A 113481-nucleotide genomic window follows, 5' to 3' on the forward strand; every position below is an offset into this window, starting at 1 on the left:
GTGCTCCTCTTCCAATGAGGCGCCCGGGGATGAGCTGCTGGGGAGATGGGATGAGTCAAGCTGTTACATTTTTGGAACACCATCATGTTGAAGTTCCTTTTGCTATTTTTTACCCAACTTCCCAGGAAAAAAAAAAAAAACCTAAAAGGAAGAAGCTGAGCTGTGCTTTGGGATGAGAAGGGAGAGGGGGAGCTCGGGCTCAGGCTGGGCAGGACCCTCGTGGGTTGGGCAGGACCCTCACCCCGGGCTGCTGTGGGTGCTTTGTGGGTGCCTCTGGGGCTTCTGGCCCAGTTTGGGGTGGCTGTTACGTGCTTGCTGTGGCACAGGGCTCAGGAGGTGTTTGGAAGGCAGTGAGCCCACAGCACCCACACCATGGCCCTGCACACCCGCGCTCAGTCCCAGCACAAGTCAGGGCCCTGGGGGCTGTCCTGGAGGCCAGTGGGATTAATTTGGAGGGGGAGCTTTATTTCCCCCTCCCTGGTGAGACAACACATTAAACAAATCTAAATATAAACCAGCTCTGGTTTGGCTGCTGCTCCCTGAGCTATGTCAATCCACTACAGCCTCAAAAGCAGATTTATCCACCCAGGGACCCACTGGGGCCCGTGTCCCTGCTCGAGGTTTGTGCTCCTGTGGCTGCTGACGGTGTGGGCCTCTGGGCTTGTGCCTGTGAGGCTGGTGGTGGGTGATGCAGCAGTGCCCTGAAGACACCAGAGCAGATCCTGGGCAGGTTTTCTGGCTTGGCTCTCGTTGTGGAGATGGCCAGGGCGAGGAAAAGCTTCCACTAGTTTGTCCTGGTGCAGGGGAGAGGGGATGTGATGGATGGTCAGCAGTAAGTGGTGGAGCCATTTGGCGTCAGGTTGCCCCAGGGGAGGCTGAGGCTGGAGCTGAGGCACAACTGTTTCCCTGAGAGGGGTGTGAGCCCCTGTGCCAGGCTGCCCAGGGAGCTGGGGGAGTGCCCAGCCCTGGAGGGACCCCAAAGGCGTGGAGCTGAGGTGCTGAGGGCTGTGGGTCAGTGCTGGGCTGGGCAGGGTGAGGGCAGGGCTGGGACTGCAGCAGCTCAAAGAGCTTTTCCAGCCCAAAGGATTCTGTGATTTGCTTCAGCAGCGCTGTGTCCCGCTCGCTGCCTGTGCCAGAGGGTGCTCTCAAAGGCAGGAGGCTGCAGAGGACAAGACCCTCTCCCAGGGTCCCCAGTGGGGATGTGGCAGCAGTGGGGAGCCCCAGACAGCCTCAGCCCTTGTCCTGCAAGGTGCCTGTGAACACACCAGGGCTGAGACACCATCTGTGTGTGTCCCCACGTCCCTCCCCTCCTGGCACAGCCACACCCCGAGCCCTCACACATCCCCCCGTGTCACAGGGGCTGCTGCACCCCCTGTGTGTCCTCTGCAGGGCCCCGGGGCTGGCAGCCTGTGTGTGCCTGGGCTCCGCTCAGCCCGGGCTGGGTGGGGATGAGGCGGGGTGCAGGGGCTTTGCAGCAGCCCCCCGCCAGCGCTGCCTCCCCCTGTCCCTTGCAGCGCAGCCATGAGCGTGGGCTCGCTTGAGCAGGAGCCGGCGCGCAAGCTGGCGTGCTGCGGGGTGCCGCTCATCACCGAGGACATGCAGGCGCTGGCCATCCGCACGCTCTCGGGCACCGACGTCACCAAGCACTACGAGCTCATCCGCGAGCTGGGCAAGGGCACCTACGGCAAGGTTGACCTGGTGTCCCACAAAAGCACAGGTGAGGGGGGCTGGGGGGAGGCCCCGGGAGACGCGGCCGCGCCGGGGGGAGGCTGCCGGGCACATCCTGTCCCCTCACGCCCCCCATCCCCTGCCCGCCGCAGGCACCAAGATGGCCCTGAAGTTCGTCAACAAGAGCAAGACGAAGCTGAAGAACTTCCTGCGGGAGTTCAGCATCACCAACACGCTCTCCTCCAGCCCCTTCATCATCAAGGTCTTCGACGTGGTGTTCGAGACCGAGGACTGCTACGTGTTCGCTCAGGAGTACGCGCCCGGCGGGGACCTGTTCGACATCATCCCGCCCCAGGTGGGACCCCCCGGGACCCCGGCGCGGCTGGGTGGGCCTGGGACACCCCTCAGCCATCCCCTGGAGGAACTGAGACCCAGCCCCTGTCCCCTGGGTGGACTGAGACCCATTGTTCATCCCTAAGGTGACCTAGGACCCGTCACCCTGGGTGGTCACCCTGTCCCAAGGGTGGTCTGAGACTCACCACAGACCCCTAGGGCAGCCTGAGACCTATCACTGTTCTCCTGGGGAACCTGAGACCCACCTCCCATCCCTGGGGTGCCCTGGGACCCATCACCCACCCCCTGGGAGCCCCCAGACCCACCTCCCACCCCTGCAATACCCTGGGACCCACCCCCCACCCCTTGGAAGCCCCCAGACCCACCTCCCATCCCTGGGATGCCCTGGGACCCATCACCCACCTCCTGGAAACCCCCAGACCCATCACTCACCCCCTGGGAGCCTCCAGACCCATCACCCACCCCTGGAATACCCTGGGACCCATCACCCACCCCCTGGAAACCCCCAGACCCACCTCCCATCCCTGGGATGCCCTGAGACCCATCTCCCACCCTCTGAGAGCCCCCAGACCCATCTCCCATCCCTGGGATGCCCTGGGACCCATCTCCCACCCTCTGAGAGCCCCCAGATCCACCTCCCATCCCTGGGGTACCCTGGTACCCACCACCCACCCCCAGGAGCCCCCAGACCCAGCTCCCATACCTGGGATGCCCTGAGACCCACCCCCCACCCCTTGGAAGCCCCCAGACCCATCTCTCATCCCTGGAATACCCTGGGACCCATCACCCACCCCCTGGGAGCCCCCAGACCCACCTCCCACCCCTGGGATGCCCTGAGACCCATCACCCACCTCCTGGAAACCCCCAGACCCATCTCCCACCCCCTGGGAGCCCCCAGACCCACCTCCCATCCCTAGGATGCCCTGAGACCTATCTCCCACCCTCTGAGAGCCCCCAGACCCATCTCCCATCCCTGGGATGCCCTGGGACCCACCCCCCACCCCTGGGAGCCCCCGGGCTGCTCCGTGGGGCCCCGCGGAGGGCCGGGCTGCGTGCGGGCAGCGCCTGAGGCCGTTCCCCCGCAGGTGGGTCTCCCCGAGGAGCTGGTGAAGCGCTGCGTGCAGCAGCTGGGCCTGGCCCTGGACTACATGCACAGCAAGAGCCTGGTGCACCGCGACATCAAGCCCGAGAACGTGCTGCTGTTCGACCGCGAGTGCCGCCGGGTGAAGCTGGCCGACTTCGGCATGACGCGCAAGGTGGGCTGCCGCGTGAAGCGCATCAGCGGCACCATCCCCTACACGGCGCCCGAGGTGTGCCAGGCCGGCCGCGCCGAGGGCTTCGCCGTGGACGCCAGCGTCGACGTCTGGGCTTTCGGGGTGCTCATCTTCTGCGTCCTCACCGGCAACTTCCCCTGGGAGGCGGCGGCGGCCTCGGACGCCTTCTTCGAGGAGTTCGTGCGGTGGCAGAAGGGGCGGCTGGCGGGGCTGCCCTCGCAGTGGCGGCGCTTCACCGACGGCGCCCTGCGCATGTTCCAGCGCCTCTTGGCGCTCGACCCCGAGAAGCGGTGCCCGGTCAAGGAGGTTTTTTACTTCCTCAAGTGCGACCTGATGAGCGAGGCGCGGCGCCGGCCGTCCTACCGCTCCCGCAAGCACGCCGGCGACAAGCTGCCGCCCGCGCCGCACCGCCACGACGCCGCCGCGCCCTGCACGCCCGCCCCGCTCAAGAGGACCGTGCTGACGGAAGGCAGCGGCGCCCCCCGAGCCGCCGAGCCCCCCGCGGGCCCCCCGGGCGCGGCCGCCAGGACAGACGCCCGCCAGGACAAGGGCAAAGGGCAGATGGTGTTGGCCACAGCCATAGAGATCTGCGTCTGACGGCGGCGCCTGGCGCCCCCTCCCCACTGCGCCCCCCCCGGCCCGGGGATGAGGATGAGGAGGATGATGAGGATGATGAGGATGGGGGGGGGGTGTTGCTCGTGGCTTGAGCCCATCCCCCGAAGCAAAAGAAAAGGAAGAAAGCCGAGGAGGGGAAGGACCAGGGTGACTGTGCCGCGGAGCGCTGGGGCGGGATCCCCGCCTGGCCCCGGCTCCTGCCGCCGCCACCACCCACAGACCCCCCGGGGCAGCGTGGGGAGGGGTCTCCTCAAGGCGCCGCCTGTGCCCCCACCGGCTCCCCCCCACCCCTGCTCGGCCCCGGGAAGGCCGATGACCCCGCGCGGTGGAGGAGGCCTTGGGGGGCAGGTCGGGAGGGTGAGGGTCTGCCCCCTTGCTCCCGTCCCTGCCCCGCCGGTGGGCACTGGGAGGGGATGGGGAGGTGGGAGCTGGGGGGTCGCCCCGGCCCCCCCGGCAGCCTCCCTGCTGCAGGAGACGCTGGCAGCCATCGATGTAGCAAGTGTCCCTGTCTGTGTGTTGTCGTGCGTCCCCGCAGCCCCCTGCCCTGCCCTGCCCCGCGGGGGTCGGGAGCCGGCGGGTGGGATGCCCGGGGCCGGGCCGGCTCTGCTCCGTGCCGTGTGCCCTTTGGCCCCTCTGCAGACTCTTTGTAGCCAGGGGCTGGAAAAGCTGCTGCTGGGGGATCTCCAGGCTGGTCTGCACAACCTGGGCAGCAGGGGAGGGGGCTCTGAGCAGCGTCCTCAAGGTCTGCAAGGTCTCCATCACCCCTCCGTGCTGTCACCCCTTCCCAAACCCCGATGACACCCCCCTCCCCCCCTCCCCGGGCCTGCCCGTGGCGAGGCAGGGGGGTGGCAGGAGCCGCTGGTGCCCCTTAGTGACGAGGTCATGGAGGGGGGGAGTGTGTAGGGGAGGGTGGGGGTGACAACTCCCCTCCTGGTTTCGGGCACCCAGGGCAGGGGGGAGGCTGGGGACACCCCAAGCTGGCAGCACCCGAGCCTTGGCACGGTTTGGGCTTGCGCCGCATCGGGTGGGTGCCGTGGGGACCCCCTCCCGTCCCCCCCAATCCCGCACAAAGGGCTATACCGCTCCTCAGCAGCAGCAGCAGCAGTTTACACAGCGGGCGGGCGCCCGGACGGCCCCGCCGCCGCCGCTGCCCCCTCCCCACCACCCCTCCCGTCCCCTCCCGTCCCCCCGCCCGCGGTGCCGGGGTCCAGGGCCCGGTGTAGAAGTAGCATTGCCCCGACGTAGAGACACTAGGCGCGGTTTTATCCTCCTTTTTGCCTTAGGTTCCCTCGATGTCCTCGATCTTTCGTGCAATAATGTAGATAAGGGGTCCCGGCCGCCCCGGGAGGGCTCGGCTGTCCCTGCCGCGGGGAGGGGGGGCTGTCCCGCGGGGTGGGGACGGGGCCCGCCTGTCCTTTCTGTTCCCGTCCCGGTTGCTGTGTTGGTAGGTTGTCGGGTGTTTCCTTGCGGTTCCCCGCGGCCGTGGGGCTCTGGCCGTGGGGCGGCTGTAGTGTCACAGACCTTACCTCAGTTCGTCACTGTTTGAAAAGGGTTCAAAAACAAACCACGACCGTAAGAGAAGACAAAAACAAAACCAAACCACGGTAAAATACAGAGTTATAAACGCCACACGAATCTCCTCCGTGCCCGGGAAGACTCTGCTTTAGAGAGAAATCAAACGTGCTGCTGTTCGTGCAGCCGCGGGGCTGGGCGGGGTGATGCTGCGGGCGGGGTGATGCTGCGGGCGGGGGGATGCTGCGGGCGGGGGGGGGATGCTGCGGGCGGGGGGGGGATGCTGCGGGCGGGGGGGGGATGCTGCGGCCGGGGGGGGATGCTGCGGCCGGGGGGGGATGCTGCGGCCGGGGGTCTCCCCCTGTGCCCAGCGGCTGTGGGAGGGAACGGGAGAGGCGAGGGGGGGGTCCGTGGCAGTACCCACGGGTGAGGGGCAGTTCCCTGCCCTCCCTGCAGCCCCCTCCCCAAGCAGCAGGGAGGGCTGGCTGCTGTATGCCAGCCACGTCCGCAGGCTAATTTCAATTTCCTGGTAATTATGCAAATGAATGTGGATTTAATTAAGGGCAGATTTCATTAAAACCTTCTTGGGGAAATGAGAAAGGGGGTGGGGGAGAGCGAGGAGGAGGCAGTGGAGATGAAGGCAGCGCTTGCCCCGGAAGGTAACGGGCTGCGGGGGATGCTGAGGGGGTGGTGAGGGGTCCCTCGGGAGCGGGGCAGGGGCTGTATGGGGCAGCGGCCGGGATAGGCACCGGGAAGATGCTCCCGCGGCCCCTGCGCTGCGTCCCCAAGCCCGCAGGAGCCGAGAGCCCGAGGCAGCGCAGCCTTTTCCCCACCCCCGTCCCCTCCCAGCAGGGCACGCGAAGCGTTTCTTTCATCGCACCTGACTGATGTGGCGCTTTTTTTTTCACTCTTCCCCAGTTAAAAATGTCGATTTTTGCGCCACCGAAGGCGCTGGGAAATCGGTGCCGTTGTCACCCGGCTGCGGCCGCAGGGCCCCGACCGTCCCCGCGCACGGACCGCGACGGAACCGCTGCGCTCGACGCCTCTGAGCCCCCGCTCGGGCTGCTCTCCCCCCAGCCGCCCTTAATTCAAAGCGAAACGGCTGATTTTATCCCGGCAAGGTCGGTGAGGGTCAGAGCCCGCCGGGGGCAGGGGGCTGCTGGGCTCCACGGGAAACCCTCTGACCCGCAGAACGTGGCAAAGCCCCCCCGACAAACCCCCAACCCACCCTCCCGCCTCCCCTCGGGGCTGCTCCCGGCTCTGCCGCCGGCCTTGGGCATCCCGGGGCGAGGGCAGGAGCTGCGGGGTCTGTGAGGGCCGGGGGCACCCCGGGAGGTCGGGGCGTGGGGGGATGGCGGTGCTGGACGGGGGGTGCGGCGGCCGCGGGGCAGGAGGGGCGGCTCGCCCGTGGTGCCCAGACAGCCCGTTCCGTCCAGCCCTCGGGGCTCTGGGGCTGAGTTTTGCCGCTGCAGCCTCAGCTTAAACACCCAGAGTAAAAATACCCGCCGAGGAGCCGCTTGTTTGGAGCACAAACGATCGATGCCAGGCGAGAAACGAGCCCCAAACGAGCTCTTTATAAGGTAACGTTCTGCCGCCAAGATGCTGCTTCAGCTCCCGATGACCCCGGAGGAGCTGCGGGACGAGGTGCGGGGCCCGGGGCTGTGTTTGCCCCCTCGCTTCCCCAGCCAGACCCCGGCAGGGCCAGAGCCGTGGTTCAGCGTGCTGCCCGGGGCTGAGCCGCTCTCCAGAGCTGCCAAAAATAGCGGCGGCACCGAGCTGAGCTGGGCGTTGCGAGGAAACGTGACTCGTGTGCCAGCCGGAGCCCCGGCACGGCCGCGGGAGCTCGGCTCGGGGGGGCTGCGGGACCCGGGGGGGCTGCGGGACCCGGGGGTGCGGGGGGACCCCGCTGCCCTTCCCGCGGCCACGGAGCCGCCTGCGGAGGGGATGCGGCTCCGGCTCCTCCCCTGCTCGTCCTCTCCTTGTCCGCGTGTCCCGCTGCCGGGGAGGTGACGGACGGATGTCAGCCGGAGCCCGGCCGCGACCGAAGGTCCCTGCGGGGACGAGCTGCCGGAGCCAGGCAGCAAACGCTGTGCTGAGGTGGGGAAACAATGCCCGGGGGATGGCTCAGCAAGGCCAGGGCAGAAGGTGACCTTGTGTGGCAGATGCACCCCGGGACTCAGGGAGAGCAGCGCTGGCCGCACCTCCAGCCGTCCCCATCCAGCCCCCGCAGCCCAGCTCCGGGCAGCTGGAAACAGCCCCGTGAGCAGCCCCCAGGGAACGGCTCTGGGTCAGATTCTGCGGGTGCTCAGCCGGCCGGGGGGGTCCTGGCCCGGGGCAGAGGAGGGCGGGAGGCTGCCGAGTCTCAGACCTGCCCGACAGCTCGGATGCGTTTGTTTTTACCCCAAGATCTCTGCCCAGGGAAGCCCCAGCGGGGTGTGTTAGGAGGAAAACGGGTGTTTGTCAGCTGCTGGAGGAGGGGTTTGGCGGCAGTTTTGGGGTGCGGGGGGAGGTGCTAGAGCCCCGGGGAGGTGGCGGTGGGGGGCACGCAGCCCTGCACACCCCCTGCCCGCGGAACGGCTGGGCTGGGCTCTGCAGGGCTCCCGCGTTGCCATGACAACCGCAGCATCCCAGCGAGCCGGGGCCGGCACATAGCTGCCATCGCGCTGCCTCTCCGGGGGCTGCCACAAGCCCCCAGCCCCGGCTGCCAGCCCTGGTGCCACGGGCAGCACCCCCAGCCCGTGCCTGAGCCTAAGAGGCTGTTTACACCAGCTCCTGGCCCTCGCTCCTCTCACCTCTCTGTTCCCCACGGGGCTGCTGGCAGCAGGAGCAGCACAGGCTTTGGCTTCTCAGGCGAGGATCCACCCGTTCAGAGCCCCCCTGCCCTCCCTGGGTGGGGGATGGGGTGGGCAGTGGGCTCCCAGAGCCCAGACCCCGCTGCTACACACCTCCCTCCTCTCCTCTCTGGGTGTCTCTGGGTCTGCCACAGCCCCACACCCGTTAGAGCATCGTCACGGGCAGCCCTCGCTCCCTGCAGCCTCAGCTCAGCCTGGCACAGCCTCAGCCAAACCCTCCCTGGCACGGCTGGCACCGGGCTGGGGAGGAGGGAAGCTGTTGGCCTCTGAGGCAGCCTCTCCTCCAGCGGGGCCTCCTCTGAAAGGCATTAACATGAGATTAACAGAGGCTTCAATAACCCTCTGTAACAGCTCAGGGGCTCCATGGCAGCCAGAACACGGTGGGAACGTGCTGCAGCTGGTGTTCATCACCTTCCAGCCTCAAAGACACCCCACAGGAAGAAACTCTGGGAGAAGAGGGTGCAGAGGAGGCAGGGTGAGGGGCCTCATCCCTGCCCTGCTTTAGTGGGGGGGGGTGTGTGTGATTTCTGTGTCTCCCCCTTCTCCCTGCACTGGCACAGAGGCAGGCAGAGGAATTTGGGTCACCCTCGTGCCCCAGGGGCTGGAGCTGGGTCAGGGCCCCATGGTGAAGCAAAGCCAGTTTCTAAGGGACAGCTGTGTGCCCCCTCTGTGCAAGGTCACCTGCCCCAGCCAGGGAGCAGGGGCTGGAGGGGCACAGGACAGCACCCACTGGGGGCCTCAGGTCCTTCTTCTAAGGCTACATCACCCTTCTCCTGAGCAGCTCGTCCCTGTGCCCATCAGCACTTCCCTGCTGAAGCTTCACCACTTCACCCCTCCCCTTGGCACCTCCCCAGAGCAAGTTGCTGCTCATCCCAGGCAGTGATTTGGATCCCCTCCCTCAGCCTCCTCCTCTCCAGATGAGGATGGTCCAGCTCCCTCAGCCTCTGCTGGGCTCACTCCCTGTGAGGAGCCAGGGGACTGTGGTGGGCAGCTCTGCAGAGCTCCTCAGTCCCTGTGTCCCCAGGGGCAGGGGACAGGACAGTGTGTACCCATGGGACTGACCCACAGGGCGCTGGGACACACACCTGGTGTCACATCCAAGTGGACTTTGACGGCTGGAGGCTGCCAAACGAGTTGCTGAGAGACTCTGGGACCAGGGCACCTGAGTTCAGCAGCAGACACACACAAGACTCTGGTAGTTCAGTGGTCAGGAGCTTCTGGGTGCTGCTTTTAGTGGCTCCCCAGCAGCGCTGCTCAGGTCCCTGCGTGGGGCATCTCCCTGGGGGGGCACAGCAGCAGCTCTGCAGGACACGGGGGCACCTTGGCATCGGCTCTGGCTGGTTGAAGCAGACCAGGACTCTGTGCTGGAAGGGCCAAGGAGCTGGGCATCGTCTTGGCTGGTTTGCAGCTTCCCGAGGGCGCTGTGTCTCATGGAGGGGCAGAGCCTGGGCTCGGGGACAGGAGCCAGCTCAGCTCTGTGTGTGTGTGTGTGTGTGTGTGAGCTCCCTGCAGCACCGAGCCCCGGCGCTCCACCAGGGAACAAAGAAGCACGAGCAGCCGCTCACTCCTGCCCCTCCCGGCAGCACCGGGAGAGAAAAGGCACCGGAGCAAAGGGCCTCTGGAAAATCCCCAAGGGCAGGGAGGGCTCTTCTGCCATTTCCAGTCCCGGGCCAAACAGCCAGGGCTGGGGGAAGAAGCCACAACTGATGTCACCCAGCACCAGCCAAACGCTGAACAGCAGAAAGCAAAAGAGGAGGATGATGATGAAGAGCACGATCAGCCCTTTCAGACCCCTTCCCCACACCCCTCCCCTCTTGCTGGGCTCAGGCACCCCTGGCTATCTCCATCTCTTCCCCTCAGCAGCACAGGGCAGGAATGAGGGGTGCAGTCAGTCCCTCTCTGATGGCTCCTGCTGCTGGTTTCTGCTCAGGGCAGGGGGTCTCCTCAGCTCCCCGCTCCAGCATCCACGGGTGGGTGGGTGGAGGGATGGAGAGACAGAGGGATGGGTGGCTGGCTGGAGACAGACCCTACAGCCCTGCTGCCAGGCTCCCCAGGAGCACCTGCAGTAGCAGCAGCCCCCAGCCTGACCCTGCCCTGTGCAACGGTCCAGGCAGAGCTGCTCAGCTCTAGCAGAGCAAACCCAGCACTGGGTGGGTCAGCAGCAGTGCTGCAGGGGGCTGTGCCCGAGGTGCTGCCAGTGCTGGGCTCCTGCTGCTCCACTTCCAGCCCTCGGGCAGCTGCTCAGGAACCCGAGGGGATTTCTGCCTGAGCTGTTCCCACCAGAGTCATTACCCAGGGCTGACTCATCCCAGGAGCCTGGCACACAGACCGCCCTTTGTGCTCCTCCAGCCCCTGCCCATGGGCAGTTGCCAAGTACCAATTAATCAGGAGCTCCTGCTGCGAGGAGCCTGGGAGATGGTGCCCCAGGAAGGTGGAAATCAAGGAATGGAGAAGGGCTACTGCCCACCCAAAGGACCAGAGCTGAGGCTGGAGCCCGGGTCTTGATCCCACGCCAGGGAGATGATGGGCTTCTGCTGGGGACCAGTCGCCTCCCCAGGCATCGAGAGTCACTGAATGGTCTGGGTTGGAAGGGACCTTAAAGCTTATCCAGCTCTTGCTCCCTGCCACAGGCTGGGACACCTTCCAGCAGCCCAGGCTGCTCCCAGCCCCATCCAACCTGCCCTTGGGCACTGCCAGGGATGAGGCAGCCACAGCCTCTCTGGGCAACTGGCCCAGGGCCTCCCCCCTCTCACAGACAAGTGCTTCTTGTTACCTGCTCTAAACCTCCCCCCTGTCAGTTTGGGGCCATCACCCCTCCTCCTGTCACTCCAGGCCCCTGGACAAAGTCCCTCCACATGTTTGTTGTCACTCCCTTTAGGGCCTGGAGGCTGCTCTGAGGTGTCCCTGGAGCCCTCCCTTCTCCAGGCTGAGCAGCTCCCCTCTCCCAGCCTCTCCTCTCAGCAGAGGGGCTCCAGCCCTGGCATCATCTCCGTGGCCTCCTCTGGACTCTCTGCACCAGCTCCCTGCGGGTCCCAGAGCTGAGGCAGCACTGCAGGGGGGTCCCAGAGTGGAGCAGGGGGGCCAGCACAGGGTTGGTGTTCTGGGCTGTCAGTGCTCAGTGCCAGCTCACAGCCAGCTTTTCACCCACCAGCACCCCCAGGCTGTCTCCTCAGGGCTGCTCTTACCCACCTTAACTCCTCGCTCACCCACTGCTTTATCCATCAAGGGGGTCTGGGGGACAGTGTCAAATGCTTGCACAAGCCCAGGCAGGTGGCATCAGCTGCTCCTTCCTCATCCACCAACACTGATGCTCTGAGGCAGCCAACACATTTGTCAGGCAGCATTTGCCCCTGTCTTCATCCTGGACTTCAGTAATGTCTGAAGCATTCCAGCCTCCCAGCACAGGCAGGTCTCTTGTGTGGTGGTTCAGCAAGTCCTCTAGATGCAGATGCACCTGGAAATAACAGCAGTGGCTGTGGGCCAAGAGAGAGCTGCTGATGGCTGTGCCAGCTGAGGGCCAGGGGCTGGGAGGATGGGAAGCCTGCCAAGGTCATCCAGGCAAGTGAGGATGATCAGTGCCCAGGAGATGCTCAGATCACCAGGAACAGCTCCAGGAGGTGAATGAGCTCCTCCTGCTCTCCCTGTGCAAGTGTGCCAGGCTGCCCAGGGAGCTGGGGCAGTGCCCAGCCCTGGAGGGATCCCAAAGGCTGAGGTGCTGAGGGCCAGGGGTGGGCTGGGCAGGGTGAGGGCAGGGCTGGGACTGCAGCAGCTCCAAGGGCTTTTCCAATCCCAACCATTCTGTGATTCTCTGTTTCCAAGCCAGCTGTGGGCCCCTGGAGAGCAAAACCAGTGCCCAGATCCCAGGCCATGGGCAGGACACTGAGCCCTGTGCTTTGCCAGGTCAGAGAGGTGCTGTGAGAGGTTCCTGTGCAGAGCCCTGGAGCAGAAACATTTGTGTGTGTGTCAATGGAAATGCTGAGAAAGGAACATCCAACCAAACCCTTGTGTCCCAAATCAAGTTCACATGTGGTGTCAGGGGCTGATCCAGCTCCAGGTGTCCCTCCTTGTCAAATGTGCCTGATGCAGCTGCAGGGAGCTTGGAGGGAACAACCCAGGGACATACCCACAAGTTTTGCTCTGGGGTCAGTAATTTGGGGGGTGTGGGGTGTCCATTGGCATTTTAAACTGGGGTGGGGAGTGTTGTGGGTGAAAGGGATTAACCAGACTGCAAAAGCTCTGGGCAGCTGATGAGTCTGCAGTGCTGACTGTAAGGGGTTACAGGAGGGATGTCACCCACAGCTGCTGGGGACACCAGCCCTGAGCCAGGCTGGGTGGAGAATCAACCATTTGGGTTAAAGCCCCTGAGGCTGCTGCAGTCCCAGCCCTGCCCTCACCCTGCCCAGCCCACCCCTGGCCCTCAGCACCTCAGCCTTTGGGATCCCTCCAGGGCTGGGCACTGCCCCAGCTCCCTGGGCAGCCTGGCACAGGGGCTGACACCCCTTTGGGAAAGGCATTTTTGCTAATATCCAATATAAACACTGAACACCCCATTCCCTCAGCCCCTCCCCAGCACCCTTGTGCTCCAGCCCCTGCCCCAGCTGCAGCCCCTCAGTGTCCCTGGGGCAGTGAGTGAGGGGCCCAGCACTGACACAGCCCTGGAGCTGCAGCCTCCCCAGGGCCCAGCACAGGGGACAATCCCTGCCCTGCTCCTGCTGCCACCCCAGTGCAGATCCCAGCCAGGCTGCCCTTGGGAGCTGGGCACGCTGCTGGGCACGGTGTGCCTGTGCCTGGGGGTGCTGGGGCTGCAGGAGCCCTGTGTGTGCAGCCTTGGGGAGCTCCCGTGTCTCTGGAAGGTGTCATTGTGTGGAAAACAGGAGCTGGGCCCCTGTGCTCTCCTGGCAGGTCCCTGAGGAGTTAACACAAGGTGCCACCTATTGTATTTTCTCCCTCCTCCACTGAGGCAGGTCTGACACTGGCAGCAGAACAATGGGCAATTCTGAGGAGCTCTGGGTTTGCAGCTCGAGGGGAGGCACCAGAGGGTGGGGAATTAACACTACTCTGCATAATTTTTAATCTAAATTCCATTCCTTTTCTTTTCTTTCTGGAGGAAGCAAACAATCTTGGGGGGTTTTGTGCTCAATTCCTTGCTTTCATAATCTAAATGAATTGTTTGCAAGTAGGAGCCAGCTGCAAAGCTGGCAATCTCTCATCTAATCTGCCTTTCTCCTCGTTCCAGCAGTCATTAATTTGCTCCTGGGCTCTGATTAGCTAATCCTGGCTGCCTAGTGGCAGCTTGCAGGGGAAAAGCAGGGTGTGAGCTGTGGCTCCCTGGCAGGGGGCTGGAGGCAGGGTGATGGGTTTGGGGTCTGCTGGGTGCCTGGCACTGCTGGCTGCCAGCTCTCCAGAGGGAAGTGGGGTGCTCTGGGGGGTTATGTGTGGATTCCTGCTCTGTGTGGATTCCTGCTCTGTGTGGGTTTGGTACACTGGGCCAGTTACCTGGGCTTGCAAGCAGAGGAGTGGAAGACTCCAAACTCTTTGGGTGGCAGAGCTGTTCCCTCTGGCTCCCAGGGGCTCAGGGTGCTGCTGGAGGGAGGCTGGGGAGGAACAGCCCTGAGCAGTGGGGCTGCCTCCTGTGCCAGGTGCCTTTGGCTGTGGTTTATCCCACGGTGGGTGAATGAGGAGTGATGGTCTCAGCTCCCAGAGCCTCTGGCAGGGGCCAGGCAGGGGCAGCCCTCTGGCTCACCTCCCCAGGCTGAGCACCACAGCATCACCTCCTGACCCCCAGCACTCTGAGTCTTTGGGATGTCTGAGGGTGCAGGGAGTTGGAGCCAGGGCCTGTGTGGTCCCACATGCAGCTCTGCAGGCCTGGCCTCCCAGCTGCTGCTTTATCTGCCTGCACTTTATCCCAAAATGCTCCTTTTCCTGATCCAAGTCCCTGAATGCTGGGAGAGGGAGGTGAATCCTCTTCCCTGCCATTTGTTTCAAAGCCAGACACGGCTTACAAGCATGACAGAAATGTGCCTGGACATGGGCTGCTGAGCTGCAGGGGCTGTTCCCTCACACTGACTCAAGGGGAACCTCCTGAGGGTCACCAAGGGCAAGGGCAGAGTCCTGCCCCTGGGAAGGAACAACCCCCTGCCCCAGCACAGGCTGGGGGTGACCTGCTGGAGAGCAGCTCTGCAGAGAGAGACCTGGGAGAGCTGGGTGAGAACAAACCAACCATGAGCAGCAACGTGGCACAGGAGGAGAAAGTCCTTTGGTGCTGAGCTGAGGGAGCCCTGGCCCAGGCTGCCCAGGGAGGTGTGGAGTGTCCCCCTCCATAAAGCCCCCCTCAGCCTGGCCAGGGGATGGGTGCTGAGGAGCAGAGGACTGGAAGGTGCTTCCAAGTTTTGACACGAGGCCAGGACAGGTCTGTCTGTGTCCCCCCTTCACCCATCTGACCAAAACCATCTCTTTTTGCTGTTTCAGGGTAGCTCAGGTAAGGGGAGAGACTGTGTTAGGACTGTTACCAGCTGAGGAAGCAGAGCTTGCAGGGCCAGACCTCCAACAGCTTTTGGGCTTACTGGACACTTGCAGCCCAGTCTGAAGTGGGGCAGAGACCTCGGGGGTGTTGCACTCCCAGCCCGTGTGAGCTGCTGGCTGGGAGGAGGGGGGCTGCCAGGGAGGGGAAGGCTGTGCACAGGAGGGGCTCACCCTGCCAGCAGCACCCAGAGGTGGGCTGCCCACCCAGCTGCACCCTGCTCTGCCTCAGTGCCACTCACAGGAGGCACAGGGACTGCTCTTGCTACACCTGTGATGTCCGGAGCTGGATGCTTGTCTAAGGCTTTGCCTTGGGGCAGACGAGGCCTGGGCTGAGAAGAATCTTCCCCAATGGAGCTGAATGTGCTCAGTGCGTCCCAGGAAGACTGAGCACCTCTGCATACACGTCAGCTTCTTGGCCAGACAGCTCAGGAAGGATTTGTCCAAGGAGGAATCGTGCTGGGATGAGTGGCTGCTGGAGGAGCAGGGACAAGGAGCAGAGCTGGGTGCCTGGGGAGGGCAGTGAGCTGGGGCTGGGCACAAGCAGGTGACCATGAGGCTGTGCAGCATCTCTCCCTGGTGCACAGCTCTCCAGGGATCCCACCTGCCCTCACAGTGTTGCCATTTTATTGACTGTGGGTCTGCTTTGCTTCAAAGAACACGGGAGCAGCACGAAAAGGAGTCTCTGCAGAACGTCTCTGAGGCCTGGGCAAGAAGGAGTCCCGAAAGAAAGCCAGCCCTGAGCACCTGCCCCTGGGTTTAACTTCACTTGCTGAGCTCTCCCGAGCCACAGCAACACTCCAGACCTTGCTCCAGGAACACAAGCAGATTGTCTCTGAAGGATCCCACTGGAAACCATGGCTACAGTTCAGAAAGGTTTGTTCTTGGGCACTGCTCCTTCCTCCCAGCACTCTCACTTCTGGTACTGATGCTAATGGCACACCTCAGACGTTGTGTTTTAATGACAAGTGTTAGTGCTCTCAGGGGCTGTGAGTCCCCTGAGCCTCCATCTGCATCCCCTCAGCGCCCCTGGCCGCCTTGGTCAGCACTCCTGGCACTCAATGCAGTGGATGCTCTCGGATGTCAGGGAGTCAAAAAGGCAACAGAGCAGCTCTTCAGCCTGGGGAGAAAAGAAGGAAAGGGGTTGGGGGGAGAGCTGTGATTTCTGTGCTTTGCAAAGAAGCTGCTCTTCAGAGGTGGGTTTCTGGTGTGTGCTGCAGGCCCAGGCTGCCCAGGGAGGGTGTGGAGGCTCCTGCTCAGGAGGTTTCCAACCCCAGCTGGACACGTTCCTGTGCCCCTGAGCCAGGGGAAGCTGCTGGAGCAGGGGCTGGGGCTGCAGCAGCTCTGCAGGGCCCTTCCAGCCCCACCATGCTGTGGTTCTAACATGCTCAGATGTGCTGATGGGAGCAGGTCAGTGACACGCTGCCCTGGCCTCGGCGCCTCACCCCGCTCACGGTGCAGAGCTGCAGGTGAGGGGAAACTGTTCAGCCACAGGACATCCCAGCCCTGAGGCCGAGCACAGCACTCCCTGACAGCTCCCTTCTGGCTGGGGAGGCTCCAGTTTGGGTATGGAGCAGGATCTGGGGCTGCCTCACAGAGATGAAGTGTGGGAAGTCCAACAGCTCACCGCCAGAACCCGGCTCTTCGCTTGCAGGGGTGAGCTGGTGTGATGCCCAAGGGAGGGCTGCAAGGGCAACAGGTGCCTGCAGGGTCACCTCCTGACAATAAGGAACTTCCAGAGCATGGATTCATCTGCTCCCAAGGCACAGGTTTCAAACAGGGCCAAGGAAAAGTGCTGTAGAAAGGCTTCTGTCAGTGGCTGCAGGAGGAGCAGGACAGCTGTCCCAGACGCAGATGCCAGCACTGCATCACTCCACGCTTGCAAAGCTCACTTCTCACCCTATTGCCTAGTCCCAGATGACACAGGGAGCAAGCATGACATTCCCTTTCCCTTCCACAGCTCGACTCCACCAGCAAATGCTGCAGCTCTGCTCGAAGCAGGAGGATTTGCAGTGCTTGTTCATTTAACCCCCCTGAACTTTGCCTGATACCATGTTGTTCCTCATTAGCTTGGACCTGGAAAGCCTGGCTGACATTTCATAAACTCATTAGCAAAAGATCAGAGGATCACATGTCCTTTCTAGGGACATCCTTGGAGGTGCAGCCATCCCCTGGTGAGCTTGCTCCTCAGATCTTCCCTCTGTGATTTCCAAACCCACCCTGAACCTTGGAGCAAAAGGCTGTTGGTGCTGCTCCTCGTAACCCACTGCTGCCCCAGCACTGTGCTCAAGGGCCAAACCCCACGCTGCTGGGACTGGCCCCTGCTCCCACCAGCACCAGGGACATCTGATTCAGTGGCCCAAGCTGCCAGAAGCAGGGAGAAGGGCTGAGCATGTTTGCTTTCCCTCTTATCACAGAAAGCACTATAAGCCTGATAGGCTGATTCCCCATAGCCATGAAGCAGAAAGGATTTGGTGTCAGCCAGAGATATGCAATGTCCTTTTCAAAGCAAATCAGAAGACAGCCTGGACCTGCTGCCCTGTCACATTACTTGGCAACAGGCTGGCAGCAGCAAGCAGTGTGCAGTGACAGCCCTGGGCAGAGCCCTGCAGCCAGATCTTCCCAGCCCCAGCTATGCACCCCTGGGGAATCTCACTGTGCCTTGGGGAAAGCTGCTGGAAGCAGCAGCCCTGTGACTGCTGGGAACTTGGGGGTGCTTCTGCCTGTGTTAAAAGCAGGAACACAGACTTCAAAGAGTGTCTTTTTAAAGCTCAGTCCTTAGAGCCCTGGTACTGGAGGCAGCAGCTCTGATATGGGGTTACAGACACATCTGACTCTCTTGCTGGGTTTTTGTTATGGGGGAAGCAAAAGAGATCCAGAGGAGAGGCTTGTCCAGCTGCTACCACTTCTCCCCAGTCCTTTTACCCCTCCTAGTCCTAACTCCTCAGTCACTGCCTCTTGCATCCAACCCCCTCATTTGCTTTGTGCTGCACTTGGATGATTTAGAGGTGGTTTTGCAGTTTATTGCCATGAGCTGCCCACAGGACTCAGCCCCTTCCCTGAGTGTTTCCTTTCTTGGGATGAACAACTCAGAAAGTCCTCAAGCCATCCCTGGAATGGCCAATGGCTTCATCTTCCCTCTTCTGTTTGGATCTGGGCTTCTGAAACAGAACTTCCCAAGCCTAGGCCACCTGCCAGCTTGGCAGCAGGGCTGGATGAACGTTGCCCATCACTAACTCCCCACGAGCATCACAGATCTGGCACCTGTGGCAAATCCTGAATCCTTATCAAAGCCTCCAAATATTTGCATTCAGAGCTGTGCCACTGCTGTGAGGTGGAAGAGAGTTTGACAAGGTTGTGGTCCCACCTCCCTGCATGTGCTGGGCTCTCAGTATAAGCCAAGGCTGGGGGCTGCCATGAGGCATGACCCCTGTCTCATGCCAGTTAACCTTTTCTTCCAAAACCCAAATGATCTCCACAAGTTTCACTCATCACAGGGGCACAAAGGACAGACACATCACTATCACAAGCTTGGTACTTGCCTGATTCTCAGTGTGGGGATAGAGGAGATGCTGTGTGGTGTCCAGGGCCGACTGCTGCTGCCAACAGACTCTGGGGGTAAAGGGAAACAGAAGCCAGAGTTATTTTGCCATCTCAGCTGGCAGAGGCTGCAGGTGACCTGGCTTCGAGGAGGACTATGCTCTGTGCCAGCAGCTCTGGCCATGTGCATCTGTTACTGAACTTCTTCCCACAGATAAACCCTGGGCTTTACAAAGCTTTCTATAAATGGATTTAGATTCTTACAACATAAGCCTTCAGACAAACAGTGATGACCTGTTGCATAATGGGGTCTCTGGGGCAGTGGGAAACATCTCACTGGAGTCAGCTCTATGCAAGGCTCTGCAGAGATAATCTGTGTGCTTTGCCCCAGACCCAAGGCTTGCCAAGCTGCCTTGTGCAGCAGGGGCTGTGTTCACCAGCCCTTGTTTCTCTCTGGCCCACCTCAAGCCACACATGAGCTGACCTCAAGATCTGTTCAAGAGACAAAGGCAAGGCACAAATGTTGAAGTTGCCTTTTAAACTGACTCCGTGCACAGAGTTTCAGGCTTGGAAACTCTCCAGAGGCTTTGGAAACCACTCCCAGCTCCCTTCCCCCCATATCCAGGTATTGTGCCTGGCAACAGTTTTCCCTTCAGTGGGTTTCAGCAGCTCCAGGATTTTCCATCTCCTGTGTTCACTGTTTTTCTTATTTCTATCCCTCTTTTCCCTCCAAAGCTCCCAGAGATGAGCTTCCTGCAGGGATAATATCCCTCCCTGCTAACAGCAATTAACACTTGCTAGGAATGTTGCATCAGAGGGAAGATGCAGCTAAGTTCCTCAACACTTGCCTTTTGTTCTGATTGCACTGGGCTGTCTGAGCCCAGGCAGGTCCCAGGCCTGTCCTCCCTCCCTCCCTCCCTCTGCTGCTCCAGCCAGGCTTTGGGTGTGCTGTACTCAAACACTGCCCACTTGAGTTCAGCACGATGTTAATTAACTAGGTGAGCTCCTTAAGACCAGTGCAGGATCCAGTGAGGTCCCAACAACCTCATGGGCACGGGAAGGGACTTTTTAACAGCTCCAGTAGCTACAAGGAGCCATCAGTGTTAAATCAGTATCAGCTATTAAAGCAGCTAAATGTAGTTTGTCATGCATAAAAAGCAGAGCATGCCCTTCTTCCAGGAGCTGCTTTGAATCTGCTGGTAAATTCTTCCCTCTGCCACCCTGCAGCTAGGAAATCTGGCTGTAAAAACAAGTTATGGCAAGGAAAAATTCAGATGCTTTATCCTGGAGTCCCAGGCAGCTGGATGCTGACAGAAGAAGAAAGGCTGAGTCTCACATCATTTTCCCTTGTCTGAGGATAAGATGATGTCACTTCTCAGGGTTCTCTCCCTGGTCCCCCATTGCTTTTAGGCTGTGCTTCAGCTTCCCCTCACCTCTTGAAAACACTTATTTCCCTCTGCCCTATGAGCTACTTGGCACCCTCCCAGATTCTCCCAGATTCCTACTCCTGGCAGTCAGTCAACTCTCAGCCTGCTTTTGTGCCCCCACCTGCAGAAACGTTGTGCCTTTCCCTGTTCTTCCTGCCCTTTGGTGCATCCAGAGAGCAGAGTGGGCACTGCTGCTGCTGCACAGTCCTCACCACACAGCTCTGAGGGTCTGTGTCTGCCTTCAAGGCAACTGCCCTGCACAGCACATCCTCCAGACACTGAATGTCTCTCCTCCTTGTGCCACTGCTCCAGCTGGCTTAGGAAAGCTTTAATAGGCTCTGAACTCCCAGCAGTTTTACTAGCAAAGCCTGCATTGTTCCTCTCAACACCTGATTCCTCCTTATCACAGCCCATCTCTGACATCACATCCCAGGCTTCCATACAGATGGCAACGTTTCTCGCCCCCCTCCCTGTGGCACAAAGCCCAAGTAAGGTGGCTCAGCTGTGATTCAGCTGGAAAATACTCTGTTACACCGTGGTGCTTCAGCAATGCAGTGGGGATGCAGGCCTGGACCTGTGCAGGTATCGCAGTCCTGGCAGTGGGGATGCAGGTCAGGACCTGTGCAGGTACTGCAGTCCTGGCAGTGGGGATGCAGGTCAGGACCTGTGCAGGTATTGCAGTCCTGGCAGTGGGGATGCAGGTCAGGACCTGTGCAGGTACTGCAGTCCTGGCAGTGGGGATGCAGGTCAGGACCTGTGCAGGTATTGCAGTCCTGGCAGTGGGGATGCAGGTCAGGACCTGTGCAGGTACTGCAGTCCTGGCAGTGGGGATGCAGGTCAGGACCTGTGCAGGTACTGCAGTCCTGGCAGTGGGGATGCAGGTCAGGACCTGTGCAGGTATTGCAGTCCTGGCAGTGGGGATGCAGGTCAGGACCTGTGCAGGTACTGCAGTCCTGGCAGTGGGGATGCAGGTCAGGACCTGTGCAGGTATTGCAGTCCTGGCAGTGGGGATGCAGGTCAGGACCTGTGCAGGTACTGCAGTCCTGGCAGTGGGGATGCAGAGGCCAGGACCTGTGCAGGTATTGCAGTCCTGGCAGTGGGGATGCAGGTCAGGACCTGTGCAGGTACTGCAGTCCTGGCAGTGGGGATGCAGAGGTCAGGACCTGTGCAGGTATTGCAGTCCTGGCAGTGGGGATGCAGGTCAGGACCTGTGCAGGTACTGCAGTCCTGGCAGTGGGGATGCAGGTCAGGACCTGTGCAGGTATTGCAGTCCTGGGCCCTGGCAGCAAGAGTGGAATAAACACACAGTGATTTAGTCAGTACAAGAGAGGTCAGGTGGCTCCTGCTGATGGAGTCACCAGTGTAATTAACCTCAGCTGTTATTTTGGAGTGTTTATAAACCAGACAATGTGGATGTCTTAGCATGAAGTGTCCTTATGAGACGACTTCAACTCAGCCTGGCCTTTCAGAGATATGCAAAGCTGATTTGAGGCAGGCTGATGGTTTATGGTACAATAAGGGTATGAGTTTACTGCTGGCTCCCTTCCTCCTCATCCTGGGCACACCTTGCTGCTCCTCCCCTTCCACAAGCTCCATCCAACTTGTGTGTTCATCCTTGTAAACTTGGATGATGCTTGTAAACTCCAGGATCCTTCAGTTCCTTATTCCTGACCCACTGGCAGCTGGGTGAGTCCCTGTGTGCCCTGCTCTAGGTGCTGCTGCTCTGGCAGGGGGGTTGCACTGCATGAGCTTTGCAGCTCCCTTCCAGCCCTTGAGACTCTGTCATGCTGTGAAGTCCTCCTGATGGTACAGCCAAAGTCACAGCAGTCTTACTGGTTATACCACATACCTGTGTGTGTGGTGTGTGTATATCTGTATCTCCACACAGACATATCCATACTACACTGAATGGTTCAGAAGAGACTCTCTTGGCTTCCTCCCTCAGAGGAACCCACGTGCACAAACGACACATCACGTTGCCAAACACCAGCCCCTGTGCAAGGAAACTTTCCCTCTGGGGAGCAGTGGGTTAATTGGCCTGATAATCATTCCATTTCACTAATCAGTCCCTGTAGAGGGCTTCTGTTTGTTCTCCCAGGCTTCCATCCATCCTCTACCCAGTATTTCTGGTGTTTTATTTTAAGGCTCATTTGGAATTGCTCTCTGCTGTTGACTTTAGGTGTTTTTCACAGCAAACACAGAAGCTGCTCAGATATTTCTCCCAGGAATTTCATTGATGCAGCAGGTCTATTCCCACTGTGGGCCCTTCTGTCAGAGAACTGCCTGTGTTTGTGGAACTGTGCACCAAGCCCTTCACAGGCAGCACAGCTCAGGATTTAAGGCCCTCGGTATAGAACTCGTGGCTTAGAAACTGGGGAGGAATGGGTGGCACCTGACCTCCTGGGAGCCTGAACTGGAAGGGAATCACAGGAAGAGTGTCAGCTGCCCCTCCTTCAGATCCCAAGCTCTCTGGCAGGGGGTTGAGATGGTGCTGGCAGAGCCACGTTGTCCCCACTCACCTGTCCAGCAGAGAGGCGAAGCCAAGGAGCGCGTTGTGTCGCTGCGCTGCCAGCACCAGGCACACACCACTCCCTATGGGAGGACACTGCAAGGGAGGCAAGAGCAGCACTTTGGTGTGGCACCCACTTAAATAGGTGTGTGAGGCTCTCTGGTGACATGCTGCCAGCACAGGTAAGCGTGTGCCGTGCCAGGGATGAGCGAGGAGTGTGTTTGAGCTGTTAGCTACCCAGCTCCTGTGGCATCTCACTCCTGTGCCCTTCTCTCAGGGTGAAAATCAGCACGTTCCTGAGGTGTGCTGCTCAGTCAGCAAGGCTGCTGCAAGCAGGAACGTGGAGATAACAGCAAATGCTGAGACAGTGTGGCAGAAACACTTGTTATTTGAAGGAGCTCCATCTCCTTTCTGGCCAAGAGAAAGCAAAGGCTGTAACGTTCACCTTGGGCTCAGCAGTACCAGATCCTCTGCAAACACACCAGCTCTGCCCAGAGCCATTCATCCCTGACAGGAGGAAGTGTTTCCATTGCCAGGACAGCAGTGCTGCTGCCATGGTCTCCCTCCCACACGTTCCTTGGCTTTGTCCTTTCTAGAGAGCAGTGCAGGTTCCTGGTGTCCTCAGGGGAGCCCCAGGAGCAGACAGCAGTGCTCACACGAAGGGGATGCTCTGGGTAACTGCCATTCTGTACAGACACACTTCAAAGGGGTGCTGTCAGCTTAAAAAAATCACAACTGGAAAAGATCTTACCTGTTCTTATTACAGATAACACCCAAGGCTCTTCTAACTGAAAGGCTGGAAGCACCAATGTTAGTCTGTATTTTTAGAGGGACTGTTGTGTGTCTCTGACAGCCCTTTGTTGGCTGCTACTTCCAGCATAAGGAGTTTCTCCTCCTGTTTACTCTCTGCTCTTCCTTGCACATTCCACCTTACTGCTCTGCCCTACTTAAGGTTCCTGAAATGGTGGGGCTTCTCCTGCACCAAGAGCAAGGAGAAAAACAGTCTGGGCCAGACACTCTGCTGACATAAAGCCAGGTATCTGCTCACCCCAGAAGCAGAGCTCGTGCTTAAGCCCTGTGAGCAGTTGCTCAGAGCCCTCACTGGACTGCAGCTGGAGCTGTCAGCACCAACCACCTGAGAAAACAGAAATCTCTGCCTAAGGGTCCAGGGCCCAGCCCCAAAAGTGGAAGGGTTATTTAGCACTGTAGAAGAGGATTAATGGGGTGTGATTAGAGGAAGGGAAATAGAAACTGCATTTATATGGAGATACAGGTGAGGACAGAGCAGCAGAACATAACATGAGAGCAGCAGAACACAACATGACAGCAGCAACTGTGCACTGAGAGGGGAAGGGAATAAGATGTGCCACAGGGATGTGCCATTCACATGAAGGATCCCTGGAGAGATGCATAGCTGAGGTGCTGAGGGCCATGGGCTACTGGTGGGCTGGGCAGGGTGAGGGGAGGGCTGGGACTGCAGCAGCTTCAAGGGCTTTAACAAGCCAGATGACTCTGGGATTCTCTGCCAAGGTGAGGTGACTGGGAGTTAGTGGAGGTGCAGGAACACAAGGCGGGGAGCAGCTAGCGAGGCACACGCTGCTCACCAGTGGCATTAGAGCTGAGATGCAGTGCTGTGCTAATACTGCTACCAAAGCACATTTGCTCAGAGCCAGCCTGGATTCCTTAGCACAGCATGGCATGGAAAGGCTCTTCTTTTGTGCAAGGCAAGCAAAGCACAACTCCAGGTGTTTCGTACCTTTGCTGCAGCGCCGAGCTCTGCCCTGCAGAGTGTCTCAGAGACACGGTGAGCTTGTGGGGCATCCAGGACAGTCAGGCGTGCTCCAGTCACCAGGAAATCCCTGCCAAGAAGCTGATCAAGCAGCTCGATGTAAGGTGGGTGCTCTGAACCCCGAAGGAGTATCTCAGGCAGCACGAGGCAAGTGGTTTGGCAGAGCTGATGGAGCAACGGCCGGTCTGGTGGGGAAAGAGCACAACATGACAGAGGCTTGCTTTATATCTACCCCCCAACAGCTGCTAGCCCTCTAAGGAACTGTCCCCTGCCACAGAGAAGGACCTGGAAGATGAGAGGCACTCAGGCACTGCTGTGGTGTGGGAAGTGTCAGAGCCGTGTGCCTGCGTGGCTGGAGACCAGCAGGCAGCAGCACTGACCCCACTGCAGGAGTCAGCCCAGGACGAGGGCTGGTTTGCTACAGAACACAGGGGCTGTTTCATTCCGTGTCTTCCGAGCAAAGGAATCCGTTAATCCAGCTGCTTTGATAATCCCCGATGTAACTCTCATCAGCATACACGACTCTCAATGTACTTCACATCTTCCCCACGCCAAATCCGAGCCGGTTGTTGGCGGCAGCTCTGGGGTGACTGAGCAAGGCAGAGGGGTCTGTGTGTGTGCAAGAGCTACCTCTAGTGTTGGAGCTCGGGCCAAGTGACTGATGCGGCTGCCTCGCTGGAGGCACGCACTAGATGGTGCTTGACAGCTCGGAGATCACGTGTACTTGCTTTTCCAGGACAGTAACTCTCTGAAATACATTTTGTGAGACACAAACACGTCAGGGCTGCACACTGCTTTCCTTCTGGCCTCCCCGTTGGCAGCTTCAAAGCAGAGAGATCCTCGTTTGCTCCCAACACTGGGCTCTGCACAGCCTGCAGGATACCTGGGCTCTCCCTTGTGAGTGCTCCAGCCACTGCAGACCTGTGCCACACCTGCTCCTTCCCAGCAGCAGCAAGGGATGGCAAATGCTGCTGCTGCTGTCAGCAACGCAGGATATTTTGGGCTGGGAGCACCTGCAAGTCTCCTCTCACAGCAGCTCTGTGCTCTGAACCTGGCTGGAGCTCACACACCCCCACCAGAAACACCAGGGTGTGATCACATCTCTGCAGCTACCCAGGCACGTGCAGAACAGCCTGGTCATCTCACATGCAATGGCTTGGGAATGTCAGTAATGTGGTGACACAGCTCTCACTGAAGGCAGCAGCTTCAGCCTCGACACAGTCACTCCCTGCTGTGTCAGTAATGTAAGAGAAGGAGCAAGTGTGCAGTGTAAGAGAAGGAGCTTGCAGGAGGGTTGGGGGTTTTTGTCAGGAAGCATGCACAGGGCTCAGCCCAAAGCCAGCACAAGACAGTAGAAAGAACTAATTAGCAATTACCTTGGGAAAAATCCTCCTTCAGAGACCCTCAGCACAACAGTGACTCTGTGCCTACCAAGCAGTGATGCCTTCACTAAGGCAAAGGCCTTGCTTTACCACCATGCCCCCTGCACCTCTCCTCGTGCTGCCTCGTGCAGCTCCCACCACAGGGTCAGTGCCCAAAGGTTCTGTCTCAGTCAGGGTTTAAGGTGGGAGATGTCAGTCTGTCATTCTCCAGCATTGTTATCCTATTCTGCTGCCAGTCCACAACAACCCCATGGCTTTACCACTGGGATCAACAACTGCAGCAACCAGGTGTAGCACAGGAACATTTTCTCAGTGTCAGTCCCACCAGAGCTCAAGCTACAGGAATGAGAATGACCCTGTTCCAGACACATCTGCTCTTCAGTGAACACCACAGGGATGCTCTACCTGGTCACTGCTGCTTGAGAAAGGCTTGGGATCAACCCACAGCGTCCCAGTGTGGAAGGATGAGTTACATCTCCTGCCAAATAGTGCCTGTGTTGAATACAAGCCTATCAACAGAAAAGGCCCAGACAAACTGTGGGCAGCTGAGGGAACTGAGGGACTTGCTAAAGCCTCAACTGCAAATCAGATTCAGACCAGTGATAACTGGAGGTTATCTACCACCCTGTGATTCTGTGAAGTCATTTTGCAGCTGGCAGCTGTTCAGCAGCCAGTGGGAACTGAATGAGATGTCTCAGTCCATGCCTGAGAGTCAGGTGGCCCTGCTGCCCAAAGCACTCCCTGCAGAGATTGCCATTTACCTGCCAGGAGGACAGAACACCCAGGAGGGGCCCAGCTGGGGAACAGCAGCATCGTGGAAGTTCAGCAGAGAAAGGTGCTGCTGCTGCTGCTGCCTGTGTGGGCAGCACTTGCTCTGCTGCTGACAAGGTCAGTGCTTCTGAAGAGCCCCGTGGTCAAACCATGGCAGCAGTGGCAGTGCAAAGGCCTGGCAGATGAAGGGTTAAAGGGCTGGACTCCACTGGAGCTGTTCTTTGCAGCTCAGAGTTGTCTCTTCCCTTCTGAGCTGACATCAATACCAACTCTTGCTGCCACCAGATGGTTTGTCTTGCTGTCCAATTAATCCATAACAAGGGGCAGGCAGTGCCTTACCGAGGCTGGGTGGCTGCTCAGAGCCCGGGACGCAGAGCTGCTCTCCTCTCCCCCGTGGTACCAGCTTGCGCTGCTGCTTCATTTCCAAACTGAGGATGGGGTCACGTTTCAGGTTGCAGATCTGCAGGAGGGAAGGGAAGGGAACAGAGGCAAATCATGTGAACACCAGTGTCTGAACAGGAAGGATAACACTCCTTAAGTATCGATTCAGGCAAGTGGCAAAGCTTTTGGCCGTGGTGTGTGTGTAAGTGCCGGCCTAGAGAGCAGTTGGCTTGTCTAGAGCCAGAACAACAGTTTGCATGCTGGGGCTTCCTCCACTACAGCATCTTGTAATCTCTTTAAAGGTCTTGGATCCAGACACACTCCAAAGCAGGGTGGCTGTGGTGCTGAGGGACATGTGGTGGATGTGACAGTGCTGGGTTTATGGTTGGACTCGATGATTTCAAGAGTCTTTTCCAACCTAAAAGATTCTGTGATCTTTCTAAGATCTCTGCTCCCAGCTTCTCAAGGCCAGAAACCCAAATCATGTGAGTGTCTGACACCTTTACCCAGTGCCACACTGGTGGCTAATAGCTCCCTTCTGTCTCTGAATGAACTGGCACATCCATGCACCCCAGTACAGCACAGCCATGATGCCCTGCACTGAGTTGCAGAGGCAGAGCATCCACATTAGTGAAGCATATCACAGATGTGGCTGGCTGCTTCTGGTTGCAGAGCTAATCTCCTTGGGCTGTTTCAGCTGCGTCACCCCTGTGCCACGTGGACACAGAAAGGCTGAACAATTCCCATCCCTTGGTCAGGGATAACCCGACCATTTCTGCCTCTGGTTTTGGGAAGAACTTGATCAGGGTGGAAATGACACACAAAACTGGTTGAAGAGGAAAGACCTGTTTCATTTGAGACATTGCCACATGACTGATTTGAATCAGAGACCAGCAGCACCACGGTGTGAAGGGCCAGATGAACAGGAGTGGGCTGCACCAGTAAGCCTCTGGGCACTGCCTGCAATGCAAGCCAAGAGGTCAGTGTCTGAGTCTGTGTGCCTCTGTCTGCAGGCAGGGAAGGATCACAGAATCAGAGAATGGTGGGAGTTGGAAGGGACCTCTAGAGATCATCTAGTCCAAACCCTCTGTTAAAGCAGGTCCCACCTAGATGAGGTCACACAGGAAAGGATGCAGGCAGCAGCTCTGTGAACTGCCTGTACTTCGATGCAGTAACTGAGAGCCCATCGTGGCCATTGCTGCAGGCAGTTCCTCTGCTGGCAGGGAACAAGGACAACCCCCAACAACCAGCAGCTGTCCCACTTCACCTGGGTTCCTGAATGCTGCATGAGAAAAGCTGGTCAAAAACACCAGCCCCTGGGCCAACCCTGTGTTAGCAACATCAGTGGTGTTGCTGTCCCTCCCCACCACCTGCTTCCAGTGCAAGGCTGACTTGCTGGAAACTTTGCTTCTAAAGTATGAGTCTGGATCCCTCTTGAATTTACAGCACAGCTCACTGGGCAAACATATCTGCAACAGCACTTGTGCACTGAGACTGTCTGGGTCAGTGCAAAGCCAGGGGAGAAGGAAAACTCAGCAGCTGGTGAAACACAGCAAAAAAGGCATTATTCAAAGCATAACAGGAGAGAGGGCAGAGGATAGCAGGGCCAAAGCTCTGGCACAGCAGGATACGTCCCAGGAAGGGGCAGAATCCTACCTTTTCCTCCTCTAGTGTCTGAGACTCAGCACAGCACAGCCCTTCTGGGAAAAACAGCTTCATATCCTGCACAGCTCTTTGGTAGGATTTGGAGCCTGAGAGATAAACACAATGAGAAGATTCTCTCAGGCCATGAATTAAACATTCTCTAGACTCACACTCATCTTTCTGAGGCTGATGATGTGCAACTTACTAATTGCTTCAAAGGCCAGCTGTTCTGTACAGTAATAGCAAACATTTGAAGCCATTCTATTTAGAACAGTTCCCATTGCCTTGGTGTTTGGATTCTGTCCTGTTATCACTCAGCTGCTGCTTCACGTAAACAAGACTCTATTTCCTAACACTGCAGTCAAGGGAATTGTGTTAAGGAGCCTGTGAAACCTTTAATACCAGCTCCAGTCAGTCTTCCATTGTTGTTCCCTTGCTGCTGGATCATGTCAGGCTGATCTTATTGAATGGGAAGGAGCTAGTAGTTAGCAAAACAAATGTGCTTAGTAACGATAATACAAGTCCCAGATGTGCTGGGGGCTCTGATGTACCACAGAAGTCAGACTCAGCATGAGGCATTGATGGCAGCAGTATATTTTCCTGTTTACCTGCAGTCAGGAAAGGTAAATTGAGGCTGGAACAGGTACAGAGAAACGACCTAAGGATCACAGAAGGAATGGAGAATCACCTGAAGAGTTCAAAGTAGAAGACCTTCCCTTGTTTGACCCAACATGAGAAGGAATCTCATTTCTGAGAAACACAACAAGTGTAGAAAAGGTCAGAGAAGGAAAAAGAACTACTTGAAACTAAAGTACAGGTATTGGCACAAGAACAAATGGATGCAAACTGCATATGACTCCAGGGAAGGCTGAAAATGCAAGAAGGGGTGTAGCTATTGGAGCAGGGAGCTTGTGTACCAAAGGGAACACACAAAGGGGTTGTCTGTGAGGGAATGAACTGAACTCAGGGACCTGAGAGGTCTCCCCAGGCCTAGCATCTGGCTGTTTCCCTATAAAGCAACAGTGTTATAAAGCACTGCTCTGAATGGTTAGAGATTTGTGGGTGGAAAATGTTAGAGGAGGAAAAGCTACTTGTGTGTAACTGGAGTTCAGATGGATTGTCAACGTGCTGGCACAGATCCATGCTCCTGGGATACACATACACAAGGTGCAAATAGCCTCTGAAAGATTAGCACCTTTGCAGGCTGTCTGTTCAAAGAATCATGTCTTACTGCTCTTAGAGCACTCAGCCCTGGTTGAACTTCATAATTCTAGGTATTGCATAGCCAAGGTCCTTAACAAAGTAGTTTCCAACCCCAAGACTGCAGAAACCACCAGCATTTGAGTTGTGTTGGATCCTTTCTGTACCTCTGTGTCAAACCTTCCTTGCTGAAACCATTGGTGCCATTACAGAGGACACAAATGTTCCCAAAGCCAGAAACACTTGAACGTAGCTCAAGGTACAAAACCACTTTAACTTTGCTCAAGGTACAAGACTGTTTAAGATGCTCATGGAAAAGATCTTGGAGTTCAAGAAAAAGCACTGTCCAGTGACTTCCTAAGACCCAGAAGGGAGGAGTGCAGGTTTATCTCTGCAGCTGACCCTCAGAGTGTTAAAGCTGCATTACTTGGTTCAGTGATGTCACTGGAGCTTGGTCTTCATCTTACTGGAATGTCCCCAGTCACTCTGGGAGGAAACAGACAACTACAGTTGGCTCTGCTTCAGCATCTAGAGACCTTCCTCAGCTGCAGCCAAGCTGAGCAAGCTTAGCATTTCCTCCTAGGGAAGGCAGGTGGTCTTCCACAGTCCCCCAGATGATGACTTAAGCACTGATTAAGCTCTTCCTGCTTAACTTGTAGGTAAATGTTTCCCCCTTGCTGGAGCACAAGCTCTCAGAGGTGCAAGGGGTTATGAACACTCCTTTCCTTAAGGACAGACACTTCCTGGCACAGCAGCTGGGTCAGAGTCTTGAGTCATTGTCACTGCATTGTCCTTGCATCCACTGCCTCAAATGTGTGCAAGGGAGGCTTTGTGGGCTAACCCAAAGTGAGGCACAGTGTGGTCTCTGAGGGCAGGTAGTGGCCAGCTGGTGCAGCTCTGTGCTCAGCCCAGTCTTAGGAGGCAGGGATCTGAAGGGAACCCCTAAGCAGACATCTGAGGGTTTCTGTAGCACAGTGAGCTCTTTGTGACTCCTGGTGAAAGGCAGGATGAGGCTCAGCTTCTCTTGCTAACATAAGCCAACCTGTAATCAGTTTATGTTACACTGGGATGCACTCTAGCTGTAGCAGGGGTATCTAAAGTTTTGGGTATATATTACCTAGCTGAGATTGATGAGCTCTCATCCTCAAGGCAACATGGATGCACAATCCATTAATCTTAAGAGCAGGGGAAGCAGGGGCTGACAGTGGAAAAGTCTTGGCTGAAGAGCCCTGACCATTTCTTTTGTGCAGGTAGATCCTGCTCACCACTCCCACAGATGAGATCCTGAGAGCAGTCATGGTGAGGCATCTCCCTTGGCTCAGTCTTGGTCCTAAGGATTATGATCACATTTGATCAAAAAAAGACTGATCCTCTCCTCCAAGGTGAACATGATGGGTGCCTCATTCCCTCCCAGCTCTCCTCAAAAAGACCACTTGATATAGACAGAAAGAGGGAGTGACTCAGGTCCAGGGAGGTTCTGCTGCCCCTCTGCTCTGCCCTGCTGAGGCCTCAGCTGGAGTCCTGTGGCCAGTTCTGGGCTCCCCAGCTGCAGAGAGACAGGGAACTGCTGCAGAGAGGCCAGTGCAGGGACACCAAGGTGCTGAGGGGATGGAACATGTGTGTGAGGAGGAAAGGCTGCAGCCCTGGGGCTGTTCAGCCTGGGGAAGAGAAGCCTGAGCTCAGGGGCACCTCAGCAGCACTGACAAGTCCCTAAAGGCTGGGTGTCAGCAGCATGGGGGACACTTTGTTCTGTGGTGCCCAGGGACAGGACAAGGGGTGATGGACATCAGCTGGGACACAAACAGTTCCCCTGGCACAGGAGGAGAAAGTCCTTTGGTGCTGAGGTGAGGGAGCCCTGGCCCAGGCTGCCCAGGGAGGGTGTGGAGGCTCCTTCTCAGGAGGTTTCCAACCCCAGCTGGACACGTTCCTGTGCCCCTGAGCCAGGGGAAGCTGCTGGAGCAGGGGCTGGGGCTGGGGCAGCTCTGCAGGGCTCTGCCAGCCCCCACCATGCTGGGATTCTATGTTTCACAGCATAAAATACCCCAGAAAGAGCCAAATAACACAATGGATCTCAACAGGAACGTTCCTGTGGCAGCTGGAGGCACACACTGCCTGCCAGCCCACCAGGACTTATAGAAACCATTGCTTTCATTATTTTCCTCTTCCTTTAAGTACATGCAGCACAATCAGTACCACACTGAGGAAATCACTGCTCATGGGCTGTGACCTCATGATGCTGAAGGAACTTTTGGACTGCATCCTTCCCTCCTTGGGGCCACAGCCCAGGTCCCCTCCAGCAGCACCTTTGGTTCTTTAAGCTTCTCCCTCCAATACTTTTCCCATCCTTCCCCCACAGGCTCAGCTCTCTCCCCCCTCACCATACACCCAGCAACACCCCAATTCCCTCCCTGCTGGAAGATGAGCTGGGACTGGCTCAGCTGAGGATCCTGGTGTGACCCTGCCAACGAGCCAGCTGGCAAACACCTCTCAATGCAGAGCAGCTGAGTTTCCCTGCCCTCCTCAGTCCCAGCAAAAATTACCTCTCTTTAACCAGATTACCTCTCTTTAACCAGATTACCTACCAGATTACCTCTCTTTAACCACTCATTACTGTTTAGAGAAGCTTCAATACCTTAGTATCTTGGAGCCTTTTATCTCTCTGTGAAAGCTGGTTGCAGGAGGCCAGTGAGTTAGGAAGTTACCAGGAGGGGACTCACAGGCAGGGAGAAGACAGATGGATTCTTGGGGATAATTACAAACCAACCAAGCTGAAAGTACAAAGTGACCAAGCAGCCAAGAGATCAAAGGGAAATCTGTTCTGATGGAAGACAGATCTAGGGCTGTTCTGGGAAGAAACCTTTCTGAAATGTGTCTTCTGGGAGAACATTTCATAGCTTGAGCCAGGCTCAGCTCAGCCACCAAGAAGCAATGAAAGCTTGCTCAGAAGAATGCTCTGTGCTGCCTGCCAAGGTTAGGTCTGCACTGACAGGAGGGGTAAGAGCACATCATATGTTTCTTTTCCATTGGCATATCTGAGCCTTTGGCCTTTTACCTACCATAAAACCCATTTTGGATTGTGCTGGTGCCATACTGAGCCCTCCAAAGGCACGGATCTAGTGCCTGAGCTGCTTTAGGATCCTCAGGCCCCAGTAAATCTATCAGCTTCTTCACAGCATTTGGCCTCTGAAGACACAGCACGAGAGCAGTGCCCGAGGTCAGGTAGGTGCAATGAGCTTCTGCAACAGCAGGATCCTGAAAAGAAATGAGAGATGGAACAGGTTACAATGAGCAGTGCTGCTGAGCACTGGCTCCATGCCCACTTTCCTTTGGCTAGACCCATCCCTGCTGGAAGCAAGCAGCTCTGCCATTGCTGCTGGCTTTCTCTCCTCTTTGCAACACGTGTGGCAGTGGTCTCTGCAGGCACTTTCCAGGGCATACACCATGGCAGAAATGGTTGTGATGCCCAGCAGGTACAGGGAGGGGTACTTCCCACCTGAGTGCACTGAAGGAAGGGTTAAGCCCTGAGCCTAAGCCCTGGCAGCCTGTGGTTTCTGTCCCTGTGGCCATTGCTCAGCCAAGGGGAGTTTTTACACACACAGACAACTCCAGCAGTAATTCTTCACAACCCTCTGCAAGGAAGGAAACAAAGCTCAGTTCCTAAAAGGCAGGAGAGCCCTGTGCTGTGACTCCTGCTGCATCCAGAGGTGAAGCTCACCTGCAGGGGCAGGGACGAACCCCAGCTGCTGCTCTGCACTTGAGCTGTTGCTTTACCTTCAGTGTGACATATGGGGAGGGTGGGAGCAATGGACATGGACAACATCAACAGGGCCATAAATGCTCTGGGAGAAGGAGCCACATTTAACTCTTTGGCTGGTATAAAGGGATGGACAACTAACACCAGAACGTACCTTTCTGAATTCACACCCACCCTGCTGCTAGAGCCCAGCTTCTCCCACAGGCTGGTAGAATGGCAGCCCCTAGCTAAGATAAGGACTACAGAGTTCAAACAAGGAGCCTCAGAAGCAGGGCACTAGATGGGGGGCTGAAAGCAAACCATCCATCCTCCTGGCTTTGCCACTGATGCATTGTGCCCCTTGCCAAACTTCCCTACCTCTGCTTCTATTGCAGTGTGGTCAGTTCAGCCTGTAACACTCCTGAGCAGAGATGTTCCTCTTGCAGCTGCACAGGCCAGCACCCTGGGATCCTTATTTTAACTGAGGCTAAATGGTGATGATAACTAGCAACTGCTGCCCAAGCAAGAAGGGTTCAGTGTGTTGGCTGGAGACAGACATAATGACTGAGATACACAGGGAAAGGTGGCAAGTGCCTGGGCCAGGGGGCTGCCAAGGGGCAGCAGAGCACTCATGGCCTTGCTAAGTGTTTTATCATAGAGCCATAGAATCCTTTGGGCTGGAAAAGCCCTTGGAGCTGCTGGAGAGGGGTGTGAGCCCCTGTGCCAGGCTGCCCAGGGAGCTGGGGCAGTGCCCAGCCCTGGAGGGATCCCAAAGGCGTGGAGCTGAGGTGCTGAGGGCTGTGGGTCAGTGCTGGGCTGGGCAGGGTGAGGGGAGGGTTTGGACTCAGCTTCAGGGGCTTTTCCAGCCCAAACCATTCTGTGATTCTCTCCATGAACATCTATCTGCAAAAGAGATCATTGCACTTGATGATCTTAAAGGTCTTTTCCAACCATAATGACTCTAAAACACCACACTTGAGGACACAGGATCTGTTCAGTGTAACAGAATCAATGAAATGATTTTGTTGCAGAGCTTCCAGACAATGCCTTTAGAGCTACACAAACCCCCTTTGCTGCTGTTTCCCATCTTTCAGTTGTTTCCCAGCAAACATTCAGGCTTTGGGTTGAGGAGGGTGTTGATTCTAATTGCTATCAGCAGAGGCAGAGACTCAAGGTGACTCTTTTCCTTCTGATAGATCCTCACATCTGCTCTGGACTCTGCCAGTCCAATGATGCCTTTATTTATATCCTCCTCAGCCCTGGCTCTGAGCTGTGTCCTTGCTGACCCCTGAGCAGCTGTGCTGAGGCTGCACACGTGCAGCTGCCTCCATCAGTGAGCAATTTTGTGGATGCACACAGAGAGCAAGTTCCAGCTGTGTGCTGGCTCTGGGGGAGTCACAGGATTACAAAGCAGCAACATTCTCCTTCCTCCACTGTTAGAACCATGAAGTCAGCAAACTGGAATCATGGACAGCAAACTAACCACGAGGCAGCAGGGTGGCATGGTGGGCAAGAGGCCAAGGGCAGCCTGGGGGCATCCAGCAGAGTGTGGGCAGTGGGGGGAGGGAGGTTCTGATGCCCCTCTGCTCTGCCCTGATGAGTCCTGTGGCCAGCTCTGGGCTCCCCAGCTCCAGAGAGACAGGGAACTGCTGCAGAGAGGCCAGTGCAGGGACACCAAGGTGCTGAGGGGATGGAACATGTGTGTGAGGAGGAAAGGCTGCAGCCCTGGGGCTGTTCAGCCTGGAGAGGAGAAGCCTGAGCTCAGGGGCACCTCAGCAATGCTGCTCAGTCCCTAAAGGGTGGGTGTCAGCAGGATGGGGCCAGTGTTTGTTATGGGGTGATGGACATGAGCTGGGACACAAACAGCTCCACCAAAACACAAGGAGCAAGTCCTTTGGTGCTGAGGGGAGGGAGCCCTGGCCCAGGCTGCCCAGGGAGGGTGTGGAGGCTCCTGCTCAGGAGGTTTCCAACCCCAGCTGGACACGTTCCTGTGCCCCTGAGCCAGGGGAAGCTGCTGGAGCAGGGGCTGGGGCAGCTCTGCAGGGCCCTGCCAGCCCCCACCATGCTGGGATTGTGTGAGGTAGGACTGGAGGGAACACACTGAGTTCCCAAGGCCAGTGACCTGCTACTGCAGGCAATTGTATCAGGCAATCCTCAACAGAATGATCAGGTCCCAGTGTCAGATCAAGCTTTCTAGCCAGCATCCAAAAGTACAAAGCTGCTGGCTGAGGAGAAAGAATAGAAAGGAGATCCAGCCTCCCTGGGCAGAGCTCCCTCTGGGAGGAGCTGCTTCTCACAGCCTCAACACCACCAGGTCGTGCTGGGAGCTGAGGGGACAATGTCAGCTCTGCTTACTTGGGCTGTACTTTGTAATTAATATTAAACCTCAGACAAAAAGCATTACCACCTCCCCTGTGATTACATAACCTCCACCAGCACAGCAACCCATTCTTTATTGTATGCCAGAGCTCTAAAAGCTACTCAGAAGCTGGATGGCAGTACTCAAGGTGAAAAGGTAACCAGTGTCTGAAATGATGTTGCTGAGGTTATTTGGCAGCGTGGATGGAGTTAACACATTTGAAAGGGGAAGGAGATGCTGGGTAGGTCTTGCTGCCAATGAATAAAGCCCACATCTGCCACCAAACAATACATACACAAATCAAACTGGCACAACAAAGAGCAATGGGAGTGTTTTGGAGATGGATTTGGGATCAGGCTCCAGGTGAGCAGGAGATAAAAAGCCCTGGACAGAATCCCTAGAAGGGTCACACACGTTGGCTCCACGTTCTTCAACAAGAGATGCTAAATCTCAGGAAGCTGCCCCCATATTAAGAGCAGTGTTGTAAAATCAGCCCTGTGTTCCACTGCCCCCTCAACTGAGAAACACATCAGCAATGAACATCCCTCCAGGACAAGCACTTCCCAGCACATTCAGCTTCGAAATCCAGCTCTGTCCCACCTCAGCTGCCATTGTGACACTTGAAGCCAGAGTTTCAAACCAACCCAGTCCCTGAGGCTCTCTCAAAACCTACCTGCTCATCCTGGGAGCTGAGTCTTTTTAAGGCCTCATGACTGAAGGAATTTCAGCTGTGTTTTACAAATGAGCAGGAGCCCCTGTACAGCAGACAGCATTTCCCACCTCCACCCCCCTTGCCCAAGGCAGCCCATTATCTCTGCTCTCCCACTTGCAGACCTGCTTTTTCCCTCTCCTGAGAACAAAACCCCAACAGTCTGTAATTCTGAAACTCATTAGTCACCAGCTCTTCAAGGAAACCAACTCAGTGCTCAACAGCTGCTCTGGGCTGTAACAGAACTCCAGAAACAAGAGAAAATGGTCATGAGACAACCTCTCTTCAGATCTACCCCACACGTCTCTACATCACTGCCCAAGTTGGCCATTGGGATGTTTGAAGTGTTCTGTTTCAGATGATCACAAGCATTTTGTGCTCAGCTGTATGTTCTGAGCTGTGTAGGAGAGCACTTCCTCATCAGCTCCAACAGCCACTATATCCCTCTCACCAGTGGTCTGTGTGCTGTGATGCAGAAGGTGTGAGTTGCTCCCAGGGATGGGTGATGGTTATCTTACAGCACTGTCCTGGCACACTCCTGTCTTCTCCTGGAAGAGTCTGTGAGAGGGTGCTAGAAACTCTCCTGACTTAAACCATGGGCAACATTGATCACAAAGGCCTGTTTGCTGTAAAAGTTAACTGGTTACATGTCTTGGAATCATGGAATTGTTACAGCTGGAAAAGATCTTTAAGATCATTGAGTCCAATGTCCAACTCAACCAAACCATGTCCCTCAGCACCATGTGCTTTGAATGTCTGTAGGGACAGTGACCCCCCCAGCTCCCTGGGTAGCCTGTTCCAGTGCCTAACAACCCTTCCAGTGAAAAAGTTCTTCCCAGTGTCCAACCTAAACCTCCCCTGGTGCAACTTAAATCCATTTCCTCGTGTCCTGTCATTCCTTACTGGAGAGAGCAGATGGAGCCCCACCTCCAGCTCCCCTCCAGGTAGCCGTAGAGTCATCATGTCTCCTCTCAGCCTCCTGTTCTTGTAGGATAAGCATCCCCAGCTCTCAGCCACTCCTCGCAAGACCTGTTCTCCAGACCTTTCACCAGCTTTGTTGCCCATCTCTGGCCACACTCCAGCACCTCCATGTGCTCCTTATAGAGAGGGGCCCAGAGCTGGACACAGTATTTGAAGTGCAGCCTCACCAGTGCTGAGTACAAGGGGACAGTCCCTGCCCTGTTCCTGCTGCCACCCCAGTGCTGATCCCAGCCAGGCTGCCCTTTGCTTCTTGCCCCCCTGGGCACGCTGCTGGCTGCTGTTCAGCCCCTGGCACCAACCCCCCCAGGCCCTTTCCCCGGGCAGTTTCCAGCCCCTCTGCCCCAGCCTGGAGCTGCCTGGGCTTGGGGAGCCCCAAGGGCAGGCTCCAGCCCTTGCCCTTGTTCAACCTCATCCCATTGCCCTCAGCCCATGGCTCCAGCCTGGCCAGAGCCCTCTGCAGCTCCTTGCTGCCCTCAGACACATCCACACACCCACCCAGCTTGGTCTCATCCCCAAAGTGATTGAGGGTGCCCTGGATCCCCCCACCCAGACCATTGACACAGGTGTTAAACAGACCAGGCCCCAGCACTGAGCCCTGGGGATCACCCCTGGTGACTGGAAAGATGTCTTCATGAAAGCAACCAAATAGCAAGGGGTTTGTTTTGGTTTTGGAGGTATTTTAGGAAAAAGAAAATCAATGTAACTGCTCTGAAGTGCTCAGCTTTCAGGTTCTGGCTGCCACAGGATCTCTACACTCATCTCAGGTTATTGCAGGTTAGGGAAAAAAATGTGATGGAACAGAACAGGAACAGAAACCTGGTTTTAGCTAACAAAAAGCTGTAAGATCCCAAGATTAAGCAGCCTCTTGATTGTGTGGTAGACATTAGAAAGGACAGTAACTCGATTTTGTCTCTTTGCAGGTCGTTTTTACAGACTTGAACACATGCTCCTGGAAGAGAGATTCAGCTGCATCTGTAACACAGTGTAAGGTGACGGGGCTCCAGAGGTATCCATCCTCTGGCAGTGCAACCAGTGTGTCCCAGCTTCCAGGTTTAAACACGGGGAGGAAAAGCAGGCACACGTGCAGGGGCTGTGCTGTGCCCTACCTGGGGTGACCTTGGGGAAGAAGGAGAGGCCACTTCTGTGGCAGTTAAGGAGTGAGCACTGTAAATTAGCAACTAAAGAGATTCCTGGGAGGTCTGTGTCGCTCAAATCCTCCAAACTTTTAAGAGCAGGCAGGTGTGCTTCCTTGTGGCACTGGATGAAAGGAGCAGCCAGCACTCAGCTTGCTTTGAGCCTGATCCGGGCACAGAGCTGATTGTTCCCAACAGCTCAGAAATCCCGGATGGGAATTGCTGCTGTGTTGGGGAATGGATTGTTCTCCAGCAAACATCCTCCCCCCACTCTAAACCTAAGGGTAGGCACAGATTGGGCAGTTTCTTAACAAACCTGTTTCACCTGAGAAGAGAGCAGCCCTGAGGCAATGCCTGCTGCCAGGTTGACGTGCTTCATCCCAACCACCGTGAAGTTCTCCAGCTCTAGTTTTCGGAGGATCTTTGCAAGATTATGGCTCCAGGCACCAGGTTTGATCAGCAGCACCGTGCAAAGCATCTGGGCTCCTGTAACAAAGCACACCACTGAAACCTGAAGCCACTCCCCACACCAGAGGTGAAACACAGCCTGGACAGACATCTGTAGAACGGGAACAAAACAAGTCCATAAACCCCCCTGTGCACAGAGGGTTGACTTTGGGGGCTTTTTGGTTCTGTTTGTTTGTTTGGGTTTTTATTTTAACGTTTTGGTTTGTTTTGATTGATTTTCAGATTAAAACTGTATCTAAACTGTATCTCACCAGCCTGGGCTTGTGGAGGTTTGCTTCTGTTCCGAGTCCAAAACGTTTATAGAGCAGGTCTGCAGGATGACTCAGTCCTTTATATCATATATGAAGCCTTTAAGAGGGACAAAATATTCCCTTTTACCTTTTTTTCTGGGTGTGAACTGTTGTGCTTATGTGACACCATCCTTCAGACAGCTACAAAGTTCTTGTCCCTCACAGCTCATCTCTCAGTGTCTCGTGTCTCTCTGTTAGAGCTGTCTCAGAAAGACCCTAATGAGTATGACAGGTCTCAATGAAGTTATAAACCCACTGTGAATAGAATGGTGTTTACTAAAGTTGTAATTCTAGCAAAGCCTTTTGGCTTCTGCCAAAGCTCTCTGAGCAGAGCTGCCAGCCCGGTGCAGCACTCAGCCCGCCCTGGGGAACAGACCCGGCCACTTTTGCTGTCTGATGACACAAAATGTACCAAAATAGCAAAAAAACCCCACAACTTTAATTGTTAAATGACAGCACTTTCCAATTATTACTTTTGCTAATGTAAAGCACCTTATTTTTAGGAATGCAGGTGAGAGTTCATCCTAAGAACATCCCTCGAAGACTCACTGCCAACAGTCAGCCAGGACCCACCAAGTGCTGGTGCCACAGCACGTCAGCCAGCATGGAGCACGAGGGAACTGCTCCAACTGATCCACCAGCATCTGTCTGTGTACAGAAAGTGTCATTTTGTGCTTCCTGACCAGCCCACTACTGGTGACACAGATGTGGACATGGTGAAGCGTCGACAGCTCTGCTTGTCGTTGGGTGCACGTTGCAAACAGCAAGAAGCACGTTGCTGGGCACTGACAGGGAAATATGGCATCAGAAATAAAGAGCAAGACTACTCCCCCATCCCTGGAGAGGAGATTTAACCCTTGTTGTGCAGGGAAACCCTCTGTTGAAGATCTGCTGTTTTCTGCACATCCTTCCTGCACAGAAAGGTTTCAATGCCATAGCAACAGCCTGCTAGTGCAGAAGGAAGCTGCTTGGATGCGCTCAGCTGCTGCCATGCAGAGGGGCAACCTCGACTCCACGCTGTTACATAAGCGTTCATTGTCCTCAAGATGTTTTCCTCACCATCTGCTGTGTTTCTGGGCAAACACTCTCATTCTTGTGGTATGTGAATCACCAGAATCCCAGAGCAGTGCTGGCTGGAAAGGACCTCTAGAGCTGCTGCAGCCCCAGCCCCTGCTCCAGCAGCTTCCCCTGGCTCAGGGGCACAGGAACGTGTCCAGCTGGGGTTGGAAACCTCCTGAGCAGGAGCCTCCACACCCTCCCTGGGCAGCCTGGGCCAGGGCTCCCTCACCTCAGCACCAAACCAGTTTCTCCTTGTGTTCTGGTGGAACTGTTTGTGTCCCAGCTCATGTCCATCAACCCTTGTCCTGGCCCTGGGCACCCCATAACAAACACTGGCCCCATCCTGCTGACACCCATCCTTTAGGTACTTGTCAGTGCTGCTGAGGTGCCCCTGAGCTCAGGCTTCTCTTCTCCAGGCTGAACAGCCCCAGGGCTGCAGCCTTTCCTCCTCACACACATGTTCCATCCCCTCAGCACCTTGGTGTCCCTGCACTGGCCTCTCTGCAGCAGTTCCCTGTCTCTCTGCAGCTGGGGAGCCCAGAACTGGCCACAGGACTCCAGATGAGGCCTCAGCAGATGAGGCAGAGTAGACCTGCTGCCCACACTCTTCTTGATGCCCCCCAGATGCTGTTGGCCTTCTTGCCCATGAGGGCATATTGCTGCCTCATGGTTACACATTGCACTTCAGACACTTCAGGAGGGATATGTCATGTCATTTTGCCACCTTGTTTTGGCCAAGTGTTGAAACAGGTGGAACCCTTTGCCCTCTGGAGTTGGTGTTCTCTCTCCTTGGTGATTATAAGTGACAGCCATTAGAGAAAATGCCCCTGTCTGTCAATGGGACAGAGGCACCTGTTTGGCAGCTTTCAAACATCCCTGCTCTCCAGCTCCAGTTCAGGCTGTTAGTGGCTTTCCAGTCTTGCCCACGTTGTCTGGTCTTTGTTATGGTTTTCCTGCTCTGTGATATTTTTAGATCCCTTCTTCCCAGACAATCTCTTTTGCCAAATACCTGTTACATAGGTTTTGATTTCACAGTGTAACTGTGGGAAATGGTGTTTATTTGACACACTATTTATATGCAGTGCTTCAGAGATGCTTATGGCTTAAAATAAGTGTAAACTTAAGAGAAGCAAATACCAGATTTGCTGGCATGCTTAGAAAACAGAGTGTAGATCACTGACTGGGCTCAGGCCTAAGGAGAAAGTCTGGCTGGAACATCTCGAGGAGGGAATTGCACAAAGTCCTTAAATCACCTTTTTTTCCATTTGCTCTTCTCTTACCTGCTTGCAAGTAGGTAAACAGTGATTCTGCATGGCATCTCTGCTGCTCTCCCCCTAAAGAGGCAAAGCAGGGAGGTTTGAGTAAGCACTGAGAGCATTCTGGGACATTAATCTCTAAATAATACATCTACATACATCATCTCTACCTAATGCAGCCCACATTGCTCTGACACAACTGGGGCAGACAGGGCTTGATTTCAGGCTTTCAGATGTACTGGGCCAAGCTGGGATGTGATGTACTCACTCACTCCTTCCCCAGGAAGCCCAATAACACACGCTGGAAAGGACTGCAAGTCCTAAACCATGTTGACTCTTGGTTACCTCTCCTGTGCATTTCAGGCAGTGGCTAAGGGTGGCATTAAGCTACCTTTGTGCTCTCAACATTTCACAGTCAAGTTAGAAGCTGCTTGGTTTCTACTGTAAGTCCCAGAAGCTCAAGTGTTTATTTTCACGTCCTCTCTTGTGCCCTTGGAAGCGAAGAAGGGCAGTGTACTCTGACCACACATCTACTGAGCCCACAGCTGTTGCTCAGTCCTGTCCTCTGCCCTGCTGATAAAACCTCACTGAAGTTCCCCAAGCAGCCAGGAATGGTTGCTTCAGTGGCTTTCACAAGAGCAGAGCAGTATGAAAGGAGCCCAGTGAGTCAGAACTTCTGACAAAAGCCTCTATAAAATGTTTCCTTCAGCCTAACATCAAACCTGCAGTGACCTGCAGAGAGGAGGAGAACTGGAGGTACTTCAAGGCACACGTGAGCTGAGAAGTTATCTAGGACTGGGACAGAATGAGGAGAAGCCTGCATCAGATTGAGAGAGGATTTCCTTTTCCAGTGACTGGCAGGTTCAGCTACTGGGACATGAAAGACAGAGAAGAGAAAAAGAAAGTCTCTTCATCCAAAAAAAATTACCATCCTTTTGTACTTATTACTGCATGAAACCCAGATATTTCTATTTCCCAGGGCAGTGCATCTTAAAGGTGTCTAGCCAAAGTGTTCTATTCTTTTAATGAGAATGGACTTCTTTCTCTTTCCACATGTCTGTCTCTTATTTTGCTGGAATAGTAAGAGTACACATGGAAGGTGGAACCAGCTCTGAGCCCCTTGGCTCAACCTTTCAGCTCTCATCCTCACAGTACCAGCTTTTGTTCTTTACTACTGGAGTTATTTGAGAGGACTTCTAGGATCTGTCAGTTCTGTGGTGACTTGGCTGGCACTACTGAAAATGATAGAGCCCCTGTGTGAGACTTAGGAAATGAGATCTGTATCTGAAAACGGCTACTGAAGAGCTGGCATTAATTACTCCTTAGCCTATATTCCGCACCAGCCCTAGATGGGTCACCCAGGCATGCACAGAACCCAGCAGAAGAGTGATCTGGCAGTACTACCACCTTGCTCCAGTACCAAGTGAACCCAGCTGGCCTTTTCTTTGCCAGTGCCTGGGATTACAATGTCTAACTGAAGCTTTGCTAATCTCATTTCAGTTGTGACCTGATCTAGGTGAGCCTGCTTCAGCAGGGGGTTGGACTAGATGAGGTCTCTTCCAACCCTACCATTCCATGCCTGACAAAAGACACAGAGTTGTAGTTTTCTTCCATCTGTTCTAGGAGTATAAAATCACTTGTTTGATTGAAGAGGTGACTGTGCATATTTCTGGCCTTACCCTCAGCCCGGGGCCTCTTGCCAGCTGGTGGCAGGTATCTCATAGCAGGCCGCTGTTCTGCATCTGTGAAAGCAAGGAGATGCATGTCTCTGGTTTCACTGCTGGGGGAACCTTCCCTGTTTGGGAGGGTGGGGAGTGACAAAGGTGATTTTATTAGGAGGTGAAATGGCAAGATGATCCACCAGCTGGGAAATACTGCAGAGCTGTTGTCTAGGACAAGGGCCCCTCCATTCCTCCCAGCATAACAAGAACAGAAGGAAAAAATGCAATGACCTTACAAAAGAGAGAGTGCAGGATGCTGAAGTAATGCTTCAGTTATGCTCCTTTGTTCCTGACAGTGGCTTTCATGGGAAAGGCTGGGACTGCAATTGCAGCCTTCCTCAATAAACTGATCTCACAGTTCTGCCTTCCTCTTATTTTGCCTTTTGCTCTCAAGAGAACTTTAATGAAGGGCAGCAATGCACAAATTCTTATAGATTTACACACTAATTTGGGATGTGTGATGCCTTCTTTTTTCAAGGCCTTCTCTTCTTGCTCTCCAACCTGACATAAAACACCCCTGTCGTTCAGTCCAATCATTCTGTGAGACTAAAGTCTCTTTTTTTCCTGACACCATCACATCTTCTTTCTGTTCAGTAAAGCCAATCTGTAACTCTGCACCACACAAAGCATCGTGTGCTTGACACCAGCATCTTGGCTTGTGCTGACAACAAAGGACCTTTTGTGGGGAAGACCCCACAAAAGACAGGGGAAGAGCCAGAGATCACAAAGCACGTATGCACTCGTGGAACTGCACCGCCCCTCCTCAGCTGCCACACGGCCTTAGCACAACCTTGATTTATGTCTGTGTCTGAATAATCAGAACCAATTGGGCTCAGAACTGTCTCTCTTTAGGTGTGAGGAGCCAGGCTTCCTCAGGAACAGAGCTGATATGCCAACATATTTCACATGAGAAGAAAACAGTGGGAGCTCATACTCTGCTCCTCCAAAGCATCCAACATCAATCAGGCCATAGTCTGCACAATGATTTAAAGAGGTGTGGCTATACATTTCTTGCTACAAGCAGAAAGCAGCAGGTTTACTATGCTGAAGGATCAATGCTTGCATAAATCACTCAAGCCTGAGAAGCTCTTGACAACAAAGGTCTCCAGATTCTTCATTCTGTTCAAAGATGAAAAGAAACTCTCGATGCATCTGCTTGCTTCAGCCCTTTGGTGGGACTGGCAGCACCTTTGTCCCCCTGAGTACAGGGGCAAGGTCAGGGTATCTAGCCTCAAGAAGTCAGGCACTGTTAGGTGCCCACATGTAAGTGGGATAAATCTTGGCCTCCTCCTCCCAGTTTCTGTTACATGCTGAGACAAAATGCACAGTATTGTTTACTGATCCTGCCAACTACTGCAGTAGCTGTGTAGTATTTATGGAGTAACTTGAGATCTTTGGAAAGGGCACCAGAGCCACATTAATTCATAGGCCAACTTGTAGATAACCTCAGCTGGCTCCTCCTGATTTAATATCCTTCACCATTCTGTATCCAAGCACCAAATGGAACCTCAAGTGAGAAGGTTTTTCTGTGAGGAGAAACCCCCGTAGTGAGGGATTCCTTTGCCTAAGCTCAAGGAACTCCCCAACACCTTATAGCACGTTACAAACAGCAAAACCACGTCTTACCAGTCACAAAATCCATCTCTGTGAAGAAGTGGATGGCTTGTCTGAATGTCACCTCTGGGGTCAAGGCCATGACTGCCTGTGGAAGGCTGCCAGCTTTGCTTAGCTCCTCCCTGCACTGTGTAAACCTCTTCAGTTCATCTGCGAGAGCCTGGAAGGCGTTGGGCCGCCGCAGCGCACACACCAGCGCTGGCTCTGACATCAGCACCTCCAGGCTTCTTCGCCAGGAAACATCTCCAACCTCAAAGGGAGTCACTTCTCTGGCCTGACACCGAGTGAGATGGGGCAACCACTTGAGACCCAGGAGCTCAAACCCCAATCTGGGTCCATCTGCAAGTGAAGAGAGATCTGCTCAGTCAGTTTCACGGGAGCCGTGTTTTCCCTTGGAGACAAGTCTAAGCTCACATTGATCTTGTTTTTACTAGGCAAGGAGTTCCAAAACTGCTTTGACTTCACCCCCTGTTGCATCCAAAATGGACTGTAATGCAGACACAAAAATATACTGGGAAAAGCCACAGGACACCAGTGCTAGGAGATGACGTTACTGTGCAAGCAAAGACGTGGCCTATGTGGGCAATCAGCAGGGAGCCACAGAGCAGGAGTGCCACGATTTGATTAGAGAACACTCTAATGAATGGATGGAGAATGGAGAGGAGCTGAAAGGAAACACTGAGAATACACTGATAACAATGTGCTTTGACACAGCATAATCCATAATTATAGATCCTTTACAACCTCTCCTCTCTCATTTTGAGCTGTATTCATTGCAGTGACAAGCCACAGCTTAATGCTGACTTGTCTCTGAAGCACATTAAGTGTTGCTGTGTTTGTAAGGGCCTTGCTTCCAGTGCAGTGAGACATTTAGGGGCTCAACCCACCAGTGTGTGTTGCTGGAAGCTTCTGTCAGCTATCATCTCCTTCTCACCTACCCTGATACAGAACTTACTCCACCATACTGTTTCAGGAGAGTAGGATACAACACAGCAGGAGATGAGGTGCCAGACTTCTGCCCTTTGTTAGTGCCCTTCCTGTATTATTGCACTTGGGTGCAATCTGTGTCGTGAAATTCTGTATAATCATCATCCTGCTGAGCACTTGACAGCACTCTTCATGCCTTTGTAAGCATGTAACACAGGAGACAGTGTTGATATTCCTCCTGTGTGTGTGTGAGGAAAGGAAGCATGAAGTGATGAAGTGTCTTGCTTCTGATGCCAAAGGATGTCAGTGGCCAGAACAGCCTGTGCCTTCTGAGTTCCTGCTGCTGTGCCCCACTTGCACAGCTGTGTTACCTCACGGTGCTTAGGGAGAGACATAATGCTCTGCATACAGAAAACACACAAGCCAATCACATCATTGAACTCATTTGACACTCTCTGGACAAAAATTAAGCACCCCTGAGCTGTTTGCAGCTTTGTGGCTTTGCCCATGGCTAATTAACCACGATAATTCTTCAGTTCTTTAGGCAGGGAAACAAACAAACCTGTCCTCCTTCCTCGGGCCCCTTTCACCACATTTCTCACAGTGTTCCTGCTGTGATAAAAACACCTAGACAGGACAAACCTTCCTGACCAGTTTCTACAGGCCTCTCCAAGAGCTGGGATCACCTGCACTCCAGGGTTGGTTACCGTGCTCAGGAAGAAGGATCTGGTGCAGGAGCTGTCCTGCACTCCTCAGAGCATCCATTCCAACCACCGTCAGCAGCACCACTTGCTCCATTTCAGGATCACAGGCGTATGTCCGATTGCAGGAAAGATCCAGAGGGATGTTACGAGGGTCTGGCACTGCACTGAGGTTTCCTCCTGCCCAGGGAGATCATCAGAACACAAGTAGGCATCCCACAGAAACAAATCTCAAGTGTTTTCCTGGCATGAGGGAACTGACTAATTCCCAGTGTCTCTGATGCTGCCCCTCCTGCTGCAGAAGGGATCATGCACTGGCGGCAAGATCACAGCCAACTCCTGCTAATCACTCACACTCCTTCACTGCAATTGCTTTTTGCCACGAGAAGAAAAGATATTTAACCAACATTTTGGGGTCCTTATTCACAGCATTAAGCAGAGCTGACAGATCTACACCAAAACGATTCAGGCGTCACTTTCAGGTTGGTGACCAGGGACTGACTTCACTTGGTATGTGTTTTGCTTCCTAGGTGATGAGAGGGCATACAAGTGAGGGCTGAACTGAGGACTGTTCTATCACCAATCATCGATCCTGGTGGGAGCAGGAGAGCCTGCAGAATCCCCTGCCCATCAGAAATCTGGGTTTGATGCCACACTGCTTCACACTACACCATTGCTTAAGCAATTGTACAGATTAACATCTATTTCCTTGGTTATTTGTCCTTCTTAACATTTCACAGAGCTAGGGAATGGTGAATGACATGCATGTGATTGTTAGTGTTCCTTCTGAGCCAGTGTGACCCTGGTTTTGGAGAGCAACATATACTTAGAATCAGAGAATGGTGGGGTTGGAAGGGACCTTTAGAGACCATCCAGTCCAACCCCCTGCAGAAGCAGGTTCCCTGGTATCCAAAAGCTAAAAGAATTGATTCCATTACATAAAAAATGAACACAGAGGAAAACACATAAGTGAAACAACCACCAGATCACCATGACCTCCAAGGGTATGGAACTACTAGGCTGAGGACTCTCCTGCTTGTCTGAGTCATAGATTTACAACAGAAAACACATTTCAAGTCCTACCAGTTTCTCAGCTTTGAATGAATGAGTTGCTGAAGGGAATTCAACTGTATCAATTGAAATTAAGAACATCTGAGTAAAGTGAAATGAAAAAGTGCCTTCTCTGCACCTACTACAGCTGCCAGCATCTCTCACTTCAGCAGATTCCAGTTTTCCATGCCCAAACACCAAGTTCTCTCACTTTGATATCTGGATTTCTCTTGAAACTACAGCAATAAATATGTGTTGATTGGATATTAATCTTTGCATTACAGCAGGTTTAAGGTTTAATTGGCTGTTACTGTGTCCCATTTAAATCATTTCCTTTTTCACATGTCTTTCATTTACCTCAAAAAGGTGTTTCCATGTCATTGTCCCATTGATTCCTCCATTTACAACACAAGACACCCAAGGAGAGTTACTCTGCTTGACTAGCAGAACACTGAATGAGTTATCACAGACAACAAGCATATTCCCAATGTTCTTACTTAGGAAAAGCCCCCAGTAAGGCTGTCAGACCTTCCAAAAGCCAGCAAGGGCCTCTCCCACAGTCCTGACCTACCGAGTGTGTGCAGCGAGGCCTCGGTGTAAGGAGCCACGTGGAAGCAGGTCGAGGGCTCCAGCCCAGCACGTGGGCTGCCCTGGCCCTTGCTGAGGAGGCCCAGCTTTGCCAACTCATTCACCAGTCCTGTGCACAGAATGAAAGGAAATGTGAGGCATGCTGAGCTCTGTGATGCAGTGTGACATGGAACTAACTCTTCTGATCAGACGTTTGGCTTCGTCTGAGCATGGTTCTGTTCCGGACACACGAACGTGGGTCATGCTCAGCTTACTGAGAGAGGTTAATGCAGCTGCATCATCCCCTCTCCCTCAAATCACATTCACCTACAGGGAGACATCCAGCTGTTGGAAACTGAGGCCTGGCCACAGCTTTTATGGAGACATCTCTGCTTTGTGCCAGCACCCTGGTTGTTTCTGTTACCTTCTAACTCCTGCTGTGAAGTGCAGAACAAATGCACAGAGGATGCTACAGCTCCTGAGTCGCTGTGCTTGGGTGCAGGCCCCCAAGGTGTCCTGTCCCTGCAGGTGCAGGGCTGATGTCCTGCATCCTACACAGCACCATGTGGCCACAGAAGCCTTGCTGGGAGTACAGACCTGAACAGAAATCTTCTGTTCTGCTCACATAACCCCCAGTCTGGAAAATATCTGACTCTGTGACACCTTCACAGACACCAAGTGCTTGAGACTAGCAATGTGTGACTTGAATTTTCCCTCCTTTCCTGGGCTATGCACAGGCAGTGCATTAAGGTACTGGCACACAACACACTTTCACAGCAATTAGTTCAGCCTTCTGTAAGAATACTTCAAGACCCCAGTTTGAAAGGCTTGTTGAAGTTCTTTCACATACATTTGATTCTAGCATTCCAGCCTGTCATAAATGTACTGTAGTGTAGCATGGGAAATGGATGATTAGTGCTAGAGGCTGATGGCAAACCTCAGATGTCAAACGTAGCACTGACAAGAGCTTTGAGCTTGTGCCACTGACAATCATCTACCTGCTTTTCAACATTCAGGTGGCATGAGGAACCAAACATTACCTGCTCTAGATTTAAACCCAATGCATGGCAAAAAGCCAAGCTTGGACAAAAATGTGTGGTGCCTGATCCTCAAGACAGAGATTCATTACCCAAGTTACCTAACTATCTGCTCTGTTTCAGGGATGACTGCTGCATTTGCCCTTGCTTTGAAAACTCAGCAGTGCTCAAGGCCTTGAAGGGGTAACTGCTTTTCAGGGGTACTGATTACAAATGCAAAGCTTGTTAGTATGGTATTTACCCTACTCAAGTCCTCCACTGCCCAGAGGACAAACTGCCTCAAGTTTATGTGGCAAGAATGACAGTTTCCCCTCTCCAGGGCCTCAGATGATGGAACAAGGTACCTCTCTGGATCAGTCCTGAACCAACCACCCAACACATGAAAAGAGGCATTTGCAAAATCTGTCTGCAAAGGAAACAACCCTGAGTTCTCCACAAAGAGAGAAAACACCTTACCTTTCCAGAACATCCTCTGTTTCAGTGCCCACCTACATGCCTCTAGTGGCAATTTCCCCATGCAAAACATGCACACTGTAAATATCATCTGTGAGAGGAGCAGCAGGAGCTGTACTGCTCTAAATGAGCAACTTTCCTTGGGTCTACAGGCAGCAGGTGACACAGTGCTGTAATTAGTCTGCCATGATTAATCCACATGTAATCCACATGTAATTAGTCTGCCATGATTAATCCACATGTAATCCACATGTAATTAGTCTGCCATGATTAATCCACTGTGGCTGGATGTGTTTTCAGAACATTCTGTGAAAGTCTTGAGAGCAATAGCAGAGACCTTTCTCAGTTGTCATTTCTTTCCCCCCAAACCTCTAAATGTTCCTCTGTGTTGTGGCTGGATGAAAGGCAGCCATCAGGCAGTGGATGAATGTCTCCATCATGAGTTATTTGTGATGGTGTTAATAAAGGGGTCAACAGCTGTGATTCTCTTCTCTCAATGGTGCTGTCAGGAGGAGAGTTTGCAGGAAGGGGCTCTCCAGCTGCAGGAACCATGCCCACTGGAAGAAGCAGGCAGGGAAGGTTCTTTGTTCCCTACTGCTCACTGCTGTTGCCTGTGATCTCCCCAACTCGAGACCAAGGTCAGTTCACCCTTAAGAAAATCAAATAACGCTTTCCCTGAACCAGAGCTTCAGAACAGTTTAACTCAAGGAAGAACATTTGGGTCAGCAACTTGTCTGGCTTTTGGCAGTCCCTACATATGAGTTCAGACACTTGGAAGCCACAAGTATGCAGAGAAGTCAGGGCTGAGGCTGATGGGATCAGGTGCTGTCCTACATGGCACACACAATTTTTGTTACCCTGCCTCTCCATGCAATAAGAACACCTAAGGGGAGGGTACTGAGATGCAGCCAGGCCTCTTACAGAGGTGTACAGTGGGAAGCCCAGAGACACAGCTCACAGATTGAAACGGAGGAGGTTAAAACTTGACATGAGGGAAACATAGTTCCCTGTAAGGATGGTTGAGCACTGCAACAAAGGCCCAGAGAGGTGGAGGAAGCTTCATCCTTGCAGATTTTTCAAGATCTGTCTGGAAAATGCCCTAAACATTTGATATGAATTCACTGCTGATGCTGTACTGAGCAGGACATTGGGTGAGAGACCTTCTGATGTTCCTTCCAACATGAATTCTAGCATGATAAACATGGGCCCAGGCTGCCCAGGGAGCTGGGGGAGTGCCCAGCCCTGCAGGGATCCCAAAGGCACAGAGCTGAGGTGCTGAGGGCTCTGGGTCAGTGCGGGGCTGGGCAGGGTGAGGGGAGGGCTGGGACTGCAGCAGCTTCAACCAAAATGATTCTGTGATTCCAAGTTCGAAAGGGCTCCAGTGCTAAAGACCAAACAACTGACAGATCCATCTGCCCTGTTGGATGTGCAGAAGTGATTTACACATTGGTGTGGAAATACAGCCAAACTATCAGACCCTGCTATTCACAAGCATTCCCTGCAGTGTAGTGGCTGTGGTTGGACCCTTAATGTTTACCTCACATGTGCTGAGATGCAAACCCTCTTTTGCAAGGCTGCTGAGCAGTGAAAGCATTACCTGTCACCAATGCAGGAACGTGATGACTAGCATTCTCCTTCCTCAGCAGCAAAATGAGACAGTGCACACGTGGTTCAGCAGAGAGCTCTCCTCCTGCAGAACTATCAGCTGAACTTGAACTCTCACTAGGGCAAAATACAGCAACCTGAAATAAGGAGGGCCAGGTTAGACAAATGAATCCAGGTGTAACCACTCCAGCAAACAGTTAAGTTACAATGGCATAATGAGATACAGCTCACCAGCTGAGCCATAGTATGTGTTCATGCCTCATCATCTTGTAAGACAGAGGAACTTAATTTAAATCTCAGGGAAGAGACTTAACATAAAGATGTTCTGCCCTGAAACTGGGCTGGAATAAAGCCACAACAGTTATAACTCAGCTAATGTGTGGTGCCATCCTACACCACTCGTGCCAAAATGATCTTGAGTCCCAAATGAAAGGGGGGTTTTTCAGAAACATTCAGCTCTGAACAGCACACTGGAGCAAGAGCTGCTCCTGTGAACCTCTTCAATGGCCATTTGGCTGTGTGGGCTCTGTGGGCTGTAGTAATATATACATAAGTCATGTTTATTCTACAAAATATCATGGGCAGCAGAAGTGTTATTCCTCAGGCTTGAGCACAGAACAAGCAGAAATAAAAGGGGCTTTGCACACAGTTTAATACACAAAATGGTGCATTCCCTGATTGACACAGCAAACCACCCCAGGGATGGTCATTTAAAGTAAGGAGTCTGCTCCTTCCTAAGAGAAAGTGTCATTGGGCTCCTGGGTGATTCATCATGGAAGGGGTGCAGAACTGAACTTCTTGCATATGAAAGAAACCTTGCACTTCTGATGATTGCTGTTTCCTTAGACTGACTTGTCAAAATGCCAACTGCATTCTAACTCAAATCAATCACCATGTGAGACAGACCTCCAGAGAAAAAGAACAACAACGAAAAGCTGTTGGTTTTGACAATAGGAAAGCTCTTTTTGCAACCCATCTGGAATGCAGCAAACCAGGGGACTTCATGCTGAAAGGCCATCAGCAGTCCCAGAGGGACTGCAAAGTCCACCCTCAGCTGCCAGTCTGTTGGATGAGGCTGTTCTGGATACAGGGCTGCAGAGCCAAGATGGTTATTTTTGTTCATGGGGCTACTGCCTGCTCCTGCTTATTTTGAGATCAATGGTGAAATTCATGTTTGCCTCAGTAGGAGGGAGCCTGATTATGAATTTACACTTGTGTTCTCAGCTACAGGCTGAGGCCTGGTGGGATTTTCCTAATAAAGAAAATGCCCTGAAAGCAACCAGAGTTGCAGTGACAGGAACAGAGAGAACAAGAGTGCTGGCTAACTAGGAAACACGGAATGAGTGACCTTGAACACTTACTAGAAGAGTGTTGGCTCACATATCTATGAGGTTGCAGCACAATTAGTTTCAGAACAACTGGTAAACCAAGGCACAGAGCTGAGCTGGGTGCTCTGGGCAGTACCTGGCTTGCTGTCATGCTCAGCACAAGAGCTTGCTTGGGTGAAAGCTGCAGCTGTCTGATTCCTTGCAGAATGAACCCCCGACGAGTACAGACTGATATCACATCACCATATGCACGAGGAGATACCACAGGTGACACCATCAAAATAACATCCCCTAGATCAAAAAGAAGGGAAGAAAAACAGCATGTTTTTTCCTCAAAAGATATAGTATCAATGCATCATCTTGAGCAGCTAGTTCCAACTTGAGGCACATCCCAAATACTGACACTGTATTTGATGGTTTATTTCTTCTCTGCAGCTCAGAACTGCTATCAGAGGCCCCTCTAGGGTGGAAAAGCTTAGGGCATCATCAGTAGAATCACAGGACCCTTGGGGTTGTTAAAGCCCTGGAAGCTGCTGCAGTCCCAGCCCTGCCCTCACCCTGCCCAGCCCAGCACTGACCCACAGCCCTCAGCACCTCAGCCCCAGGGCTTTGGGATCCCTCCAGGGCTGGGCACTGCCCCAGCTCCCTGGGCAGCCTGGCACAGGGGCTGACACCCCTCTCAGGGACACAGTTCTGCCTCAGCTCCAGCCTCAGCCTCCCCTGGGGCAGCTGCAGCCCATTGCCTCTTGTCCTGTCATTGCTGCCTGGGGAGCAGAGCCCGACCCCCAGCTCCCTGCAGCCTCCTGGCAGGGAGTGTCAGAGAGTGCTGCTGGCTGCCCTCAGCCTCCTCTTCTCCAGGCTCAGCACCCCCATTCCCTCAGCCCCTCCCCAGCACCCTTGTTCTTGATCACACACTCTTCCAGCTGTGTCCATCCCATCAGTCCTAAGGGAGGAAGAGACTTGCTGAGGGTGACAGTGCAAGTCCATTGACTTGGTTGAGCACAGCAGCCACAACCCAGCTCCAGAGAAACCCCACACTTGGTTGGGAAGTGGGATGCCAACATGGTTCACTGCCCAGCCTGTAGCCACCACTCCAAGTGACAGACCTGTGCTTCACACTAACGTGGGCAACATCAGTTGCCCAAAACCCAGTTTTTCCAAGGAATAGCTTGAGGCTTCTATCAAGAAGTCACAAAATAATACGTGTGATAACTTTGTGATATGGGGATCTGTCTCCCTGCAAGAATCTGCCCAAGGCTCAGCCTGGTCAGCAACAAAACAAGGGGAAGTTTGTGTTTATCACTAAGGGTGGGACAGACAGAGTGTTTCTTTGGCTTTATGGCTTTAATTTTGCAGGCTGAGCCAGACTGACGTTAGTGCCACGCTGCCACAATTGGGGGCTGCAGGTGGTGAGGTTTTGGTTCCTCTCTAGTTGATAACACTTTAAAAAAAGCCCACCTTTTTCACATACACACATCCCAAACCAACAACAACATCTACTAGGGTCACTAAACCTCTGATTACTGAGAAGGGGCAGATACACCAGCTGGGAGCTGCAGTATATTTGTTCTGCATGCTCTGCATGTCTTCCTGTCTCCAAGACAAGCTGCTGGTGACCTGAGGAGAGGAGTCAGTGAATGTTTCCTTTCCTTAAAACCCCATAGGCTGTCTGCTCCCAGACCAGATTCTCAGTTTCCCTTCTGACAGAGTTATCTATCTGAGGAGCAAAGCCTGAAAGTGACTTCCTGAGCCCAAATACAGATGGAACGTGGTGTAGTGTAACCGAGCAGCCCACATCAAATGTGAATCATTAATGTCCATAAAAGGAAGGGGAGGCAGAAAATGTGACTCATTCCATCAGCAGCAACCAGCTGCCATCAATACCAACCCCAAATAACAGAGCCAATGGCTGGCTGCCAAGCTACCTGAGTTAACATGCCTTGATATGCAAGAGTGTATCTCAAAGATGAGACTGGGTTTTCTTCTCCTTCCCCCCTTCTCCATTTCCCTCTGTTACCCTCCCTGTCACTTTCTGCTCCTTTCATCTTTTTGGCTTATGTTTTCTTTATTTTCTCTCCTTCTCTCCTGTGCCTTCTTTCCATGTCAGCACAATCCTGCTTTCCTTCTGCCATCTTCTCCCCAGCAGCTGCTGAGCTTCCACACCCCTCAGGTTTATTTTTCCTGTGACACTGTCTTCAGCTGTGGGACTAGAAACTGGACAGCAATGCTTTAATGGCATTGTCTAGTAGCCACTTGTGCCTGAGATCTGCTGTGCCAGCCCCACTACAGATGACTGCCAGCACACTGGCCTTCTAGAGCAGACACCCCAGCTCTGAGGCCTGCATGCTTTGGCAGGTTTTCCTTCAGCACCCAGCTTGCTGCTAGCTAGGTATGAAACCAGAAGCTGGACGACTGCCCTACAAAGGGAGTGATCCTACTGGTGATAGCCACCCAGTGTGACTCATCAAGTGCTTTCCTTTCTGACCCTGTGGTCAGTCTTGCCCTGGATGATGTCTTCACCATTTCATACTCGTGATGATTACAATCAACTCTTCACCAGTACAGGCAGATGATCTCTAGTCAGATAAACAAGCAGCTAGGACACTGCTAAGCCTTCATGTGACTGCTTCTTTGATGCACAGGCCTCTGTGTGCAGAGATTTCCTCTCGAGGGGTGTTTTGGGTTTTTTTAGTTCTTTTTTTACCCTTGAGAGAAATGTAAGCCTACAGGACTCTAGCAGCTACTTCCATGAGGAGGATGAGGTGATAACACTGCTCTGGCACTTCATTTTAGGCGTGTTGCACTAGAAATGCATCCCTAGCTTTAGAGCTGGCCAGGTCACAGCACTGAGCAATCCAGGGAGGCAGAATTTCCTGAAACAGGTGGGCTGAAGTGATACTGGCAGTGAAGCAGAACCATCAACCCTAACACTGACCTTTGGTAGTTGAGACAAGCATTGCTGGAGGCTGAGGCAGCACCAGGCCCTGGACATCAACCTGCTCTTCCTTTGCTTCTGCCTCAGCTGAGGAAGGACTCTGAGAGCTACAGAAAAACAATAAACATTAAAAGCTCTTATGCCAGGTTCTGACTCAAATCTAATTCCTACAGCAAACCCAGGGCCACAGAAGCCTCTCTGGCAAAACTGCTTTACTGGAAAAGCCATTTCAATCCCTTGTCTGTGATACGAGCTGCATCAAGGTCTCTCATCTTTTTATACCACTCCCCCCGAGGCTCTCTCTGTGTTCAACTAAAAGCAGCTAATGCAAAGTAGCCAGCTCGACAAAGAAACCTGGGAATCAGGAAATAGAGCAGGCTGCATGAGCAGAGCTTCTCCTACCCACAGACACATCATGGTTGCTATTCACTTTGGGGTTTTTAGCCTGAGTTTTAACCAGATTTAAAGGTTCATGTCAGCAACAAGCACAACCAGTGAAACCTCTACAACATTCCTGGACACCCAGAAGAACCAAATCACATCATGGTGAACATGAGGTGTGGTTCTGCAAGCCAGGGACCGACAGCAACACAACCTGCAGCCTGTGAAACAGTTTGGCTGAGTCTGTGAAGCTCAGGCTGCTCAGGCAAAGCTGCCTTCCTCATCCCTTGCTACCACTGAGCTGGCTGGAATACATCCTGCCTGCTGCCTCCCAGGAGACCACAGCATTTGCAAGTATAATCTGAAAACTGCAATCTGAGTTGCAGTTTGTATTCTTGTCTCCCAATGGACCAAATTACCAGCATTAGGAGACAGACAAGTGCATTATTTAGAATGTGGTGCTGCTATGGACTGGCTAAGTTACACCAGAGGAGCAGAATTCATCACCTTTGTAAAGAGGAAGAAAGCATTCTTGAGGAAAAGGAACAAATAAAGAGAGTGAAGCTTTGACAAAGTGGTTTTTTCCAAACCTTTACAGTAAAAATGATGAGGGTCACTATTCATGGTCAAGCAGAACTCTGACACACAGTCCCTCCATGAGCAGCAGGTTAATTCTCTGTGGGGGCACCTTGCTACTGCAGAATGCACCCACAGGGCTGCAGATCACCTCACCTCCAGCCTGCTGCCACTGCCACACGGTGCCACACTGCATCCAGTACCCAGCACCAGAAGGGACCTTTAAAAACCTGGAGGTGCAGGCCTTTGTCTGAGCATTCTGCAGGGGAGCTTCACCACAGCATCATTTCTTCAGTTCAGTGTTATTCAAGGGAGATGCTGAGGGGCTGCAAAGGGCAGGGCAGAGGCTGGTATCCCACAGGCCTGGGCCACAAACACGACAGCAGGGAGAGGAGAAATGCAGTTTGATGTTGTCCTGGGTGGTGCAAATTCCCTAAACCAGTCCTAAAATCTTTTGATAACAAGTGTTTCAAGGCACAGATCCACCTACACTTGGAACAATCAGAGAGTTGTCTTTCAGAAGCCAAAAAAAGACAAGTGCCTCTTGTCCTCCCTCTACAGGCCAGCCTGCTCTGGTCCTTCAGAGGAAGGGGACCTGGGAGCACTGCAGAGCCCTTCCTTTAATCACACAGGATTAAATGTGCTTCCTGGGTCCTTAGGTTTGAGTCTCTGTCCGGGAAGTCCTCAGGAATGAAGTGACTGTTCTGTGCTGTAGGAAGTTCCCATCTTATCAAAGAAACGCTGCAGAAAGTTTTGGGAAGGAGTGCTGGGAAGGGGTGCAAGGGAGACCATGCTAGTGATCCAGCCTTCCCTCTGCCCAGTGGCTGACTTCCAGAGAGCTGCTGAAGCATTTCTCCCTGCCCCCTGGCCCTTTCCCTCACACACTTGTGCTGAATAAGGCCAAGAGCAGGAGTTCTGTCAGCCTGACATCAGTGTTATCAACCAAGCAACTTTAAAATTAAAAAACACCAGGCAAATCCATTTCTGTCCAAGATGGTGTAAGTGAGCCTTTGGGAGCTGTAGCCCTCCTCCCTGTAGCACTACACAGCAGAGCACAGACAGCTGAGGTTGCACAATGGATTAACAAATGCTTAAAAGCCCAGTTCCTCCTGCAGCCACACACAGAGGGTGAGAGCAAGACTCCAGACTCCTGAACCTCACTTCTTCCCAGCACTTTTTACCCCTCTATTGCTATGCCATCAGCTCCTAAATTGCATTTCTTGTGCTGTTTGCTGAAGTTTATGTGTCACCCCTTATTTTCAAATCTCTCTGTCATAATCCTGCAGAGAACCTTCTTCACCTGAATCCTCTTATCTCTAACCAGCTGATAGGAAAGGGACACAGGGCAAAGCTAAACCAGGCTTTCCAGCAAAGGGTCACTCGGTGGCACATACTTGCAGCTTTTCTCCAGCACCAGGAACCACTGGAAGAGGGCTCAAACCAGTCTGCTCAGCTGTATAGGGGACAGAGGGCACAAGAGCAGGTGCTGCAGGCATAGGAATGACATGTCTGGCTACCAAGGAACAGGAATGGCAGGTCTGGCTACCAGGGAACATATGAAGGGAAGCAACTGCAAGAGCCCCACACCAGACACCTTGGCACAGAGGAGACAGTCCTGTGAGAGAAGGACTTTTTCAGGCTGTAGGAAGTGATTTGGAAATATAAAGGTCAACAGATTGCTGCCACCCTGTGCTCTTGTTCACCAGGACCTTTAGCAGCAGCCTGACATACAAAGACAAAGCACTCTAGCTGCCTGCCTGGCCTCCATGTCACACGTTGCCCGTGGGAATAAGCACAGTTCCAAACCATCCAGGGTCATTACCTTGCTCTGTCGCAGTGTGAGGCTGGATCCAGGCCACCAGCACGCAGGGCTGCCTCAGTAGCTCTCCCTCCAAACCAGAGGCACAGCTCCCTGTGCACACTGCCTGGGGAGGGCAGGCAGAGGAGAGGCTCCCTTGAGCTGTGGCTGTGGCTGGAACTGCAGTTCCTCTCGCTCAGCAGCTGCAGGGTGGGTGGCCTGATGATACTCTGCAAGGTGCTCCATGCTTGAGGCCCTCTGAGGCCTAATGCCAGCACTGGTGGCACGTTGCCAGGCTGGGAAGCATTGGAAGGTGGCAGCTTTTCTGTGAAAGGCAAAGGTGTGTGACTAAAACATGGAACAACCTGCCCCAAGGTCGTTCATTCCATTCAAGTGCCATTTTCAGACCTGTCATTGCCAGACTTCAGCAAAGTAACCTACTGGTCCCCTGCCCTGTGGGGTAATGCTGGCAACCAGCTGCATGTCTTTACCCAAAGGTAACTGTGAGATTGTCCAAGGGATCCTGCTAAAGAAAGAGGAGTTAGTTGCCTCATCTGCTGTGGAAAGGAGTGTGCACAGGGTTAGATGCTACAGAGCAGCTGATGGTATACTAAAAGTCTGCATCAACTTCTTGTGCAGTGTGGACCTGCTTTAGCAGGGGGTGTGGAATAGTTGATCTCCAGAGGTCCTTTCCTGCCCCTGCCATTCTCTGAGTCTGTGTTGCTCCTGCCCTGAAGGAAGGCTGGGGGACTGAAGGGCAGACAGGACAAGAGCATGGGCCTGAGAAGGATGTTGTCTGCAATTTTCCTCAGATAAAGGCATCACAAACTGGAAATCTGTGGAGTCCTTTCCTAGATGATTTCCTTCTGCACCAAATACAGCTTTTTTACTCTGTTGTAAGATGACATATCCAGGCAAATATCATTAGCCACCTTTATTTCCCTGACAGGGCTTGAACTGTGGCTTCCCTCATTGCCTGCACCAGCTCTCTGCCCTATGGCTCTGGCAAACCTTTCTCCATGTTGCTGTGTCATGGTTTGACATGACAGCCTTTTCTGGGAAGGGGCTGTAAAGGTCGCTCCTGTAAGAAGTTGCTCACAACTCTCCCCAGCTCTGAGCCTGACCCACTGCTGGGGCTGAGACAATTAGACATCTCCACAATCACTTTTTAAGAAGAAGCTGGAAGAGGAGGTTTCTTCCTCCATCTTCCTCCATCTTCTTCCTTCTTCTTCTGGCTGGTGGTGGTGCAAGGAGTAGGAACAGTGAGAGAAACAACCATGTGGACTCCAAGGTCAGTGAGGGAAGAGAGGAGGAGGTGTGCTGGAGCAGAGACTCCCCTGCATTCTGTGGTGAGGACTGGTGAAGCTGAGATTTATTTGCATTTCTGTAAGACCCCACATCAGGGGCAGAGACTCATTTTGATAATGACCCAGAGCAGGGGCAGAGAGTCACTTTGCTACAGCTGGCCCTGGATCAGGGGCAGCGATTCACTTCATTAAAGGCCCTGAGCCAGGGACAGTGACTATGGCTGGAAGAGGCCGTGTCCCAAGGAAGGGACCCAATATCCACAGCTGTAACTGTGAGAAGGAACCCAGCCAAAGCAGCTCATTCAACTTATGCCCAGAAGAGGCCCTGTCCCAAGAGAGGGACCCTGCAACTGCAGAAACTGAAACCGTGGTGAAGAATCCACGCCAGAGATGTTCACCAGGACTGTGTCCCGTGTGAGGGACCCTGTATGGGCAGGAGCTGCAGCTGCTGGGAACAACCCACACCAGAGAAGTTGGTTCAGGACTGTGTCCCAGGGAGGGACCCCATGTTGGAGCAGGGGAAGAATGCCAGGAGTCATCCTCATCTGAGCAGAGAGAAGCAGCAGAGCCCATCTGTGAGAGACTGAGCACATCCCCATTCCCTGCCCCCCTGAGCCACTGAAGGGAGAGGAGGGAGAGATCTGGGGAGCAGTGAGCTGGGCCTGGGAAGAAAGGAGGGATGGGGGAGGGAGATCTTAAAGTGCTGGGTGTAATTTTCTCATCACCCTGCTCCCTTTTTGCTTTTATTCTTTTCTGTTTCTAGTAGAATAACCTTTCCTCCTTTCCTCTCTCAGTTGAGCACTGGTGTCTGTTTTGCCCAGAACTCTAACTGGCAGCGAGCCCTCCCTGCCCTTGTCTCCATCCACAACAACCCTGGTGATCTTTTTCCTCCCATTCCCCTGAGGCCTCTGCCATCCTCACAAGGGTGGGGGTGGATGTGGCACGGAGTGAGAGACTGTTGTGGTGCTGCTGTGCTGGCAGGGCCAGACCATGACATGCTGTCAGCAGGGCTGGGGTCCTCGAAGTAACCCTGAAAAAAGCACATTTGGCTCCTGCACAGTTCCTACTGCAGAGGTTAGAAAAAGCAGCAAGGTGTGTCATTTTCTTCCCTGAGCTTTAAAAGCATTCAGTTACACCATTTGTTGCATAAGAATCAGAAGCCAGAACATAAGTCTCCAGAGCAGGAAGAAATGGAGAAACTGGCTGTACTTAAAATAGTGATTTTAAAGTTCTAAAGGTAAAAACTCACAGGACAAGTGGCAGTTCCCAGCTCCAATGAATTGTTGCTTCACACAAAATGCTCCTAAAGAATGGTGCATGGTACAGAGCACTGAAGCAGATCTGCTGCCTGTCACCTCCTAACAACTGGTGATTTGATCACAGAATCATAGAAGGGTGGGGGGTTGGAGGGACCTTTAGTGATCATCCAGCCCCAGCCCCTGCTCCAGCAGCATCCCCTGGCTCAGGGGCACAGGAACGTGTCCAGGGGGGGTTGGAAACCTCCTGAGGAGCCTCCACACCCTCCCTGGGCAGCCTGGGCCAGGGCTCCCTCCCCTCAGCACTGAAAGAATTTTTCCTCATGTTTACATGGAACTTTTTAGTGTTCCAGCTTCTTTCTATCACCCCTTGTTCCATCATTGGCTTCTTGGTGTCACGTCTCAGACCGTCTTCTACTGGCAAAGCTGACACTTAGGTGATGCCTTGTCAGCCAATGCAACCACAGGATGGCCTGATCACTACTTTTGCCTGTGCTTCTGAAGTTCCCCAGGCAATGGGATGGGGGGAAGTGTGAAAGGAGGAAGCTGGATTTTCTGCAGTTAAACCTTCAGGAGAATCAGTGGCAACTAATTGAGTATATTCAGCTCCCACAAGTGTAACCCTGGAGCTCAGGACACTGCAGTCTGGGAGAGATCACTGAAAGGAACAATTACTGAAGTGGTCTGAGACATAAAAATGGATCAAAGGTTAAAAATTCAACTAATGGATATTCAACACTGGGAAGAGAAGGAAAGAAACAGCCCAAGATCTTTTATCCTTCCTTTGGGAAAAGATATGGGAACTGACAAAGCAACAGCTGTGTAACTCTGACACCCTCTCCCCCACGCCCAGAGCACCACACCACTCTTCCCTTTTGTATATCTACAGATCTTTGCTTTCACCTCAGTATCATCACATGGTGGAACCTCTAAAGGTGAACTAGAGCCCACCTGAGGTAGTGAGCAGCACGTCCTGCTGAGGGTAGAGCAGGCGCAGTCCACAGACATCCAGGCCAGAAGCGAGTACCAGCTGCAACATGTGATGGGTAGCTGGGGGACTTTGGAAGAGAGTTTCAAACAGCAGTACCATGGCAACCTGAAAAGTAAGAGCACAGTGGAGAAATGAGCCAAACTCTTCCAGGCCCCCAACGACCACACAGCTGTATCTCTGTGCTCACCTTTAGTTCCCATGCTTTATCTATATTGCCAGAGCTACAGAAAGGCTTTTGGTTTATGTTTGTGTGTAGGTTCAGCACAGTGGGGCCTCAGCTTCAGGGTGAATCATAACTACCCACCCTAACCATGACTGAATCCATTTCTGCTGATATCATTGTGCCTCTTGTCACATAAATCTACTAGTGAAAACCTGCAGGTTCTCTGGGGCAGAGACTGAAGCAGATTGCTCTGGCTGTTTAACATCATCCACTACAGGAAGATGGTTAAAAGTGCCAAATTCAACACTAAAGAAACTCAAAGGCAGGCATACAACTAGTGCTGTCCCAAAGCTGCATTTGGAATCCTTCTTTCCCTGACTAATCCAATTCAGCCCATTCTGGCATGTAGGAAGCCACACACCAACTCATCCTGAATGTCTACACCCCAAAGGGAAGCAAATTGTCATTCCTTCCTCATCAGAAGAAACATATGGTTTGAAAAGCAAGTGCTTTCCAACAGGAAGTTGTGTGGTGCTGTGGGGGATACATTGCCTAGCTATAGATCACACAAGCAGGATTGTACCAGCCTCCAATGTGTGCCTGGCTCTCCTGGATGTAAAGCAACACACCACCATCCCCAGCAGCATGGTTTATGGCTGCAGTGAACGCCAAATTAACTCATCACTACTGGACACTTGAAATGAAATGCTGCTCCCCCATAAACACACTGTGAGGCTTCTACCAGTGTGACAAATGAAGATATACATTTACTCAAATCATAACAAAGTGGCCTAATTAGGAATAAAAGCTCTATTTCTTTATGTTTGTCTAGCTCAAGCTCTCCTGATCTTAAGCAATATTCCCAGCAGCCAGTATTCTTCTGTAGCTGCTCTGAGAGTCCCTGGGGCTTGGCTGCCTGGGCTCAGGGCCAGCTTTGCTATTGCAGCTGCCCAGCACTGAGAAGCCTCAGGAGCTGCCCACTTCCCATGGCCCAGGAGCCAGGCACTTGGCTGTGGTGTCCTGCAGAGCTTGGTGGCAGGTATGCCTTGGCACACCCTGCAATGTCACCCATTCTGGCCATTACCAAACCCCTGGGCTTTCTGGCTGGGCCTTGTCACAAAGGACTCAGGGCTGATCTCGGTTCCTGCTGCTGGACCTGCTCTGCTCCTCTTGCTTGGGTAAAGTGGGACTGCACCCTGCCTTTGAGGCAACTGGCCTTGTCTGCCTTGCTGTTAGTCTCAGCTTCAGATCCCTTACAGTGCATCCTGCCCTTGCTGTGAGAGGCCTGCATGGACCCACTAACAGCACTCACAAGGCAAGCTGAAGAACTGTAACCAAGACATGAGGCATTTCCCAGCTGTGCCAAGTGTCAGCTATCTTTGGCTCCTAATTGTGGGCTTCAAGTGTCTTCCAGGAGCAAGTCTGGTACACTCAGCAACTGGTCAGCTTGCTGCATGTTCAGGAAGAACTTAGTGTATCTGCACCTGCCCAGATCAATGCTAACAGGAGCCTGACCTCTGTCAGATCAAACATGCCATGTTTGGTGTTGCACAACAGCTAAGAGAGGCGAGTTACCATGGCTAACAAGTTACCACACAGAACTGGAGGTCCAGTACATTTTGCTTTGCACTCCTAAACAAATTGTGGCTAATTCAGGTTACCTTAACCTTCTCTCTCTTCTTCTGGGGTAAACTAAGTTGAATTATTTCCTACTTGTTCATGCAACACATCCAGAGTTACTGTAGGTCAGGCAGAGAGTACCAGAATCACAGATGGTAAGGATTGGAAGGGAGCTGGAAAGCTCAGCCAGTGCAACCCCCTGCCAGAGCAGCAGCACCTAGAGCAGGGCACAGGGACTCATCCAGATGGGTTGGAATGTCTGCAGAGAAGGAGCCTCCACAGCCCATCTGGGCAGCCCCTGCCAGTGCTCCCTCACCTCAACAGGGAACAACTTTCTCCTGGTGTTGCTTTGGAACCTCTTCTGTTGCAGCTTGTTGCCCCTTGTCCTGTCATTGGCCATCCCTGAGCACAGCCTGGCTCCAGCCTCCTCACACCCACCCGTGATGGATCTGGAACATGACTGAGCTCACCCCTCAGGCTCCTCTTCTCCAAGCTGCAGAACCCCAGCTCCCTCAGCCTTTCACCACAAGGCAGATGCTCCACTCCAGCATCTCTGTGGCCCTGCACTGAACTCTCTCCAGCAGCTCCCTGTCCTTCTGCAACTCAGGGGCCCAGCACTGGACACAATATCCCAGATGTGGTCTCAGGATGGCAGAGCAGAGGGGGAGCAGAACCTCTCTGACCTGCTGCCCACAGCCCTTCCAACTCACCCCAGGGTGCCACTGGCCTTGGCCACGAGGGCAGGAGCTTCACAGTTTTTGTTTTCAGTGTTTCAGAGAGTAAGTTTTTTAGCAACAAGTTGTGTTGTACATTGGCATGCAGTCAAATGGGTTCAGCTTATCAACACTTTGTCTGCTGTCACCAGCTGGTACCTGGTTGGCAGCAATTTGATCAACCTGCACATTTGCCAGTTTAATCTTCTGTGGCTCAGAGCAATGGGCATATCAATATCCATGACACAAACCACTCAGCTGATAGATTCAAGTCTGGGTGAGAAATACTTCAAGAACAGTATTTGTACCAAACCTCAAGACTGAAATATTCCAGGTCACTTAATGGGCTCTCAACTTGTCACATCACCCTGTAAGTCAGAGAGGAGTGTGCTGGGGTTTCTCTCACCTCAGTGTGTCTGTCTCTGCAGGCCTCGATGGTGCTGCTGGTGGGGAAGTACTTCTCATCTGTTTCAACTGTCTGCCAGTAAAATCCATTTGGCACTGCAAACACCTTCTCCACTGCCTGAAATGCACAAAGGACATCTCTCACCTCTGTGTTATCCTGACCCCTCAAAACAAAGGGTTAGTGTAAAGCAGTGTTTTATGGCTGGAGAGCACATAAGGATTAAACTCATTAGTGCAGTGTTGTTAATCTAGTGTTTGCTCTCTTACAACTGTACTGCTGTGGCAGGCTCCTATGGAGCTGCTTTTCCCTGGTACCAGTGGGAGGGGGCTGCAGTGCTGGCTCCTGGAAGGAGTTCTGGAAACCTCCCCTGCCTCTGAGTCAGACCCACCTCTGGCCTGGCTGAGCCAACCAGGGGCCTCTACCATCACTGTTTAGGAGCAGGAGATTTGCAGCTGGAGGAGGAGGTGGAAGGAGTGGGATAAGATGGAGGTGGCCACACAGACCCTGAGGTCAGTGAGGGGGAAGAAGTTGTGCAGAGCCAGAGACCCCTCTGCAGCCCACAGCAAGATGGCAGCTGGCCCCTGCACCCACGGAGGGCAATGGTAGGACCGAGAGCCACCTGCAGCTCCAGGAGGACCCCAGAGCAGTGCCCAGAGGTGCCAGGGCTGTGAGGAGGTGGCCATGGAGCAGGACAGGATGGGATGAGCATTGGCTGTGGGAGATACCCACATGGGAGGCAGCAAGGAGCTGCAGCCTCGGGACGGGCCCACGGCTGAGAGCTCTGTGCAGGGCTGCCTGCTGTGTGAGGGACCTGTGCTGGAGCAGGGAGCTGAGGAGTCCCCCTGCCCTGAGCAGAAACCAGCAGCAGGAGCCATCAGAGAGGGACTGACTGCACCTCCCATTCCTGCCCTGTGCTGCTGAGGGGAAGAGATGGAGATAGCCAGGGGTGCCTGAGCCCAGCAAGAGGGGAGGGGTGTGGGGAAGGGGTCTGAAAGGGCTGATCGTGCTCTTCATCATCATCCTCCTCTTTTGCTTTCTGATTTTTCTGCTTTTGGCTGGTGCTGGATTACATTCATTGTGGTTTCTTCCCCATGTTGAGAAGTCCTGGCTGTTTGGCCCGGGACTGTAATGGTGAGGGAGCCTTCCCTGCCCTGGGCATCTCCACGAGGCCCTCGGTACCTTTCCTATTCCCCATCCCACCATGGGCAGTGCAGGGAGGAGCAAGTGATGCTGGATGGCCCTTGTGCCCAGCTGGGCCTAAATCCACAACTGCTAGCTCCAGTTAAGTGATGTTCCAAGAACAAGAATCTGCAACTGCATCCCAAGAGACTGAACATGCCCAGAGTCCAGCTCAGCATCCCTCCAACACACAGAGATTCTCCTTGGAGCATCCAGCAGAAAAGGGCTTTGTTAAAGGAACACTCTAATTAACCAAATCCAATGAAAGGGTGGGGGAAGAACTGCATGAACTTCTGCATGCCTGGAACCAAAACAGGACATTTCTCCTGTGCTCATGTCACCACAAGTGACACGTATCTCTAAGTCCTATCGTGCCCCATACTCATGGACAGGCAAAAAGCCTCTGGCATTCAGGTCACAGCTTTACAGCAGTGCAGCATTTCCCAATCTCAGCACCTTATTTTGTTTCTCCTATATTTTCCAGGCAGCCAAGCCAGCAACTTGCACAAGTGCAGGTTTAAGGATGTGTCACTCATGAGAATCTGCTGTGACTGCATGCTCAGTAAGCGAGGCCACAGTCCAGGAGCAAACTCAGCTTTTGAGAGTCATTGGCAAGTTCTGCTTTGGGAAGATGTGATGTTGCAGAAATACAGATGCTTTAGGCAGAGCTCACAGTGGGCAGGACTCATTCCAAGACTGGGGAAAGGAAAAGTTACTCAGGTCAGATATCTGAGAGTAGCTTCACTATTGTTAAAGATGCTCCTTTGCTTTCCAGCCATTGTCAAGCTCATCTCATGTGGACAGACCTTTCAAAGAGGAACTAAACTTCAACATGGTCTCATCAGAACTTTTATTATGGATAGCAAATGGATTAACACTGCATGAAGAAGTGTCCATCATGGATTAGGAGATACATATAATGCTGTTTAGTTGTCTGATCATCTGAGATGTGTTTTTACTGCTTAGTGAATGACCAGCACTTCATCCAGAGATGATTAACAACAAGCAGGAAATGAAATTAGTTTGAATGCCATTAAAACCCCTCTGACATCTGCCTTTCTGCCCCAGCAACCTTTTGTGTTTTCTCCTGTTTCCTGTGCTTCACATTTGCCTAAAAGCAGAACTGGGGATTTTGCTTTTCACCCAGTTTCCATCACCACAGCTACACCAAACCCAAGAGCTTTGACATCTCTCAATGGGTTTGTCCATTTTGTCCTGCAATCCACAACTCACCAGCCTCCACTTATGATACCACATTTGGTTGCTGTGGAAAATATCACCAGAGGAAAAGCAAAAATGTATTGATTTGAGGAAGCAGAAGATGTTCTGTTCCCAGTGACTGATGCCAGCTCCTGCATGCAACACTGGCACGGTGCAGTGAGCACGGACAAGCCCTACGAAATGGGAATGCAGCAAGAGCCCAGTCTTCTGTTTATTGAGTGTCTTGTTTGAACAAACCTCAAATCAATGAACTTTCAAGAAGGAGGGAAAAAAGAAGGAACAAATGTGCTCAAACCAACTCCAGCTTACATTCCCACAGCAGCTTTCATTGGAACCATCTGGCTCCAGTGAGGATGCAGAGGATGCACGCTGGGGAATCCAGTGTAAGCTGTGCATCAGGGACACTGTTCCATGGTCAGCCTCCCTCCCTGCCACAGCAGGGACCTGGGCACACCTGGGGATCAAGCTCTGTGGGCAATTGCTCCTGTGATCTGTCTGATTCTGTTTTCCAGCAGCCAATCTGGATGAGACTTCACAAAGCAACAGAAAACCATGTTAATTCTACAAACTCCATTTCCTCATCAGAACATACACAGAGCTGGCTGCAGCCTGACAGCTCCTACCTTGTCCAGTGTTGCTACAATGTGCAGTGGAGAACTGGCACTGCCTTCCTGTGCAATGTACAGGAGAACAGGAAGAAAGCAACTTGCCCCATGCACACAGGACAGAATTGTGAGTGTGTGAGAATACAGGGCCACCAAGATGCTGAGGGGGTGGAACATGTGTGAGGAGGAAAGGCTGTGGGGCCTGGGGCTGTTCAGAGAGAGTAGGGGTGAGAATTGTATTGGTTTCACCTCAGGACTGGCTCCTCTCTTACACCTCTGACAACACTGCAGTAGCTGCAAACACAGCAGTTGAGGAAGCCTCTCCCAGGTTAGCTGATACATCATCTCTGAGTGCTGACCTGTCCTTCGGTGGGGAGGAGAATTCCTCCCTGTGCACAGTGCAGAATGGTGAAGAGGCAGCCCAGCCTTCCACACCCACCCAAAAATACCTCTTCTGTAAGGCTCTGCAGACTCAGAGCACTGTAATCACCTCACAAGTCCTGGTAAAGGCATTCTACCTGGGAGCAGAGGTACCCTAGAGTCAGCCAATGGCAGTTAGAGCAGCCCCTGGGATACTTTGATTTCTGCTGTGACAGGTTTCAAAACCCAGAATCATTTCCCCATAACCATTCCCATGACTGCATGGGAAAGCAGGGTTTCTTACAGCACTGCTGTTCTCCATCCACAGTGCCACGCTCAGGAAGAGCAGGAAGGGAGAGCATGTCCATTATCTCCCATTTGTAGCTACTCTTTGTTTCATCAATTATCCCTTTTATCTGTTTTGGGAGACAAATTGTGATTTCTGTTACCTTAAGACACTGAAAGAGGCTGTTTTGTACCGTGGCTGGGATGGAACACACACAGTTTTGTCAAATGGTGTTAAAAGAAACCCAGAGCTGCTGCTTGAGACAATATTAGTGAGATGAAATCAGACAGTTATGGGAATTCACAGCTGAACAAAAACATGTCGTAAAACACCAAGCAGAAACAAGAACAAGCACATTTTAGAGAAGACTGGAGCTATGTGCAGCAAACCCAGGAATCTTTAACTGTCATACAGAAGTATGACCAAATCCAATATCTCTTCTTCTTGCTTACAGTGTATGCTCACTTCTGACAACAAAGAAATAGCTTTTGCTGTTAGATGATCTAAGAGAGTCTTTTAAGTTGCAGCGAGTCTTCCAGGCTGCTTCTCAGGCACAGCAGGAAAACAGAAACTGCAGGAAGAACATCTGTGTACTCCACAGTCTTTTCTCCTCACATGCAAAGACCTACTCAGCCATTATCACACCCAGATCCCTTGCAGAGAGATGCTGCCTCCTGCACTACTTCCAGAGACAGACTATGAATTCTAGGTCTCTATAATCTCTGCCCTTGAGCTCCACTGACCACAGCAGTGGCAGCAGAGGAAGCGCTGTTCTCACTCTAGCAAAGGCCTCAGCGCTAACACTCATGTCTCAAGGGATTCACTGAATCATGCCTCTGAATTAGGCAGCATTACTCTCAGTCTATCTCCCCTCCCCACTGCCATGGAGCCCAGTGCTTTAGCATAGGATTTCTTGTGGAATCCAGATTAACACACGTTTGAATTTGTTTCCCTGCACAGCAGACTCAGGGTGCCACACATATGAGACTTGGCCCTTGGCACCAACTCAGATAAAGACAAGACAGAAGGAAGATTTGCAAGGCAAAGGGCAGCATGATCCTGTCCTTTTGAGGCTCCTGTTTTACCCCTTCAGCTTGGATTAAGCTGCTGGCACCTGCCATGCAGCAAGTCTCGTCCTGCTGGGTCTGCTTTGGGGAAGCAGATGCAGAGGTGCTGCTCTGGGTGTTTTATCCCTCTCCAATGCCCATTTCAGCTGCACAACAATCAAGTGTTTCAAACTTTGGCATCAGGCTCTGCAGAAGCTTTGGAGGAGGAAAGGATAGCCCTGAGCCACACACTAAATCTGAGAGCATACAGCAACACACAGCTCAGGTCTAACAGCTGGCCAAAGCGTGTCGCACTCCAGAGACCTCAGTCTGCACTCTCCACCCACAAAACATTACATGTTCTGGCTTAGGCACTGCTGCTAGTTTGATGCTTCTAACAGCATGAAAGGAGAAAGAGAGAACACACAGAGCAATAACCCCAAATCAAACCAGCATTAACTGCCAACAGGGCGGGCGCTGAACAGCAGCGTAGCACCGTGACTGCAGCTGAGATGTGGCAAAGGCAGTGCCCACACTGCCACGGGCCTGAAGGGAGCTGGCTGGAAAGCTGACATGGTAGTAAGTAGCTCTCTGAGCAAGCCTGTCATTGAAGTTGAAACAAGTTACAGTAAAAGACAGTGAAAGATGCTGAAGCCACCCAGGAGGGCTAAGGCTGTGATGCTTGCCAATGAAATCATGTCACAGTACTCAGACTCTAAAGCTTGGAGTCTTCTTGTGGAGCTCGTGCTAAAAGAGATTCACAGATCTGAAAGAGGCTCTGGAAATGCCTCTCACTCTCTCTTCAGAGGATATACACTGAATTAGGGCAGTCACATGCCTATATTTAGGTGCACTAAGTGCATAAAGCAGCAAGTGGTGCATCTGGGCCCACTTTTCCACACTGTGAAACAGAGAAACAATGTCAGGAACAGTCCCAAGCCTGTGTTTGTGTGTCTGTACAGGTAGAGCTCCTCTGGGAACACAGCTGCGATCACCTCTCTATCAGAGAAACCCCAAAAGTCTGAAGCACCACATTAAAGGGCTGCTGTGCTGACTGGGAGCCCCATACTTCAGCCTTCCTGTTAGTCCAGTCTGGGCTGTTGGAAGCTTTTGGCAGCACTGAGTTCCAACACAGGGGCAAATTTAGCTCCATGGTCCTTGTTCTGGAATTCTTATCTGGGCTTAGCCAAAACTGCATTGAAAAATAAAAAAGACAGCTTTGCTAAGTGAAGAGTGAGGAGGGAACCTGGTGTAGACCTGCCCCCAATCAGTACTGTTGTCCCAGAAAGAAATCACCACCCTTGTGCTGGAAGTCAACAGGGAAACTGACCAAAGAGCAGTAAGTGGGGAACTGATCACCAGGAGATGCAACAGAATCAGCTTTCTGGAACTCAAAGGAAAAAAATCTCTCATTCAGCCTTGACCTAGAGATGGCAGTTTGCCTTCTTCCTTGAGCCCTCACCGACACAATCACCCACCAGTACTGACTCCTCTGTCATGGCAGCCACCTGTACAGGCTGGGGCTTCAAAGAGATGCTCTAGAAGGCAACCAAAAAGATGGTGAGCCTCGTGCAAGGGAAATTCAGGAACAAAGAGGCAAAGAAGCATCAACACTGGCTACAGGTGTCACCTGTATCCCTGAGGTTAACACTGGCATCCTAAGGCTTAATGGAAGAAAGTACTCTTATGCTAAAATGAAGAAATCCTCTTTTTGCTGACAAGAAACACTGCAGTTAATTACTTCCACGGGGATTATGCCACTCTTAGCCTAACCTGGAGTTTTAATGACTGCATTGTGAGTTTAGTGTTCGCATCAGAAGGGAATTACTGGAGGTTAGTGGGCTGTATGCACAGTGTTAATAAGAAAGCCTCAGAGAAAAACAGCAAGAGAAAAGCAGTGTGGTTGAGGTCTAGAACAGGCTGAGAAACCACTGGGCCACTTCACACAATCACACCATGTTAAGGGTTGGAAGGGATATCAAAAGATCATTCAGTGCAACCCCTCTGCCAGAGCAGGATCACCTAGAGTAGGTCACACAGGAGCTCATCCAGCTGGGTCGGAATGCCTCCACAGAAGGAGACTTGGCTCGTGCACTAACAACGTGCTTTAGCGTTACTACAATCACTGCTAGCAATTGCTCCTAACATCATACACCCAGCTGGTCACTACATAACCTGAGCTTCCCTCTCCCTCCACTCACACCCATTTGCTTCATCAACCTGTCTCAGGCCATAAGCTACCTGGAGCAAAACCAGTCCTTCACCACTTGCTTTTCCAGTAGCAGCAGCAGGTCGTTTGGTTTCCATACACCAACTCAAAATGAATACAAAAAGCAAGTGTGGATCCCTGGCCTTGTATATCATCTTCAAACCAATGAAGTTGAAAGAATATGGTACTGAATTCTCTCTGCATCTCTTTTGGGTTGTGTTTTAATGTCACTGGGGAACATTCTCAGTTGGCACCACTTTGTGAGGCTTCAGGGTGGACAATGGGATTAGCTGGTGCCTGCTGAGAGCCTGGCTCATTGAGCCTTGCTTTGAGAAATCAGCCTTTCAGTCTAACTGCAAGACACAGCTATCAAAAAGCCACAATACACAGAGGTCTCTGCAATTCAGGCCTGGGAACAGGGGCAGCACAGAACCATTTGAATTTAGCAGGAGAGTGTGGTCTTTACATTCACTTCAGTTTTAATACGGCATCAAGGCAAAGATCCACCCCCAGAAAGTGCCTGCTATCTTGCTGCTCAATTTCTAATGATTTCTAATTCCCCTAATAAGGGATTTGCATAAAAGCTCTGACTGCTTGAAATGATGCCTTGTTTTATGCCTTCAAAGCATACAGCAGATTTATCTCCTGCAAGTACGTCAGACTGCTTTGCAGCACTTGCTGCTACGTGGAAGCCACAGTGACTGCAAATCAACGACACTAAGCCTCCTTTCCCTCTACAGAAATGGGATAAACCTTTAGGCAAATTGCTAAGTGCATTGCTAAGCCCCTCAGCTTTCATGGCATTGATTCTCCCACAGTAATAGTAAGCCCTGGGTCTGGTCAAAGTTGCAGAAGAGTTCTCGTGCCACATTCTTTTCAGAACTAAACTTGGTTGTGAACCAGAGCTGCAGTCTTCAGCATTCCCTGGAACTGAAGCTCGAGGTTCTTGTTGATTTAGAAACAAAAGACCATGATTGTCCAAAGGCTGGTGATGTCATGGGAAAGAAATAAGTCAAAGACACCTTCAAAAGGTAGGAAATGGGGTCATAGTAAAGTGCTGCTCTGATAACCTGGTCTCAGTATTTAAGCTAAGGTTGGGTGGGCTGTTAAAGGCCTCAGAGCAATGTTGGGTGCCCTCAGGAAAAAAGCTCCTCCAGTAAGTACAATGAATTCTGTAACATTCCTTGTGGAGCACTGCTAAGCTGACAGAAGTGAAGCAGTTCATTATCAATCACTCTGTGTGTGTGGTGAATGTTCCTGCAGATGTCTCCAGGCAGGCAAGGGATTCGAAACACTTGCTTTTAAGAGGTGCTATGTCCTTATAATCTCACCCACTTCAGTGCAAATCTACACAGCTTAGAGGCATTTGTTTTCAAATTCTGTTTAAATCCTTAGCTGAAGCAAACAAGAATGTCCCTTACCACTGCAAAAGCAGCTGCTTTTACTGGACATAATGACAGAAGTGCAACCATTCCTGTAGAGTACCAACCATACCTGAGGATCAGGATTAAGGGCAGCGATGTCACTGAGCAGGACAGAGGGAATCTCAGGAAGAAGTGGACACAGCTGGTTTTGGAAGTGACTGGCCAGTTCTGCCTTCCAGCAGGTAACATCTGAGAGCTGTGTACAGGCCAGAAACTCAGAAACCTTCTGGTAAAAGTCAGATGTCCCTCCTCCATCTTCTTTAGCCTGCAAAGAGTCAGCAGTTAAAAAACATTGATGGGTCTGGAACTTTCTGTTCCACACCACACACCTGTAGCAGCTCTGTCTGCAGCCATCTCAGCTTTGTGCTTCAGGCATCTGCCACACAGCTGTGCATCAGATCCTCCAAACCAAGCCCACCATGTAACACCCCTGCTCCTCCCCCACCTGATACCACACCCTGCATCTCTGCAACTAGAGCTCTAAAGTTGCCTCTGCACCCAGAGAAAGCACACCCCTCCCACCATCATGCTGTCAGCTCACAAAGTCTGTACTCTCAGGCCCCAAGTCAGAGTTGAAGGTCCTGATGCTGGGCTCCTGAGCCAGCAGCTGGGAGTGGAGAGCAGATGCTGTCTGCAACAGTCAGTTACATCCATCTGCTGTGTGAAAGGGCTCACCCCTTGGCTTAGGATGAGTCTCCACATGGACTTGACTCAAACCAAGTGCCCCTTGGTGAATGTGCTGGGGAGAAAAGCATTATTACCCTTCCACCAGAGCTCGGGGCACACTCAGACTGCTTGGCTAAAACTCCACCCTGGATGATGCAAGTTAAGAGCAATGTTCAGGTGGCTGCAAGACACTGATGTAAAACAATTGGCTCAGGACATCCATCAGCCCACAAATATTACTCTGAAGCAGACTATATACCACACAAAGAGGGAGAAAAGGCCATCCACAGGACCAGAAAACAGCCCAATAAAATGAGACAATAATTAGCAAGGGGTTTCATAGAGATATAAAGGCAAATATGAAAGCTCTTAAAAAGATTTCTGCTAATATCAATATTGATGCATTAATATTGACCAGTGCCCTGCTAAATTACAGCTTCCCATCATTTAACCTCCCCTCTAAGCCCCTTGGTTCTTCCAGCTTGGCTCTTAATTAGCAGGACTTTCAGAGAACAGAACTGGTGATGTCAGTAAGACTCAACTGGAAACTAACAGTTCCACAAAGCATCTTGTGTACACCAGCTGTTACCACACCTGGAACCTCTAGCTCAAGCAGGAAAGGTCTGGAAAAAAACAGCCCCAAATCTAAAGTGAGCTCTTCTGAGCCATCACAGAGCTGTGATGAGAACCACATTGCTCTGCAGAGTGCTAGTGTGCCTCATTGGGAATGCTTAGTAGATTCTTAGAAAGCATCCTCTGTACAAACCTGATTCCCATCAGATGTGGCTGTAAGCACAGCCTGTCTGTCAGCACACAGGGACCTGGGTGAGTGTGGAAGCTTTTGTTCTGACAGCAAGTCGAGAAACCAAAACCATGCAGGGGTGTTTGAATTTGCCTCATTTCTGTCAGGTGTTTGGAGGAGGGCAGAAATAAAAACCAAACTGAAAGAAATGGAAGGAAACAAAGCAGCAGCACTTGATAAAGGAATGGATGCCATCCCAGTGGAATAAACCCAGTGGCTCATTGAGCTCCTCAGAACAGGTGTGTTTGCCTTGAGAAACCACTTGTATTTGTGCTCAGAACCAATAGCCCTTGATGGAGAAGTAAAACCACCAATAGAAGACACAGCTGACAGTGAAATGACCACTAAATAAGAAGCTGATGGCTTAGAGGTCTGGAATACAGCTCAGCTCCAGTTAATAGTAACTGGGAAGAGGGGGGAAAACAAACTAAAACAACAACAAACCCCAGCAACAACCTGCAGTAAGATGAAAGTAGCAAATTGCCTTGGTCCAGTTCTTGGTGATGAACTGTACCCCACCATTAGAGCTGTGACTGTAGCAGGCAACGAGCCACAGGATGAAACAACATCAAAGACATTGAGACTGATAAACACACTCAGCATGTTCAATGAGGCCAGGGTTGGGAAGTAACAGAGAGGCAAGCTGGGGAGAGTGAAACTGTGTCTTCTTGATACAGATAGATCCTTGGGCTCTTAGACTAGCAATGCAATGTCTGCTGTAAAAATCACCTTCATATTGCAATCTGAACATAATCCATGGACAACTTAATTTGTTATGCTTATCACAGAATCCCAGTGGTGGGGCTGGCAGGGCCCTGCAGAGCTCCCCCAGCCCCTGCTCCAGCAGCTTCCCCTGGCTCAGGGGCACAGGAACGTGTCCAGCTGGGGTTGGAAACCTCCTGAGCAGGAGCCTCCACACCCTCCCTGGGCAGCCTGGGCCAGGGCTCCCTCCCCTCAGCACCAAAGGAGCTTCTCCTCCTGTGCCAGGGGAACTGTTTGTGTCCCAGCTGATGTCCATCACCCCTTGTCCTGGCACTGGAGACAACAGCAAAAAAAGTGCTGCTCCATCCTCCTGACAAACATCAATTTGAAATACTTGTAAGTATTAACGATGTCCCCCTGAGCTCAGGCTTCTCTTCTCCAGGCTGAGCAGCCCCAGGCCTCACAGCCTTTCCTCATAAGAAAGATGCTCCAGTCCCCTGATAATCTTGGTGACACAAGTACAGACACACAGAGCAAAATGGGTATTTCTCTCTTAGCATCAAGCAGGCACAAATCTGTACCTATTAGGCAGCAGGATCTTGTACAGACCCATCTTTGGCACTGAAAATGGACTTTGGATCCTACACATAAAGAACATTAAAATATCAATTAGTCATAATGCTCCCAGTGAACATTTACACTACTTGCTATGGCTTTTCCACATGATCTTCAAAAGAAGTAAGGAAGCTTTGCCCCCATTCTTATGGAAAAGAGATGCAATAGAAACAGCTGGGAGCCCAGTCACATCTGGGAGGTAGGCTCTGCTATGTGATTACCTTTGTGTCCACATGAGACAACTGGAACAAGAACCAGTAAGTGCCACAGCAGACTTTGGTTATCCAATTCCACCATTAAAAACTGAACACTGAGAGTACAGTGAGACACTGAAGACTCCAGTGTGAAGAGTAAAATCTACCTCACTTCTCTCCAGCAATAGCTGAAGCTCTTCAGGGGGAGGAATGGGGAGACAGGACTAGTTGTTTAACTTGTCTAAACAAGTTGTTTCACTTGTCTCTGCTGTGGCTGACATTTCTGAAAGACTTTTGTTGTTCCTATCAGCTTAGATCTCAGCTGGGGAAAGCAGCAGCTTTACAAACACCTCAAGAAGGCAACACTGACAAAAGTAATTGTTACCACAAAGACATAATGCAGAGCCTCTAATGAGGGGAATCCTCAGTTACACAGAGGCTTGCTTTGAGGAGCACCATCCACATGCCTTGTATGTTTGCTGCTGTGCTTACTAGGTGACCTCAACAACAGTGTGAGCAACTGTGAGGCATCAGAATAGCATTTACAATTTACTTGTGGACCAGAAACTCTGTATGGCTCATTCCACCAAATTGTGACACAACCCTTCCCAGCTCCAATCAAATATTCAGGGCAGCCTGAACCTGCAGCTTCAAGAGTTCATTCAGCTGCATAACACTCTACACATATTTTGAGCATCCTCAGCCTCAATGATTGTGATGCTTTAGCCAACTCCTCAGCTAAAATCAGCAGAGAGCAACAAGACAAGTAGGTAAAAGGCAGGTCAGTCTCCGTTCCTCCATTTTGTTACACAGAGCAAACACCTTGAATACAGTTGCCTCAGACAGACAAGAACATTGAGGCTTGTCCAGCCTTAGCAGGCCACTTAGTCCCATCAGCCCTGCTGCATCTGCTGACAGGTGTGGAAACACTAACAGAAAGGTTACTTCTTTTTTGGGGGTTGGGGTTTTTATTGGGAGTGTTTTAATCATGGCATTTGTTGCCAGCATCAGTCATTTACTTGCAGGAGCTCTGGAGCCACAGCTGTCATACTCCAGGCTTTACGATACATCACGGGAAATTGAATCTTTACTGCTCACAGGGAGGCAGCTGCAGGAGGAGAATGTTTGCTGCAGCTGGGAGGGGAAGCTTAAGCATGTCTGAAAAACATGTTTACACCTCCTCTTCCACTTAAACTTAACATGATGTGTCCAGTAGGTGTGACTCAAGATACCTTGCAGCCCCCCTAAGATCACCTGCTCTAGGGTCCTGGGCGGGTATCAAGGATGAGCACATCTACAGTCCCATTCCTCTTAATAATTCTGGGGGTGAAGCTGGCAAAAAAGAGGGCAGAAAATCCACCACCAGTTTGCTAAAGCCACAAGAGTTGCTTTGAGCCACTGGAGAAAAGCTCCTCAGCCTCAGAGCACAGGGCCAGCATCCCAAAAGGTTATTCAGTAACAGGATGGTTATTCAAGCAAGTGGCCCCGAGATCTGGGGTACACAAGGATTGCTGCTGCTCCCCAGATACCCTGGGTGCATCTTCCAGCAAGTCAGCTATACTGCATAGGTAGGACAAGCACTCATAGCAGGCAAGAGTAGCAATGGTACCTAAAAAGCTGTCTCCAAAAAAGGGAACAGAACAAGATGCTCAGAGTACCAGCCTGTGTCATATCAGCTCTGTGGAAAGACAAAGCCAACAAAGCAGCCTAGAGCTGCTGCTTCATAGCTCTGCTGTTTTCAGGACACGAGTCCACATCACGTTCCACATCACACTGTGCCACCTACACGTGCTAGATTTTTAGCTTGTGTGCTAGACCTTTCAGCTTGGTGTTTTATTGCCCAGCACAGACTCTGTAGTCTACCAGAGTTAAAGAAACAGTGTCTCAGGTCCTGTCTCCAGGCTCCAACTTCTGGGAGCCAAACAGCGAGACAATATTCCCTCTCATGGGCCATGCTCTTCAGATGGTTAAAACATAAGAGGCAAACTCACAATAGATGCCAAAGATATGTCTCCTCTGGATCCAGTCAAATTTCTGCACTGTGGGGTTGCAGCCACCATAAATATATTAACAGCTAAAGAGCAGCACAGACAAAAAACTGCACCATAGAGAGCTGGTTTCTCATCTGCACCTAATCTAAATTCAGCATAACTGAGGACAGCTTGAGTTGGCAATTAGCAGTAGGCAATCTTTCAGTTCCCACAGTACTGGGCTGTTCCCCCACTCTAATTTAGAGCAGCACTTTCACTACTCCATCCTGGCTCCCTGAAATTCAAGCTTCAATTGGCATATCCAAGCCTGGGCCTCAGTAACAAAGTGGTAACTGCTTGTGGCTGTTGTGCATGACTAGCAAATGGAAATGCTACTCACTTTTACCTTCTGCATCTCGGGGCTGTTGTGGGCTGAAGACTCATCTGCTGGCACTAGACAAGCGTATAGGGCCAAGCCATCCTCTCGCCAGGCCTGCTGCAGCCCGACCACCTGGAACGGAGCTTTGGGTCCATCCTTCATTCTCACAGAAGGCACCTGGAAATCCATTTGAACAGCATTTCACTTTTACATGGCTGTTTTTAGAGACTGAAAATAACCCCATCTCTTGCTCTGTTGCTTTGGAGTAGAGCCTCCTTTGGTACAACAGTCCAGGGAGCACTCTGGCGTGATTAGTAGATTAGCTGTGCTTAAACCAGTAATAAAATCAATAAAGAGCAAATTAAATAGGAATAACATGCAGGCTTGGAGAAGTCACAGGATTTATTTTCTCAATGAGGACTTGCAAGCTCTAACTTACACCAGTTTCACTATGTGAAAGCAAGAACTTGCATTAGCTCCCTAGCCTAGCAAGAAATGAGAGCAGAGTCCCTGTCAACACTGCACTGCGTGTTCTTGTCACAGGGGCACCGTGTGCTGCCTTTATTAATGACAATGAGACCCATCCAATCTCAGTTCAAAACCCAATGCTAAGTGATTTTGCCATTCTGAGGAGCTAGTGCAGGCTTCCTTAATAAGCCTCTTTCTTCCCTATTAGTGATCACTAACAGTCAACATCCCATCAATCCCAATCCAGTGAATACACCTTTTAGTTAGACTCATGTGTGTGGGAGGCAAACATTCTGTTTTCCAATATACATCTGTGATCTAAACCAAGAGGAGTAAAAAGCGGCTTCTGCCAACGCTGAGATGAACACTGGACATCTTACACCATAAATCACCAGTTTAGCCCCAGAGACAGGGCTCCAGGAGGATAAACCACTCGTTGGCTCATAAGGCTGCTCAACCTCAGGCTGAAACGTGATGTGCACACACAATCCATGAGAAACGTTATTGGAGGGTAGGAAAGAGACGGGAAAGTTAACCAAAACAGGCTGGGGAGGCACTGCAGTGCTGCAAAGCATCCTGAAACCTGGGTAGCAGGTGAAGGAGGGCAGAAGGCTGTGGGAAAGCCAGACAGACAACCATGAGAAAGGAATAGCAGCCATGTGAGGCAGAGATGGCCGAAGCATACCCCACGCTCGATGGAGAGACACACGAGTTTCAATTACAGGACAGAGTCATCCTGTAATAACCACCCCAAGGCTCTGGTGAATACAGAAACCACTGAGTCTTGTTCTCATGGTCTATACAATCACTGTGATCTCCAGCTGTACTAGCAGCTCTGCTATTTGCTGCATATAGAAACCAAAACTATTTACAGGGAGACAAATGCCTTTAGAAACACCTTCTTAACACAGACCTGCCTTTCAAATTGCTGCATAGGTCAGCTGTATCACTCTAGATAGCACTGCCAAGGCCTTGACTGCTTGCAACACTGGTTTCACACAGGCAGTTCTGTAGCAGCTCTGCCACGGGGGCATGCTCACATCTGGAGGATCATGCTCTCAACTGGTAGAAATCATTCTATCTCCAATGAGGTGTAAAAGACAGACCGAGTCACACAGGGCAGGGAACCCGTGGAATTACACATTATGGCCAGATGAGAATTTGGTCTAAAAATGCCTTAACATTTTCACTTCCTTTAATTAAAGGAATGGAAAGTTTTCCATTGCTACCCAGCAGCTGTTTGAGAGCTGCTGGGAAATAAATGGGTGGATTTTATCCCAGTTCTTCTCAAGGCACTAAGCCCATCACAACATTTGAGCCCACAGTCTCAGCAGAGTGACACCAAGCCTAGAAGCTGTGACACACTTTCAGGTTTGGAGTATGACTTGTGGCAGCTGAGCTCAGGGTGTTTAAGCGAGAGTAACATAAGAGAAGAAAGCTCATAGTGCAGCTGGTCATGAGCTAACTAGTATCTGAATGGAAGAGTCAGATTCTGGGGCTGTTCAAATGGCAATTTCCATCAGCATTGAACTAACATTAAGGAATGTTAGCAATGTTTTAATGGAAGTGTGAACATAATTAACAATTAATACTGTTTAAGTGGAGCTTAAGTGATTTGAAAGCCTTGTGCAGGCTGTCTGCTCAGGATGAAATTACCTTGAGTGCATGGAGTGGTACTGGCATGCCAATGCCTCTAACCAGAGCAAAGAACAAGGCCAATACATGGCACAGGGGGAGGAAAAGCACACACTGCCTGTTGCCCCTAGAAGGAAAAGCTTACATGGGATGAATGAGAAGAATGAGGAACAGGTGAGTTCTTCAGAGCAGAAAAAGACCTCATCCACAGGACAATTCAGATGAAACAAACCATCACCTGTTCATAGCCCTCATGACTATCAGAAGGATCCATTCTTAATTAGAGCAAGTGGTAAGAAATAGGCATCTCTTTCCACTCACTTCTTGTGGAGAGAACAAAGTATATCACTTGGAGAGCTCTCTAGTCCCATTAGTCACTTCTGACTACTGGGAGTCTGACCCAACAATTTTTGACTTTCTGTGCCCTGTTCTTTCACAATGCAGCTCCTGCTTCAGCAAGACTTTGCTTTGCTGACTTTAAGGTGAATTAGAACATAATTTCCCCTTTGTTCAGCCACTTTGTTTTGTAGCTCTTGGAAGGAGATTTCATGACTGCTTATGTATTCACTGGAGGGCAAAACACAGCATTAATCATGCAGAAGCTTCTTTAGTGCACTGTCACTGCATTTACTCACCAGAGAGAGAAGCCATGTCACAAGGGCCTGGTAAATGTTGGCTGCTCTCAGCACCACACCAGGCACCTGCTCACCATGCTCATCTGTAGCTACTTGGCCACAACTTGACAGACAAACAGTCACAAGCAGCATCTCACTTTTCCTGCTCTGTGGTCTAGGCAACGTGTCAATATCTGGCATGTAAGAGGCCTCCTGCCAAAAACAAAAGGATGAAAATGGAAGTCATTTGGATTACTGAAAGTGTATTCATCATCATCAATTCATTAAACTCATTGTCATCACAGGAGGGGCAATTAATACCTAGTGAGCATCTATCAGAGAGGAAGCATGAGCCATGTAAAGCTAGGTGACACCTCCTGAACACTTGAGATTGTCTTTGAAAGCTGTTACCTGGGTCTTGGTCAAACACTGCTTGGCAAATACAAGATTACATGGTCACAGCTGGAATAGTGTGCCTGAGTTTATTCTGTGTTCCTTTAAGACTCAGTGTTCTGGTTTGGTTTTGGTTTCTTAGATCAGTGAAATGCCTTCAAAACAAGCCTGATAGAAGTGTCAAAACTGTCATCATGTTCTGCTTCATCTAACACATCTTATTTCATGGATGAGGTTACATTTAAGTGAGCTCATCTTCCTTTAGTATCAATACCTGGCTACTTAAGATATAAATTCCCTCTTCTTTAAGAGACCTGTTCTTTAAGAAACAACCCCATCCTTGAACCATGGGTTTATTGTCTGTGGGATCCCTTTTGCTCTTCCAAAGATGGGGTAGCTGCAGCTGCAGTTATTAGCTGACTTGCTCTTCTTATTACATTCAATTTGCTGCCCTTGATGCTCCTTTTGCAAATTGAGAAGCTGGTCCCTAGAATGGCAAATATCCTCCCTTATTTATAAGAGTATTGCTTCTCAACAGTTATGATCCTTTAATAAGGACCCTCAGGGCCTCCCCCAAGGCATCCTGAGTGCACATGCTCCACAGGCATGGCCACACATTCATTTTGCAAATAGCTGGAGCTCTTTATGGAGTTAACATTTCCAAGCTAGTTGTTAGAGCATCAGCTCCCCAGTGCAGGGTCAGCAAAGGGCATTTTCTGTCTATGGCAAGGCAATCAGCCAACAGACTAAAATGCCACTTAAGGTGAGCAGAATTCATCTGAAACCATCTACAGCAGTATGACACCGCCAAGCAGGCCTTTCTTTGAGGTGAGCTGTGGAACACCACAGGGACACAGTGAGAGCAGGAGGATGCTGAGGAGCTGCTAAACAGGGGATGCCTGCCCACACCTTTCCACTGAATTAACCTTCATTTGATTTACCTCATTTTACTTTAGAAGCAAAGCAGGAGGAATCCAATTAAAGACACTTGAATGCAGAATTAAAATGTCCACATAGGTGTTCAATGACTAACCCTCTTGACAAGTTAATGAAGCTTGTGTCTGTCCCCAAAACATGCAATTCCTTCAAATACACTAATAAAAAGCCCCAAGCAGGTTTACTGCACCATCCAGTGTTTTGGAGCCCAAAGATGTGCCACAGGCACAGCACTGCCTACAAGCACCAAATAAAAACTGCAGTTCATGTTAGAGGAAAAAGATTAATGCAGAAGCTTGTGCTGCTGCAGAGCTGTGTGACTAATGTCCTGTGGGGCTCACAGAATTCATCGGGCCTTTGACCCCATCGTTGTAATCCTCTGAGAAAGAGGCCTTAAAAGAAGCTTTTGGGTAAAGATGACCTCCTTCTCCACCCTATATTGGAAAAATGAGTATGTCTTCCTCTCTCAACAAGGGTGTGGGGATCAAGGACAGGAGGTAACTCAACGGCTAAAGATTAAACCACTCTCTACTGATGCTTCAGCAGGAAATTTCCAGCTGTTTCACAGCATCATTTCAGCTGGAAGAGACTTTTAAGACGATCGAGTCCAGTCTCTCATCCTCATGGCCCAGCAGCAGGGGAGGGCTCCAGAGCTTTTCTAACCACCACCAGCTAAGGATTTTGTTTATTAAGGTTCTATGAACAAGTGAGGTCTTCATCAATGTTGGTGCTTCCCTTTCCTCCCTCAGCCAGCTGTCTCACCCCAGCAAGAATCTAGCTGTAGAAGAATGTAACTCATCTCAGAAATACTAAGGTTAATGAACAGAAACATTGTAAATTCTGTTGCATTCTGGGCAAGAATTGCTGAAAGAAGCCAGATTGAGTGCTGAGTATGTCCTCACAGCAGTGCCCAACTGACCCTAGTACACCTGTGAAGAGAGTTCAGTTTGCCTACACGTTGCATTGGCTTTTATTTGTGACTCTATTAGATGATAAAAACTAAAACTACTCATATGCTGAGCTATTTTTATGTGCTCTGGCTGGGAGTGAGCTGTCAATCACAGACAGGCCTGCAGCTGATTGTAGCCAAGTGCCAACAGTTACCATAGAGTAAATAGGAGAGATTTTCTTGTTTCCAGAGTGCTTGGTATTTCATTGTGCAATTGCAGTCTCCAATATTGCAACTTAAAGCCCTTCAGCTCAGTTTTCCCATCACCCCTCCAACCCCAGTTTTAGCCATCTTTCACAGCATCTCAAGGGCTGGGAGGGACCTGCAAAGCTCAGTCAGTGCAACCCCCTGCCAGAGCAGCAGCACCTAGAGCAGGGCACACAGGGACTCATCCAGCTGGGTTGGGATGTCTGCAGAGAAGGAGCCTCCACAGCCCATCTGGGCAGCCCCTGCCAGTGCTCCCTCACCTCAACAGGGAACAACTTTGTCCTGGTGTTGCTTTGGAACCTCTTCTGTTGCAGCTTGTTGCCCCTTGTCCTGTCATTGTCCATCCCTGAGCACAGCCTGGCTCCAGCCTCCTCACACCCACCCTTGATGGATCTGTAACATGACTGAGCTCACCCCTCAGGCTCCTCCAAGCTGCAGAGCCCCAGCTCCCTCAGCCTTTCAGCACAAAGGAGATGCTCCACTCCAGCATCTCTGTGGCCCTGCACTGAGCTCTCTCCAGCAGCTCCCTGTCATCTGGAACTTTCCCACTCTAACATAACAACAGTGCAAGCAGCAGCTGTAGCCACAGTGAGCAGCCAAGGAACAAGCTCCCCTCCCCAAATCAACACCCAAAAAAACCAGAAAGGAGGAAAAAGCAACTGGAGGACAAGTTGAGGATGCTCCTGTTTTCTAGCCTTCATCCACAATGCTGCTGAACTACCCACACAGAGGTGTAGCCCCAAGGGAGACCACTATCCATAAAAAGCCCCACCTGTAGGGTGAAGGAATCCATTCAGACAAGCAGGGGAAAAGGAGCATTTTCCCTCTATGTTATTACTTTTAAAAAACAGAGCTGTGTTTGATCACAGCCAGCCAAAGCTTCCTGGGTACAAGCTTCTCAGCCAAGATCAATGTGATTTTGCTTTCAATAAATAGAGCTCAAACTGGTTAAACGATGCTTTTGTCGATCTCAAAGCCCCAGACTAGTTGGCATTGCTTTTACCCTGGCTGCATACTAGCTTGGGTAAACAACTCTGTTGCCCTAAGGCTAGGAAACACTCTAAAGTGTTAGAGACTGAGCTGACTGCAGAGCAGCTCAGGTGCCCAGAGGGCCAGGTGACAACTGTGCTGCTGGGTTCCAGGTAGGTTGAAGGCTGATGGCAAGTGAGAGCAGTTGCTGGTGACTGCTATTTGGGAACCATGCTATGTTACAGCTCTAGCAAGTGCTGTTCACAGAGTCACAGAGCATTTAGCTGGGAGAAGACCTTTAAGATCATCAAGTCCAAAGATTCTCCCAGCACTGTCATGTCTACCACTAAAACACATCTCAGCACCACAGCTTCTAAATCCCTGCAGGGCTGGGCACTGCCCCAGCTCCCTGGGCAGCCTGGCACAGGGGCTCACACCCCTCTCAGGGAAACAGTTGTGCCTCAGCTCCAGCCTCAGCCTCCCCTGGGGCAGCTGCAGCCCATTGCCTCTTGTCCTGTCATTGCTGCCTGGGGAGCAGAGCCCGACCCCCAGCTCCCTGCAGCCTCCTGTCAGGGAGTGTCAGAGAGTGCTGCTGGCTGCCCTCAGCCTCCTCTTCCCCAGGCTCAGCACCCCCATTCCCTCAGCCCCTCCCCAGCACCCTTGTGCTCCAGCCCCTTCCCCAGATCCCTGGCAAGCTCTGGCCATGCTGCAGCCCCTCAGTGTCCCTGTGGCAGTGAGTGAGGTGCCCAGCACTGACACAGCCCTGGAGCTGCAGCCTCCCCAGGAACCAGCACAGGGACACCTCATAGACCTAAGCAAGCAGTATGCATCTCCCAGCAGAAGTAACTCCCCCAGTCCCAGGGCTTTCCCAGGAGGAAGGTAGGTCAGGGAGAAGCCTATTTCTTTATTAGTTTATTTTTATACACACAGTCTCCTCTTTGCAGGTAAATATAACTGTTGTATTTCCCTTCTAGCACCTTTTCCACCTTTTAGTTTCTAACTGAACTGATGCTAACACTGAAGCAAGGCATCATATTCAATCAAAAACCACTCTCTACTGTGCTGAGCAGACTCTAAAACAGCAAGAGCTAAATCAAAACATCCACTGCGTGTAAAAGGGAGATAAGTTATAGTCACACAGTCTCCTCCTTTCCTGGAAGGGGTGAGTGAGGGGGAAGGGGAGGGATGGGAACAATCTTCCTCTCATTGGCTGAAGGCTTCATCAAAATAATTGTTTTCAGCCATGTCTAAATTTATCCTCCTATGTCATCTGCACCCTAGCTTGGATCACAGCTTTCAGAGGCAATCCCTGATGAATGGCAAATTAGTGACTGCAGAAATCATTTGCCAAATGATGCATCTGCTGTACATTTGTAAATGTGAGCTGATTTCCAGGTACTTCAGCAGCTCTGGCTAATTTCTCTAATGAACATTCCGTATTCTTCTGGTGAAACAGCTCTGGCCTGGCATGTTCCTGCTTCATTATGGACACAGCTCCCTGTACAGAATGCAAGCATGTTGATTCTCTGGCCACACACCTCTTTTCCAAGCAGTCATGTTGCTAATAAAGGAGAGCAGCTAGTTAGGACACAGTTAACAATTCTGGCCATCTAAGGCAAAGCAGATGAGGCTCTTCCACGGCTTCTAAAAATGCTTCCATTGGATGGAGACATATTGGAAATGTCAAGTGTTTGTTCATTTTCCTTGTGGGGGGAAGGAAAAATGATGACAATGCCATCTGTTAGGTTATCTGAAACCCCACACTGAATTGTGGAATAAACCCTGAAACCATTCAAAGAACTGCTTCACCATTGCAAAGGGGGAGCACTGGGTGGGAACAGGGAAAGTATCTGCATTTGCTGCCTGCCACTGGCACAACAGGCTGCAATTAGGAAGGTAACATTTAATACCATGAAGAAGAGGAGGATTGATGGCAATGCTCTGAATAGTCTGTTAGTGCATTTCTCTATTAGATTCACTCTCTACAGCACCAACAGCTTTCTGAGTATCAACCATGCTGAGGCTATGGATCTGAAAAATATGATGGTGGCAAGATGGTATTGACATTTTCTGATCTGAACTGAGCTTCAGGTTGCTAAAATGAGAGAGTTATGATCCTCCAGAACAGGTAACTCTGCCAAAGTAAGACTGCAGGAATTCAAAGAGCTGTGTAATAGAAGCATTATTTGCTATCATAGAATCACAGGATCCTTTGTGTTGTTAAAGCCCCTGAAGCTGCTGCAGTCCCAGCCCTGCCCTCAGCCTGCCCAGCCCAGCACTGACCCACAGCCCTCAGCACCTCAGCCCCACGCCTTTGGGATCCCTCCAGGGCTGGGCACTCCCCCAGCTCCCTGGGCAGCCTGGCACAGGGGCTCACACCCCGCTCAGGGAAACAGTTGTGCCTCAGCTCCAGCCTCAGCCTCCCCTGGGGCAGCTGCAGCCCATTGCCTCTTGTCCTGTCATTGCTGCCTGGGGAGCAGAGCCTGACCCCCAGCTCCCTGCAGCCTCCTGGCAGGGAGTGTCAGAGAGTGCTGCTGGCTGCCCTCAGCCTCCTCTTCTCCAGGCTCAGCACCCCCATTCCCTCAGCCCCTCCCCAGCCCCCTTGTGCTCCAGCCCCTCAGTGTCCCTGTGGCAGTGAGTGAGGGGCCCAGTACTGAGCACAGCCCTGGAGCTGCAGCCTCCCCAGAGCCCAGCACAGGGGACAATCCCTGCCCTGCTCCTGCTGCCAGCCCAGTGCAGATCCAAGCCAGGATGCCCTTGGCCTTCTTGCCCCCCTGGGCACTCCATAGTTCTCCAATTCAGTTTGGGCATCACCTACCATAGGAGCTTAAATGAAACAAAACAACAGTCATTTCTCTGCTGAGAACTACCTTGCTTGGATAGTTTTGGGCATGAAGGATATAACCTCTCCTCATTCAGAGGAAACCATTTTTCCACCTCTGGTAGCATGAGTGTGCTAAAGCTACACAGCATCTCTGCTGGAGCATAAAGAGGGCAAGTGTCAAAGAGAAATGTCAGCTCCTCACCAGAAATGACTGCAGAGAAGAGCACAGTTCAGACGTGACGCACAGCGAGGAACTGAGCTCTGCTCAGCACAGCAGCCAAGGACAGCCAAGTTCACTTCACATACCTTTTCAAGTTGCTGTCAGCTGAGCACGGTTAATCCCAAGTGCAGTTTAAAGTAGCTTCATGGCCACCACAAGCCTGGCAGTCAGCTGATGATAGCTGGGATCAGTTACACCTCTGGCTCAAAAATCCCTCCCAACCCAGCTGAAGGCAAGAGCAGCGTGGTGTGAATTCCACTGTTCTGTGCCACCTCTGCATTAGCCTGCATTAAGGGAATTCTCAACTGCTTCACTAGACTTAACAGCTCATCTGTGTTGCCAAAGATATACATAACCCCACTGGCAAGAGGCAAGGCTCTGGCCCGTAGCAGACGTTTCCAGAGAGACACTGTGTGATCACCCTGTACCACACAGGCTGAAAAGTATTTGGGGTCTAAAATTCAAAACACATTTATCCTGCTATCTGCAGTGAACAAGACAACTCCACAGCATCAAATAGTTTCTCCTGAAAAAGAACAACCTTGGATCCTAGTGTATGCTCCCTGTCCTAAGCTGCTCCCTCCTGCTTGACCTGCCTATAGTCCAGAGGTGAGTGCACAGCATTGCCCTGGCCACTGTCTCTGTTGCAGGTACTGGTGTGTCCTCATCTCTTGCTCTGTCCTATCCTGGAATATCACTACTGTTAGAGAATCTCACCCAACTCAGCCAACCTTCTGTTTTGGACAATACCTTTCTCCTCTGTCCAAGTTCACTGGAGCAGAATGCTATGACTGAAAGATGCAACTCTGCCAGGCAGCACTGCCAGGCAAGCACAGCTAAAGCAACAAGAACCTCCTTAATAGAAGGTTCTAACTAGTGCTTAAAGCCAGCCAGCACCACGTGTCAAACACCAGCCTAGTTTTCAGGTGACTAAGGAAAAATTCCAACATAATTCTAACGTGCATTAGAACACAGAACATCCACAAAGCATCTCAGCTAACCAAAAGGGTTTGAAAATGGGCTTTTTCAACCAAATATAGCCAAGAAAAAAAGAGTGTCAGTTGAGACCATTTAACAAGTCTGAGTGCAGCTAAAAACCATTCAAAGTGGCACAAAGAACTGGTAACAAGCAGCTGTTTTACATACAAGTTCTTCATTCCAGAGAATACCTCAAGCTGGAAGTGAGCCATAAGGACCATGAGGTTCTGACAAAGACCCAGCTCCTCAGGTGAACTGCTCTGACAATTGCACTAACATGTGAAGTAGCACAGAATCCTATTTGGGTTTGTTGGCTTTCTGAGAAACAATCATTACAGAATGAGAAGTGCCTTCTCCATGATTAGTGTTTACACTACAGTGACACTCAGAGAGGCTCAGAAGGATTCAAAGCCTCATTGTGCTGATGTTCTGAGTGCATGTAACAAAAAGTTCCTCCCCTAATGAGTTTATATTCCTGGTTAATGAGAAGCAGCTGAAATAAGTAAAAATGTTTAATTACTTAGACATTTCATGTGAGCACAAGAGGGGCAATCAGGAACTCGTGTCTCAGTCCTGGCTATGGAGTGGAGCCTCTCTCTGTCAAACTGGAAAATGAGGATATTTCCTTCTTCTAGTCCCTTTCTAGCTGGATTAAATAGCAAAAACACCCCTAGAACACTGAAGATGGTAAGATTCTCACAAATCTCTGTTCCCCTGCTTTACACAGGTGGGGCCTCCCAAGCCCCACCAGTCCTATCTTTGTCTTCCATGGCGTTGCTCTTCAGCTGATTTCCAACTGCCTCACAAACACAATGTGCCAGGATTTCCAGGTCCATGGCAGGGAAGGAAACTGTGCTCCGAAATGCTGAGACAGAGCACAGACCTGGTCCTCAGCCATCAGAAAGCTCGGCTGGTATTTGGCACATGCTCCTTGGCAGCTTTAACTACGACTGAAATGGCTCTAGTTTGCTACCCTGAGACATTCACCATATACTCAGCAGCTTGGACAAAGCCTTTTCTCCCTAGTCTTCATTTATCTTTTCATGTGTTTCACCTGCTATTTGATGAAAATGCCCCAAGACCAAAACAGAAAAGGGGGGGTAGGGGAGCTCAGCTGCTTTATCAGGAACTTCTACCAGAGCCCAAATGGCTTGCTTTCCAAACTGGGAGCTTCCAGTTTAGAAACAGGTTGTGTCCAGTTTGTTATACAGGCTCTGGGGTCTTGTATCCAGCTACAAAATGCTCTGCAGATAACCCTTCAGAACTGTGACTTCTCCAAGGCAGTAAATATAGGGCATTAGTGATTCTGAGAACTGCTAAGTGCTTACAGTGCCAGCTGAAGCTTGTGGCAAGTCCAGGTGCTTGGCACAGAGCTGGACAGAGCTCTGTGTTTTTAAAATAACAGTAACTGCATGACACTTCCACTCTATAATCTCAGAGGAAGCCTTGAATTCCATTCCCTGCTGCTAAGAATGATGTTTCCATCTCTATTATTTGTGTGATAATGTGTTTGCAAGTTGTGACCAAGTTTATCCAGCAGCACGTTCAGATTTGGAACTGTAGTCCCCAGACTAGGTCAGAATGCTCAACAAGAGGGCATGAGAGAAAACCAGGATTACAGTTTAAACCATACAGCTTCTTAAACAGTGGTGTGGCTGTGTTGGATAAGCCTGTACCTCCCCCTCAAAACCAAAGTGACAGATGCAGCTTCCTTTCATCTACAAACAGCATCCCTGACCACAGCTGGGAGTTAAGGCCAGGAGTGGTGAATCCTGTTCCAATTCCAGGAAAGAGGTGCATGGCAGAAATGATTCTCTGTATAATGAAACATGACTGGCACCTGTTCAGAGGCTCTGCAAACTTATGGTTTATTCCTTCTGCCAACACACACAGGACCTATCAAAAAGCGAGACCTGAAGGGACAAAGGCACAGAAGTGGTTTTCTGTCCCCCTGCCCTCTTCTAAATGAGAAATTTTAGCCCACAGTCATTTTACTTTATTATCTTCGCTTCAATTTTAATCTGAGCCATCCTGCTAAGGAGAACTGAGGAGTATTCAGGACCTCTACTGGCAGGAAGTTCAGGCATGTAATTCTGGAAACTATATTCTTTTTACTTACATTAACCTTTCCCTTAAGCAACAGCAATGAATGTTCCCATCTGTCAAGATCATGCCTAAGTATATTCAAGAATAAGCCTAAACTCATTTGAATCGCTTCCAAAACATGCAAAGGAATAGAAAGGATTCAACATTTCACATTTTTTCTGGGGCCATTTCAAACTCCAAGCAGAGAAGTGGCACTGAAAGCAGTCACTTCTTTGTAAAGACCTGGCTGTTCAATTCCTCCCATAGCTGGAAAGTACAATAGACAAAGGTGGGAGTCCCTGTGAAACCACCAGACTAGGTCTTCATGCAGAACTGAAGCTTAAATGGAAGGTTCACTATGGCTTTTTGGTGGTCCTGATGCATTGGGTACAGAAGGTGAGTTTCTGGCTTCTCAGCATATATGCAGCAATTTGGCTGAGAAACCTACTGAAGCACACACCAGGTTACAAAAGCAGGATTACTGTGTCATTTTTGAACTGCTCTGGCTGTGTGAGAGGAACTACCAAGAAGAGTCATCAGTCTGTGAAGTTCCTGACTTTAATGTTTTGCCCTGAGAGTGCCCAAGCACACACTGCCAGAACACCTCCCAGAGAACATGCAGAGCAAGCAAGGAGACTCTGCCAGTGTCAAGGAAGTTGTTTCTAACAAAGGCATTTAAGGCCTAGATCCTCTGCTTTGCCTATTAAGGCAAATCCATAGGGTAGCCCTGGGCCACCCTGAGCCATGGTAGCAGCCTCAGCTGCCCCAAGCTTGCTCACTACAGCCAGGGACACCATCAACCAGCTAAACTTAACCCAAGCATAAAGCACTGTGCTGGCAGCTTCCCCCCATTTGCTTTCACTGGCACCAAGTGGGAAGATGAAGAGGAGGCCAGAAATACAGGCACTGTGCCATCCAGCCAGCAGTCACCTATGCTAGCAAAACATTTCCTTGGGAACTTCCATGTTATTCCGAACCCTGTGTGCTGGGCTGCTGTGGTACAAACAGGAATCTTGGCCTTCTGGTTTTGCATGCTAAATTTAACTACATCTCTAATTGCCTTAGTTTATTTTTAAGCCTTTCTTGGGTTGAGGCAGCAGGTTCATTACGTACAAGAGATTTTAATCTTGTTTCAGGAACTCATTAAATGCCTCACTGTAAGAAAGGAGGCACTCAAGGGCCATCTGCTGGCTGTTTGGCACATCACTGCTGGCCACAACCCCACAGAGCCCATCCAAGAGAGGGAGAAGACCTGGAGTGAAGCACAAGCCAAATTGAGCTCTGATGTCAGGAAAAGATTTAGTGCAGGAAGTGTTTTGCAATGTTCAGAGTTAATGATGGGTTTTTTTAAGCTCTAGTAAAGGCTAAAGGCTGAGTTCAGTTCCCTTCACACAGGTGCAGCCACGGCTGTTGCTTTGCTTCAGTGTCAATGAAAACATTTGGGCAGAGGGTGAGTATAGTTACAAGATCAGTTTCAGAGTAATACAGATAAAGAAAAACACACTTACTGTGTCAGAAGATCATTATAACTGAAATAAGATCGTACACTTTTCCTCCACTTCTCCAAATAAGTATATTGCACCAGTTGGTTGGAGATAAATGGGCATTTCTGTACAGAACGAGCACAAAGCCTCTTCCTCTCATAACAGATCAGAACTCTGCACATTCTGTCCACTGAGACACGAACTCCACTTCCTTACAGTTCCCTTCCCTTATGTGTTTTCCACACAGCAATGAAAATGGAGAACCTTTGAATACTGCTGAGGGCATCACCTAAGTGCATCTGTGTGAGCAGCTGTACATTGGGACCCATGCTCAGTGTCCTTGAGCAACTGCTTGGGCTCAGATGAGGTGTAGGAAAAAGGCAATTTCCAATGGTGATGTCAGCACTACTGCCTTAAAATGATCAAGACACCCCTAACAGCAATGGAAAAGGCACCAGGTAAAGAACCAAAAGCATTTCAGTGCCAGCTGTGCAGATCAAGGAGAGCTGGATGGAAGGAGACCTGCAGGAATATGTTTAGTTAAAGGTTTTGGAAATCAGTCTCTACTTTCAGCCACACTGTGCTAACCCAGAGTAACTGTCACAGGGACTGAACGTGCAGTGCTTGATGGTAAGACCCAGGGATTTTGTCAGGGATTTTCCCATCCAGGTGATAGCAAACCAAAGTGAGAATAAGGCTGTAAAAGCACAAGGAAGATCTGACCATAGGATAGTTAATTTTAGCTTTATGTGAGTGCAAGCAGGAAGTCTTTGGGATGAGAATTCTACCTGACATCAGTAAGCTGAGTCAATGGTGTATTAATATAAAAGACTCAACCAGTTTTGACAGAAAGGATACAGAGTCTATGTTTACAAGATGGAGAAGAAAGTATCTGCATCATACATTTAATCTGGAATGACTCCATGGCGTGCCTGAGCACTTTTGTTTTGTGAGCCAGCTGTAAGGCTAAGCTGCAGTGAGATGATGATCATGGCAGTGTAATTACTAATACAAGGTTAGCCAGAGTGATTGTGTAGCCAAGAAAAATTAGATGCCTCAATATGAGTCAACACATCCATTTTCCAAACAGCTTGTCTGCACAAGGTAGATAAAAGTGTTTATAAGGTATTGGTAACAAGGTGGTTCCTAACAGCTTTCAAACTACATTATCTTGCTCTGCCATATCACGATAAAGCAATAAAGGTAAAGAGAGAACCAAGCTGAAGCCCTGCTGAGAACACCTATTTTCTCCCAAAAATAAGAGACCTTAACAAAAGTGGAATAGCAGTAGCTGTCTGTTAAATGAATGCCATAGCTGGACATAAAGGATCAGGGCCATGAGCACCACCCCCTGCAGTGGTTTAGCTGCCTGTGTTGAAGGCCAGTTCTGACACCAGCTCAGGTGAGAAACTTCAGAGGAGACTGCTGTGAGAAGAGCAGCACAGAGCCCGTGCTGCATCCTTCCCCCTCTGCCTGGGAGCTGCACTTCAGCTCAGACACTTGCCCTTTGTCCTTGACGGAGCTCCACCTCTGCCCGGCTTCACCTCACTCGTCTGAACCCTGGCTTTAACTGACTGATGTGACTTTGTGCCTTGATCTTAGCCTTGCTTTATCAGTACCGACTTCCTGGGTGATCACCAGCTGCTGCTTGACCCTACACCCTGTCACTGCACCCCAGCCCTGTCCTGACTTGACCTTCTCACCTTGATCTCAGACCTACCTCATTAATACAGACTTCCCAACAGCTTACCCCAACAGACCTGCCCTGCTTTTCCTGTTTGGGTCCTGTGGCACTGCACTCCTTATTGATGAGGTCTCTGCCCCTGTCTGCCTGCTGTCCACTACAGCTCCCAGCTTCTCCTCCTTTACAGAGTAACCTGCTTATGCTGCTCTCCAACATAAAACACAGATACAAGCATGGCAAAAGCAACAGTTCTTCTCTGGATCCCATCTACCAGGAATGCAATACTGAAATCAATGTTAATACTAATGTACTCCATCGTAATCCACAAGATGAGTGAAATGACAGATCAAACCCATCCCAGTTTACATTCTGCATTTAACTGTTTTACATCATGCATAGCATTCCTCCTGTCTTTCTTGTCAATAACACTTGCTCTGCTGAAATACTGAAACAAACCCTCTGCATATTAATCTGTTAATTCAACCTGAGTTTACAGCATGGATCACATCACCACATAGTGCTGTCAGCAGGAGCAAGGAGCTGATCATTCCCCTGTGCTCAGCTTTGGTGAGGCTGCACCTTGAATCCTGTGTCCAGCTTTGGGCCCCTCTCTACAAGGACACAGAAGTGCTGGAGAGGATGCACAGGCAGCTACCAAGCTAGGAAAGGGCTTGGAGCATGTCTCATGTGAGGAAGGGCTGAGGGATCTGGGGCTGTTGAGCCTGGAGAAAAGGCTCAGGGGAGACCTTCTCACTCTTTACAGCTACCTGAAAGGAAGCTGCAGCAAGGTGGAGGTCGGTCTGTTCTCCCCAGTGACAAGCAACAGAACAAGAGGAAATGGCCTCAAGTTGCAGCAGGGGAGGTTCAGGCTGGGTCTGAGGAGGAATTTCTTTGGTGCCAGGGCTGTCAGGCTGCCCAGAGAGGGGCTGGAGTCACCCTCCCTGGAGGGGTTTCAGAGCTGGGTGAGTGTTGCACTGAGGGCAATGGGCTGGTGGGTGATGGGGCTGGGACAACTTATTGTGGAAACTTACTGTGTTGCAGCTTCTTTCCATCACCCCTTGTCCTGTCACTGCACACAACAGAAAAAAGTGCTGCCCCAACCTCCTGACACCCACCATTTAGATATTTGTAACTAATAATGAGATCCCCTTGCAGTCTCCTCTTATCTAGATGCTGAGGGATCTCTAAAAGTTGCTTCTTAGTCTCTTAAGTCACCTGCATTGCTCTGAAAGTGTTCTCCCCAGACATGAGTCTCATTTACATCAGTGCTTTCCACTCAGGGAAGCTGAGTGCAGAGCTTGACTGAACTAGGTTAAGGAAAAAAGGCAGCAGCATTAAATCTGAATTTCACTGCTTTCAAAGGTTAGACAAGAACTCCAATGTAACCCTAATGCAGCTTTTGCCATTTCATTTGTGTTTTCTTCCCAGCACCTCAGCTGCAGTAATTGCAGAGTTTCTAAACTTTCCTCCCAGTTATTATTCAACTCAATTATTTATGTACATTATAAGTGGTCAGAGGGACTCTGGAAACTATGACAAGTGCTCCAGATCTGAACCTCTACCCTTGCCAAAACAAAGGACTTCAAAACCAAATCTGAAAGTGTGCTACCCTGTCAAACACTGCAGCTTGTTCTTTGAATGTGAGTGTTTATATATAGATATTAGATATCTCTGCTGAGAAATAGCTGCCAAATTACAGCTTCTTTAGTTTTAAATGTCAAAATATTCAAAGGTTTCTTTCTGCCTTCCTATGTGCAAAGGAAAGAAACACAAAGAAAAGGAAAACTTGTTTTAATTCAAAGAAAAAAATGCTGCTGTCAAGACGAATTTCAAGTGATCTCATCAATGCCTGTGCTATTTGCTAGATGGTGCTGATACATTTTTCATTCCCAACTTTAATAATGAATATTTCTGACAGAGAACTAAGAGCAGAGTTGCCCACAGAACAGTTGTTATGGGCTGTGCTGGTTTTTCTACCAACAGTGCCTCCTAAATTCAGGCAGGTTTCCCTCGAGCAGGCTGGCAGCTTAAGTAGCAGTTAGCTGCTTCTAGAGGCATCAGAAGCTGAGTAAATCCCAGGCTGGGCAGCTTATGCCGACGTCCAAGCTGCCACAGCTAGCTGGTAGTAACATCATTAAATCTATTACGGGCATATTTACACTGCAATTCAGTTACAGCAAGACTCCAAGCTTTATTCACTTGTCAGGAGTGAGTTAAAAAGGCCCAGGAGTATTTCTGATGATCAAATGTATGCCTGCTTCTTAATTAAGGGCTGATTGGTACCTCCCAGCAGAATGAGAAAGGAGCGAGTCTGAAGACAGATCCACAGCCTTCAGGACAGAGCTCTGTGCAGGCCACCATCCTTGCCACAGCAGCCTGACAGAGGGAAATTCATCTGTTGCTTTGTTAGTCCTTTATCACTTCTCATTTATCTAGAGTTTAAAATAACCCCAAGCTCTATATGTGCAAAATACAGTAGTCAATTGCTTACAAACCAAACCAATCTCTGTGCTCCATCCTCCAATTTAGGGCTGTAATGTCCTTCAACTGTTGCACTGACAAAAGAGCTTTCTTATGGTTGTTAGTCCAAACAAGTCATTACTGTGGACTCAAGGACAAATTTGGGAGTTTCTCATCTCCTCTCACCTTCTCAACTGGCCTTGCTGTCAGTGAAAGCAGTGCAGGGATGAACCAGGAGTACACATACAAATCTTCTCAAGAGGAAGACAAGCCCTGTCCTCTGAGATGTAATTTAGGCTCTGAGAAAAGTCAGGACAATTTCATACTCCCTTAATCAAGGCATCAGCCAGAAGCCATTAGTAAAACCACAATCCTCAAAACCTACCCACAGAGCTGAAATACAAAGCTGCTAGGGGCAGGCAACCAGACAGGACTCGGCACAGGCTTTGCTTTACAAGTATGGCAGCAAAAGTATTTCACTTCTAAAATGTTATGAAAAGCCACGTGTGAGAGTCTGGCTCCTGGGAAGTAGATGGCATTGAGCTCACTGACTTCAGCCCACCAGATTCCTGCCATACCCTGACACATCACACCTGGTGACTCCCTACACAGAAAAGGGGAGAAAAATATTCTTAGCATAAAAGAGGAGGTATAGGACTCCTCACCTCATGAGGTGATGGTGCTCCAGAACACAGGGATTTCAAACAATGGGAGGAAAAGGACTTTTTCCTTCTAGAATCACACTTGCATTTGGCCAGGAAGCCACTCTGAAAGGGACAGTCCTACCCTGAGCTACTAACCATGTGGAACAGAACTGGAGTTTGCTCTGCCATGGGCTGCTTTCCAGTGACTGACTGCCGAGGCTGCAACCTCTCCAGCTGCTCCTGGAGTCTGCATCTCCTGTGTCTCTCTTCCATCTGTTCTTCCTTTTGCAATAGCTCTCTTTTACTTTCTTCTGTCCTGAAAAAGATACAGATTCTGCTTGGCTTCAGCTTTTCACTGGGTAGAAAAAGCACCTTTGTTCATCTGTTTGCATTCCTTTTTCTCTTACATCACACGCTTGAGGGTGAATCATGACACGAATTCTAGAAGGGATTTAGAAAGCACTTATGGTGTCTGTGGGGGGGACACAGGAACTTGTCACTAGATTGAATCATCCCTGTACAAAAACAAAACCCAAATAAAAGGAGCAGACCTCAAACCTCTGTAAGTGGTGACTATCTGGAGACAGGAACTCCGTGAGGCAGAGGCATGTTTGTGATGTTCCACTCCCCATCTGCACACCAAAATTCTTAGCCTGTTTCCCTTCCAATCTGCTGTAATACAGGGACAAGTTTCCCCTGAACCCAGGCCTGCCATCTTTCTATATTTTGCAGCCTAGAAAGGTTCCATCTGCCATTTCCATGGTAAATATTAAGTTCAATTTATCACAAGCCTTCAAGCCCCAGGTGCTCCAACAATAATTAGAATAGCAAGAAAGGAAACAAATTCATTAGGATCATTGTGAGCTATTACTCAGCAACAATAAATAACCAAGCCATGGGCTGTCATCTGTGTGGCAGGCCAACAGGTAGGAAAAAAATGCAGTTTGTCCAACTGATGGAAGCAATGAGCTTTAATGTCAGGAATCCCAGAGAGGAAAAACCACCTGCAACCAACTGTCTGCCATTTAAACCAAGTACACAGTAGCCAAAGTGACTAAGTGACAGGGCAGGCAACTGCTTAACACTGAGAAAAAGTAACAGTCTCTAGAGCAGCCAGGTTCTAAGTCTCATATGTCAAAGTCAAAATGTTAAATTTCACTCTGAAAATAGCAGGCAGAACATAACCTTTGAAAAGTCAGTATAACAGAGCTCTCTCAAAGAACTGGGCAGAGGGCAACCACCTGAATCCCCTTTAAAATTAGACCTTAAGCAGAAGGCACTGCATTAAACTAAGCCCAAAGAGGCAGAGACTGAAATAACTGCTGTTTCCTCAACTGACATCATTCTGGGTTTAATAAAAAGCTTTCCAAGATATTCCTCTGGTATGAGCCATTCCTCACAGGTGTACTTTGTCCCTCTAAGCTCCTGCACTTTTCTGGATGTCAGGAGTCAGAATTCCTTTGTTTGGGGGAAAAAAATTTGACAAGGGGAGACTTGCCACATTCTTCCAGCCTGGAAAAGGCTTTTTATGCTGAGAACAGAATAAGCCATTTTCCCTGCCTCCTGGGAACACAGCAAAAGATCAGCTTACTCATGGAGATAGTTTAAATGAGACTTAAGGAGAAGCTTTACAATTGTAAGGATAATGAAGCAACCAAATACACTACACCTGGGGAGTCAAGGAATCTGCCCCATTGAGGAATTCAAGACCAAGTTGTATAAAAATCTACCAGGAAAGTCTCAGAGTTTACCCCACTCTATGTTGGTACAGGGAGACACACCCCTCCAGAGCTATCTTCTATGGTGCCATCTAAGTGCAGTTCTTCATAAAGGAGATCAATACTGTGTTCTCCTCCTCTGACACAGAACATGAAAATGCCTACATTTCCCATGTCACAAGTGCCCTAGCATGTCTAATCACAGGCCAGTTCACTGGGCTACTGAGTCTGGCTGCCTCTAAGCCGTTAAGCAGCAGCCGCCAGGGCCGTCTGTCTTTGCAGGTAACAAAACCAGCTACACTTTTGCTTTCTAAGTGTTCTATAACCTCACACAAATAGATAAGCCACAATAAATCTACTGATGACTTTTCTTGTGTGATACCTTGGCAATTCTGTTGTGGCTAGATGAGACTCTAGAGCATCTCCTGAGTGTTGAACCTTCTCAGCTTCCATTTCCTCTTCTCTTTCTAGGTCAGCTCTGTTGCCCCCACAGTTTGACATGGGGGCATTTATTTGCTCCAGTTTCATTCTCATCAGTTTCCTGGCAATCATGTTATTTGTCTCTTGTTCCACTTTTAAATGCTGGGTTTCATTTATTTTAGATGAATCTGTCTTTTCCAGACTTTCTGGATCCTCTTTTGTGTCTTCAAGCTTTTCAGCTAGGGTAGACATGTTAGGAAGAAGCTGTGAGGCTTCTTTATGGGCCCTACGGAGTTGTTGCAGTAGCAGGCTTTTCCCTGAGCAATTCCTCCTGCAAAGAAAAGAAAAACCTGATTTAATTAAGATAAAGCATTACATGAAATAACTCAAACTCTGAGGAACTTCTCATATGAGTGACAGCTCAAAATAAGAACAGGGCATCTACATGAAAAGTGATTAGTAAGAGCAGCACCAGCACAGGCAGCACAAAACATGACAGTGATAAAGCATGAAGCTGATCTTGCTGGCAATTTACTCACTCCTCTGCCTTTCAGGCACAACACACACCTACCAGAAGAGCCTTGAACAAATGTAATCATAGAAATTAGTCTCCAGATTTTTGTCCCCTTTGGATACAGGGGTTGGGATTCAAATACATAGAAAAGGCCTTATAAAAGTTTTCAGGATGTCTGAGTGTTTGGTTTAGTTCCCTTCATGTCTCCTCCAGGTTAATCAGACTGCTGAACTGTCAGCAACCACAGTGTTGTGACAGTGATCTGTCGTGAAATGCTCTGTCATGACACAAGAAGCAGACATGATTTTGTCTTGCAGCTCTGTTTCGTGATGAGTCTCCCAAGTCACCTGCTACCACCAACTTGTGATTATGAGCAAATAATATACCTTATTTTAGTGGTGGCTGGAAAGTACACAGCCCAAGTAACAGATGGCTGGAGTTGGATATTAACTATGTGGTTAGGTGGTGTATATGAGTACACAGCATCATACTGCTGTGCTTAACTCAATTAAACCTGTGCTGTTCAGGACAAAGAGACAGAGTATTCTTGCTGCTTAAGGATCTCACGTTTCCTGCCATCCTATCCAGGACCATCAAATCAACATTTAACATGGATGGATGGACTATTAAGGAGCACACCTTAGTAGTGATGATTTTAGGAGTGTGCCATGTTTTTAGGACCATGCCATGTACTGGAGAGCAACCTTATGCTATAGTGCTAGAGACAGCACTGACTACCTGAGTGCCTTGGAGATAAGCCAACAGCCTATTTACTAGGCTAAGTGCCTGGAGCTCAAGATGACCAACCCTCCAAGGCCCTAATACCCAGGTATGTTGTACTACAGGACATGTAGCCCTGTTTAATAATGGCATCCAGATAAGAGTGAAACTGGCATTGATGCCTTGTGAATGAGACCAGAATCTTGCCCTGCTTTCCTGTGCCTCTCTTTCATGAGGCTTTCTTATTTAGAAACTGAACTGAAGAACATTTGCCAGGCATTTCATTTGTGTATGGATTTAGATTTAATGTTCCCAAAGAACAACCAGCTAAGCCCTGCTCTCCATCACTCCAGATTTACACTGATGCAACTTCCACGTTCGCCTCAGTGCCCGTGAGAGTTCCCCAAGCATCACCTTGTCCCTGCTTTGTGCTGCCTTTGGATTAGAAGATCTAAATTACATTGAGTGGTTAGGCTCTCTTTCTTGTCAAATCATTTATTCTTTCAAACTATTAAAACAAAGGTAATTGGCTGATGCAACAATACAAATGTTCTGCTTGTCCTCTGCCCTGCTGTAATGCATCAGCCTTCTAAAGGAAACCCAGAGCACAAATACAGCAACATCCTTAAACCTTGGCATATCTGCTTCCCATTAAACAAAGATCTCACCACCTATGGGCATATATCAAGCCCCAAGCTTAGCAACAGGAAAAGGCTGGCATCTGCACATCCTGAAGAACATACAGTTTAGGATTCCATGCACCACACTCTCCCCCTACCCCTCCCCCCTAGTTAGAGAGAATGGAGAGCATTCCTGCCCACACAACGTACTCAACATTCTTTTTAAGTCAACATCTATTCTGGCCTATTTTATATTACTTCTAAAATCAAAGTTGTGTCTGAGGCAGCTCCTTACAACACTGTCAAAGTTTGGTTCCAAGTCATTTAACAACACTCCTCATGTCACTCAAGTCTGGAGAGTCTGGTTTCCCAGACACCCTGCTCTACTCTCCTTGTCCTTTGAACCATTTCCATGCAGCTGTACAGGAGCAAGGCACTATCCTGCCTCAAGGACCAACTATTTTCTAGCTTTGGTATCTTTACCATGCAGGAAAAACAGTGATCTCCTAGGGCTAGAGTGAAGCACTTTCATGACTGAGCTCTTTTTGCTGTGAGGACCAGGGATGGAGACATTTCAGTACATTTCTTACTCTTATCACTGTCAGGGCAATTATTGGGCTTTGAGAAAAAGTGAACACTGTATCATACAAGCTATGGTCCTGGTAAAGGATCTTACATTCTCCTTTCTGCTTCATCCTTAATTGGCATAGTCTCTTCTTCATCAGAGCTGTCACTTGCACTGTGAAAGAAATCAGACCATGTTAGTTAACTTGGTTCAAACTAGGTGCTGCCTTTTTGGCATTTCTAGGATGCAGAGGTAGAAGCATAAAGAAAAAGGGAGAGAGCGTTTCAGGGAAGGTCTCCAGGTGCTATGGATAGTTCTTCACACTACTATCCTTTCAACATGTGTCAGCTGTTCATTAACCATCAGCTGCTTATTCACTACAAGGTTTCTTCTGGTGACTCTTTTTGTCAACCCCTTGCTGCAGCAATTACACACCCTGAGAAGGAGCAACCCTCAGACACCATTAGCTCTTGGGGAAAGGACACGTTTGCAGAACCTGTTGCAGAGTGAGAAGAATTTAGCCTCCCCTAACTGACCATAAGGCCTTTTTAATCACACAGGACACAGTTGGCAAGCACCTCCAGTATGTCCATTTTGTACACGGTGCTGTCAGAATGCTACCCCAGCTCAGCTGCAAGCATTACTTGGCAGTCACTGCCCACCCCTTTTCAGATGGAAGCTTTCTAAGTGTTACTTCTCTGCATGACTTGCATGTCCTTCCTGTGGTGTCTGCATCCCCACACATCTACTTGTTCTGAGACAAGTTATTTCTCTCCTGAGAGTACATCTGTGCTCAGATAGGGCTGCAGGTCACAGAGGTGTGGAAGAAGAGAACAGTTTAAAGCTACATTTCACAAGCATAAGATGCAGAGAGAAGGCTTCAGTTTCCTGATTTTTTTGTACTTCTCACTGAAGGCAGAATTTACCTTTGTTTCTCATCAGGGAATGTGAATGACTTCTGTGGTCTGGCATCTCTTAAATCTATGTACACAGTTACAGGCTCTGACAGGAACTGTAATCTCATCATGTCTGTCCTTAGAGAACTTTGTGAAGACGACAGCAAGGCAACATCCCTAAGTAAAGAAAACACTGTTTCAGCATGTCCTCTGTCTGATCCAGACAAGCAGCGCTGCAGGGCGTGGATTATCATCAAAATTGGATTGCTAAGGGAGATTTGTGCTTGGCTACTGTACAGATTTGAACGCTGCTGCTGCCCACTTCCTTTCAAAGCTGAACTAAAAGATTCAGCTTCTCCCAAGGAACAGAGACCACAGGCAGCTTGATGAGGGATATTCAGTTCTCAAAAAGGGACATATCAAATCCTTCTGTAGAACAATGGCAGGCACTGACAGCACCAAAGAGCTTACAAGTTTTAAGAGCCCAGTGGCAAACAGTAAAACCAAGTTCCTTTCTCTTCTCTGCTTTCTGTTTTATCCTTCAGAGCACAGGAAGTGCAAATCATCTCGTGGCTCTCCCTGCTCTGGCAATGAGGATGCTTTTCACCCTCCTCTCTACAAGTTTGTTTCATTACTGTTTCCTCTGTGCTGCCACTGTTGATGATGTTCCCTCCAAACAGTCTGGAAATCCACTTCCTTTACACAGAACCCTCCAAGATGCACTGACATCTCCACTGATACTTAAAAGCCCCCATCCTGTATACTTTAGCTAAATTGAGATACCAAGTAGAGAAACTATTACTACTACAAAAAATAAGGCCAAGATCATTTCCTTGGACTTGTTTTCCCACCTTTCCCATTTGTCCCAAGTGTCTGGTAAGGTTGAGACAAAGGTGGAAAATACCAGGGTGGGAGGATGTTGCCTGGTTAGCATCAAATGTACATGAATGACTGAGTCTTAGTTTTTCCCTTCAGTGTATTCCAACTACAGTATCAGCTTTCCACAGAGGCTACAGAGACAAGCCCCTGTAGAACACAAGGTGTTTCCAGGTATCCCTACTGGCAGCCATGTTTACCTACTGTATAGGATAGGAAAGGACCTACTTATTCTCCTGCTGTTCTTGAAAGGAGGAGAGCTTGGCTGGTGGCCACCTGCAGTGTGAAGACACTGTTCTGGACTGCCTGGCATACAGCTCTTCTAGCTTCTCCATGAGCTGATTTTCAGACCTACTCCTGAAGGTCTCTATGGAAAAGCAACAGAAAGAATCACCAGTTGTGGTCTTCTGCCACAGGATCACCCAGTAAACCCTCACCCCATATTCACATTGTCCCTTTCTCTACAGCCTGGCAGAAGGGGAAGGATAAAGATACTATTGCCATTTGGCTCTAACTCACTTCAAACCTTCATCTCTTTTGTCTGATTCTCTCAGGCCATGACAGGCCACAAAGCACTGGTTTCAAACTACAAAAGTGAGATGAAATCTTATCAAGCAAAAACTGCTTTACAGAGGCATTAAAAGCACACTGATTTCAACATTCAGGGTGCTGCTGCAGGGAATGACTTAACACCTGAGTTTGAGGTTTTATACACTTATAGCAAAATTAGTATTAATTTATCAACGTTACCATGATCTGCTGAGAAGAAAGTAACTTCTGCACGAGTGCTACACTGCTGCTGCTCCAGCCCCTCGGGACTCTGGCCTAGATCCCATTTCTCCACATTCTGAAAGAAGACAAAGAAAATGTGATGGAAAATTCACTCTCAAAAGACTGAGAGAAAACAAAAATCCCTTTGACTCACATTCTTTATAGTAACTCCATCAGATTCTTCTGGCATATACAAATACACAAGTGACATGGGAGTTCACCTTATCTCCAGTATTACACCACTGCCACTTGTGAGGAGGTGAACCAGTGCCTCTCTAGACAGTTGCTTCAGCATGAGCCTCAACAACTGGCATGACTAACAAAAGGATATTAACTGTATGAATACTGCTCACTGCACACCACTGCCAAGGCTCTGCACATCTAGCCTAGCCAAGTGAGAAAAAACAGTGAAGGATTAACCAACATTCTTCCAGATGTAACAAAGGGAGTATCTTCTCCTTCCCCACTTAAAACTGCAAAGTCTAGAAGATGTTCCTAGAATGAACTGAACCAACAGCTCCCTCAAAGGAAAAACACAAGTCTATCCCAAATAGCCACCTGAGCTGTCCTGCCATAAGCTGGGACATAACTCATGTGCTGCCCTCCACATGGCTCAGTCTTCCATATGCACTCACATGGGGGAGTCTTTCCAACGGCAAGTACTCTTATTCATCTCTTGAACCTACAAACAGTACCTGAGCCCCTGGCCATCCCTCCAGGTACCTTTCCCCACCCTTTTGCTGTCTACAAAAGATGATGTCCCTAACTACACTGCCAGCTTTAAGCAGTACCATAGGGAAGTGCTGTAATGAAAGGATGGAATTTACTATCTCTTTGGGCAGCACATCTATCCAGCTCCTTCATCTGCTTCTGCTGAGGCTTTTTCTCTGAGAAACATAAATGCTTTTAACATAGGCTACAGAAAACCACTGGAGACAGTAAAACAGATTAAAAGATGTTACAGATTAAAAGATGATACAAGACCAAGCACACATTATTCTGATCCTAAATAATGCTCAGAACTTCTCACTGCCACTAACATCAGAAGGACTTTTGGCTTTTCAGTTGTTTGAGATGAAGCCCACAGCCTTTTCCTTCACCTCCAACTTCTGACCAGGGCAAATGTCCAACCCTCTAGGTACAGTCAGCATCAGATGCTATCTCAACAGTTGCTTATCCCACCCTGAAGACATCAGGATCATCAGTTTTCTTGGTATGAATCACATGAGGGTACACTCACACTGCTAACTTGGGTGTGAGAACCAGCCTGTGATGACAAAACTTCATTGATTTCAAATAATATCCAGAAGGGAAAGCAAAGTTCTAATTAAAAATATCCACCTCCATCTGAAATCTCATCAGCAGAACTTGATAGCACTCATTACTTTTACAAAAGGAAGGTGGCTGTCGATTATGACAATTATGTCCCAGCCACAGCCAACATCCATTTCATGTGACCACTCAAAGGCTTTGGAAAAGCAGAAGCAGACTCCAAAACTCACAATTTCACCTTGTAAAAGCCTCTGTCGTCTGCCCATCCTGTTTGAGAGGCTTCTCACGCTTCCCTGAGCAATAAATCTTCACACATATCTGGACCATGATTAGATCTATTCTAATATTACATGCTGCAGCTGATGAAAGCTAAGAGCCTGATGAGGGTCACAAGCTGAAGTGACTCTCACACCAACACAGAGCTAATACTGGTTCAACAATGTCACTGAGATGTATTGGTCTGGAAGAGTGAAGAATGACTGACAACTGAGCTTAGTGCAACCAGAATCATGTCACAGGTCAGTACAGGTTCTGTTTTAGCCAACAGCATGAAGAGAAAGACAATGTATCTGTTTATTTCAGTTACTGTGCAATTAGTACTAAGCTCTTTTTCAATAACAGTGCTTAAATGCAAATGCTTGCAATAAAAAGATCAAACTACCATCTCCCCTGCTGTGCTAAGGCTCTATGCTTCTAATCTCAACAAGAATAACATTGCTGTAAAGCACTATACAGGGCCCAGAAGAAGAAAGGAAGATCTGCACTATTCCATTTGTAATGCAGAAAGGCAGTGAAGGAAAAACCCTTCAAATCAACTGATCTGCTTTGAAGAAGAAACTGTTTATTAGTTTTAACAACTTTACTTGACATCAGTTGAGGTTTATGTCTTGCTGATCTGGGAATTAACATCCACCTTTCAAATCTGAAGAGATAAACCACACACACAAAGGACAGAGCTTTGCCCTCCTTTCATGAAAGGGAGGGCAACCTGAGCCTGGCTTCAGCACCCATCCAACAGCATCAGACTTCAGTTCACTGAAGTCAGTGATATCAAATAGGTTGTGAAAGGAAAATCATACCTCTTGAAGCAACAGAGCAACTGACCTATACAAAAGGAGCTGGGAATTAAGCCTAGAACCACTTGAATAAGATCTCCTCCCATAATAGCATAGGTAAATGATGCACAATTTAAAAGCCAGGCAAGCAGCTGCCTTCTTTGTCTATTCTACAACAGCTCAAACATCAGAAAGATTGGTTGGGGGAGTACAGATGGAAGGGGAAAGGAAACACCCATACTCTGATTATATAGAAGGCTTTGAAAAGAAATACCAGGTTCATGTTCTGTGCTGATTAAGTCTTTTTGACCTTAAAAATCAATACAGGAAGTAGAGATCTGTAAGTACGGTACTGAAGAAACCAACTCTTCCCCACTGGGGCCACATATCAGTTAAGCACACGTGGCCTGAGCATCTGCTATAGGTGGAAGAGATTTAAGGCTTCAGGAACAACCACCTTCTCTCCTCATCTCCAGCATCACCACACTGCTAAAGAAAAGACAAGGTGCTGGAAAGCTCACTGTTTGGCTGCAAAGTCTGCCTGGGACAGAAGAGTTGCCTGTCTTCCCACAGACAGAAGTTGTGGTTGACTTTCCATCAATAAGACCATGAGCCATGGCTTCTGTTACCCTTGTGGACTTTTAATGATATCTCTGAGAGCTTTTGGTAGCTCATATAGCACATGACCCAAGAACCTCCAAATTCAGGGCAACAATGGAAGCAGCAGAGAATACCCTGGTGCCTGCAGAATTGGGCAATTCCATTCTTTTAGTAAGATTCTGTGCTCTCTACCCCAGAGCAGCACTCCCCAGAACTAACCTGGGTCAGTTTCAGAGGATGATCATCTGAGGAGCTTTCTTCCTCAGCAACTCTTTCCAGACTGTTGCTAATGCCATGTGAGGGAGGCTTGATATCTGTCTCTGTATTGCTGGGTGATGGTTTCAGAAATATTTTGGTAAGTATCTTTGTCTCTATGAGTTTTCTCCTCTCTTTGTGACTGCCCAGCACTTCCACAGCTAACGCTGTATTAAGACAGGAGTTCCCTCTTTCCTGTCTCCCACCCAGTTCTTTCTCTTTAAGGTGATCTGCAGAATCTGCAAGAGACTCTTCAAGAACAGCTCCTTTTTGGCTTAGAATGTCTTCAGTCTGGCAGGCTAGATTGGAAGTCTCATCTTTAATCAATTGCACACCTTCATCTGCAATGACTTGGGCACCATCTGTTTTTTTCTGAAAGCCAGAACTCCCCAGATTTCCATTCCAGGTTTCCCACGGGTGTCTTTCTGTTTCCTTGGTTTCCTGCAGGTAGAGAAAACACATCATTCTGCAAGTGTGTATATCCCTAAGCTTTAGAAGCTGACAATAAACAAAGCTAAAGTGACTGGAAGATAGCAATTCCAACTCAGACACCATCTGGAAACAGCACCACACACCACAACCATCATGGAAAGAGGTAAAGCTGTTTAGCACCTCCAGAGACATGAACTTCAGGAAGTGCTAAACATCCTTGAAATGAGTTTTCCTTAGACATGCTCATCACATGACACTTCTTACACCAAGATAAGCAACAGGGGAAAAGCAGTACAAAGGCAGCTTTTGGAACAGTGGGGTCAGCTGTCTCCTCTCCCAACTTCCCACGATGGTTAACCTTCATCACCACAGAAGCAATATCATCATTTTCTCTCAGAAACGCTGTCCAAGGGATAAGTTTCATATTTGTCCTCTTTGCTAAACTGTCCTAATTCTCCATTTCCTAAACACATTAAATAGTGGCTGAAATTATTTCAAACCCTGCAAAATTCAGGAGTCACTGCACAAGAAAACAAAACAATAAAAGACAATAATGCAAAATGCACAGACATCTGAGAAAAAGGGCCTAAAATTGTAAGAACGGGGAAAAACATTAAAGAGTCACTGTATAAAGAGAAAGAAAGATCTAGTCTCTAGTGAAAGTACTACAGAATGATGGGGGTTGGAAGGGCCCTGCAGAGCTGCCCCAGCCCCTGCTCCAGCAGCTTCCCCTGGCTCAGGGGGCACAGGGACGTGTCCAGCTGGGGTTGGAAACCTCCCGAGCAGGACCCTCCACACCCTCCCTGGGCAGCCTGGGCCAGGGCTCCCTCACCTCAGCACCAAACCAGTTTCTCCTTGTGTTTCAGTGCAACTTTTTGTGTTCCAGTGCAACTTTTTGTGTTCCAGTGCAACTTTTTGTGTTCCAGTGGGTGCCTGTTACCCTTCTCCCATTGCTGGGCACCACAGAACAAAGTGTCCCCCCATCCTCCTAACACCCTCCCTTTAGAGACTGATCAGCATTGATAAGGGCTCCCCTTTGCCTTCTCTTCTCCCAGCTGAACAGCCCCAGGGCCCACAGCCTTTCCTCCTCACACATGTCCCATCCCCTCAGCATCTCAGTAGCCCTGCACTGGCCTCTCTCGAGCTGGGGAGCCCAGAACTGGACACAGGACTCCAAATGTGGCCTCACCAAGGTAGAGTAGAGGCAGAGTAGAACATCTCTCCACCTGCTGGCCACACTCTTCTTGATGCTCCCCAGGATGCCATTGGCCTCTTGCCCACAAGGGCATATTGCTGCCTCATGTTAGTTTGGTGTCTAAGGTACTGGCAACTATGCTATCACAAAACTCAGCCAAACAACAGCAGCTACCCACACTGGAGACAACCAGAAGAGTGGGGTTACAGTCATACAGCCTGCACACAACAGTCAACAACCTGCAAGTTTGAGTCTTCCAGGGAAAACTCCATCAGTTCTTCTGACAGGTCAGGAATTAAGTTTGGGTGTTCCCTCTGGAAGATGAAAAGCTCCCCATCACTCTCACAATCAGACTGCAAACAAAACAACAAGAAAAGAGAGATTAAACAAGAGACCATGATACTCACCTAAAGAGCTGCTTTGCAGTGACAAATCTTATGTTGTCACCATTTGACTGAAGTTCAGAGATAAGAATTTTCTCTACAGTTGGATCCTCACTAGACAGTCTGTCAGCCTAACACACAGGCTGTCTTACACCAGGCTGTCTTACAGCAGCCCAACATTTGAGCAAGAATTGCAAAAAACCATGCAAAACATTGAATTACCACAGAGGCTGATGACTAACATCCCTCTGAGCGAGATGAGGAAAGGAGTAGGAAAGTTCTCTAACTCCCAACTGATTCTTTGCACTATCTTCATTCACTATCACAGAGTGGCAAGAGCAGGGCTAAGGGAAGGGAATTGGGAGAAGCAGCATATAACTAGAGGGGCAAGGGCCACACCAGGCAAAGCCCAGTCCCACAGCACCTAAGAGGAGTAGGACAGACCAGGTTGAGAGAAAAATCCAGACCATAAAGCAACATTACAGTGATGAGGCAGGTCAGAGGTCAAGCCTGAAAGTCAGCTCAGGGGTGAAAGCCTGGATCAAGCAAGACTGTAGCTAGAAACCACTACTCCTCCAAGACAGCCCAAGGGTTAGTAAGCACCCAGAGCTGAGCTTAAATATTGCTGCTGGGTGTGTGGGTGGGAGACCCAGCTGCAGCTGGGCAGGACCACAAAGCCTTATTATTGCAATCAGGACCCTGACACTCATAATTCAGAATGCAAAGCAGTATCTGCATTTGGTTGGCCTGAGTTTAAATAGCTTTGAATATCTCTTTTCTGAACATAGAATATGCATTTGAGATGAATCCTTATGCATAGACACCAAAGTGAGATTAAGCATCTCCTCAGCAGTCAGGACACACATGTCTCTGTTTTGCAAGCATACATTGTCAGTAGCTCACACTGCAGAGAATTCTCTGCCTGCTCTAATGCATTTTTCTTAACAGAAAACAAACTCCAACAGGACTTCCTTCCTCTTAATAAATTGTGTATCAGGGTAATGAAAGTACTTCAGGGCACAAACCACATTTGTCAGGGCCCTTTTGGAATGCAGGAGCACAGCCCTGTGAGGTTACAGATATCAAGTGCATCAATATGTCCTCACACAAGTGGAAACCGCTCCGACAAAGGTACAGAGCTGAAACTGCAGGCTCAGCAGGCTCCTGTTTCACATAAAGCTGGAGAGAGATGATACAGCCAGATCTTTTGAATGCAAATTAAGGGGAGCAAGTAAGTGCCAAATAGATTGCCTCAGTTCCTTCTGCAGGAAATTTGTTTCCCCGTGGACTAGAAACAGGGAATTTGGAGATTGTTTATAAGCAGAAAAATGTTCAACATGATCTAGAGTTATAGAATGAACCACAGATCAAAGCTCTCTCTCCCTCTCAGCCTTATTGTGCCCTTACACAAGAAGAATGTCTAAAAAGAACTTCTGAGTGTTAGGCCTTAGTCTATACTATATTGACACATTAAAATGCAATGGTTGTTTCAAGTAACTGGTGTTTTAAATAACAGAATGTAGGCAGAAGGGAATTGAGAAAGAATGAGGCTCTAGAACTTGTTAGTGGCAGATACAGGTGCAGAAAACAAGTAAAGGAATGTGTATCAACACTATATCCATTGGACCACACTGCTTCTGATGACTTATTAAGTAATCAATACCCCATGGAGGCATTTTGGGCTCTTTCACTGCTCCCAACACTCTCTTTTTATCATGAAAGGCCACACTAAGTTAAAATATATTCTTTCAGGTTTATACATGTTTGAAAATCCACCAGTTATTCATGTTTGGACAAAAGGCCACTAGCAATGGAGCCCTGAGCTACACTGTCACCTTGAAAAAGTCAATACCACAGCTAGCATCTTGGACCAGAGAGGCAGGCGCTTTTATTACCTCCACTAGGTTGTTCTTGTCCTGTGAACAGAGATCTTCAGCAGCCAAGAGGCAGCCTGTCCCAGACATTAAGACTCAGCAAGTAAAAAAAACTGTGATAGTGAAGAATGCTGCACAGGATCCATCAATCCTACACTCTATAGTAAAAGGTTAGTGGCACTGTGCTTCTTTGTAGGTAGAACTGAAGCACAAAAAGGCAATGTGCCTTGTGGAGAATTATAGGCAGGGGAAAAAAAGAGGAGAATCCAGGACTGAAATCCTGCTAAATGCTTTTCCCAGTGGACTTTCACTTCCCCACAGAAAAACATACTAACAGGCCTACTGTCTGGCAATTACATTATTGGAATGACTAGCAGAATACTCTCAAACATAAAACCTTATCACTTCACTTTAAATCAGCAGTAGGATTCTTTCATACTGCAATTTTGACTGAACAAACCAAGAAAGGCTCATTCTGCAAGATGCCTACTACCCTCCTCTTCCTAACCTAGAAACACTTATTGTCTGGAGAAATTAGCCCCATATGCAGGTTCAAAGAATACAGCCAGAGGAGATGGCAATTACACCTTGACAATTAGAGATAACAGATTAGTGTAGAGTGTAACAACAGTCAGAAGAGGTAGGCCATCAAGGATACCATAATAGCTGCTCAGAAATGTCTGGCTACAGGGATCTCTTGCTTTTGAGAGATGTTTCTAAAAGACAGTGAGACAGAAAGGCAGGTTCCAGTGCTTACTGTGGAGGTGTCAGAGTCCAGAGATGGGAGCTGGTCTTTCACTGCAGCAAGTATGGCTCCCCACTGAAATGTTCTGTTACTCTGAGCAGCAGCTGCAGGAGGCTCAGATAGATGCTCTGCATCTTCACTTTGCCCTTCTGAGGCCATTTGAATGGCTTCCCTTCAATCAAATGAAAGGTGAGCTTAAGTACACTCCACACAAGGGATAACATCAGCACCAAACAAGAAAAACAGCACGTGCATTCAGGGGCAGCACAATCCTCAGTACTCACAGGATCTTCACTGTCAGCAGTGCACGATAAAATCTGCACTTCTGGAGTCTTTCCTTCCCACCTGAGTTCAGAGGGCTGAGAGCCTTCTGCCCTGCTCATCATATATACTCATAACTGGGACCACACAACGGGGTAGTTTAACCTCTCATTTATAAAGCACTTTTGGGGTGTCTCAGAAAAGCACATTCACACTGCTTGTATGGAGAGGGAAGAAACACAGCAAAGGCAAGGCCAACACCTCTGCTCTCAGCTGGTTTTTACTTGTCTTTCCTGTTTCTTTCACGTTCCCCTCCTCATTGCTCAAAAGACAGAGACAATTGTTTATGTTTGCTTCTTCCTTCCACTGCACTTGTATAAAAATACTTGAGAGCACACACAATCTTGGATTTGACCTCTCCAAGTGTTAACAAGCAGAGTGTTTCCTCAGGTGTTCCTTGGTGTACATGAGGAGTGAAGACAACACAGTAGGAACTATTGCTGTACAGACAAGTCAGAGCATTAATCCTCACGGAAAACCTTTGGGTTTAAAATGTTATGCCACTATTGCATGGTTTCCTGGGGACACAGATGTGAGGGTACATCATTTGGGTTTAGCAAGAAAGGTTCAGAGGTTTCTGACTGCGTGTTGCTTGATTGCATGATTACACTGGCACGATTGTTGGCGTTGAACACTGCTAAACATCAAGTGAAACTCCTCTCATGTGTCCTGAGAAGTCTGCAGCGTGCAAAGTGCCTGTGCAAACACTTCCCGTGCCGTACCCACACAGTGGCAGTTCTGTTCATGTGAGACACCCCCAATCTGATTCAGGAGTGACATCCCCGAGGCACAAGCACCACGCTGACAGCAGACGGCAAGAGGAGCCTCGTGGGGTTAAAACCAAACTACCTACTGTGGCTTCCTCCGCCAGTTTGAGAGGTGAGCCTCCCGAGAGTAAGGATGTTACACTGCACAGGATTTATGCAACCCAGCATCTTCTCTGGGAGCAAGCCGTCCTCTGTTTAAAATACAGTACAGACTTTAAAGTACAGACTTTTTCAGACAGCTGTAACGCAACAGGCGATTTCTGGAGAGCTTGTGCCAACTGAGAGGGGAATTCCCGAGCTTCTCGGTGTCATGAGAAGCGCCGTCAGCTCCATCTCGGGAGCTTTGCCGTCTGGGGCAACGGCAGGGAGGAAGAAGCAAAGATGCGGGTAACGGTGGGAAACAAACCTTGGCTCCGGGGCGGTCCTCACGGGCACGCAGCCCGCCACAGCCCCGGGGGATGAGCTAGCCCCTATCCTCAGAGCTCGTCACGCCGCACCGGCGCGCTCCGGGCCCCGCAGTGCCGGAGGGAGAGCCCCAGGGCCGGCGCTGACCCCAGTCCCCTCACACACCAAAATGGCGGCCGCGGCGGCGCCCTCGTCGCCATGGCCACGGCGCCAACGGCCGCCCCGCTGCCCCGCGCCGCCCCCTCACGGCACCCTCCCCGCCTCAGCCCCGGACCCGGCGCCCTGGCAGCCGGGC

General features: G+C 50.5%; 2 protein-coding genes across 2 annotated transcripts; one reads left to right on the forward strand and one right to left on the reverse strand.

Moving 5' to 3' along the window:
• The first annotated feature begins 1509 nt into the window (after positions 1-1509).
• SBK1 (SH3 domain binding kinase 1) lies at positions 1510-3960 on the forward strand. The gene is made up of 3 exons (XM_061993765.1): positions 1510-1717; positions 1821-2023; positions 3108-3960. The coding sequence occupies exons 1-3, from the start codon at positions 1522-1524 to the stop codon at positions 3891-3893; spliced, it is 1185 nt and encodes a 394-aa protein (XP_061849749.1). The 5' UTR covers positions 1510-1521; the 3' UTR covers positions 3894-3960.
• An 11876-nt stretch (positions 3961-15836) lies between these two features.
• DNAAF8 (dynein axonemal assembly factor 8) lies at positions 15837-111852 on the reverse strand. Its single transcript, XM_061991926.1, has 32 exons — positions 111706-111852; positions 108931-109044; positions 107029-107496; positions 103862-103958; positions 103340-103478; positions 102266-102412; positions 101451-101513; positions 99782-99784; positions 98883-99251; positions 96939-97098; positions 80971-81162; positions 78254-78409; positions 72975-73169; positions 64575-64691; positions 61633-61777; positions 58143-58443; positions 55364-55470; positions 52565-52719; positions 51093-51237; positions 48010-48135; positions 46374-46568; positions 44773-45099; positions 43105-43167; positions 41450-41503; positions 38669-38838; positions 32494-32689; positions 28250-28344; positions 26552-26672; positions 24027-24244; positions 22281-22366; positions 18337-18406; positions 15837-15914 (listed from the first exon to the last, which is right to left on the reverse strand). The coding sequence occupies exons 1-32, from the start codon at positions 111850-111852 to the stop codon at positions 15837-15839; spliced, it is 5019 nt and encodes a 1672-aa protein (XP_061847910.1).
• Positions 111853-113481: the final 1629 nt, after the last annotated feature.

Source organism: Colius striatus, chromosome 3, assembly GCF_028858725.1.
Source record: "Colius striatus isolate bColStr4 chromosome 3, bColStr4.1.hap1, whole genome shotgun sequence".
Taxonomy (NCBI): domain Eukaryota; kingdom Metazoa; phylum Chordata; class Aves; order Coliiformes; family Coliidae; genus Colius; species Colius striatus.

Bases quoted from the DNA above. Each gene is read 5' to 3' on its own strand.
- SBK1 (XM_061993765.1), top strand. From the start codon at position 1,522: ATGAGCGTGGGCTCGCTTGAGCAGGAGCCGGCGCGCAAGCTGGCGTGC. The intron at 1,718-1,820 runs GTGAGGGGGGCT...TGCCCGCCGCAG, and splicing joins GGTGTCCCACAAAAGCACAG to GCACCAAGATGGCCCTGAAG. The intron at 2,024-3,107 runs GTGGGACCCCCC...GTTCCCCCGCAG, and splicing joins TCGACATCATCCCGCCCCAG to GTGGGTCTCCCCGAGGAGCT.
- DNAAF8 (XM_061991926.1), bottom strand. From the start codon at position 111,852: ATGGCCTCAGAAGGGCAAAGTGAAGATGCAGAGCATCTATCTGAGCCT. The intron at 97,099-98,882 runs GTATCACACAAG...TATCTTTTTCAG, and splicing joins GCCACAACAGAATTGCCAAG to GACAGAAGAAAGTAAAAGAG. The intron at 51,238-52,564 runs GTACTGCCCAGA...TCCTTATTTCAG, and splicing joins TGAGCATGACAGCAAGCCAG to GTTGCTGTATTTTGCCCTAG.